The sequence below is a fragment of the Microcaecilia unicolor genome, unplaced genomic scaffold, assembly GCF_901765095.1.
Source record: "Microcaecilia unicolor unplaced genomic scaffold, aMicUni1.1, whole genome shotgun sequence".
Taxonomy (NCBI): domain Eukaryota; kingdom Metazoa; phylum Chordata; class Amphibia; order Gymnophiona; family Siphonopidae; genus Microcaecilia; species Microcaecilia unicolor.
The window spans coordinates 1-143,069 of record NW_021963224.1 but is presented as its reverse complement, the minus strand read 5'-3'; the positions used below and the strand labels follow the sequence as shown (position 1 = coordinate 143,069).

Below are 143,069 nucleotides of genomic sequence, written 5' to 3'. Positions count from 1 at the left end.
ATGAATATGCAGTTTTGTAAGTATCCATTTCTGCAGTTAAAGGGCTGTTTGGCTTTTCAAAGCTTTATACACAGATTGACAGCTACCTAACTGCAAATTACCCATTCCCCCATTGCAGGTAAAAAGTACCTACTGTGGTCACAGCATGGGTGTGTACGATCTGGCATATCTCCCTTCCCTTCCTGGCCTCGAGTTCCATGAACTCTCTCAATTATCTCCCCCGTCTCCTCCCTCTGGTATATCTTAAAATAGGAGTAAAGCTGTGGCCTGCTTTGGGGCTTTTTCTCTCACTTGTCCCATCCTTGAGCAAACAGGAAGCTGCATCAGAAAGGGCGGGATGGGTCAAAGAGTATGAGTATCGCTGCCACTGCCAGGCCGAAGACTTGATTTTAAGGTACACCAGAGGCGGGTGGGGTGGGAGGAGGTAATTGAGGGAGCTTATGGAACCGTGGTCAAGATTGGGAAGGGAGAGATGCTAGACCGTACACAAGGGGAGGCGGGAGGAGAAGGAAGGGAATGCTGTGCAGTACGATTAATTATTAATCACAACTAATTCATTTTTAATCACGATTAATAACACAATCGTGGCATTAATTGTGTTTAATGTGCAGCCCTATATTTTAAACTATAGGGCTACACTTATCACCCTGTTTGGTAGAATTTTTTCATATATATTTGATGCTTTCCAACTTTACGCTTAAAGATTTTAGTCCTTGCAGGCATAACTTATCAGCAAGCTATTTTTGAGTTTAAATATTACTTATTGCCTAAGAAATATATTTTTCTATCTATTGTCTTATAACCTATGGAGCAAAGAGACGTTTAATTTGAGTTTTCTTTGATTTTTAACCAAAAATTCTGCCCTCACTCTTCTATTTGTTAGTTTCTTTTTTGTGTTGATTGTTAGAGGAATAAATGTGACCGTTACTGTATTTCCTTACTTCTCTTCTACAAGGCAATGTAGAGTTTATAGAAAGAGGTAGTATTTTGGCATAAAAAAATCAATTTGTATAAAAGATTTTCTTTCTTCCTTAGAGGACAAGTGGGATAGCAAGTCCTCACATGTGGGTGATGTCATCCAAAGGAGCCTGAATAGAGGTACAGCAAAGCTCTCTAATTTTTAAGAGCTTTCCAGAGCATTGTACCGCATGTGCATAGTTCCCTCAAACATCATCGCAGAGTCACGTCAGTTTCACTGTTTCTGCTTTGTCTGTAGGACTCTTTCAGGCTTATCTTCGAAAGAGAAGGGCACCCATCTTCCGACACAAATCGGGAGATGAGCGTCCTTCTCTCAGGTTCGCCCAAATCGGCATAATCGAATGCCGATTTTGGGCATCCTCAACTGCTTCCCGTCACGGGGACGACCAAAGTTCCCAGGGGCGTGTCAGCACCGTAGCGAAGGCGGGACTGGGGCGTGATTAAGAGATGGGCATCCTCGGCCGATAATGGAAAAAAGAAGGGTGTCCCTGATGAGCACTTGGCCGACTTTACTTGGTCCATTTTTTCTTGCGATCAAGCCGTGAAAAGGTGCCCGAACTGACCAGATGACCACCGGAGGGTATCGGGGATGACCTCCCCTTACCCCCCCCAGTGGTCACCAACCCCCTCCCACCGTAAAAAAAAAACTTAAATTTTTTTTTTTGCTAGCCTCAAATGTCATACCCAGCTCCATGACAGCAGTATACAGGTCCCTGGAGCAGTTTTAGTGGGTGCAGTGCACTTCAGGCAGGCGGACCCATGCCCATCCCCCCCCCCCCCCCCCCCCCCACCACCTGTTACACTTGTGATGGTAAATGTGAACTCTCTAAAACCCACCCGAAACCCACTGTACCCACGTGTAGGTGCCCCCCTTCAAACCTTAGGGCTATGGTAGTGGTGTACAGTTGTGAGGAGTGGGTTTTGGGGGGCTCAGCACCCAAGGTAAGGGAGCTATGCAACTGGGAGCAATTTGTGAAGTCCACTGCAGTGCCACCTAGGGTGCCTGGTTGGTGTATTGGCATGTCAGGGAGACCAGTGCACTACGAATTCTGGCTCCTCCCACGACCAAAGGGCTTGGATTTTGTCGTTTTTGAGATGGGCATCCTCGGTCGACCATCTCAACATTTAGGTCGACCATCTCTAAGGTCGACCTAAATGTTGAGGTTTGGGCGTCCCCGACCGTATTATCGAAACGAAAGATGGACTGCCCTTTCGCGGGGCAGTCCTGCGAGAACGCCCTCATGAAAACTTGGGTACCCCGTTCGATTATGCCCCTCAACGTATCACATTAATATTTTGTTGTTTTTGCTGTTTTCATCAGTTTGCCACATCAAGAAAACCGAGCCTGAGTTAGGGCTTTTCAAGTTCGATATAAGGTTGTTGTTGTTTTTTTTTTTTTAATACCATGGCAGCAATTTGCACTGCTATTGGTTCATCAGGTAGCATCGGTCACCTTTTTGGCCAGCGTCTCAGAAGAAAGGAGCTCCCAACAACTTCAAGATGTGTTGAAGGTTTCCCTAGATGATGTCACACAGGACTTTGGGTCTATCTTGTCTTGTTCCCAACCATGAGTCCTCAACATTCTCTACTTTTCACAAGAGAACACCTAGAATTCTCCATGAATGACAGGAATAATAAGGAAAGGCTGTTTAGTGCTTCCGAGTCTGGAAGGGCGTTGGCATGAGGTATCAACTCTTAAGGATCTTTGAGTTGCAACAGATATTGTTGGTACATTGGCATCAGGAAAACATTGATCTCTCTAAAGAACGAGCATCAATTTATGCCTTTGGGACCAAAGTTCCAGCTTCAGGCATTGATAACCAAACATCCTTTGAAAAAGTAGCATTTTCATCGGTCCTTGGCACACAGTGCATTGAGGAGGGAGAAATGGACATTGTTAGTCCCTTCTGAGCACCTCACAGAGAAGTCTGCATATCCTCAACACTATTTGGAAGTATGTAGTATTCATAGATCTAGGATCCAGCCACAGATCAACCTCAGTTGACTCAGGAGGATGTCGCTTCTCATCATGCTACCCATTCACATTTGGCTCTAGTAAACCTATTTGAGGAAAAGGATGCTCTCGGAGCAGCTCTACTTCTTTGATTTTGTCAGGAAGATGGTTAAGTCCATCCCATTTGAGTTGGAGACTTGAGCCCAGGGCTGAGCTATTGGACATCCTTCAGTTTGATCACCCCTCCCCCCAAAGGAAGCTGTGACAGTTCCCACACACACTGAATCCTTAAGAATATACAGACAAAGCAGTGGGAAGTACAGATGTACTTCCCACTGATGTACAGAGAGGGTTAAGAAGGTCAACTCTATGTATAGAGTCCAAAAGTTTAAATACTCACTTCCATATCATCATGCTGATCAATCCATAGACTGGTGGGTTGTGTCCATCTACCAGCAGGTGGAGATAGAGAGCAATCCTTTTGCCTCCCTATATGTGGTCATGTGCTGCCGGAAACTCCCCAGTATGTTCTCTATCTCAGCAGGTGGTGGTCACACACAGCAGCAGCTCTGGCTAGGTCTCCAAGCCTAATTCTTAGGTTTTGTTGAGTACCTGGGGTTGAGGGCTCTTCTTGAGCAAGTGCAAACCTGGTGGTGCCAGGTACCTCCTTTTGTCCCCCCTCCCGCTGGCTCCGTTAAAAAAAAAATTTTGGACGTCCTTTAAGGGCGTTTATTTCAACGTTTATATCAGCGTTTATTGCAGCTGCTCACTGGGACACCAGTTCGTTACAGCTCGGAGCGAGAAGCAGGTAATTTTTACCTTTTGTAGCGGGCAGGGGGTTCCCCGTTCGGTCTCCACGTGGCTTATGGCGTCGGAGGGCGAGGGCGCGAAGAATTGCTCCCCGGACCGCGTGTGCGCGTCTAGCGGGGATGCGGGGGTTTCAAAGCCTGAACCGCCTTTTTTGGGAGTCAGTTTGGAGTCCAGTCAGTGTCCCGGTTCTTCCTCCGGTGCAGCAGTATTTCCCGCCATAAGCGCCCATCCCCCGCTGCTCGCCCCCCCATTTTGGCCGGCCACTCTGCTCGGATGGCTTCTTCTTGGGCCGCCCTCGAGGTGGGAGACGTTAATGCTATGGTCGCCCTTGATTCGGGCGATGGCAGGAAAGCGGCAAAAGTTAAGCGCCGTTCTTCCCACGCGGCTCCTTCTCAGAGTTTCGCGCCGGACGCCATTTTGGATGCGCAGCATGTTTCTCCCTCACTCTTGCGAGCGCCGGTTGAGGGTGCGTCTAGGGCTGTGGCCCAGGCTGCAGAAGTGCACAGTCTGGGGGGTTTCTCCCCTGAGTTCATTTTGCTGCTGCATCAGGTTTTTCTTATGCAAAACGCTGCCCCTGCTCCCCTGTCTGATAAAGGGGTTGAGGCCTCTGGAAGCAAACGCCCTTGGGTGGATTTCCAGTACCTAGAGGACTCTGTCTCCTCTGATGTAGATGAGGGCAGCTTATCTGAGTTCTCCCAACGGTCCTTTGGGGATTCCTTGGAGGAGACGGATTCCCGCTCGGATGGAGCGGATGACCCCTCTGCAGCACGGATCTTTCGCTCAGAGGATTTGCCCAACCTGTTAGTGCAGGCCATGAGCATTTTGAAGATTTCCTCTCCGGAGGACGTCTCTCCTTAGCCTCTGCTGGCTCTGCCATTATGCTGGGGACGAAGCGCCCGCCTAGAACCTTCCACGTGCATGAAGCTATGCACACCTTGATTTCGGCTCAATGGGATTTCCCAGAAGCGAGCCTTAAAGTGGCTAGGGCTATGTCCCGCCTCTATCCTCTGCTGGAAGGTGAACGGGAGGCCTTTCTTTGGCCTACTGTGGCTTCCTTAATCATTGCGGTGACTAAGAAAACGGCGTTGCCGGTGGAAGGTGGCACGGCCCTAAAGGACGCCCAAGACAGAAGATTGGAGGCGGCTTTAAAGTCGTCCTTCGAGGCGGCTGCTTTAAGTTTGCAGGCCTCAGTTTGCGGCTCCTATGTGGCCAGGGCGTGCCTGACGATTGTGCAGCGGGCTTCCCCCTCGGATTCTTCCTTGAGGGCTGATTGGCCGGCCCTGGAATCGGGTTTGGCCTACTTGGCAGACTTGCTGTATGATGTCTTGAGAGCCTCGGCTAAAGGTATGGCTCAGACAGTCTCTGCTCGGCGCTGGCTTTGGCTGAAGCATTGGTCTGCTGACCACGCCTCTAAGTCTCGTCTGGCTAAGTTGCCTTTTAAAGGCAAGCTGCTCTTTGGGGTCGAGCTGGACAAGATTGTGACCGATCTCGGCACGTCCAAGGGCAAGAGGTTACCGGAGGTCAGGGCTCGGGCCAGTGGTGCCCGCCCCGGTTCCTCTAAAGGACGGTTTCAGGAAGCCCGTCGGTATCGCCCGGGCAAGTCGGGCTCTTCTGCTCCCTCTTCCTTCAAGAGGAACTTTTCCCCCAAGCAGCATTCCTTTCGCAGAGACCGCCGTCCCGGAGGTGCGTCCTCTGGTCCTCCCCCAGGGTCTCGTACCCAATGACGGGGCCCTGGTCCATGGCCCAGAGCAGATTGGAGGACGCCTATCCTCGTTTCTGGGTGAGTGGACCAGGGTAACTTCAGACGCTTGGGCGCTGGAAGTCATCAGAGATGGCTACAAGCTAGAGTTCTGCCGACCCTTAAGAGACGGGTTTGTGCACTCCCCCTGCAAGTCTCCGGTCAAAGCTGTGGCAGTGCGGCACTTTGGACAATCTGATCCGCCTGGGTGCGGTCGTTCCGGTGCCAGAAGATCAGCTTGGCAAGGGACATTACTCCATTTACTTTGTGGTACCAAAGAAAGGAGGTTCTGTGCGGCCTATCCTCAACCTCAAAGGGGTCAATCGGGCCTTGAAAGTTCGACACTTCCAGTCTCCATTGATTCCAGCAAGAGACATGTTAAAAAAGTACTTCGGTGAAATTTTGGGAGTTCCGGTAGAGGGTTTTCCACCAATTACCAGAGCTCAATATATTTCAGGAATCAGAACTCCTTCCCAAGGCTCTCAACCTGGACTTAACCTTACAGAATTTCTGGAAAGTTCTTTGGAGGTGATAACTCACCGTACTACTCTCCTTGTGACCTTTGCACTGGAGCCGGATAGGAATAACATTTTTCGTTTATATTTTAAACATATGAAAGCATTATTCCTGGGAGCCAAGATACAAGTTTTTCCTGATTTGAATAAAGAAACGCAGAAAAGGCGGCGAGAGTTTCTGGCGTTAAAGCCACGAATACTCGCACTAGGTGGATCTTTTGTATTGAAATATTTATGTAGATGCTTTGTTTCTTTAAATGATGTTAACTATGTGTTTCTTGACCATGAGAAATTGCAGGTATGGGTGGTTGCCAAAGAGGAAAGTGGTGGTATTGGTCTACCTGAATCGTCACACAGTTTGATATGCTAGTAATATCAGCCAGTTGGTTTATGTGTCTTTTCCTCTCAATTAATTATTATTAGAAAATAATTCCTCAGTTTAATTCCTAGTATCTTGTCTGATTTATTGTGGTCAAAGTAAGAAGAATTATTACCTAATTGTGTTAGAGTTTTGGAGATATTCTGTAATATTATTTTCTAACATTCTTTATATAAATATACATGGTTTGTATTATTTGAAAATTATAAATAAAAAAAAAAAAAAGAAAGTTCAACACTTCCAAATGGAGACTCTCCACTCTGTTATCGTGGCAGTGAAGGCAGGGGAGTTCCTGGCATCCTTGGACATCATGGAAGCTTACTTGCATATTCCCATCTGGCCTCCTCATCAACGCTTTCTGCGTTTTGCAGTCCTGGGCCGACACTTCCAGTTCAGAGCTCTCCCGTTCGGGTTGGCTACTGCTCCGCGGACCTTCTCCAAAGTAATGGTGGTCATCGCGGCCTTCCTACGCAAGGAAGGAGTACAAGTCCATCCTTATCTGGACGACTGGTTGATCCGAGCCCCCTCTTATGCAGAGTGCGGCAGAGCTTCAGACCGGGTGATTGCTCTTTTGAGCTCCCTGGGGTGGATCATCAACTGGGAGAAAAGCCAGCTGTGCCCGACTCAGACTCTGGAGTATCTGGGAGTTCATTTTGACACCCAAGTGGGCAGAGTGTTCCTGCCAGACAATCGGATTGTCAAGCTTCAGACTCAGGTGGACCAGTTCCTAGTAGCCTCTCCTCTTCGGGCTTGGGACTATGTGCAGCTGTTGGGCTCTATGACGGCCACGATGGAAGTAGTGCCCTGGGCCAGGGCCCATATGAGACCTCTACAGCACTCTCTGCTGCAGTGCTGGACTCCAGTGTCGGAGGATTACGCTGTGCGCCTTCCCTTGGATCCAGCGGTGCGCAAGGCGCTGAGCTGGTGGCTGAGGCCGGACAAGCTGTCCGCAGGAATGCCTCTTTTGACCCCGGAGTGGGTTGTCGTCACGACGGACGCCTCTTTGACGGGCTGGGGAGCCTACTGCTTGGGAAGGACAGTGCAGGGGCTCTGGTCTCCTGCAGAGGCAAAGTGGTCTATCAACCTCCTGGAACTCAGAGCCATTCGGTTGGCGCTTTGCAGTTTCTCCCGGTACTGGCGCTGAAGCCAGTACGGGTCCTGTCGGACAATGCCATGGCTAAGGCCTATGTCAATCACCAGGGAGGTACCAAGAGCGCCCCTCTAGCCAAGGAGGCCATGAATCTATGCCGGTGGGGGAAGCGAACCTGGAACAGCTGTCGGCGGCCCACATTGCCGGAGTCATGAATGTCAAGGCGGACTTTCTCAGTCGCCATACCTTGGATCCCGGAGAGTGGCAGCTATCTGCTCAAGCGTTCTTGGACATCACGAAGTGCTGGGGCCAGCCGAGCCTAGATCTGATGGCGTCATCGGCCAAGTGCCGCGCTTTTTCAGCAGAGGATGGGACCCTCGATCTCTGGGAGTAGATGCTCTTCTCCAACGGTGGCCGACACAGGAGCTTCTCTATTTGTTCCCGCCCTGGCCCATGTTGGGCAGGGTGCTAGACCGGGTGGCAAAGCATCCGGGCCGGATAATTTTGGTGGGTCCGGACTGGCCCAGACGTCCCTGGTATGTGGACTTGATCAGGCTCTCAGTGGACGGCCCTCTGCGGCTGCCAGCGGAGCGGGGCCTGTTGGCATCAGGGTCCCGTGGTGATGGAGGATCCCTCCCCCTTTGGTCTTACGGCCTGGCTATTGAGCGGCAGCGTCTGAGGAAGAAGGGCTTCTCAGACAAGGTCATCGCTACTATGCTGAGAGCGAGGAAGTGCTCTACTTCTACTGCTTACGCCAGGGTTTGGCGTACCTTTGCATCGTGGTGTGAGGCAGGCTCTCTTTCTCCCTTCACTGCTCCATTTTCTTCAGTGTTGGCGTTCCCGCAAGAAGGTCTGGAGAAAGGCCTGTCGCTCAGTTCCCTTAAAGTCCAGGTAGCGGCTCTGGCTTGCTTCAGGGGTCGCCTGAAGGGTGCTTCCCTGGCCTCGCAGCCAGATGTGGTGCGCTTTCTCAAGGGAGTTAATCACCTACGCCCTCCTCTGCTCTCGGTGGTGCCTGCGTGGAATCTCAATCTAGTGCTAAGAGCCTTGCAGAAGCCGCCTTTTGAACCCTTGTCGAGAGCATCTCTGAAAGACCTGACGTTGAAAGCAGTCTTTTTGGTGGCTATCACTTCAGCCAGACGAGTTTCCGAGCTCCAGACGCTATCATGTCGAGAGCCCTTCCTGCAGTTCACTGAGGCAGGAGTGTCTATTCGCACGGTGCCTTCCTTCCTGCCCAAGATTGTTTCTCGTTTCCATATGAATCAGCAGCTCTGCCTACCCTCCTTTCGTAGGGAGGACTACCCAGAGGAGTACTCTGCTCTCAAATATCTAGATGTGAGACGAGTCATCATCAGATACTTGGAAGTGACCAATGATTTCCGGAAATCGGATCATCTGTTTGTGCTGTTCGCAGGTCCTCGTAAGGGACTGCAGGCATCCAAGCCTACAGTGGCACGATGGGTCAAGGAAACCATTGCAGCGGCTTATGTGGCTGCAGGGAAGGTGCCGCCTATCCAGCTGAAGGCTCACTCCACTAGAGCACAGGCGGCCTCGATGGCAGAGGCCGGGTCCGTCTCCTTGGAAGAGATTTATAAGGCAGAAACTTGGGCATCGGCTCATACCTTCTCCAGTCATTACCGCTTGATTGTGGCTGCTCGGGTGGAGGCCCGGTTTGGAGCTTCAGTGTTGCGGTCAGGGATTTCTATGTCCCGCCCTGGATGAGTACTGCTTCGGTACATCCCACCAGTCTATGGATTGATCAGCATGATGATATGGAAGGTAAAATTATGTATCATACCTGATAATTTTCTTTCCATTAATCATAGCTGATCAATCCATAGCCCCTCCCAGATATCTGTACTGTTTATATTCTGGTTGCATTTCAGGTTCAAGTTTAGTCTTCAGTTCCTGTTCAGGAGGATCTTCGTGTTCAAGTTTTTTCGATTGAATTCTTCTGGAGTTGAGACGATTTTGTGTTACAGTGAGCTGCTGCATTCCTCTCTCCTCCGTTTTACGGGGCTGGATTGAGACCTAAATTCTGTCGGCGTTCCCTCCCGCTTCGTGCGGCAGTAGGGCAGCCTTATATCCCTCCCGCTTCGGCGGTGTTAGGGTCAGCCAGCTCCTCCCGCGGTTGCAGTCGCAGGATAAGCCAGATCCTCCCACATCGGCGGGTGTGGTGTCCCTCCCCCGCTCTGCGGGGATGAGCTGGACGGATTCCCCTCCCCCACTTGTGTGGGGATGAGCTGGGTTGATTCCCCTCCCCCGTTTCGGCGGTGGTGAGCTGGGCAGAGTGTCCCTTTGTGGGTGTAATTCTCTAAGTGCTGAGTCCTGCGGATGGAGCTTTGATATCGACATACTGAGGAGTTTCCGGCAGCACATGACCACATATAGGGAGGCAAAAGGATTGCTCTCTATCTCCACCTGCTGGTAGATGGACACAACCCACCAGTCTATGGATTGATCACCTATGATTAAAGGAAAGAAAATTATCAGGTATGATACATAATTTTACCTTCTCAGTGCCACTGGGGTGGGAGGCTTGGACTTTGGAGTCTTTTGGGGAAAAAGTTTTTCCAGAATTCTATGCTTGCCTCCTGCATAGCTTCTCACCAGCTCTTAATGACCTTGTACTTACAGAACATTGTGTGTAGTGTGGTGGAATTCGCAGACATTATCCCTCCAGGCAAGGCTGAGGCATTCCATCAGCTAGTAGTCAAAGAGTGTGAAAAGCACATGATCCAAGAGACCTTTGATGTTTTCAAGATGGCGCCCAGGACTTCCACCATGAGTATTGGGCTGTGTGCCTCAGACCTGGAACCTACGGTTCAGGAGAAGCTGATAGATGTTCTGTGTTATTAATCATTTTAATAAGTTGGAGGAGGTTGTGAACATCATGAAATATTCTGATATCATCAAGTCACTGTTCTTGCTCTGTCACCACCTTTTGGAGGTATACTGGTGAAGAGAGGTGGAGTACCTACTACAAAGACATAGGTATTCCCTACCCTCTTGACCACCCCACAACAACCAGGGGTCTTGCTCCTGCCTGAGGCACAGAGGTTCTAGAATTCCCAGCAGTCTCTGCAGTCAAAGCAAATGATATGCTTTTGACTGGCACCAGGAGAGCACAGCTGCAATCCTGGTAGTCATCCCTGATGACCTTCCAGTAGGAGGAAGGCTGAAGCTGAATATTTCTAAGAAAGATGGCCCCTTGTAACTTCACATTTGTGGGATCTCAAAATAATCTGGAAAGATTACACTCTATAATTGGAAATTCTCTCCAAATTGCCCTCTGAGAGCATCAAAGCTAAACTCTTAAGACTAGAAATTGCTTACAAAGGAACGCTATTCCCTCTTACAGGCCAATACAGTCGAACCTGTTCCACCAGGGAAAAAAGGGCAATGATTTTATTCCAGGTATCTCCTGGTTACCAAGAAAATGGGGGTATTTTGTCCCATCCTTCTTTTATGGGCCCTGAACAACTTATCTGACAAAACAAAAGTTCAGGATGGTTTCTTGGGCACTCTGCTCCCCATGATTCAGGAACAAGATTGGCTAGTTTCTCTAGATTTAAACAACGCATATACCCACATGCAGATAAATGCCAGTCACAGAAAGTATCTCAGATTTTGAGGAGGGAAGCACCACTGCCAGGTACTGCCATTTATTTAGTTTCACTTCAGAACCCAACGTGTTCACAAAGGGCTGGATTCGGTAATTGGCACAAAAACCTAGGTGTTGGGAAAATTTGCATTGAGTAATATTCTATAAAGGGCACTCTGGGCTGAGCATGCTTCATAAACTAGCGCTTAATGCGTATTCTGTTGCCCAACTGGGGGCACGAGGACTTACACTAACAGAAACATGATGTAAATCCTGGCTTGCAACTTGGGGACACATCCTCCAAATTATATAAACACACTGCATTATTCTTTGGATGCCCTGACCGCCCATGTGCCTCCCATAGTTGCATGTGAGAGGATGTGGATGCGGATCTTTATAGAATTGCGTGCAGCCAGATCCGTGTGCAAATGTATTTATTTTTTTAAACTTTATAGCCCACACCATCTACCATTTGGGCGGTTCACAAAATAATTCAAATTAGAGATGATCATAGTCAATAATCGATAACAGCCAGTTATTGATTGTTAATGGCTCATTAATTTATTTGTGCGCCCAAATTTGGGCACCATTTATAGAATCAGGAGGAACATGTTTAGCAGTAGCCACAGTATTGGTAAGCACACTAGGGATGCATGTGTTTCCCTATCTAGATGTTTGACTGGTGAAGAGGAGCACAAGAATCAATGTACAGAACTGTACGGGGGCTGGAGCTACTAGGGTTTTGTCATCAGTTACAACAATTGGAATTAATAGGAGCCCTTCTAGGCATGATTCAGGCCAGGGCCTGCCTTCCAGTCCAGTGAATAGAGGCTCTCACATCTGTAACCTAGGAGCTTCAACAGAGTCAGCAGATATCAGCTTGGAATATGTTAGATTGCTAGGCCTCAAGGCTTCCACAGTGCATGACACACCCATGGTGTGCCACAGTTGAGGGCGGCTCAATGGACCTTGTCTTCACAGTGATCTCAAGCTATGGAGGAACCTTCCAGACATCATCGTGGTCATTCAGTCCCTCAAGATTTCTCTGTCTTGGTGATTAATCTGCAACATTTTGAACAAGGGATTTCAGTTCCAAATTCCTCTACACCAAAAATATTAATAAAAGATATATCCATCCTTTGGTGGGGAGATCGTGTAGATGGGCTTCACACCCAGGGACAGTGGACTGCTCAAGTGAGACAACTTCAAATTGTCCCATTCGATATTTGAAATGCTCTAAAGGCTCTCAGTGATCAGCCAGCAAATCAAATTACCATATGTGTGTGAATATAAACCCAGATTTTTTAAATCTCGGTTTATATTCAAGGCCTACCTCCCTCCCACCCCCATGATATCTGGCATTCCTCCCATTTTCTCCCTCTCTCTCTGGTGCTCTCCACCGCCACTAGCCCCCTGGAAACAACAGAGTTCTTACGGACACAGCTGTCACTTAGTTCCAGCCTACCTCCCTATGAACACCACCCTTCCCCGGGCCCATTGTACGTCCCTGGTGGTCTAGTAGCATGTGGGGCAGGAACGATCCCTACTCGCTCTTGCTTATGTGGTCTCCACAATAAAAATGGCAGCCATTTTGGGATTGAAGCTGGCACCAGCAGGACTTGCTTCTGCCATCTCCAATCCCAAAATGCTATTGTTACCTCCATCAGCAGTCTCATGAGACTACTGCTGGAAGTCATGACAGCCATTTTTACTACAAAGACAGCAAGGCCAGGAGCGAGTGGGGATCGCTGCTGCCCCAACATGCCACTAGACCACCAAGGAGCTATGGTAGGCCCACAAGGGGGGGGGGCTATTGATGGGCCCAGGAGGGGAGGGGTACATCTTTTGGGGCAGAGGGAGGAAGGAACTAAGTGAAAGCTGTGCCTGTTTGGTGGTGAGAGGAAGGAGGGAGGGGGAGTGAGTCGATAAATCTGCGGGTTTAGGGGGGTGGGTGGAGGCAGAGGGACATCACAGGGGAGGATGGGAAGAGGAGAAATGCCAGGCACCAGGAAAAGGAGAAGGAAGGAAGGAAGGATGAAAGGGGAGGAATACTGACATATAAACTCGTGGTTTATATTCAAGAACACTTTTCCCCTAAAAAACGTAAGGAAATGTTATCTCGGTTTATATTCAGATGGGTTTATGTTCGAGTATATACGGTATCTTATTTCAGACAACCAAGTGGTTATGTACTATGTCAGTAAGTAGGGTTCATATCTCTTGTGTTAGGAAGCAGTTTAGTTAAAATCCTAATGTACTGCCCGGGCAGCCGTACATTTTACAGCGGTGTTCACAATAAATAATAAATCGGAACTACTCACACCATGGAAGAAACCATAGTATTTCAACCGCCTGTTCCGGCTCCCATTATTTGCTATTGGTCTCTGCCTGAGCTCCATAAGTTAATTCAAAGAAATGTGTTTTCAACAATATTTGAAAGTTTTCATAGGAAGATTCCATATGTACATATGAGGGGAGATCATTCCATAGTCGGGGAACTACAAAAAAAAAAAAAAAGGCAGTATGCCGAGTAGAGTTTTATAACGAGCCTGTTTAGGGTTGGGAAGTATTTACCTATGCAAATCATGGGACCTGAAAGAATAGGGAGTTTAGAGGATAGTCATGGTAGGGAGAGAGGGTGGAAGATCAATATAGTAAGCTTTGTGCACTAGACAGAGTATCTTGAATGAAACATGAAAAGAAACTGGAAGCCAGTGTAGCTTTATTAACAGTGGTTTAACATGGTTAAATTTTCTGGCTTCAAGTAATTGAGCTGCTGCATTTTGTAAAGTTTATAATTGTTTAATTTGAGAAACTGAAAGACCTACATAAATTGTGTTACAGTAGTCTAATCTTGAGAATAAAAATGCATGTACAAATGAATGTAGTACAGAAAAATCAAGGATGTAATGAAGATATCTGATCAAACTGAAGTGAAACCTTCCATAAGAACTCTTAAGAGATCTGGTCTTGATTGCCAAATGCAATTCAATAATAACACCTATGTAGCTGAAAAAGACATTTTTTGATGAAACAAACAGTGACGAAGTAGTCACTGTCAATGCCCCTGAAATCCAACAGGTGACTGTTTTACTCAGATTGAGGACCTTTTTGTCAGGATGTAGTGATGGGTCATCTCCCAGAGGATGGTACTTTTGGCCACTTACCTGGCAGGGAAGAACAACTGGCTGGCAGTTAGACTGTGCAGGCTCATGCAACCACAAGTGGTCCCTAAACATGGATGTTGCCCGGAAGATCTTTCAAGAGTGGGGCACCTCCTTGTTCGATCTTTTGCCACTCACCACAAAAAAGTCCCATCAGTTCTGCTCCAGATCAAGATCACAGGACAGCCTTTCAGTAGATGCCTTTTTCTTAAGTTGGGGGAGGGGTCTTCTGTATGCTTATGTTCCAGCACCTCTTGTAGTGAAAACTCTCCTTAAACTCAGCACCCAAGGAACCATGATCCTCATTGTGCCATACTGGCCATGACAGATATGATTCTCTACTTCTGGAACTAGCCTCTGAAGATCAGTGGTGATTGGAATGCTTTCTGACCTTCATCACACAAAATTAAGGGTTCCTCTTGCATCTTGACCTCCAGTCACTGGCCCTCACTGCTTGGATGTTGAGAGGCTAGAAGTTGACTTTCTGAATCTATTGGAGGGTGTGTCTCACATTCTCGCTTCTAGGAGAGATTCAGCTGGGAGGTTTTATGGTTTCAAGTGGATGAGGTTTGCTGTCTATTGTGAGAGCTGGGCCCTCAATCCTTTTTTGTGTCCTGTACAAAATCTGTTTGAATACCTTCTACACTTGTCTGAGTTGGGTTTCAAGATCAACTCTGTAAGGGTTCACTTTAGTACAGCTGGCGCTTATCACTTTGTAGATGGTAAGCCCATCTCTGCTCAGCCTTCAGTTTGCTTTATGGGGGCTTTACTATTGATGAAACCTTCCACCAAGCCCCCCCCCCCCCCAATTGTATAATGGAATCTTAACATTGTTGTCAATGTTGTCTTTACCAGCTGATGAAGGCTCCTTTTGAGCCACTTAATAGCTGCCACCTAAAGTACCTGACTGTTTTTGATAGTCACTTCAGCCTTACAGGGTCAGTGAGCTCCATGCCCGAGTAGCAGATTCATTTTACACTGTTCATCACACATCCTAAGTTCTTTCCTATGGTAGTGTCAGAATTCCAGCTTAGTCAATTGTTCTGCCAGCTTTTTTCTCATAGCCACATGTCCATCCTGGTGAAAATGCACTATGCACTGTGGACTACAAGAGAACCTTGGCCTTCTATCTGGATTTGACTAACACCCATAGAAAATACCCTCACCTTTTGTTTCTTTTGACCCCATTTGCATTGTAACTGCCATTGGTAAATGCCCTCTTTCTAACCAATGCGCAGACTGCATCTCCTTTACTAATACCCAGAGTGGACTGACTCTGGTGGGTCATGTTACGGCTCACAACATCAGGAGCCATGGCTTCATTGGTTGCACATCTGAGATCAGCCTCCATAGAGGTTTTCAGAGCTGCAACATGGTCTTAAGTCCACACATTCACTTTGCACTACTGTCTAGAGTAGAATAAGATTCACGGTGCGACAGCTGGTTTGATCAGACAGTCCTTCAGATTTTATTCTGGGTTACAATCCATCTACACCACCACCCCTACCCCCTGGCGTTTTGATTTCTGTTCAAAGCTGTTTGGGGGAAGGTGAGATAAAAGGAAAAAAATAGCAGTTGCCATTCTCAATTTGTTGGTGAACCTTGTCTGTTGTATGCCTCTCCCTCCCCCTTTCCACTTTTATTTTGAATTGCTTGGTAGCTAGGGATTCCCATCAATAAGAATATTCTTCATCCTGCTTGTCCTCAGAGAAACCAGAGTTGCCCACCTGTAGCAGATGTTGTCCTTGGATAGCAGGATGAATATTCTTAACTGCCCTGTTTACCTCTCCTTGAATTTGCATTCTATCAGCTGTTGTAATAGACTGACCTGATCCCATGCGATATCGGCGGGTGGGAAGATGCATGTATGCATCTAGAAAAGAACTCTGGGAAGCACCTCTTTGCTAGGCTCCATTGGTGACATCACCCATCAATAAGAATATTCATCCTGCTGTCCTTGCAGAACATCTGCTACAGGTGAGTCACTTTGCTTTCTTCCATGTGGTGGCCATATGATAAGGCCAACTGTCTTCCAGAATGCAAGATAAAGGTATTACAGAGTCCACCTGGCTTAAGCTAGAATTTGAGTTGACATGGTGCCAAACTCCCAGCACCAACAACAAAAGGAAAGCTTCCATTCCAAGATGTAGCTATTGTGCTCAAAAACAGTTGGTTGGCCACAAAACAGAACTGTTCAGAACAGAATACTCTGCACAAGGAGGCACTGAAGATTGGCACAGATTCTTTGGGTCAAGAATGACGGTGCTTATTGATCAGTGCAGAACAACCTACACTAAAGAAAGCAGATGAAAGATTTTATAAGGAGATCATTTTTAATGGGAGACTAAATACTTTGAGTGCCTCTGTTCACCACAACATTATTCAATCTCTAATAGTGCAGGTTTTTTATCCTAATAGGACCATACTGGCCCAGATAGATGTTCTCTTCATCTGCCAGACCAATGTACAGGAGCCTGGAACGCAATGTATGTTCTAGAATTGAATACCCAGAATCAGTGGACGCTTCCTCATCCCAGTCTCGGGGCCTATCACTCACAGCATGAATGTTGAGCACAACCGTAGTCTTCTTGCCCCAGTTGAACAGATTCTAATTGCCTCTTAGAGACCTTCCAGAATATGATGTTATGAGTTCAACTGGAAAAGTTTCCTTCTCCAGTACTACAGGAAACATCAAAACTCATTCATAAATTTTCATCAACAATCTTGATACACTAACTTTTTCACCTTTCTCAACAAGGCCTTCAGGCTTCCGAAGCAAAGTTTCAGCCTATTGTGATTCCCATTTAAAAGGCATCTGTAGTCTGTTATATAAGCATAATCCTAACTCAGTTAATGAAGCCACCATTTGAAACAATTAAATCTTGCCCTTAAAGCACCCTACCTGAAAGGTGACATTCCTGATAGCAGTTATGTCAGCCAGGAGAGTCTGTGAACTACAAGTGGTTAGTATATCATCCATTATACACACAATTTTTTTCTTAACAAAGTAATCCTTAGAAGTTATCCAACATTTGTATCCAAGATGATATCACCTGTCCACCATTTTAACCAATTCATACATTTGCCAGTTCCTTATCATCCTACTAGACCAGTACAGACCTTTAGATTGTCTCCTTATTAGCAAGTGAATGCAGAGACTTGAAGATTCAAATTAAGTCAGTTATGTAAAGAGTAGTGAATCCAGGAATATTTCAGTATTTCTCTGCCTCCAGCATGTGCTGTAGGTGGACTGGTGTAGTAGAATTTCTTGCCTTATTTTGTTGCATTTTGGGCCAGACTCCCCAATGTCTCAGATTATTGCTCTTGTCTCTGGTTGAAGTCTCACTGGGATACTCCCATAGTCTGAGCCATGGCCAGACCACTGGTAAAGAAGGGTTGGTCTTCTTCAGCAGCCAGAGCCTTTTCCTATGATGCTTCGCTCTATGTACCGAGATACATTGACCTCCCCACCCAGGAATTTATTTTTGTTTTTATATTTATTTTTTGTTGTGGGATCTGGTGCTGTTTCTCTCCAATATTTAAAAAAAAGTAGGGGCAGAACAGCAGCCTGAGGCTCACTGTTCTTGGCCAGCGTTTCTCAGTCTGGTGGCAGTCCTTTTGTAACCAGACCTGAGGCAGCTAATACTGCTTCTTTAAGGGTAGGGGAGGGCCACGCATCTGTAGTTGTGCCAAGCGCAATCAGGATCATCTTTTCTGGCTGGCTGGTGCAGTGGAGCTTGAGGGACCTGGTGCACAGTGGCTGGTTTCTTTTGTTCCATGTGCAGTGGGGTTAGCATCGCATTGCTAAGGGAAGCTGCAGGAAGCACCCAAGTCACCACCTGGGGCTAGAGTGAACTCTTGAGGTTTCTGCTTCCACTGAGGCTGAAGTAATTTTGGTAGGAATGATGGCTATTTTGGTCTCGAGATCCGAAATGGGAAGGCTTCCCCCATGTGGCCGTGTGTGTGTGTGGCTGGACTTGTCACGGGGGAGCCTCAGAGGGCCTGTTTACTATCTTAGGGTCCTAGTATATGGTGGTTCTGACTGACATGGGCAGTGGAGACCTCTAGTCCCCAGACAAAGTGGCCACGGTCCGCTGAGAAGGAGTGGCTGGTTCATCCAGGATTCCCCTGTCCTTGTTGGAGGATGTTTGGGTGTGGATGAGATTTCCCAGGAGGGGAGGAATTCCTCTCCATGTGCTCCACCCCAAAATCTGGAGCGGTCTTTTCTGAAGAGAACTCAGCTTTCCTGGTAGCACGCTTGTTTTGTTGGGAGGAATTGTCCCTCAGTGCTGGTGGAGTCAGCCTTGGAGGGGCACCCTAATTTGTTAAAGTACCTTCAAAGGATTTTCCCCGCCACAGGGTTTTGTCATGGTTGGTGCTGGTAGAGTTGGATGCTCTGGACCTGGTCCTCAAGGAGATGAGGTTGATGAACAAGCTTTACCCTCTCCCTCAGGATGAGCTAGTGAGGTTGGAATCCCTTGAGGTAGATGTTCTGGTGACAATGGTCACCAAGCAGGCTATCAGTTCGGTGGACAGTGGTATGCCCCTTAAAGAGGCACACAACAATAAGATTGAGTTTCTTCTTAAGTAGCTGTTTGCCTCCAGGCTGCAATCTGTGGCAGTTGGGCCACTCAGGTTGTTCTGCATTGGGTCCAGTGACATCCCTAGTTGCAGGGAGTGGTACTTCTAGAGTTGGGGACAACAGTCATGGCACATGTTCTTGTACAACCTCATTTGCATCTGAACATGCCCTCAGGCCTGAGCATGGTAGATTTTAGAAGGCTGAAGCTTAGAAATTGGTCAACTGATACTGTCTCTGATCTTTCCTTTCCTTAGGCATCTATCTTTGGTGAAGACCTAAGGAAGATTAAGGATTTGAAGGAAGGCAGGCTTTTGCAACTCTGGGAGGACAAGGATGTGATCCTTCAGAGTGTGTACTGGAAGGGTTTGACCTAGAGTTCAGGACTATCCCCATTCCGGTAAGAAGTCTTTTCAAAAAGGGGGGGGGGGGGGGGTTAAGAAGACCGAGAGATTCAGGCTCATTCTTCTCCACCAGCAACCCTGCAGGAGGGACCAAAGGGTCCCAATGAGATTCGGCGGGAACCTCTGCTGTGGAACTGATTTGCTTTACTGGGAGTGGAATCTCATTACTTCTGATCAGTAGATCTTGGAGGTGGTTCAGCTGGGCTAAGCATTCAAGTTTGTAGAACCTGTTAAAAATGCTGCTGTTGTGTCCCTCTGTGAGGCACGGTCCAAGCAGCTCATGGTATGGGAGTCCTTGAGTCATCTGCTTGTCCTGGGAGCTGTGGAGTCAGTGCCACCACAGGAGTATGGGCATGGCCGTTATTCTATTTATTTTGTCCCCAAGAAGGAGGGATATATTTGGCCAATTCTGGGGCCTTAACAGGCCCAGTTCTTTCTTCAGGGTCCTGTATTTCTGGATGGAGCCACTTCGCTTGGTTATCTTGGTGATGTGTCATGAGGAGTCTCTGGTCTCACTTGATATTTTAGAAGTGTACTTCTACTTTGCCAGTGGGGCCACTCACAATCACTTTCTGCAGTTTTGTATCCTTGGGGAGCGCTTTCAGTTCATAGCACTTCAGTTTGGCTTGCCTCTGCTCCTTGAACCTTTACCAAGGCAATGGTTGTAGCTAAGGTGTTTATTTACAAATATAGGATCAGAGTGCACCCCTACTTCAACAATTGGCTGATTCAGGCTGATTTGGAGCAGGAAGCCCAGAGGCAGTGGCTCATGTGGTCTCTTTCCTGCAGAACATTGACTGGTTGGTAAATTTTGCCAAGAGTCTCTTTGAACACACCAAAAAAGCAGAGATCGCCATAAAAAAAAGGAAGGACAACCAGGAGATGTTATCAGCCATTCTTTATTGTAAAAGTTTCCCAGCTCAGCTAGATTTCCTCTTTTGGAACCAGCTCAGGTCCTTGAGTATCTGGGAGTTTGATTCAGTACCCATCTAGAGTTAGTCTTACTTCCACAGACCTGAGCGAGCAAGCTTTGATTTCAGCTCCAGGCCTATGATGAGAGCTTGGGACTACCTGTAGTTGCTCTGGGCCATAGCTGTGACCCTGGAGGATGGTCCATAAGCGAGAGCACATATGTGGCCTCTGCAGCAGTCTCTTCTGACCCGGTGATCCCTAAAGTCTCACCTGTTCAATTTAACTTCCCCTGTCAGTAGCACTTTGGAGTCAGCTAGAGTGGCGGTGGTTGGTTTCATGTCACCTCTTGAGGGGGTTCCTTTAGACCTGCTGGATTGGGTTGCGGTAACCACAGGTGCTAGTTTCAGAGGCTGGGGAGTCCACTGTTTGGACACACTGTGAGGTCTATAGAGCCTGTATTTAGTGTGTAGTGCAGAACCAAATTCATCAGTCAAGATGGATTTTTATATATGATGTTTCCTGCTGGAGCCCTGGTATCTGGGACAAAGGTGAATGAAGACACTGTGCTCTCATGTTTATTCCTCAACACAGACTGGTTCTGTCCAACTAAGGAATAGCTGCCAGAAGATGGACATTATCTCTAGAAAGCATCTACTTAAACCAAAACATGGCATTCCAGTAGGTTCATCATAAAAATGTCATGGACATGGTTTCTCTGTGGTCCATGTGAGAAGGACTTGCTTGGATTGGCTGTGTCGGTGTGATGGACTTAAATGACACCAATGACAAATGGTGCAAAGACCATTTGTCCAGCCATGGAACTGAAGGATATAGTGTGTGGCTCAGGGGCAAACACACACACATACACACTTGCTTCTTTGCTGTCTCTTGAGAAACTCTCTGGAAAGGACTTAATCTTGCTTTCATTCTTGCTCCCCACCCGATTCTTTTGGCAGACTTTTGCTCTAGAGCCGAGAGGATCACATCTTCTTGAGGGTTCGCTTTTGCAAAAGCTGTTGCTTTCTAAGACTTTAAAGCGTTTATATTTTCTTCTAATTGGGGTTAGATTTAAAGTGTTTCTTCTTCTAACATGAGCTGAGCCAATTGGTATCCTGTGCAGCCTTATTGGAGTATAGTTGTATGCTGTTTTTCTTTAGTAATAGAAAACTTGCTCTTTTATTACATGTATTTGCTTTTCTACATAGTTACCACCATTTGCCACACATTTCTGTCAACGATGGACAAGTTTTTGAAAGCCATCACAAAAGAATTACACATCTTGTTTCTTCAACCAGTTGCTTACATTGCTTTCCACCTCTTTATTCAAGTTGAATAGTGTGACAGAATGGTGTTTTAAAACTGTAAAATTGCCTTTATTAACTCTTCAAGTGCATTTCTCTAGTTTGGCCAGCAGGTGGTGCATGTTTTATGTTAAAGCTGTTAACAGAAAAGTGCATATCCCCTGTGAGCAGTATACTTTTAAAACTTGTTGACTGGGCTCTGATTGGCCTGGAGTTTGAAATTACCCAGCAGTTGTTGCTGGCTGTTGCTTCAGTCTTAGCCCAGGAGAAAAGAGAGACAGATCTCTTTGCTGAGGCTCAATGAATTATATGTCCTGATCTCTCCAGGTACTTTCTAGGAAGTATGCAAATGTTTAGTTAGTATTATAATTGATCCTTATTTCAGTTACCTGTTGTTGTTTGCTGATTGCACTATTTTGTTCCACTGTTCGATATTTAAAAGACAGTAAACAATATTTAGTTTATTTCCTCGCTGTCTGGATTGGTAAAGAATCTTGGTGGTTTGTGTGTTGGGTCTGTGAGTGCTTCCTGGGAACTGTGGGACCACTGGGAGTGTGGCCCCAGTAACCTAGAAATCACTGGGGATAATTTGAGTGCAAGAGACTCACCCAGAGGCAGTTGTGACCCAGTCGGTGGGAGAAGGGTGCTAGTGTAGAACATAAGCGGCAGATGCAGGCAGGCCTGAGCTGTGCTAGGGATAGACCCTCAGTGGCCACAGTGTAACCATAGGCGGGTAGCTAGGCATTTCGTGACAAACAGATGCCCTCAAAGGTATTCCTTTAATTTTGGAAAAAAGATGGAAATCTCATGGTACTAAGTCTGGGCTATATGGCAAACGGAGTAAGATTGAGACCCATCTTCACAATTGTCTCTGGTGTTTCATGCTATGTGAGACTTAGCGTTATCATATTGCAAGAAAATTTCCTTCTTGGGCTTTCAAACTCTTCTCAGTCGTTCTTTCAAAGTTTTCAAGGTTGAAATATAATGCTTTGAGTGATCATCCGGTTGTCCTTTATGAGTTTGTCAACCTTTCTTGAGTGAGACTTGTCCGTTGCTGTCACAGGTCATCCACTTTGCTTTTGATCACACAAGTCAGCCCTTCCCGGTCTACAGATGTAACAATTGGGGTTTTTTTTTGCCAGGGATGCATCAACACTCATCACCATAAACAATCTGCATGTGGTGGTGAATTTCAGTTGGAGGGACTCCATTGTCAGAAATTCTATCATGAAACCGATGAGTGATTACTGCATGTTTCCATTTCACAAGAAATGGCAAACAGCCTCTTCACACAGATGGTTCTCGTTTAGCTGAAAGAAGAGATTTCAAAGAAGTGAACATATGTAGACAGAGAATGACACAGGGATGGGCACCCATTGTAGCGATGGGGACAGAGCCCACAGGGATGGGGCAGGAACAGATCCCACAGGGGCGGGGACAGGGACAGATCCCACGTGGATGAGGTGGGGATGGGGACAGAACCTGTGGGGATGGGGACAAACTTTGTCCCTGTGTCATTTTCTACTTTGAAGCCTGTTAATGAACTGGACTTTTATTTATGCTTGAGTTATGCAGACTGTGATATTTTGATTTTTTTGAAAAACAAGCAAACATACGGGCCATATCTAGCAAACTTTGCATGGGGGATCCTGTACATCCTGCTACCTGCACATCTTCTAAGAAGACATCTTCTATTGCAGGAAGGACTGTAGAAGACAGGAGAGTTAGACTGAATCCTGAGATTGTTGATGACTACTTATTCATCCACAGATTAAAAATCATAACAGTTCTTCATAGGGAATATTTCTCCCCTCTAGAGCATACTGAATGGGTTGTATTTTGTACCTCTGAACATTTTAACAGGGTGGATAGTGATTCCTTGGGGTAGGAGAAGTCAACTATTGTTGGATTTGGAAGGGTAGAGGGTGGTGGTGGTGGGGTAATTATAGCTGCTCGTTGTTATTGTTTTCTTTTTGTAATTTATACATGACAGTTGCACAGCAACTTTAATAAAAAGATTTAAATATAAAATCATAAGTCTTTGAGGCTTCTGCAGATGAGGACAAAGCCCACGAGGGTGGGACGTGGACAGAACCTGTGGGGACAGGGCGGGGATGGAGACAGGGCCTGCGGGGATGGGATGGGGCTAGAGACAGAACCTGCGGGGATGGGGTGGGGACAGAGACAAAACACACTGGGACGGGGACAGACTTTGTCCCTGTGTCATTCTCTTGTGTCAGTGGTGCCATCGTTGGTGAATTATGGAAGAGAAGGCATTACTTTTCATTTAACCCCATAGAAGAGAGTACAGGAGGGTAGGCAGTTTTAAAGAACCTTTTGCATAATTTCATCACCTCTCCCACAAAGCCCATATAATCTGGGCTGCTCAAAACTAAAATCATAGCATAGTTACTTCCTAGATATTGTCTACTCCTTCTGGTGTTAACACACCCCATCACAACCTTCAGCTCAGAAGCAGCTAGATGTTTGGGTAAGTCATTTTGCTTCTCTGTCACAGGTGTTCTTTGCAGACAGCAGGATAAATCAAGCATACGGTCCCTCCCACCTCTCCGACAGTTAACTCAAAGCTGTGTACTAACTGAGAGGTCGATGCACAAACGTACGCTTTAGGGCCACTGACTGTGTGGCTTCTACCATAAGCTTTCTGTAAAAAAAATTGCGTGCAAAATGTAATATTCAGTGAGGAAGGAAATTACTGCCGTATTAAAAATGCGGCCCTACAGTTTAGCTTATTGCAAAATATTACTCTACCTGTCTTTGTGAGTGGTGATTGGCTCATGCACTGACAGGAGGACATTAAAAAAAACCAAAAACAAAAGATGCTAGTCTGCATTGGCCCTGTTCTTAGAGGCCCCCCACCCCCTTGACTTCACTTTACCAGATTTCCCCTCCCCCCTTGACATGACATGACCCAACCTAAGATAGCTGAAAGGTAACGCCTCCGCCCCTCGATAGTGACAGTCCCTATTAGCTTAGTGGTTCATGACCCTCTCCACCTCCCAAAACAGCATGAAAAAAAATCCCTAGAGACTGGACAGGCAGGAGTGATGCCCACTCGCTCTTGTCTCTGGTGTCACGATGATCCATCGTAAGGGCCAGTCTACCAAATGAAGTGGTGATTCCCAAACTGGATTCTGTGGAACCCTAGGGTTCCTCAAACTGTCTTCAGGGGTTCCTGAAGAAATTAGATTGTAAAATCTATTTGTATGAACATATGTTTATATAAATTGAGGGTTCCTGGATGAATGAAAAATTATTTTAAGGGTTCTGCCATAGTAAAAATGTAAGGCATTGCAGTCAATGTAATACCTTAGCAGTGCATTTCAGCACACCACTAGGTGTCGGGCTGCCATTTTGGATCATGGCGGCAATGGGGGCAGGTGTGAGTGGGCATCGCTCCTGTCTACCCGGTCTTTTAAATGTGTGGAACAGATCTTGAGGGGAAGGACAGACAATAGACTATCGGGGGTGTTTTTAATGTTTTTAATTTTGTGGAAGTCCAAAGCTGCTAGGCTACCAGGGATTGTCGGTGTGAAGGGGAGAGAGGTTGGCTATTTTGTCATGTGGAGTGGAAGGGATTAGTGGTCAGGTGGGGTCATGTTTGGTGGGGGGTGGCAATACATGTAGTTACTGGGTTGGTCTCAGTCCCTTCTTGTATGCTGCCTCAGACTTGGCGGCATTTTTATTTATTTATTTTTGCATCATGCCTGGCACTGTAGACATCAGCGCACATCTTAAACCTATGTCCTCCAGGATACAAAATCACTCACTGGACCAGAAAAGAAAAAAGAGGAGGGGGCATAGCACTCATCTACCGATCTCACCTCACGATTGAAACCACTGCGGAATCTAAAACAACCCACCTCGAAATAGCCTCAATCAGAATCCAGCATAAAACCCTGCTCGACCACCTAAATTGCGTCCTGTTCTACAGACCACCATGTAACTGGAAAAGCCAGGCGGACTTCATGGACTTCGTTTCAAATACATGTGTATCTAATTCCAATACACTAGTATTAGGAGACATTAACCTTCACCTTGAAGACCCAAACTCTACCAATGCACGAGATTGCAAGGACTTCCTTCATCTATGTAACCTTACATGGCCACACATGCAAACAGCCCACGCAAAGGGCCACACACTTGACCTCATCTCATATAAACTGTCTACTGATCAGAACCTAACCATAACACAAACTAGATGGGCAGAAACACCATGGACTGACCATTACAAGCTAAACCTATCCCTAAAATGGCGAAAAAGGGGCTCTCTCCACACACGAGAACACACAACTTATACCATGAGAGGCCAAATAGACCCGGTTACTTTCTGGCAACAGATATACAGCAACAACTGGACAGCCCAAACGAAATCCATATACTACCTCTCAGAATGGGACAAAAGATGCAGACATATACTAGACGAAATAGCACCCTTACAAATAAGAACTTCACTTAGACACAACTCGACATCGTGGTTCAATGAAGAACTGAAAAAACTAAAAACACAATCTAGGAAACTGGAACGCGCATGGAAAAAAACAAAAGATGAACACATACTTAACGCATAGAAACAACTATAAAGGAAATACAAATACGCAATAAGACAGACCAAAAGGTTGTACTACAAAACTAAAATTGGGCTGGACTACAAAAACACGAAGAAACTATACCATTTCGTGGACAAACTACTAGACATAACGCCGGTCACCACAACCAACACTGACATTCCATCTGCAGATGACCTTGCTAAATATTTCAATGAAAAAATTGTAAACCTACGCAAAACTCTACCTCAGTACAATATGGACATAGAAAACTTCATTAATAGTGTAGACCCAACCCCTGGCGAATACCCCACCGACCGAATATGGTCCAATTTTGCCCTCCTCAGCACCGACAGTTACGCAAGCGATAAAAAAATACTCCAACAGCCATTGTCAACTGGACACCTGCCCCAGCTACCTAATACGATCAGCCCCCCACTGCTTCATAATAGATCTCACATCCCACTTAAACTTCATGCTTCAACAGGGTATCTACCCTAAAGAAAAAGGCAACATCCTGCACACCCCAATACCAAAAGACACCAAGAAAAAAATGAACAACATTACCAACTACCGCCGAGTAGCATCTATCCCATTAGTAGTCAAACTAATGGAAGAACTGGTGACCAAACAACTCAATGACTGCATACACAAATTCACTATATTACATGAGTCACAATCAGGATTTCGACCCCTACACAGCACCGAAACAGCACTACTCACTCCCCTAAACAAATTCAAGCAGGAAATAGCAATAGGCAAGAGCATTCTCCTCCTTCAATTTGACATGTCAAGTGCGTTCAACATGGTTAACCATAACATATTGCTAAGACTCCTAGATTACTTCGGAATCAGTGGTAGCACTCAATTGGATTAAGGGTTTCCTAACCACAAGAACATATCAAGTGAAATCAAAAACAAACATATCTTCACTGTGGAAACCAGGCTGCGGAGTACCGTAAGGATCTCCACTATCACTGATCCTTTTCAACCTCATGATGACTCCACTAGCCAAGACCTTATCCACCCAAGGCCTTAACCCATTTATCTACGCTGATGGCGTTACATTATACATCCCCTTCAAACATGATCTGTCAGAAATCACTAATGAAATCAAGCTAAGCCTAAACATCATGAACTCATGGGCAAATGCATTCCAACTAAAACTGAACACTGAAAAAATACACTGTCTCATCATCTCATCCCAGTACAATACATACAAACCCACAAACATTAACACCCCAGGATACACCCTTCCTATCTCAGACAGTCTGAAAATTCTCGGAGTAACAATCGACCATAACTTATCACTAGAGACCCAAGTGAATTCCACCTTAAAGAAAATGTTTTTCTCAATATGGAAACTCAAACGCCTGAAACCATTCTTCCCGAGGGAAATATTTTGTAACATGGTACAGTCAGTGGTACTAAGCCACGTAGATTACTGTAAAGGAATCTATGCGGGATGCAAGGATCAAATCATAAAGAAACTCCAGACCGCCCAAAACTCAGCAGCCAGACTTGTATTTGGAAAAACACGTTTTGGACAGCGCCAAACTACTCCGAGAAAAACTGCATTGGCTACCAATGAAAGATCACTTTCAAAATCTGCACAATTGTCCATAAAATCATCTATGGCGAGGCACTGGGATACATGACAGACCTTATTGACCTGCCAACCAGAAGCACCACAAAATCTGCACGATCATACCTATACCTCCACTACCCAAGCAGCAAAGGTCTCAAATACAAATCCACCTATGCATCCAGCTTTTCCTACCTAAGCGCACAACTATGGAACGCATTACCAAAAGCAGTAAAAACTACTCCCGACCACCTAAATTTTCAGAAAGCACTAAAGACAGACCTGTTCAGAAGAGCATACCCCACCAACCCAACATAAAAATACCTGGACACTTGCAACACAATGTAACCAAAGACCGTAACGGACATTATTGGACTCTTCTTCCCCCTTTACCTCCCTAAGTTCCCCCCAACTGTACCTACCATACATGTACTTCACTTTGTATTCATTCAAATTATGTATTTGTTCAGACCGGAATCGGCTAATACCGTTAACAGTTATATGTAAGCCACATTGAGCCTGCAAAAAAGGTATGATGGGATACAAATGTAACAAATAATATTAATAATTATTATTATTTTGCTGCAGACTACTAAAAAGCCGCCTTACTATACATTTTAATATGATGTGCGCTGATGTCTACTGCACAAGTGAATTAATGCCAGTGCTGGGACTCTTCTTGCATCCTGCGGAAAGAAACAAACAGTAGACTTCAAGTTTCAAGTTTATTCACATTTTCTATCCCACTCAATGGACATGCATTCTAGGCGGCTTACACACTAGATAGTAAGGAAAGAGGAGTGCACTGAAACACAATATATCACAGTGAAGGATGAGGGCAAAACTACAATAAATGATAGGAAAGCTGGAGAGGGGCAGCACGAGGCTGCGCTGGTGCAATTCAGCTGTTCCTCGGGATGAGAGGGGCAATGGGAGGCAAAGTCATAAGAGGAAAGCATCCTTGAATAAAAAAGTTTTCAAATCTCTTAAATCTGTCAAGGGATGTCTGCAGGCAAAGATGCTGAGGGGGCCTTGCACTGAGAAGACTGAATCGCTTGTATGTTTGTGAATAATTTCCTTGTGAGTAGGCATATATAAACGACTCTGATTAAGAGACTAAAAGGTACAAGCAGGGAAGTAGTGAGTAAGATGGCACGCGAGGTTGGGGGTGGGGGGGGGGGGGGGTTCTTCTGTAATGAGTATCTTGAAAACTAACAGGAGTAGTTTGTAGGTAATTCTATGCTGAACGGGAGCCAGTGGGTTGTTTTTAGGTGTGGTGTAATATGCTTATATTTACCAATTTTATCTATGAGTCTAAGCGGTGTTTTGAATTAATTGTAGACATTGGAGATCTTTAACTCTCATTGTACAAAGGCATTAATTTCAGTAGTCTATCTGTGAGATAAGTGAATGGACAAGTATACTGAGAGCTGAAGATTGGAGCATAGACTGTATTGACTTTACTACTACTACTACTATTTAGCATTTCTATAGCGCTACAAGGCGTACGCAGCGCTGCACAAACATAGAAGAAAGACAGTCCCTGCTCAAAGAGCTTACAATCTAATAGACAAAAAATAAATAAAGTAAGCAAATCAAATCAATTAATGTGAACGGGAAGAAAGAGAGGAGGGTAGGTGGAGGCGAGTGGTTACAAGTGGTTACGAGTCAAAAGCAATGTTAAAGAGGTGGGCTTTCAGTCTAGATTTAAAGGTGGCCAAGGATGGGGCAAGACGTAGGGGCTCAGGAAGTTTATTCCAGGCATAGGGTGCAGCGAGACAGAAGGCGCGAAGTCTGGAGTTGGCAGTAGTGGAGAAGGGAACAGATAAGGATTTATCCATGGAGCGGAGTGCACGGGAAGGGGTGTAGGGAAGGACGAGTGTGGAGAGATACTGGGGAGCAGCAGATGGAGTTTGTAGAAGGAGCGACGGATGACCTTATCAATTTGGGGACGGAAAGTGAAATCTGTGTTGAGAATGGTGCTGGCTAGTGGGATCAAATTATTGTTTAGTATAGGCGGTTGATATAGGGTCTTGAGCACGTGGGTGGTAAAGAGGGGAGGGCCTTTGATTTAGAAGGATTTTGAATAGGGCTGTTTGCCGTGCAAAACCCACACGATTAATCGCAATTAAAAATTTTGATTGCGCATAATCGTGTACAGTATCCTCCGTCACATTTTCTCCTGTTCTGTACAAAATATAGACAACAAGAAGAAAATTCTCAGAACTGACAAGTTTCAATTTCTAAATTGAAAATAAAATCATTTTTGTTACCTTTGTGGTCTGGTGATTTTATTTTTCAGATCATTTTGTTCCCTATCTCCGGTTCTGCTTCCCTGTCTCTGTGCTCTGAACTCTGTTTCCAAGACCTCCTGTCCATTCATTATATCTTTTCTCTCCTCCTTTCTTCTTCACTCCCCACCCTATATCCATCTTTCACATCTATTTTCTTCATCCTTCTCATGTCTATCTAGTTTCCAGCTCTTCCCTTTCCCTCCATTCATGGGCTGCAAATCCTTCCTTCTCTCTTCTCTTCCTTTCCCTGCCATATATGTGCATTTCCCTTCACCTACCTTCTGTTCATATCCACCATCTCCCTTTCTTTCTTTTTTCTTTCTTTCATCCCCCATTTCCACATCTATCCCTCTCTTCACCTGCAATCCAGCATCACCCCTTTCTCTCCCTCTTTTCCCTCTTTGCCCAACCATCCAGCATTGCTCCTCTCTCTCCATCATCCACCATTGATCCATCTCTCTCTTTCCTCTCACCATCCAGCATCACCGCTCTGTCTCTCTTCCCCCACTGTTCAGTATCACCCATCTCTTCCCTTGTACACCATCACTATTGAACATTACTCGGTCTCTCAGTCCTATCCCAAACCATCTACCATCACTCCTCCTTTCCCCTCCACCACTACCAAAACCCTAACCATCATCCCTCACTGCCCCACTTTTCTCTCCCTCTCTCTCAACCATCTATTAGTGCCTTGTCTCCCCTATATCCTGCATTGCCCCATCTTTTCCCCTCCCCATAGTGTGCAGTGCTCTGTCTCTCTTCACTCCCCCATAGTGTGCACTGCCCCAGCTCACCTCATCCCCATATCCTCTGTTGCCCTGTCTTTCCTCATCCTCCATATCCTGAGTTGCCCAGTCTTTTCCCCCGGCTCCCGTATCCAGCTTTGCCCCATCTTGCCTCCCTGTCCTCTCCCCGTCCCACTGGCTTACTCATTTTAGATGGTCTCTGGAGCTTGTGCATCAATCCCATTCTTCTCTTTTCACTGTGTCTGTAGCGGCAGCAAGTGAAAGACAAGTGCGGGGACATTCCCCTCTGCATGCTTCCACTGGCTCTGCCGGACCCAGAAACATTCCGCGTTATTAACGTGTTAAATGTACAGCCCAAATTTTGAAGCAAGTCTATGGTCAGATATCCAGGTGGAAATTTGGGCCAGTTTGTTATTAACTGCGCCCTTCAGCCCATGGTAGCTTTCTTCATCAGCCTCTGAGGTGGTACTTCAGAAACACAGTTGTTCAGAAGCATATATTAATAGTTTCTGACCTCTCAGAAAGCTACTTCATTCCTGTGCTGTCAGATGTCACATGTGCGTCTTGATTTATCTTGTTGTTTATGGACAAAACCTGAACACTTTGCAAATTTTGCTTTTTTAAGAGTGCCCTGTTACCCTCTGTGATAGTTGATTACTTCTGGGGAAATTTAGTACTAAAGTGAAACAGGCTAAGTGAATCAGGAGACAAAAGGCAAATTGGTTCCAAAGCAATGCAGCTTTATTGCTAGCAATGAACAGCACTGAGTTTTCTCAGGATACTGTGTGTCACAAATCATCTGACACTTACATTTATACTTCCCTGCTGGGCCTGCGCATTAGGCCCCTTATACATCACAGTTGACATGCGCAGTAAACATTTGTAGTTCTTACAGTACACATTTGTAGTTCACAGTACATACACACGTCATAATACTGAAATGATACTGGCAAGGGAAACGAAACTTAGCATCTTCTTCTACACACACACAATGCTCCTTTCTAGCACAGGAGATAAGATTCGTTAGGCTCAGAGATGCAGGGTGGGGGTGTCAACACCCTCCAAGGCCATCTATTCATGTGACGCCTACGTGCAAGCTGGTCTTTGTGTGCAAGCCTTGCTACTACTGTTACAAGCTGTATATCTAATGCACCTGCATTCTGTCTTACACTAATAGGCAGCAAGGCAGCGCAAACTGACAAGTTGTGGTTAAGGCACAGTACAAGAGAACTTAAATGTCCAATACATTCAAGTATGGAATATGCCCAAAAAGGCAGAGGTAGTATGCACAAGGTAAAGTCCATCAGTATGCACAGAGCTTGAGGTTGTTCTGTTGGTCCAGTAGTATCCAGCGTTCAGTGATCCACTCCTACAAAAGCATTATTTCTGCTCCCCAACTTTTTAAAATTCTGCAATATTTTGCATTAATTTGCACAATATAATCATGGGGCTTGATTATCCAAAGGACTTTAACAGGCAGGGCCACTGAATATCTCCGCTAACCAGCAATTCCTTAAGGTTAGTGGTGGTTCAGGGGTGGAGTTTGAGCAGAGCCACAAATTAGCCTGTGAGCAGTGATGTTCGGTTTGCTAATTGGGTAAAGCTGTCCTAACTTTATACTCCAAGTTAACTAGGCACCGATCTGAATATCAGTTAATTTCCAGGTCCACACACGTACCCAGGTATTCAGTCCTGGGAGCCCACATGCCTGGGCATTGAATATCCAGGATTAGTTCAGCTTGCAGCTATGAGTGGTTTACAAGTTGCTTACTGATGTGGGTATTGACCCCATGGTTCTTAATATTCGTATATTTCATTTCAACATAACTACTATTACACAAATGCACATAATTTAAACATATTTGTGCAGAAATCATTCAGGAGTACTGTAAAAGTACATTTCTTTAGTCCAGTCCTGAACCCCCTCTTCGCCCCTGGGCTCTCTTTCTCTCCATCTCTTTCCCAAAATCTTTCTCCCTGACTCAGGCTTGACTACCTCCCAGCTCACTTGCTCTTTTTCCCGTCCCAGACTATACTCCATGCTCTTTCTCATTCTCCTTTCCCTCTCTTGGGTTTGACCCCCCACCCTCTACAGCTCTTTTTTGCCCAGGTTTAGATCCCCCCCCCCCAAGCTATTTCAACCATGTTATCTCCTCCTCTCTCCACTGATTGAACTCCACCTCTTTCCTTACTTCCCCCCACCTGAGGAACATAACACAACTTCTTGTATGCTACCTTTTCTCCTGGAGGGTCTGGCACTGTTTGAGAAACATATCCCCAAAACTCTGAAGGGTAGGGAAAGAGAAATGTGACGATATACCGCCTTTCTGTGGTTTTTGCAACTACATTCAAAGCAGTTTACATAGTATGTGCAGTAACTTATCTTTACCTGGGGCAATGGAGCTGCAGTGGGAATCAAACCCAGTTCCCCAGGATCAAAGTCTGCTGCACAGCTTCAGGATCAACTCTGAGCTGCACCAGTGAGCACACAAGCACTGAAATGGTGGGAGGAGGATTGGACAAAATGATTGCAGTGACAGTAGGGTTGTTGCCTGCCTGATCAGTTGTTTTTTGCTTTTAAGTCAAGTTAAGGGGGGGCAAGCTACCTAGTTGTGGTGGAGAAGCAAATGCAGCTGACTGAGGGTAAACAGAGTATCAACTTGAATATCTTCCTCCTTTCTCTACTGCACTAGCAAAACAATTCTCTCCCCCCTCCTGTGTACTGATGTTTTTGCTGTCACCTGGTTCTCAATTAAATTCAGTGTAGGTGAGGGATTCTGCTTAAATTTTGCATTTATTAATTACACAGATTCTCCCAGGAGTACCTTGTAGAGCATTAACATATTTAACCATTTTTGTTGTGCAGCAGCATCACCTTTTTATTTTTTTGCTGTTCATAACTAATAATATTCAGAGGGCAGTTTAGATCATCCTGTGCGGTTGTAGCGGACTGGATATTTTTTACCAGTCAACCTTTTAGTAAATTTTCAAATGGAAACTATGGGCTCATTTTCAAAGCACTTAGCCTTACAAAGTTCCATAGAGTGGCATAATCGAACGCTAACACCTATCTCCATGGGCGTCTATGTCCGAAAACGGGTCCGTGAAGAGGTGGGACAGATCGTATTTTCGTAAAAATGGACGTTTTTCAGCTGGACGTTTGTTTTTTTTTAGCGATAATGGAAACTAAAAGCGCCCAGCTCAAAAACGTCCTAATCCGAGCCATTTGGTCATGGGAGGGGCCTCAATTCGTAGTTCACTCGCCCCCCTGACATGCCAGGACACCAACTGAGCACCCTAGAGGTCAGTGCGGTGGACTTCAGACAATGCTCCCACATGCATAGCTCCCTTACCACGGGTGCTGAGCCCCCAACCCCCCTCCCCCAAAACCCACTACCCACAAATGTACAACACTACCATAGCTCTTAAGGGTGAAGGGGGCACCTACATGTGGTTACAGTGGGTTTTGGAGGCCTCCCATTTACCAGCACAAGTGTTACAGGTAGGGGGGATGGGCCTGGGTCCACCTGGCTGAAGTGCACTGCGGTACCCACTAAAAGTGCTCCAGGGACCTGCATACACGCAGGCCTCTAGGACTTGTTGCTGCTATATAACATTGGCACACCAGTTGATACCTGAAGACTAATCTCTCCGAAAACGTCCTTTATTGGAATAAGCACGCTTATTCACAGTTAACTGCAGATCAGAGGTTGTGCCCCACTGGCAAAGAGTCTCCCTGGTACTGAGATTAGCAGTAGGTCAGAGTTGGCAGAATGGTGCACAATACCCTCTTTCAGCCACATTCAAGGTAAGAGCTAAGTTCTGTAACGTGGCTAACACGTGAAAGGGATCTAAAACTGGCTTACAAAAATGGCCACTACCTCATGGACTACCGGAAACAAAACAGGGCACATTCTGACCCAGTAAGCAGGGGGAAAAGCACCATGGGAGTAGAGCCTACCAACTATCAACATCGTGAGCATTTGCCACAAGCTAGTGGAATCACGGAGCCCAATACCCTACACCCACCACAATGCATTGCTGATGTGACTCTGCAGTGCGCATAACAGAAAAGGTGTCACACTCACCCGAGAACCACATCAGAACCAGGGAAAGGCTGTCACAGGATAGAACACATTCTGCTGTCATGGAAGTGGGTACGGCATTTGAGGCTGGCATAGAGGCTGGAAAAAAAGTTTTTAAAGTGGGGTTTTTTTGGTGGGAGGGGGTTAGTGACCACTGGGGGAGTCCGGGGAGGTCATCCCCGATTCCCTCCAGTGGTCATCTGGTCAGTTGGGGCACTTTTTTGGGACCTGTTCGTGAAAAAAAAGGGTCCAAAAAAAGTGACCCAAAATTGCGGTAAAAACGCCTTTTTTTTCGATTATCTGCTAAAGACGCCCATCTCTCCTCGGCCGATAACCACGCCCCAGTTCCGCCTTCACCATACCTCCGACACGCCCCCGTCAACTTTACCCGTTTTCACGACGATTGCAGTTGGAAACTTCCAAAATCGGCTTTCGATTATACCGATTTGGGCACCCATGGGAGAAAGACGCACATCTCCCGATTTGGGTCGCAATATAGGCGTTTTTCTCTTTCGATTATAAGCAGGATAGTAACCTATGGAACTTTGTAAGTCTAAGTGCTTTGAAAATACGCCTCTGTGTGGTTAATTTTTCTTTGAAAATTGCCTACAGATTGTACAGGTCAAAAGTACCTGCAGTTTGGACAAAAATTGTTTCTATACCCTATCCTCTTGCCTCCCTGATAGTAACTCATCTGGCTAAATGCATGCATGCTGTGGAAATAGGCGTATACTTTTTAGATGGGTAGAGTAGCTTAGAGCTGGGCCCATTTACTAGGTAAATGGCTTTACAATTTTTCATGCATGCATTATTGCAGATATCCTTTTTCAATATTTAAATATAAAATGAAATCCACCCTAGGTCTATAGGTGGATTAATATGTCCAGCAGCAACTCAAGATCAAGTGTATATCTTACATATTTTGGTAATTCTTTGATATATTAGAAAATTAAAAAGATTTCATGAATGTAAGTTTTATATTACAGTGATATTTCCAAAAAGAGTTTAATTCATGTCTTCCAGGCCAGAGCTTGCTCGACCCGCCACCACATTGTATCAGCATAATCTAACAGGAATCCTTGAAACAGCTGTGAGAGCAACCAATGCACAGTTTGACAATCCTGAGATCCTCAAACGGCTGGATGTTAGGCTTCTAGAGGTATTTATACTATTTCAGCTTTTGGACACAACTTCTATTGCAGCTTAAATTAGTGATACTTATCTGTTGTTTAGCAAGTCACTTCAGAAGTGACTTGTCTCAAAGAACTTCACAGAAAGCTTGTATTTTTGGATTACTCACTATATCTGTAAAACTTTAAGATATATCGCAGTTTAATTTACAGGTTTATTTCTGCTTTTTCAGTGCATGACAGTAGAAAATAAATCACAATTTGTATTCGCATTTAATAACCATATAAAAAAATTGCACAGTACAGACCAGCTCAGGATAAAACTTAAAAAATGTATTCAATAAAATATAAATTTACAATAAATTGTAAAAATCATACAGTATTAAAGTCTAGGGACATGATTAAGATCTCTGCAACCCCCCCCCCCCCCCCCCCCCCCCCTCAGATAGCCAACACTCAGGTCAGTATTCTGCTGCAGTGGGCAGCATATTTTAAAAATGTCAGTCACCGCATTTTAATGTACTACATACACACTTAGTACCACTATCCAGATAGTGAGCATTGCTGAATATATGTGGACAGCGGTGACTGTTACATGCTGCGTGGGTAGTGGCCATATTAAACTGCATAGTTATATATATAGCAGCTGAACGTAGAACAGCCTTTTTTGCTGTTCCATATTAATCTACATAGCTATACACATAGGAGCCAGCTGTGTGTGCTTGAGCACCCCTAATACTGAACAAACTCCTTGACTATGCCCAAGTAAGGGTGCATTTCCATTGGGTTTAGTACCCCCAATCATTTTGAAAAGCTGGCTCCTATTGCTATACTGAGAGTAGCTAAATATCGCCAATTCTCAGTACTTAGACAGAATAAGAACATAAGAATAGCTGTACTGGGTCAGACCAATAGTCCGTCTACCCACTATCCTGTTTCCAACAGTGGCTAATCCAGGTCACAAATACCTGGCAGAAACACTTAGTGCTGAACTAAATATTAGGATTCTATTTGGCTCCAAATATATTATTCATATTCGACTGAATAGTGATTTAAATTTGAATACGAATAATCCGGGGCTCTACTGTGCTAAATCCTACTGAAATAAATCTTTGATTTCATGTTGCTTCTTTTATTGTTTGTTATGTTAAACCTCAATTCCCATTATTACTACTACTACTACTACTATTTAGCATTTCTATAGCGCTACAAGGCATACGCAGCGCTGCACAAACATAGAAGAAAGACAGTCCCTGCTCAAAGAGCTTACAATCTAATAGACAAAAAATAAATAAAGTAAGCAAATCAAATCAATTAATGTGAACGGGAAGGAAGAGAGGAGGGTAGGTGGAGGCGAGTGGTTACAAGTGGTTACTAGTCAAAAGCAATGTTAAAGAGGTGGGCTTTCAGTCTAGATTTAAAGGTGGCCAAGAATGGGGCAAGACGTAGGGGCTCAGGAAGTTTATTCCAGGCGTAGGGTGCAGCGAGGCAGAAGGCGCGAAGTCTGGAGTTGGCAGTAGTGGAGAAGGGAACAGATAAGAAGGATTTATCCATGGAGCGGAGTGCACGGGAAGGGGTGTAGGGAAGGACGAGTGTGGAGAGATACTGGGGAGCAGCAGAGTGAATACATTTATAGGTTAGTAGAAGAAGTTTGAACAGGATGCGAAAACGGATAGGGAGCCAGTGAAGGGTCTTGAGGAGAGGGGTAGTATGAGTAAAGCGACCCTGGCGGAAGATGAGACGGGCAGCAGAGTTCTGAACCGACTGGAGAGGGGAGAGGTGACTAAGTGGGAGGCCAGCAAGAAGCAGATTGCAGTAGTCTAAACGAGAGGTGACAAGGGTGTGGATGAGGGTTTTGGTAGAGTGCTCGGAAAGAAAGGGGCGGATTTTACGGATGTTGTAAAGAAAGAAACGACAGGTCTTGGCGGTCTGCTGGATATGAGCAGAGAAGGAGAGAGAAGAGTCAAAGATGACCCCAAGGTTTCGAGCTGAGGAGACAGGGAGAATGAGAGAGCCATCTACAGAAATAGAAAACGGGGGGAGCGGGGAGGTGGGTTTGGGGGGGAAAATGAGAAGCTCGGTTTTATTCATATTTGGCCGAATAGTAAAATGCTATTCAGTACAGCTTTAACCCAAATAGTAGCAACATTCCATGCTACTGATCCCAGGTCAAGCAGTGGCTTCCCCTATGTCTTTCTAAATAGCAGACTATGGACTTTCTCCAGGAACTTGTCCAAACCTTCAAACCCAGCTACACCAACTGCTGTTATCACATCCTCTGGCAATGAGTTCCAGAGCTTAACTATTCATTGAGTGAAAAAAATATTTCCTCTTATTGGTTTTAAAAGCATTTCCATGTAACTTCATTGAGTGTCTCCTAGTCTTTGTAGTTTTTGAAAGAGTAAAAAATTGATTCACCTTTACCCGTTCTACACCACTTAGGATTTTGTAGATCTCAATCATATCCCCCCTCTGCTATCTCTTTTCTAAGCTGAAGAGCCCTAAACTCTTTTTTTCTTTCTTCATATGAGAGGAGTTCCATCCCCTTTATCATTTTCCTCACTCATTGAACCTTTTCTAATTCTGCTGTATCTTTTTTGAGATACGGCGATCAGAATTGAACGCAATACTCAAAGTCAGTTCACACCATGGAGCGATACAGAGGCATTATAATATTCTTGGTTTTATTTTCTATCTCTTTACTAATAATTCCTAGCAGCCTGTTTGCTTTTTTTGGCCGCTGCTGCTGCACACTGGCTGACTCCTAAGGTGGACCTTAGCATTGAGTAACTGGGAAGAATAATCCAAATCATAATGTGCATCACCTTGCATTTGTCCACATTAAATTTCATGTGCCGTTTGGATGCCCAGTCTTCCAATTTTCCTAAGACCTTCCCGAAATTTTTCACAGTCCATATGTGTTTAACAACTTTGGATCATTTTGTGTTATCTGCAAATGTCATTTGTCATTCCCATTTCTCCGAGGACAAGCAAGCTGCTTGTTCTCACTGATGGGTTGATGTCCGACGGCAGCCCCAGGTCCGGAATTCTTCCTAGCAACAAAATTTGCTAGAGCCCTCGTGCGCATGAGTGCGTGCACCACGCATGCACGGCCATCTTCCTGCCCGTCACGCGAACATGCCCCTCAGTCTCTTTTTTCCGCGCCTCAGGAGAGAGCCCCTTGCAATTTTTTGCGTTTTTCTTTTGTGCTTTGTTTTTTTGCGAGTACGCTCGCTTGTTCTTTTAAAAAAAAAAAAAAAAAAAGAGTTAGACGACTTTCTGTCCTTTTCCAGTTTGTCAGAAGTTTTTTTGTTTTCGTTTCATGTGCGGCCCTGTTAGCCGCCCGTACGGGATTTTGTTTTTTCCCCTTTTTTGACGCCATCACGTCTTTTGATTTCGCCACCACGATTTTTCCGTCAATGTCATTGAAGATCGCCAGCGGCTTCAAGAAGTGCACTCGGTGCAGCCGGGCAATCTCGGTCACTGATCCACATGCTTTGTGTATTCAGTGTCTTGGGGTGAGTCATCGTCCCGACGCTTGTACTTTGTGCCGCGGTCTTAAAAAGTGGACTCAAGCGTCGAGATTAGCTCAGTGGAAGCGCCTGTTCCATGCTTCACCTGGTTCTTCGACGTTGGCAGCAGTACCGAGATCGGCGGTGTCGATGTCAGCACCGGAGAGTGCATCGACGTCCGGAGTGCAGGTAATGGCTGTCCAGAGACCATCTCACGCTGGCAGCAGTGGGCCATCTTGTGGGTCTCCACCTACCTCGAGGGCTTCTGCGGTGCAGGTCCATGGGGACCGACCCTCTTCGGACCCAACCCCAAGGAGACGTTTGGATTCCACGTCTTCCTCGTCGGTACCGGTCACCCTCCCATCACGGTACCGAGAGCTCCGTGACACCGAAGGATTCGGCACCTGTGAAGCGTCGACGCTGGGAGGATTGCTCACCCTCCTTTCGGGAGGTGTCGATGCGCACTTCTCCGGACAGCCCGGTACTGCCTCCGCCTCCTCAGCAGATTCAGGCTTCGACTCCTGCACCGACTCCCCAGCCTTTCTCTACAGCCACTCTTGACGAGCACCTCAAAGCCATTCTTCCAGGGATCCTGGAAAGGCTGCTGTGATCGTCTGCTCTTATACCTGCGGTGCTTGCGCCTACGGTACCGTCGATGGATGTGGCAGCTGGCTCCCCGTCCGTGGTGCGGCCTTCGGCATCGGCGCCGTTTGCAGTGCCGGCGTCGGCTGCCACCCAAGTGGTTTCCCCGTCGATGGAGGGAGCTTCATCGCTGTTAGCACGAGAGTCCACTTCTTGACACCGTCATCGAGGACATCGCTCCTTGACTTCGAGACGGGCTCGGCTTCAGACTGCGGTCAAAGAGATCGTGTCTGATACCGAGGGAGAGGCCTTGAGGGAGGCAGAGGAGGACCCAAGATATTTCTTGGATGAGGAGTCTTGTGGTCTTCCTTCTGATCCTACTCCTTCATCGGAGAGAAAGCTTTATCCCCCCGAGAGTTTGTCTTTCTCGTCTTTTGTCCAGGAAATGTCTATGGCCATTCCCTTCCCAGTGGTCACTGAGGATGAGCCCAGGGCTGAGATGTTCGAGGTCCTGGACTATCCTTCACCACCTAAGGAGTCATCCACAGTTCCCCTACATAATGTCCTTAAGCAGACATTGATGGCGAACTGGATGAAACCATTAACTAATCCCACCATCCATAAAAAAGTCGAGTCCCAGTACCGGATTCACGGGGACCCGGAGTTGATGAAGACCCAGTTGCCTCATGACTCTGGGATTGTGGATTCCGCTCTCAGGAGAGCCAAGAGTTCTAGGGATTACGCCTCGGCACCCCCGGGGTGGGAGTCTAGAACTCTGGACTCTTTTGGGAGGAAGGCCTATCATTCCTCTATGCTCGTGGCCAACATCCAGTCCTACGAGCTCTACACGAGCATCCATATGCAGAATAATTATTTTTGTCTATTAGATTGTAAGCTCTTTGAGCAGGGACTGTCTTCTATGTTTGTGCAGCGCTGCGTACGCTTTGTAGCGCTATATAAATGCTAAAAGTGGTTGGGAGGCAGGGATAGTGCAGGGCAGACTTATACGGTCTGTGCCAGAGCTGGTGGTTGGGAGGCGGGGATAGTGCTGGGCAGACTTATACGGTCTGTGCCAGAGCTGGTGGTTGGGAGGCGAGGATAGTGCTGGGCAGACTTATACAGTCTGTGCCCTGAAGAACACAGGTACAAATCAAAGTAGGGTATACACAAAATTAGCACATATGAGTTATCTTGTTGGGCAGACTGGATGGACCGTGCAGGTCTTTTTCTGCCGTCATCTACTATATAAATGCTAAATAGTAGTAGTAGTAGTAGTAGATCAGCTCCTTTCGGACCTGGCCAAGCCTTTTCAGGAGGTGGTCAGGCAGCTGAAGGCGTGTCGTAAATTCCTGTCCAGGGGTGCTTATGACACTTTTGATGTTGCGTCTAGGTGCCGCTGCTCAAGGTATAGTGATGCGCAGACTCTCATGGCTGCGTGCCTCTGATCTGCAGAATCAAGTCCATCAGCGGATTGCAGACGCTCCTTGCTGGGGGGATAATATTTTTGGCGAGAAGGTCGAGCAGGTGGTAGAACAGCTCCATCAGCGGGAAACCGCACTCGACAAGCTCTCCCACCGGACGCCTTCAGCATCTACCTCTTCAGGTAGACGTTTTTACGGGGGTCAGAGGAATGCTCCCTACGCTTACAATAAGTGCAGGTACAATCCTCCTTCCCGCCAGCCTGCTCAGGCTAAACCCCAGTGCGCTCGTTCACGTCAACAGCGTGCGCCTCAACAGGCCCCTGCAGCTCCCCAGCAAAAGCAAGGGACGGGCTTTTGACTGCCTCCAGGTGAGCATAGCCGACTTTTAAAGTGTCTGTGCCGGACGATCTACCGGTCGGAGGGAGGTTGAAATTTTTTTCACCAGCGGTGGCCTCTTGTAACCTCTGATCAGTGGGTTCTCCAAATAGTCCGGCTAGGATACTCCCTCAATTTGATGTCCAAACCTCCAAATTGTCCACTGGGAGCTCAGTCCTTCAGCTTCCAGCACAGGCAGGTACTTGCAGAGTAACTCTCCACCCTTCTCAGCGCCAATGCGGTCGAGCCCTTTCCACCGGGGCAAGAAGGGCTGGGATTCTATTCCAGGTGCTTCCTTGTGCAAAAGAAAACGGGGGGATGCGTCCCATCCTAGACCTAAGGGCCCTGAACAAATATCTAATTCGAGAAAAGTTCAGGATGCGTTCCCTGGGCACCCTTCTTCCCATGATTCAGGGAAACGATTGGCTATGCTCTCTGGAGTTGAAGGATGCTTATATACATATTCTGATACTGCCAGCTCACAGGCAGTATCTTTGATTCCGTCTGGGAACACAGTACTTTCAATATTGTGTACTTCCCTTTGGTCTCGACTCCGCGCCCCGGGTATTCACCAAATGCCTGGTGGTAGTGGCAGCGTCTCTACGCAAGCTGGGAGTGCATGTCTTCCCTTATCTCGATGATTGGCTGGTGAAGAGCACTTCCGAGGCAGGAGCTCGGCAGTCCATGCAGATGACTATTCAACTCCTGGAGCTACTCGGGTTTGTTATAAATTACCCAAAGTCCCATCTTCTTCCAGTTCAACAACTAGAATTCATAGGAGCTCTGCTGGACTCAAAGGCGGCTCAGGCCTACCTCCCCGAAGCGAGAGCAGACAATCTTCTTTCCCTCGTTTCTTGGGTCAGAGCGTCTCAGCAGATCACAACTCAGCAGATGTTGAGATTGCTGGGTCATATGGCCTCCACAGTTCATGTGACTCCCATGGCCCGCCTTCACATGAGATCAGCTCAATGGACCCTAGCTTCCCAGTGGTATCAGGCTGCGGGGGATCTAGAGGATGTTATCCAGCTGTCCACAGAGTTTCTCAATTCCCTCTGTTGGTGGACAATTCGATCCAATTTGACCGTGGGACGTCCCTTTCAAATTCCTCAGCTGGGATGGGGAGCTCATGTCGATGGGCTCCACACTCAAGGAGTTTAGTCCCTCCAGAAAACCGGTCTTCAGATCAACCTACTGGAGTTGAGAGCGGTCTGGAACGCGCTAAAGGCTTTCAGAGATTGGCTGTCCAATCAAATCATTCAAATTCAGACAGACAATCAGGTTGCCATGTACTACATAAACAAGCAGAGGGGCACCGGATCACGCCCCCTGTGTCAGGAAGCCGTTCAGAAGTGGCTTTGGGCTTGCTGGCACGGCATGTTTCTCTAAGCCACCTATCTGGCGGGTGTAAACAACAGTCTGGCCAACAGATTGAGTAGGATAATGCAACCTCACGAGTGGTTGCTCAGCTCGGGCGTGGTACGCAAGATCTTCCGAGCATGGGGCACCCCCTCGGTGGACCTGGAGGCAATGATTTAAAAATGGCGCCTCTGCATCCCAACCTCCGGTCCCTGGCTCCCACGGCCTGGATGTTGAGAGCGTAGACTTTGCCTCCTTGGGTCTGTCAGAGAGTGTCTCCCGAGTCTTGCTTCCAGGAAAGATTCCACTAAAGAGAGTTTCTCCGAGGACAAGCAGGCTGCTTGTTCTCATGACTGGGCTGACGTCCACGACAGCCCCCTCCAACCGGAAGAAAACTTTGCGGGAGGTCCCGCACGCAGGGCACGCCCACCGCGCTTGCGCGGCCGTCTTCCCGCCCGTACGCGACCGTTCCCGCTCAGTTTTTTTCCTTTCCACGCTGGAGAGAGACGTTTTCACGTCCCTCTCTTAGTCAGCCCCGGAAACTGGATTGCGGCCTAGCCCGCGGTTTTTCTTTATTAGTGTACGCGTTCGCGTTATCTTTTCTTTTCTTAGTTGCGAGGGCTTTTCACCGCCACCATCGACAATTTTGACTTCGCCGACGCAATTTTTCCATCGATGTCCTCGAAGGTCCCGAGCAGATTCAAGAAGTGTGGTCGGTGCGGCCGGTAGATCTCGCAGACCGATACTCACGCTTGGTGTCTCCAGTGCCTCGGCCCAGAGCATAATTCCAAGACGTGCACCTTGTGTCTTGGCTTAAGGAAGCGGACGCAGGTGGCGAGGCAAGTTCTGCGGGACCGTCTTTTTGGAACTTGCACTGGCCCTTCGACGTCGACAGTACCGAAGTCGACAGCGTCGACGCCGACTATGGCATCGACCCCAGGAGCCACAGGTACCCTTGGCCCGCCGGCCTGCCGGCGACGGCGGTGGTGAGTGGCCACGCGGGCAGTCTACCCCAGCCACTTCCGCTGCTCAGGGCCATCAGGACCGAACCCTGTCGGATCCGATACCTTGTGGCCAGGGGGGGGGGGGGCTCCACCTCCTCCTCGTCCCTTCCGCGGAGCGCCGATGACGGGCATCGAAAGAAAGCCAAGAAGCACCGTCATCGGTTGCCCACGACGCACGGGACTGGCAGCTCCGGGACATCGAGGGACGACTCAACACCTAGGAAGCGGCAGTGCCGGGAGGAGCGTTCCCCCTCGGTCGAAGAGGTGTCGCTGCGCCGGTCCGCGGGTATCTCGGTACCGTCTCCTGGACCCGAGCAGTTTCCAGCACCGGCACCCACACCGGCCCCTCTGCCTTTTCTTGACAGCGGGCCTAGACGAGTGCCTCCGAGCCATCCTTCCCGGGATCCTGGAAGGGCTGATGCGCCAGGCTCTACCGGCACCGGGGGTGCTTTGCCCCCGACGCCATTGGGCTCTGGCCCGATGATGAGGCCTCCGACGCCGCTTGCGGCACCGGTGTCGACCGCCACTCAGGTGGAGTCGACGTCGATGGCGGGAGCTTCGTCCCCACCAGTGCGGGAGTCCACTGCTCGACGCCATCATCAAGGACGTGGTTCCTCGCAGTCGAGATGGGCCCGGTTGCGGTCTGAGCTGAGAGAGCTCATGTCTGACACCAAGGAGGAGGCCTCATGGGGGGAGGAGGAGGACCCCAGATATTTCTCCTCAGAGGAGTCTGTGGGCCTTCCCTCTGACCCCACTCCTTCACCGGAGAGGAAGCTCTCTCCTCCTGAGAGCCTCTCCTTTGCCTCCTTTGTCAGGGATATGTCTATCAGCATTCCCTTCCCAGTGATTACTGTGGATGAGCCGAGGGCAGAGATGCTCGAAGTCCTCGACTATCCATCGCCACCTAGAGAGTCTTCCACGGTACCGCTGCATAATGTCCTTAAGGAGACACTGCTTCGGAACTGGTTGAAGCCACTATCTAATCCCACCATCCCCAAGAAAGCGGAGTCCCAATACAGAATCCACTCAGACCCAGAGTTGATGCGGCCTCAATTGCCTCATGACTCGGCGGTCGTGGACTCTGCTCTCAAGAGAGCACGGAGTTGAGGGATACCGCCTCGGCGCCCCCTGGGCGAGAGTCTCACACTCTGGACTCGTTTGGGAGGAAGGCCTACCAATCTTCCATGCTCGTGACCCGCATCCAATCATACCAGCTCTACACGAGCATCCACATGCGGAATAATGTGCGGCAACTGGCGGACCTGGTCGACAAGCTCCCTCCGGAGCAGTCCAGGTCATTTCAGGAGGTGGTCAGGCAGCTGAAGGCGTGCAGAAAGTTCCTGTCTAGGGGTATCTATGACACCTGTGATGTGGCATCTCGAGCTGCGGCCCAAGGTATAGTGATGCGCAGACTCTCCTGGCTGCGTGCCTCTGACCTGGACAACCGTACCCAGCAGCGGCTGGCGGATGTCCCTTGCCGGGGGGATAACATTTTCGGCGAGGTCCAGCATTTGGTGGACCAACTACACCAGCGGGAAACCGCTCTCGACAAGCTCTCCCACCGGGCGCCTTCAGCATCCACCTCAGCAGGTGGACGTTTTTCTCGGGCCCGGCAGGCTGCACCCTATGCCTACAGCAAGCGTAAGTACACCCAGCTGGCCCGAAGGCCTCCTCAGGTACAGGGACAGCCCCAGTGTGCTCGTTCCCGTCAACAGCGTGCGCCTAAGCAGCCCCCTGCGCCTCCACAGCAAAAGCCGGGGACGGGCTTTTGACTGGATCCATGGGAACATAGCCGCCATCAAAGTATCCGTGCCGGACGGCCTGCCGGTCGGGGGGAGGTTGAAAGTTTTTCACCAAAGGTGGCCTCTTATAACCTCCGACCAGTGGGTTCTCCAAATAGTGCGGTTTGGCTACACCTTGAATTTGGTCTCCACTCCACCAAATTGCCCACCGGGAGCCCAATCCTTCAGCTCCCATCACAAGCAGGTACTTGCAGAGGAACTCTCCGCCCTTCTCAGCGCCAATGCGGTCGAGGAGCCTGTGCCACCCGGGCAGGAAGGGCAGGGATTCTATTCCAGGTACTTCCTTGTGGAAAAGAAAACAGGGGGGATGCACCCCATCCTAGACCTGAGAGGCCTGAACAGGTATCTGGTGCAAGAAAAGTTCAGGATGCTTTCCTTGGGCACCCTTCTCCCCATGATTCAGAAAGACGATTGGCTTTGTTCCCTGGATTTAAAGGATGCTTATACTCACATCCCGATACTGCCAACCCACAGACAGTATCTCCGATTCCGTCTGGGGACACATCACTTTCAGTATTGTGTGCTGCCCTTTGGGCTCGCCTCTGCACCACGGGTGTTCACGAAGTGTCTCGTGGTGGTTGCGGCGTACCTACGCAAGCTGGGGGTGCACGTGTTCCCGTATCTCGACGATTGGCTGGTGAAGAGCACCTCAGAGACAGGAGCTCTTCGGTCCATGCAGTGTACTATTCACCTTCTGGAGCTGCTGGGGTTTGTGATAAATTACCCGAAGTCCCATCTCCAGCCAGTTCAATCTCTGGAATTCATAGGAGCTCTGCTGAATTCACAGACGGCTCAGGCCTATCTTCCCGAGGCAAAGGCTGAGAATCTCCTGTACCTCGCTTCCCAGGCCAGAGCGTCTCAGCAGATCACAGCTCGGCAGATGTTGAGACTCCTGGGCCATATGGCCTCTACGGTCCATGTGACTCCCATGGCTCATCTTCACATGAGATCTGCTCAACGGACCCTAGCTTCCCAGTGGTGCCAAGCCACCGGGAATCTAGAAGATGTCATCCGCCTGTCCATCAGTTGCCGCGCTTCGCTGCACTGGTGAACAAATCGGACCAATTTGACCCTGGGACGTCCATTCCAAATTCCGCAGCCCACGAAGGTGCTGACGACGGATGCATCTCACCTGGGGTGGGGAGCTCATGTCGATGGGCTCCACACCCAGGGGGTGTGGTCCCACCAGGAACAAGATCTTCAGATCAACCTCCTGGAGCTCCGAGCGGTCTGGAACGCACTAAAGGCCTTCAGAGATCGGCTGTCCTACCAAATCATCCAAATTCGGACAGACAATCAGGTTGCAATGTATTACATAAACAAGCAGGGGGGCACCAGATCTCGCCCTTAAACAAGCAGGGGGGCACCGGATCTCGCCCTCTGTGTCAGGAAGCCGTCAGGATGTGGCATTGGGCCTGCCAGTTTGGCATGCTTCTCCAAGCCACATACCTGGCAGGCGTAAACAACAGTCTGGCCGACAGGCTGAGCAGAGTCATGCAACCGCACGAGTGGTCGCTCCATTCCAGAGTGGTACGCAAGATCTTCCGAGAGTGGGGCACCCCCTCGGTGGACCTTTTCGCCTCTCAGACCAATCACAAGCTGCCTCTGTTCTGTTCCAGACTACAGGCACACGGCAGACTGGCGTCGGATGCCTTTCTCCTCCATTGGGGGAACGGCCTCCTGTATGCTTATCCTCCCATACCTTTGGTGGGGAAGACCTTGCTGAAGCTTAAGCAAGACCACGGCACCATGATTCTGATAGCACCTTTTTGGCCCCATCAGATCTGGTTCCCTCTTCTTCTGGAGTTGTCCTCCGAAGAACCGTGGAGATTGGAGTGTTTTCCGACTCTCATTTCGCAGAACGAAGGAGCGCTTCTGCACCCCAACCTTCAGTCTCTGGCTCTCACGGCCTGGATGTTGAGGGCGTAGATTTTGCTTCGTTGGGTCAGCCTGAGGGAGTCTCTCGTGTCTTGCTTGCTTCTCGAAAGGATTCCACTAAAAAGACTTACTTTTTCAAGTGGAGGAGGTTTGTCGTTTGGTGTGAGAGCAAGGCCCTAGAACCTCGTTCTTGTCCTGCACAGAACCTGCTTGAATACCTTCTGCACTTATCAGAGTCTGGTCTTAAGACCAACTCAGTAAGGAATCACCTTAGTGCAATTAGTGCTTACCATTATCGTGTAGAGGGTAAAGCCATCTCTGGAGAGCCTTTAGTCGTTCGATTCATGAGAGGCTTGCTTTTGTCAAGGCCCCCTGTCAAGCCTCCTGCAGTGTCATGGGATCTCAACGTCGTCCTCACCCAGCTGATGAAACCTCCTTTTGAGCCACTGAATTCATGCCATCTGAAGTACTTAACCAGGAAGGTCATTTTCTTGGTGGCAGTTACTTCAGCTCGTAGAGTCAGTGAGCTTCAAGCCCTGGTAGCTCATGCTCCGTATACCAAATTTCATCACAACAGAGTAGTGCTCCGCACCCACCCAAAGTTCCTGCCGAAGGTGGTGTCGGAGTTCCATCTTAACCAGTCAATTGTCTTGCCAACATTCTTTCCCAGACCGCATACCCGCCCTGCTGAACGTCAGTTGCACACATTGGACTGCAAGCGAGCGTTGGCCTTCTATCTGGAGCGGACACAGCCCCACAGACAGTCCGCCCAATTGTTTATTTCTTTCGACCCCAATAGGAAGGGGGTCGCTGTCGGGAAACACACCATCTCCAATTGGCTAGCAGATTGCATTTCCTTCACTTACGCCCAGGCTGGGCTGACTCTTGAGGGTCATGTCACGGCTCATAGTGTTAGAGCCATGGCAGCGTCAGTGGCACTCTTGAAGACAGCCACTATTGAAGAGATTTGCAAGGCTGCAATGTGGTCATCGGTCCACACATTCACATCGCATTACTGCCTCCAGCAGGATACCCGACGCGACAGTCGGTTCGGGCAGTCGGTGCTGCAGAATCTGTTTGGGGTTTGAATCCAACTCCACCCTCCAGGACCCGATTTATTCTGTTCAGGCTGCACTCTCAGTTAGTTGTTCTTCGTAGGTCAATTTCTGTTATGCCCTCACCGTTGCGAGGTTCAATTGACCTGGGTTCTTGTTTTGAGTGAGCCTGAGAGCTAGGGATACCCCAGTCATGAGAACAAGCAGCCTGCTTGTCCTCGGAGAAAGCGAAAGATACATACCTGTAGCAGGTGTTCTCTGAGGACAGCAGGCTGATTGTTCTCACCTACCCTCCCTCCTCCCCTTTGGAGTTGCGTTTTCCTCATTCCTTTGCTTGTCATTCAACTGAGCTGGAACGGTCGCGCACGGGCGGGAAGATGGCCGCGCGTGCGCGGTGGGCGTGCCCTGCGTGCGGGACCTCCCGCGAAGTTTTTTTCCGGTTGGAGGGGGCTGCCGTGGACGTCAACCCAGTCGTGAGAACAATCAGCCTGCTGTGCTCGGAGAACACCTTCTACAGGTATGTATCATTCGCTTACTCTTTTAAATGGAGGAGGTTTGCCGTCTGGTGTGACAGCAAGGCCCTAGATCCTCGTTCTTGTCCTACACAGACCCTGCTTGAAGGTGGTGCACTTGTCTGAGTCTGGTCTTAAAACTAACTCCGTAAGAGTTCATCTTAGTGCAGTTAGTGCTTACCATTACTGTGTAGAAGGTAAGCCTATATCTGGACAGCCTTTAGTTGTTCGCTTCATGAGAGGTTTGCTTTTTCACATCTCATTACTGCCTTCAGCAAGATACCTGGCGCGACAGTCGGTTTGGGCAGTCGGTGCTGCAGAATCTGTTTGGGGTCTAGAATCCAACTCCACCAACCCCTAGGCCCATTTTTGTTCTGTTCCAGGCTGCACTCTCAGTTAGTTGTTATTTTTCAGGTCAATCTATGTTATGTCCTCGCCGTTGCGAGGCCCGATTTACCCTGTTTGTTTTTTTGAGTGAGCCTGGGGGCTAGGGATACCCCATCAGTGAGAACAAGCAGCCTGCTTGTCCTCAGAGAAAGTGAAAGATACATACCTGTAGCAGGTATTCTCCGAGGACAGCAGGCTGATTGTTCTCACCAACCCGCCCGCCTCCCCTTTGGAGTTGTCTCTTCCCTTGTCTTGCTTTGTAAGTTGACGGAGGGGCACGTTCGCACGACGGGCGGGAAGATGGCCGCGCATGCGCGGTGTGCGCACGAGGGCTCTAGCAAACTTTGTTGCTAGGAAGAATTCCGTACCTGGTGCTGCCGTCGGACGTCAACCCATCAATGAGAACAATCAGCCTGCTGTCCTTGGAGAATACCTGCTACAGGTATGTATCTTTCGCTTTCCAGATTATTTATAAATATGCTAAAAACACTGGTCCCAGTAGCGCTCCCCATGGCACTCCACTATTCACCCTCCTCCATTGAGAAAAATGACCATTTAACCCTATCCTCTTTTTTTTTGGTCTAAATAACCAATTTTTAATCCACAACAGAACATTATCTCCTATCCCGTGACTTTTTAATTTTCTCAGAAGTTTCTCATGGGGAACTTTGTCAAAAGCTTTCTGTGGAGGAGGAGTGGCCTAGAGGTTAGGGTGGTGGACTTTGGTCCTGGGGAACTGAGGAACTGAGTTTGATTCCCACTTCAGGCACAGGCAGCTCCTTGTGACTCTGGGCAAGTCACTTAACCCTCCATTGCCCCATGTAAGCCGTATTGAGCCTGCCATGAGTGGGAAAGCACGGGGTAGAAATAAAATAAAAAAACCTTAGATATATTACATCAACCGGCTCACCTTTATGCCCATGTTTATTCAGACCTTCAAAGAAATGAAGCAAATTGGTGAGGTGAGGCTTTCCTTGCTGAATCCATGCTGACTCTGTCCCATTAAACCATGTTTCTCTAGCAGACTTATTTTCGAAAGAGAAGGGCGCCCATCTTTCGACACAAATCAGGAGATGGGTGTCCTTCTCTCAGGGTCGCCCAAATCGGCATAATCGAAAGCCGATTTTGGGCGTCCCCAACTGCTTTCCGTTGCGGGGATGACCAAGGTTTCCGGCGGCGTAGCGAAGGCAGACTGGGGCGTGCCTAACAGATGAGCGTCCTCGACCGATAATGGAAAAAAGAAGGGCATCCCTGATGAGCACTTGGCCGACTTTACTTGGCCCATTTTTTTCTTATGACCAAGCCTCAAAAAGGTGCCCAAACTGACCAGATGACCACCGGAGGGAATCGGGAATGACCTCCCCTGACTCCCCCAGTGGTCACTAACCACCTCCCACCCCGAAAAAAACAACTTCAAAAACTTTTTTTGCCAGCCTGAAATGTCATACTCTGGTCCATCGCAGCAGTATGCTGGTCCCTGGGGGGGAGGTATGTGTGTGTCAGCGGAGGCATAGCGAAGGCGTGTACATCCTTATTTCAAACATTTTGGATGTCCTGAACTGCCCCCCCCCCCCCCCACAGGGACGGCCAAATTTCAAGGGAGTGAAGTGGAGGAGTGGCCTAGTGGTTAGAGCACTGGTCTTGCAATCCAGAGGTGACCGGTTCAAATCCCACTGCATAATCATTATTTTGACTATATGGAATTATCTTACTCATTATATGCGAAAAATATCTCATAGTTATTCTATTATACCATTACCTTATAAGCAAAATTGAAAAGTAAAGAACCAAATGTGATGGAAAATATTAAAAATTGCTTTTCAGTCTTGCTTTAATCGATAATACATTTTTAAAATCCCCTGTCTCTGACCCAAAAGTGACTTTCCTGGTATATCACAAGAACAATGTATGTCCCTGAAGCTAACTTGTGCAGAAGGAAGGTGTAGGAGGTAAGGCACCTCTCAAGAACAATGTATGTCCCTGAAGCTAACTTGTGCAGAAGGGAGGTGTAGGAGATAAGGCACCTCTCAAGAACAATGTATGTCTCTGAAGCCAGCTTGTGCAGGAGGGAGGCGGGGTATGTTTGAGGTTCTGCAGATAACCCACCTGGCCAGTTGTTTGTTTACCTGAACTGAGAGCATATGACTGAATCCTCACGTACCTGGATAAATTTTAGCTTAATAAAAAGGGGGCTTTTTGCAGCAGAGCCTTGGAGCTCATTCTGTGGATGGACGCATCATGCAGAAAAGACTTGTTCCTGGTGTTAGGGAGACTTCAGGCTTTTCGCTGCAATGGGCCCCCCCAGCTGATGAGATAAGGGCCTGAATGATGTAATTCCTGACCAGTGATGTTGATGTATGTATATATATATATCTTATTTTACTTTTCTATAGCCTTCTTTTAGTAATGTACTCGATTAGTGTGTGTATTTCTTAATCATTGTGATGCAGTAACAATAATGACTTATACACTGTCCAATTAAAGTCCAAATAAAGAGTTTCATTTACCCAATACAAATCTAAAATAATCTGTAGTATTTTATTATGTGAGCTGTCTGTGGTGATCAAGTGAGCAGGCTGCAAATACCGAAGCAATACATGGTGTTACTGAATTAAATAAGAAAATTAACATTTGATCCTTACATAACTAATATAGAATCAATATCGGCACCTCTCCTGCCACATTTAACAATTTTAAAAACCAGAAACTTCAAATCGCTGATAGCATAGTTAACCTCATTCTAATGATTAACCAGTGATGCCGTTATATGTCTGTTTATGCAGCTTTGGTGTAGAGACCTGCACAGGAACGGGGTTTGCGGGAATCCTGTGAGAATTGAAGCAGTTCTGCGGGGTTCCCATGGGAATGGAAGCAGTTCCTACAGGGTTCCTGTGTGGACGGAAGCAATCTCCTCCTCCTCCTCCTCTTCCTCCTCCTTGCTTTAACAGCACAGATGCAGAAAGTCTTCCATTAAGGAGGTGGTAGAGACACAAATGGTGACTGAAATAAAAAAGTTGTGGGATGATCTCTAATTAGAAAATGGAAGTTATAAAAAAACCTAAACTTAAATGGCTGCATATGTGTGGATGTTTCAAGTGACACTTACATGGCGTCTCCAGCTGTGACGAACAATGGCTGATACCGGACAGATTTGTATGGTCTTTGTCTCATATATGGCAATCTGGTTTAGGATGGGCTGGAAAGGGCTTAGACAGCAGCTTCAGTAGATGGAACATGAGGAGAATGCTGGACAGACATTTACGGTCTGTGTCCCACAAATGAGAAGACGAATAAGCAGGAGTGGGCTTTGACGACAACTCCAGCAGTTGAAACATAAGGATAGGGTCAGGCGGACTTCTATAGTCTGTCCCAGAAACGCCAAAGAAAGACCATAATCAAGTATATAATATTACGTTCATTGTTCATTTAATCATGAATTGATAGTGAGTGTGACTATTGGGCAGACTGGCTGGACAGTTCAGGTTTTTATCTGCAGTCATTTACTGTGTTACTGTTAATCCTTTCTGCTCCCAGGCTGATGCGCAGACCTCAGCTCTGACAGAGGCATGAGCATCAAATGTTACCTACCTACTGGTGCATGCATGTGGCGATCTCTCAGCACACAGTGCCAGTGAATCAGAGACAAGTCTTACATGTGTGTATCAGAGTGTTCCAAGTTCCATTCCTTCCTTGCCTGCAGTGCTATGGCTTGAACCCAGAGAGAGACTGAGAGCCAACTGGAATATTTTTTTAATGTACCATTAAATTCTTGCGGGACTGGGTTGGGGACAGGTTAAATTCTTGTGGGAACGGGTTAAATTCTTGCGGTGATGGAAAAGATTCCAGCAGAGATGGGCGGAGATAGTATGATTTTTGTCCCCATGCAACTCTTTACTTCAGTGTTCAGTGATTCTTGCATTCACCATCCTTTTGGTTTTACCTATGTATAAGAGAACAGGGGCTTTGGATAACGTAAATAACCTGCGCTGTATTACAATCGGATGTTTGTCTAAGATGTTATGTTTTCCCTGTCTGTGGATGTATGAATGTTGGTGACTAGAGAATGTTCTCACACTGCACTTCCCACATTTCTTATGGCCTTCATGTTGAACAATACAAGATGCAGAACTAAGCTCTGACAGAACTGAGGGTACTAACTTCTCTTTCAGATTTTGTCTTTGGTATATGCCACAACCAATCATTTGTCTCTGAAACATTGGTGGCCTTCCAGAATGTGCCAGTATCTGCAAATGATTTTCTGAATTCTCCTCGCAATGTGAGAATATTAAGGTGCAAACAATATCTAGTTTTTGTTAGTTTGTCCTAATAGCAATTGTTCTCTGTGTTGTGATTTGGCTTTAAAGTAACCCTCTTCAATATGCTTTTTAGGATATCCTCTATGTACCAATCTGTTATTATAGCAGCTTGTGTGCCAAAGTCTGAGTAATCAGAACAAATTCAAAGCCTGTTTGTGAAAGCTGGTGCAATGAAGTTAGGTATTCCTTTTGGTAGGCTTTTTATAGATGGTGCTGGAAAAACGGTAAGTATCTTTCCTGATAAGGAGATCCAAATAATTTAATTTCTGTCATACTGCATTTTAAATGAGAGGTTTACATCCCTGGAGTTGAGGCATCCCAAAAATTGGTTTAAACTATCAGATTTGCCCAGCCATGAGAGAGATTATCATCAATATACCTTTTGTAAAAGCAAATGTGGTCTTTAAAGGGGTGATCATGTAAAAAGGTTTTTTTTTCAAAACTGGCCACATAATGATTTGCATTGTCAAGGGCCATAGAAGCTCCCATGTCCATACGTTTGATCTGTTGATAAAACCTTGAAACATAAAATAGTGTTTTGTGAGTGCAATAGTGACCAAAGCAAGGATGAGGTGATTTGGGATTCTGTGTTTAAGTACATAAGTAATAAGTATTGCCACACTGGGATACACCAAAGGTCCATCAAGCCCAGTATCCTGTTTCCAACAGTGGCCAATCCAGGTCACGAATACCTGGCAAGATCCCAGAAAAGCTCAATACATTTTATGGTGCTTATCCCAGAAATAAGCAGTGGATTTTCCCAAGTCAATTTAATAGTCTATGGACTTTTCCTTTAGGAAGCCGTCTAGACCTTTTTTAAACCCCTGCTAGATAACCGCTTTTACCACATTCTCTGGCAACGAATTCCAGAGTTTAATTACACGTTGAATGAAGAAAGATTTTCTCCGATTCACCTTTATCACATTCTCTGGCAACAAGTTCCAGAGTTTAATTACACATTGAGTGAAGAAAAATTTTCTCTGATTCGGCCTTAAGTATGTTTGTATTCTGTGACCAGCAATGCTTCTGTCTCGGGGATGTTGGTGTAGAGTGAATCTTATGTCTAATGTCACCAAGAGGATTCTAGACAAATCTCCATCAAATTCATCTAAGAGGTTGAGCATGTGTGTTGAACCCTTGACGTGCGAACTAATGAGAGGGACGTATGGGCGTAAAAGAGGTTGAGCATATGTGTTGAATCTTTAACGTGCGATCTAATGAGAGGGACATGTCGGCATAAGAAATAATCTGTGAAAATTGATAGAGGCTTGAGGGCTGAATCATTCCCTGAAATGATGGCTCTTCCGGGTGGATTAATTAGGGATCATGGACTCATGGGCAAATGCATTCCAACTAAAACTCAACACAGAAAAAACACACTGTCTCATCATCTCATCCCAATACAATACGTATAAACCCACAAACATAAGCACCCCAGGTTACACCATCTCAGACAGCCTGAAAATTCTCTGCGTTACAATCGACCGGAACCTCTCACTAGAGAACGAAACGAAATCTACAATAAAGAAAATGTTTCACTCAATGTGGAAACTCAAATGCGTGAAACCATTCTTCCCGAGGGAAATATTTCGCAACTTGATACAATCAATGGTACTAAGCCATGCAGAATACTGCAATGGAATTTATGCGGGATGCAAAGAACAAATCATAAAGAAACTTCAGACCGCTCAAAACACAGCAGCCAGGCTTATATTTGGAAAAAAGCGGTTTGAAAGCGCCAAACCCCTCCGAGAAAAACTGCACTGGCTCCCAATCAAAGAACGTATTGCTTTCAAAATCTGCACCCTGGTTCATAAAATTATTTACGGCGAAGCCCTGGAATACATGACAGACCTCATAGACCTGCAAACCAGAATCACAACAGGATCAGCACAAACATACCTAAATCTCCACTACCCAAGCTGCAAAGGACTCAAATACAAATCAACTTATGCATCCAGCTTTTCCTATTTAAGCGCACAACTATGGAACGCACTGCCAAAAGCCATAAAACAACATATGACCACCTAAATTTCCGGAAATCACTAAAAACAAACCTGTTTAAAAAGGCATACCCCACCGACCCAACATAAAAGCCTGAATACCTGCAACACAATGAAACCAAAGCTTGTAATGGACATAACGTAACTCTTCCTCTCTAAGATCCCCTAATGTGTCTGTCACACATGAACCTTATTCTACCACAATATCACCTTGTATTTGTCCTTACCGGAATCGATACGGTACTATGTAAGCCACATTGAGCCTGCAAATAGGTGGGAAAATGTGGGATACAAATGTAACAAATAAATAAATAAGCTCTTAGGCAGGTGATATTTTTGTATTCTGTAGATTTAGAAGTTTCTTACCTGTACATTCCAATAGGAAAGTCTCAGATTTATGATTCAGATATGTGAGTGAACATTATTTTTATACCACTTCCAAGTTAACAATTGAAGTATGTACAAACAAAATCCACCCCTCCCTACATCAGCTCTCTTCTTCCCCGTATCTGAAGATTATACACCAGTAATTAAAATTATATTCTTTATTGTGGGTCTTAGAGTTTTATAAACCTGCACATAGAGTATAAAAGAACACATTTTATTAAGCCAGTATTTGTCTTTTGTGCAGAGAAAGCTAATAACCTTTATGGAACAAGTATGAATGGTGGTGGCATGGAGGTCGTCATTCCTTTGATTTATGATAATTTTTTCTTAGAACATTTTCTGAAAGCTTTTTTTAATAATGTGTGGTCTTATGTTACAAAAATCTTGTGTTTGGCTATTACTGTTCTTAAACAAAGTAATGTTTGTTTTATGTTTATGATTGTGTGTAGGTATCACCAGGAGACACTGGATGGGATGTCTTTAGTCTTGATTATCATGTTGATGGACCAATTGCAACGGTAAGGTGATGTAGTATATGTGGCTACTGCAGATAATCTATTACATTGCAATAAAATATATTAGCAGTTTTTAATGGTCCCCCTTTAGCCAAAGGACTTCAATTGAAGAGATCAGTTGATGTCGAGGATGTGTTTACTATATTAGCACTTCAGCCAGAATCTCAATTTCTGTAAATTATTAATGAGTGCTAAAATGGTCTGTTATTTAAAACATTCTTTTTAGAAAAAAAATAATTCATCTGTTCCTTTGGAGATTTAAGCATTTACTTAATAAGTGGCTTGTTCATTGTGCTCCATTATTCATAGAATGTAGCAACTAATTTGGGATAATTTGGAAGGAACTGTAAAATGTATTTAAGGGCAATAGTATTTTTATACTATGTAAATAACAAATGATGTGTAGAATTCATTAGAACTGATGAGAAAGTAATAGCACTATTATTCAACATGCTTTTACCACAAGTAAAGGATGGTGGTGTGTTCTTAATGAAGGTATTAAATAGTCAGTTTAAACAGCAAAAGAACAGCACTTAAAAAAATAAAGTAACAATTAGCCCCTTTTTCTGATTTCCCTCACTGCTGCTGCTACTACAAATAGATGCAGTGTATATTACGTAATTCATTCTTTTGAGCTTTGATAATTTAAATTAGAGTACATGTTGAAATTAATTTGTTGAGTTTTGATCTAGCTTTCATCTGTTAGGTTGCTCAGGGCAGGCAGCAACAATATAGCCATACTAACTTAATCTTTCTACTTATTAAAAATGGCAAAAGTTTAATTGAAAATTAATTTTTGTCTTCTATCACTGGACATTTTGAAACTAAATTAATTTATCATTGCAGCCTTATATAAGCATGGCACATTAAGCACAGCACTTTTATTTTGATGACTTGCCTATTGCAGTTGTGTGCGTTAGTAACTCACATTATGTTAAATATATGGCAAAGAGGAAACAAAGGTGGATCAATTCATGTTACCACTAATCTGCTTGTAAACAGGCAATAGATGTGTTTATTGAAAGTAAGTTCTCCCAAGTTCAATCTTAGATATCACTGAGTGGACAGATAATCTAAGGGCCTCTTTTACAAAGCCGCTCTACCGATTCTCAGTTCTGCAAATGAGAGGAAGCCCATTCGATTCCTATGGGCTTCCTCTCATCTGCGGCGCAGGAACTGCTAGCATGGTTTTGTAAAAAGGGCCCTAAGTTTGTACCTGAGGCAATGGAGGATTAAGTAACTTGCCCAAGATCACAAAGAGCAGCAGTGGGATTTGAACCAGACACCTCTGGATGTCAACACCAGTGCTCTAACCACTAGGCCACTCCTCCACTGCTATCTGAAGGTTGTAATCCATTTTGATATGACTTTAGGGTTTACTTTCAAAGCACCTAGACTTACAAAGTTCTATAGTTTACTATCAAGCTCATTTTCAAAAGAGAAAAATGTCCAAAAAGTGACATAAGTCTGTATTTGGACGTTTTTCTCATAAAAACGTCTTTTTAGATGTTTTTCTCTGAAGTCCGTCAGAAGTGTGTCTAAATCTCAAGGGGGTGTGCCAGGGGCGTGTTCAAGGCGGGACTTGGGCATTGCTAGTTTTTCAGCCATAATGGAACAAAACAAAAACATCCAGGACTAAGACGTTTTGAGCTAGACCTGTTTTGATAACGAATAGCTGCAGTGGGAATTCAACCCACTATCCCAGGATCAAAGTCCACTGCACTAACCACTAGGCTGCTACTCCACTCCACACAAAGAGGTGCCCCAAATGATCAGATGACCACTGGAAGGAATCAGAGATCACCTCCCCTTACTCCCCCAGTGGTCACTAACCCCCTCCCATCCCCCAAAAATGTGATTAAAAATATTACTTGCCAGCCTCAGATGTTACCCAGGTCCATTAGAATAGCATGCAGGTGCCTGGAGTAATCTAGTAGTGTTGCAGTGCACTACAGATAGGTGGACCTAGGCTTCTACCTCCCTCTTCCTGTTACACTTGTGGAGGAAACTGTGAGCCCTCCAAAACCTACCAGAACCCCACTGTACCCACATATTGGTGCTCCTTTCACCTGTAAGGGCTATAGTAGTGGTGTACAATTGGAGGTAGTGGGTTTTGGGGGGCTCAGCAGACAAGGTATGGGAGCAATGGTGAGATGTGTACCTGGGAGCATTTTATAAAGTCCACTGCTGTGCCCCCAAGGATGCCCTATTGCTTTCCTGGGATGTCACTTTTCCACTATTCTACCTGTCACTTTTCCACTATTCTACCTGATGCCAAGCTTTCTATTTTTTTTTTAATAACATCCGAGCCTTGTGTCTATTGTTTATCAGTAAATTTGGGCTTTGAATTCAGATCTATAGATAAAAAGGAGGTCTCATTACATATATCTAAATACCAGAGTGCTATTTTTCCACACTTCATAGCAGGAGTGTACATTCCCTAATTATCTTTCCCAATACAACTGAAGTTTCTACTTCCTCAGTGCATGTAAATGGTTTCATCCCTGTGTGAATTCTCTGATGGCGTGTGAGGCTTTCTTTCCAACCAAAGCTGTTTCCACACTCAGAACATGTAAATGGTTTCTCTCCTGTTAGGACTCTCTCTGATGCACTTTCAGATTTACATTACAACCAAATTTTTCACCACACTTAGAACATATGAATGGTTTCACTCGATTGTGTATTTTCTTGTGTATTTTGTATGTTTTGCATTCGGATGTTTTTTGTTTGAAAATGGACCAAAAAGTAAAACGTCCAAATCACAAAACGTTTTTCCAAACTGTATTTTCAGAAGGAAAAGATAGACGTTTTTGTTTGTTGAAAATGACCTTTTTCCTGTTAAAATTTTGGACATTTTTGTAAAACATCCAAATTCAGACGTCATATTGAAAATGGCCCTCCACGTAACTTTGTAAGTCTAATTGCTTTGAAAATATGCCTCTGTCACATAAATAGGATAAAAATTTTATACATAATAATATTTTTCCTTCTTGTTACAATCTTAAGGAGCTGGCAACAAAATTAATGCCTAACTTTTTTATCCGATAAGTGTGTGCAAGTTTTCAAAAATAAATATTACATTTTGAATTGCTTTAGAATATATTTAGTATGGATGGCACTTTATAATCAATACTATGATTATTATTATTAATAAAATTATGCTTGTAACAATTTTCCCCATCGAAGGGCAATTCTATAACTAGGCACCCACATTTAAGCACTCTTTATATGTGTAAATATACAAAATACCATCACTTATATGTGAAAGTGCCAGCAGGGCACCATAAACGCTATTCTGTAATGCATATGTAAGCGGTATAGTGCATTTTTGCAAGACGATATGTGCTTGGGTAGAGAATGGGCAGGAAAATGGGTGAGGATCCTGTGCAAAGCAAATTACACACGACCGCATTTATGCCAAGGCTATGGCAGGTGCACAACAGGCATGGATGGGAGTAACTAGCGAGGTAATTAAATTTGCTGATGACACAAAGTTATTCAAAGTCGTTAAGTCGCGACACGATTGTGAAAAATTACAGAAGGACCTTACGAGACTGGGAGACTGGGCGGCTAAATGCCAGATGACGTTTAATGTGAGGAAGTGGAAGGTGATGCATATGGGTAAAAAAGAACCCAAATTATAGGTACGTCATGCAAGGTTCCACATTAGGAGTTACGGACCAAGAAAGGGATCTGGGTGTCGTCATCGATAATACACTGAAACCTTCTGCTCAGTGTGCTGCTGCTGTCCCGTTCCGGGCCCTTACCTGGCGGTCCGCGGGCCGGAGCGGAAGGCTGGGTCGCCCGTGGGATGCGGGGCGACGGGGGAAGAATGCCACGGGGATCGCCGCAGCCGCAAGTTGCCCCGAGGCCGGCGATCCAGAAGAACTAACGCCGGCCTCGGAGAAGGAGATCCGCCAGCCAAGATGGCGGCGCCGGCGTCGGCGTCCTCCTCGCTGCAGCGAGACCAGCGAGGAGGCTCCGCCCACTCGTACCGGATTGGCGCATTCGCGCAGGAACTCCGGCCATCGGACGGGAGGACCAATCCGGGCCTCCGCTGCCGGCCGGGGCGGAGAGGATTGGTTCCAGCTGTTCTCCAGCCAGGACGAGCGGGGGATTTAAACGGAGACACGGGGGGGATCCAGTGCTTCCGTTTTGTTGTTTGAAGCCGTCTTGCTAGTTATTTCCAAGACTGTGTTTGTTCCTCAAGACAGCTAGCCGTCCTGCTAGCTATTTCCAAGACTGTGTTTGTTTCTCAAGACAGCTAGCCGTCCTGCTAGCTATTTCCAAGACTGTGTTTGTTTCTCAAGACAGCTAGCCGTCCTGCTAGCTATTTCCAAGACTGTGTTTGTTTCTCAAGACAGCTAGCCGTCCTGCTAGCTATTTCCAAGACTGTCTTTGTTTCTCAAGACAGCTAGCCGTCCTGCTAGCTATTTCCAAGACTGCGTCTGTTCCTCAAGACAGCTAGCCGTCCTGCTAGCTATTTCCAAGACTGTGTTTGTTTCTCAAGACAGCTAGCCCTCCTGCTAGCTATTTCCAAGACTGTGTTTGCTCCTCAAGACAGCTAGCCGTCCTGCTAGCTATTTCCAAGACTGTGTTTGTTCCTGTCGGCAGCTAGCCGTCCTGCTAGCTATTTCCAAGACTGTGTTTGTTCCTGTCGGCAGCTAGCCGTCCTGCTAGCTATTTCCAAGACTGTGTTTGTTCCTGTCGGCAGCTAGCCGTCCAGCTAGCTATTTCCAGTGAGGGCGGTGGTTGTTACTCGTAGCAGCCTCACCGTCCTGCTAGCCACTTCCTTCGACTGGGCCGTGCCCAGTGCTCAGTTAGCCGCCCGGCTCAGCTACGCTCACCAAGGACTCCGTACCCATATCCAGCCAGGCCAGCCACCACCCCGGGGTTCCAGCAGTCCTGCTGGCCGCCCGCAGCTGAGGGCTCAACCCTCGGTGAACGGCGGTCGCCGCGGGTGAAGATTGGGGTGCTCGGCTTCTTCCTGGGCCTAGGGGAGCTCGGGAAAACTCGAGAGCTCACCAACACCAGGGCGACATCAGAGCCGCGACAGCTGCAGCTAGGAAAGCTAATAGAATGTTGGGTATTATTAGGAAAGGTATGGAAAACAGGTGTGAGGATGTTATAATGCCGTTGTATCACTCCATGGTGCGACCGCACCTTGAGTATTGTGTTCAATTCTGGTCGCCGCATCTCAAGAAAGATATAGTAGAATTGGAAAAGGTGCAGCGAAGGGCGACTAAAATGATAACGGGGATGGGACGACTTCCCTATGAAGAAAGACTAAGGAGGCTAGGGCTTTTCAGCTTGGAGAAGAGACGGCTGAGGGGAGACATGATAGAGGTATATAAAATAATGAGTGGAGTGGAACAGGTGGATGTGAAGCGTCTGTTCACGCTTTCCAAAAATACTAGGACTAGGGCGCTTGCGATGAAACTACAGTGTAGTAAATTTAAAACAAATTGGAGAAAATGTTTCTTCACCCAACGCATAATTAAACTCTGGAATTCGTTGCCGGAGAATGTGGTGAAGGCAGTTAGCTTGGCAGAGTTTAAAAAGGGGTTAGACGGTTTCCTAAAGGACAAGTCCATGAACCACTAGTAAATGGACTTGAGAAAAATCCACAATTCCAGGAATAACATGTATAGAATGTTTGTACGTTTGGGAAGCTTGCCAGGTGCCCTTGGCCTGGATTGGCTGCTGTCGTGGACAGGATGCTGGGCTCGATGGACATTTGGTCTTTTCCCAGTGTAGCATTACTTATGTCCTTATGCAGGTGCGTAAATGTAAGCCACGCCAATACCAGGTTACGCTAGTATTCTGTAATGGAATCTGGATGCCCAGTTGCTATTATAGAGTAAGCTCTCTGTGGGCAACATCAAGGCAGCTAATTGGAAGTGCATGCTTTATAGAATTGCGCTCTTTGTGTAAATAGGGAAAATAATTAGTGTATCTAATCCTAAAGGCCTTATTCAATAAATAATACACATTGGTACAAAAAGGAGAAAACAACTTTTTGAATAAAACCAGAGGAATAAGAACAAAAGGACAATTATTTAAAATTACCTTTGTCACTTTGACTCCTATTGAATTGTATTTTATAGGTATTTACCAGAGAATGCATGAGCCATTACCTCAGGGTATTTAACTTCCTATGGCGGGCGAAACGCATGGAGTATATCCTTACTGATATATGGAAAGGGCATATGTGTAACTCAAAGCTACTTAAAAGTATGCCAGGTAAGAGTGAAAATATTTTCCTAAAATTTTTTTTATATTATTACAGTTTATATATTTTTCTGAATTGATGTATTTTCAGTTATCTGAAAGGTATAGTGTCTAGGAAATTGATTTAATTTACAGCTTATCAGCTTATTTTAAAAGCTTATTTAGCTTGTGTATAAACATCCTAAGAAGAGTCTCGTGCACAAGAGCTAATCATGACCTACTATACTAATTCACTTAAATTGTCTTAGTGTTCAATAAATAATAAAACTATTAGACTTTATTGAAAAGGAATTTGGTACATTTTGTGCCTGTGGAAAGATAAACTTGATTGAATAAGGCCGACAGTCTTGGCTTTTTGAAATCTTTATACAGTATCTGGAACGTGTTCTTACAGAAGTGTTGTGTGGCTCATGGTAGTAATAATTGCCTGTGGCAGAAAACAAACGTTTCCAGGTAATGTACATATAACTCATATAAAGGTTTGGTGGGAATCCGCTGAGGCAGAGGATTGACGAGATCCCACGACAAAACAACAGAAAATAAAATAGGAGTGGGAAATAGACCAGGCTGACCAGAGTCAATCAATTGAAGTCTCCTCGTTTGTCTCTGGTCAGCTTGGTCTATTTCCCACTTCTATTTTATTTTCTATATAACCCCGTCTTGCTGACATAAGAACATAAGAATAGCATACTGGCTCAGACCAATGGTCCATCTAGACCAGTATCCTACATCCAGCAGTGGCCAATCCATGTCACAAGTACCTGGCAGAAACCCAATTAGTAGCACCATTCCATGCAGTGGCTTTTTCCATGTCCATCTCAATAACAAACTATGGACTTTTCCTCCAGGAACTTGTCCAAATCTGTTTTAAACCCAGATATTCTAACCGCTGATGATACATCCTCTGGCAAGGAGTTCCAGAACTTAACTATTCTTTGGAAAAATATTTCCTCCTATTTTACAAGTATTTCCATGCATTTTCATTGAGGGTCCCCTTGTCTTTGTATTTTTGAATGAGTGAAAAATCAATTCACCTCCACACGCTCCACACCACTCAGGATTTTGTAGATCTCAGTCATATCCTCCCTCAGCCGTCTCTTTTCCAAGCTAAGAGCCGTAACCTCTTTAGCCTTTCCTCATATGGGAACAGATCCATCCCCTCTATCATTTTGGTTGCTCTTATTTGAACCTTTTCTAATTCTGCTACATCTTTTTTGTGATACGGCGCCCAGAATTAAACACAGTATTCAAGAAAAGGTTGCAAAATAGAGCGATACAGAGACATAATATTTTTGGTCATATTTTTTTATCCCTCTCCTAATAATTCCTAACATCCTGTTTGCTTTTTTGGCCGCTGCCACACACTGGGCAGAAGATTTTACGGTTTTGTCTACAGTGACACCTAGGTCTTTTTCTTGAGTGCTGACTTCTAAAGTGGACTCTAGCATTAGATAATTATGATTCGAATTATTCCTCCCAATGTGCATCACCTTGCATTTGTCTGCATTAAACTTCATCTACCATTCAGATGCCCAGTCTTCCAGTTTCCTAAGGTCTTCCTGCAATTTTTCACAATCCGCATGCATTTTGACAACTTTAAATAGATTCGTGTCATCTGCAAATTTTCACTCTTTGGTCCGATTTCCAGATCATCTATAATCTGGCCTCCCACTTAGTCACCTCTCCCCTCTCCAGTCGGTTCAAAACTCTGCTGCCCGTCTCGTCTTCCGCCAGGGTCGCTTTACTCATACTACCCCTCTCCTCAAGACCCTTCACTGGCTCCCTATCCGTTTTCGCATCCTGTTCAAACTTCTTCTACTAACCTATAAATGTACTCACTCTGCTGCTCCCCAGTATCTCTCCAAACTCGTCCTTCCCTACACCCCTTCCCGTGCACTCCGTTCCATGGATAAATCCTTCTTATCTGTTCCCTTCTCCACTACTGCCAACTCCAGACTTTGCGCCTTCTGTCTCGCTGCACCCTACGCCTGGAATAAACTTCCTGAGCCCCTACGTCTTGCCCCATCTTTGGCCACCTTTAAATCTAGACTGAAAGCCCACCTCTTTAACATTGCTTTTGACTCGTAACCACTTGTAACCACTCGCCTCCACCTACCCTCCTCTCTTCCTTCCCTTTCACATTAATTGATTTGATTTGCTTACTTTATTTATTTTTTGTCTATTAGATTGTAAGCTCTTTGAGCAGGGATTGTCTTTCTTCTATGTTTGTGCAGCGCTGCGTACGCCTTGTAGCGCTATAGAAATGCTAAATAGTAGTAGTAGTAGTAAATATGTTAAATAGCACCGGTCCCTGCGACACTTCACTATTCACCCTCCTCCACTGAGAAAAATGGCCATTTAACTCTACCTTCTGTTTTCTGTCCAGCAACCAATTGCCTCCTATCTTATGACTCCTTAATTTTCTCAGGAGTTTCTCATGAGGTACTTTGTCAAAAACCTTCTGAAAATCTAGATACACTACACCAACCAGCTCACCTTTAACAACATGTTTATTCATGCCTTCAGAGAAATGAAGCAAATTGATGAGCAAGACCTCACTTGTCTGAATCCATGCTGACTCTGTTCCATTAAACCAAGTTTGTCTACGTATTCTATAATTTTATTCTTTATAATATTTTCCACTGTTTTGCTGGGCACTGAAGTCAGGCTTACTGATCTCTAATTTCCTGGATCACTCCTGTAACCCTTTTAAAAAATTGGTGTCACATCGGCCAACCTCCAGTCTTTAGGTACTATGGACGATTTTAACAACCAGTTATAGATCACTAGCAGCAGATCAACAATTTCATTTTTGAGTTCTTTCAATACCCTGGGGTGTCTACCATCCAGTCCAGGTGGTTTATATTTCTTTAACTTGTCAATTTGGCTCAGTACGTCTTCCAAATTCACCAAGATTTCTTTCAGTTCCTGCACATTGTCACCCCTGAAAACCATTTCCAGTATATGTAGATCTCTTACATCATCTTCTGTAAAGACTGATGCAAAAATATTCACTCAGTCTCTCCGCTATGGCCTTGCCCTCCCTGAGTGCGCCTTTTGCTCCTTCCTGATCTAACGGTCCCACAGATTAGTGGTGATGGCGTAGGATAAGCTGTACAGGAATAAAATTGTGGAATATTTATCCATAATGATTTAACATCACATGTGATGGGAAGCATGTGGTGGTAGGGGTGTTTTACTGCCCACCTGGACAAGAAGAAGAGATATTGTGTGACCACATTTGTTAGCATTTTACTAGTAATGAGGGTAATGGTGTTGGGGCCACTTAGCAATAGCAATCATAATGTGATCAAGTCTGTCATAATCAAAGGAAACGGAAGACTGAAGAAAACAACTGCTTTGTGGCATTTAATTTTAAAAAGTAAAGCTTTGATAAAATGAAGGAATTTATTTAAAAACAAAGCTAAAATGAGCGGTTATAAGTTTGTTTACATGCTGTTTAAAAATACATTTACTCTGAGCTTCCAAGATTAATAATTTTTGTAACCTTTTATAATACATGAACTATAAAGGGTGAGGTGAAGGAGATTATTAAAGCTAAAAGGAGATCTTTTAAAAATGTCTAAAACAAGCACAGGCAAATTTGGTGCAACACTTTTTAATATGGCAGTTCAAATTGCATTTGAAAAGAATTTTGCCATAGACGTAAGTGCTCAAATAAAAACTTTTTCAAGTACAAGGAAGCCTGTGAGGGAGTTAGTTGAACCATTACATAACCGAGAGTTAAACGGGGGGGCTCAGGAACAGTAAGTCTGTACTGAGAACACTGAATCAGTTTTTTGCTTTTATCATTACTTGGAGGATGTTGGGGAGATGGCAGTGCTAGAAACAATCTTTGATGATTTAAAGGAATTGAAGCAAATCGGTGAATCTGGAAGATGTAATAGAGCAAATGACTAAAGTGTTACAAATCATCTGGGCTCAGTGGTATATATCGTAGGTTCTAAAATAACTCAAAATGAAATTGCAGGCCTATTAGCAGCAATCTACACCCGATTGTTAAAATTATGTATGGTATGTGAGAATTGGAGGATATCCAATGTACAGCCAGTTTTTAAGAAGGGTTCCACTGGGGTCCATGAAACTATAGATCAGTGAGCCTGATGTTGGTGCTGACCAGACTGAACATGTGGATAAACACAATAGTGGGGCAGAGCAAGCATGGATTTAGCGGAGGGGAGTCTTGCCATACCATTCTGTCAGATGTTTTTTGGAAGGGGTCTAACATGTATTTAAGGCTATGCAAGTTAACAAGGAGGGGCATTTTTGATAGAACGTCTGGCTGCCTCTGTTGGCAGCCAGTGTAGCTTTCAAAGTAATGGTCTGGGGCACTCATATTTAGAGGTTCTACATATCAGCCAGGAGCTGTATTTTGCAGTGTCTGACGACGGCAGCAAATGGTACTACTGCAGCCCAAATAAATGATATTGCAGTAGTCCAAATGTGATTAACAATGTTTGAACTATTAATCGAAAATTGCCCGCATCAAAGCAAGCCCGGACGCATCTCAGTTTCCATAATAGTAGAATTTAGAAATGGTTTAAACTAGTTCCTGAAAGAAATATCCACAGATTCATTATCAGCCTTAGTAGACTTGGGCTAGCTACTGCTGGTCCCAGGGTGCAGACTAGAAATAATGAAAGAATGACTCAAACTCAACTGAGATCCTGCTTTTGTGTACCTGTGTCTTTGTTGACCACTGGTGGAAAGTTAATGCTGGGCTTGATAGACTTTTAGTATGACCCAATATGAGATATTTTATTTATTTATTTATTTATTTATTTATTACTTATTTTATACAAACAGTGATGAGAGTTTGTCAACAGTCTGACATCAAAAAAAACTGCTGTTTGAAAAGGAGAAAAAAGCCTCAAGAAGCTCACACGTGTTAAAAACACAAGGAGCAGGACTGCTTCATCATCGGCAAAAAAACTCCTATAATATGTTCAGCAGCATCCAAAATAACATAAGGAATATTATGTTGTATTACCAAAACTATGTGGAAAAGCCACAAGCCTGCTGTTTTAAATTATAAAGCACTTAGCTTAGCTCAGGCGTGTTTTCCTCAACTCTTCTCCTTCAGATAGACCGTGACCAACGGTGGCCAGACATTTCATTGCCTGCTTCAGAGTCCAACGGTCGGGAGCTCTAATGGAAGGAACAACAGGAAATCAGTACCTGAAAGGATAGAATGTGCTCCTCCGATGACTCACACTTCTGCAGTATCGCACATACACAGAGAGAATCTATCAGTCTCTTCATATGGAGAACAGCGCAGAGAAATGGCGGCTCTCTTTAAAAGAGTTAATGTCAGATGTACTTAAATCACAACAGCCAATCAAATCGCACATACACAGAGAGAATCTATCAGTCTCTTCATATGGAGAACAGCGCAGAGAAATGGCGGCTCTCTTTAAAAGAGTTAATGTCAGAAGTACTTAAATCACAACAGCCAATCAAATAACAGTCTTAAAGGAACAGTGTGTGGTGAAAATACTTTGTCCCAGTGGGGGCAACCCCCCCCCCCCCAACAGACGAGTAAATCCTTCAAAAGAAAGTGGCACCACTCCACTCTTGCATTCAAACCATCTGGAACCATAGAATTTAATCTGAATATCCACTGTTGCTCCTTCTGGAGTAGAACACATTTTCTATTGGTCATTCCCCTTCTCCTTAAAGGCTCATTGATCTGTTGCAGCACACAACACCATAGGGATGAAAAGGGATGAAAAAGGATGTTGTACCACATTACAGTGCAGCACTAATGGTGAGGTCGATTTGCATGTCTTTATAGCACTTTTATGTTCAGTGAGGAGGGCGACAAGCTGACGCGATGTTTGCCCCACATAAAGCTTATCACACGGACAGCAGATACAATAAACCACATAATCTGATTTACAGTCAGTGTTCATAAACAGTTCATAGCCCTGTGTGGTAGATGGGTCTACAAACCTATCTGTTTCCATCATCAGGGGGCCCATTCTACAGTTGTTACACTTATTATGTCCACTGTACCTCATTGAAGCAGCATCTCTGGAAAGTAGTAAAGACGGACATAGCAGTTTTTTAAAATTTTGTCCCCTGCTAAAAGCAAACCTTACTCTCGTGTTAGAGAAGACAGGGATGGTCTTTAGGACATTCCAGTGCCTCCTCATAATTCCAGAAACCTCAGCCGCCTGTGCAGTGAACCTTAGCATGCAGGTCAAAATATCTTCTTCATCTTCATCTGTTTCATGTGCCCTTGGTTGCAGCAGCAGATCCCTATGATTATACTTGGCATGGCGGTATGCTGAGCAGACTACCTTTCTTGGATACCCACGGGACAATAGCCTCTGACATACAGTGGTGGAAATAAGTATTTGATCCCTTGCTGATTTTGTAAGTTTGCCCACTGACAAAGACATGAGCAGCCCATAATTGAAGGGTAGGTTATTGGTAACAGTGAGAGATAGCACATCACAAATTAAATCCGGAAAATCACATTGTGGAAAGTATATGAATTTATTTGCATTCTGCAGAGGGAAATAAGTATTTGATCCCCCACCAACCAGTAAGAGATCTGGCCCCTACAGACCAGGTAGATGCTCCAAATCAACTCGTTACCTGCATGACAGACAGCTGTCGGCAATGGTCACCTGTATGAAAGACACCTGTCCACAGACTCAGTGAATCAGTCAGACTCTAACCTCTACAAAATGGCCAAGAGCAAGGAGCTGTCTAAGGATGTCAGGGACAAGATCATACACCTGCACAAGGCTGGAATGGGCTACAAAACCATCAGTAAGACGCTGGTGTCATAGTAAGAAAATGGAAGAAGTACAAAATGACTGTCAATCGACAAAGATCTGGGGCTCCACGCAAAATCTCACCTCGTGGGGTATCCTTGATCATGAGGAAGGTTAGAAATCAGCCTACAACTACAAGGGGGGAACTTGTCAATGATCTCAAGGCAGCTGGGACCACTGTCACCACGAAAACCATTGGTAACACATTACGACATAACGGATTGCAATCCTGCAGTGCCCGCAAGGTCCCCCTGCTCCGGAAGGCACATGTGACGGCCCGTCTGAAGTTTGCCAGTGAACACCTGGATGATGCCGAGAGTGATTGGGAGAAGGTGCTGTGGTCAGATGAGACAAAAATTGAGCTCTTTGGCATGAACTCAACTCGCCGTGTTTGGAGGAAGAGAAATGCTGCCTATGACCCAAAGAACACCGTCCCCGCTGTCAAGCATGGAGGTGGAAATGTTATGTTTTGGGGGTGTTTCTCTGCTAAGGGCACAGGACTACTTCACCGCATCAATGGGAGAATGGATGGGGCCATGTACCGTACAATTCTGAGTGACAACCTCCTTCCCTCCGCCAGGGCCTTAAAAATGGGTCGTGGCTGGGTCTTCCAGCACGACAATGACCCAAAACATACAGCCAAGGCAACAAAGGAGTGGCTCAGGAAGAAGCACATTAGGGTCATGGAGTGGCCTAGCCAGTCACCAGACCTTAATCCCATTGAAAACTTATGGAGGGAGCTGAAGCTGCGAGTTGCCAAGCGACAGCCCAGAACTCTTAATGATTTAGAGATGATCTGCAAAGAGGAGTGGACCAAAATTCCTCCTGACATGTGTGCAAACCTCATCATCAACTACAGAAGACGTCTGACCGCTGTGCTTGCCAACAAGGGTTTTGCTACCAAGTATTAGGTCTTGTTTGCCAGAGGGATTAAATACTTATTTCCCTCTGCAGAATGCAAATAAATTCATATACTTTCCACAATGTGATTTTCCGGATTTAATTTGTGATGTGCTATCTCTCACTGTTACCAATAACCTACCCTTCAATTATGGGCTGCTCATGTCTTTGTCAGTGGGCAAACTTACAAAATCAGCAAGGGATCAAATACTTATTTCCACCACTGTAGGTCCTTGGCCTGAGATCTGAAGTCTGCCTCCTGTGAGCACAGCCGCCGATATCTTAGTAGTTGTGAAAAGGGGAGGCTCTCCTTCAAAGCCTTAGGGTGGCAACTGGAGTATTCCAAAAGGGTGTTCACATCTGTCTGTTTACGGTAAACCATAGTCGTAAATGACGAATTGTTCTTCAGGACTTTAACATCCAAATATGTAATGGATGCATCACTGCACTGCATCGTGAATTTAATATTTGGATGGCACAGATTCAGATATTCCACAAATTACATCAATACCTGTGTGTCAGCAGGCCGCAATAGAAAGATGTCATCTATATAGTGTATCCAGATCCTAATGTGATTCTTATATTCACAAGGGTAAACAAACTTCTCTTCAAAGTGGGTCATAAAGGAAGGGATCCTCAGAAGCTTAGCCGAGATTGGGTGGCGGAGCCGGTGGTGGGAGGCGGGGCTAGTTCTGGGCAGACTTCTACGGTCTGTGCCCTGAAAATGACAGATACAAATCAAGGTAAGGTATACACAAAAAGTAGCACATAAGAGTTTATCTTGTTGGGCAGACTGGATGGACCGTGCATGTCTTTTTCTGCCGTCATCTACTATGTTACTATCCGGCTTATTTTCGAAAGTGATCGCCAGCCATTTTCCGACATAAATCGGGAGATGGCCGGCAATCTCGCAAAAGCAGCCAAATCGGTATAATCGAAAGCGGATTTTTTGACAGCATCGTCGCTTTCCCGTTGCCTCGCCGGCGAAAGGTCAAGGGGGCGTGTCGGCGGCGAAGCGAAGGCGGGCATGGGCGTGGCTACCAGATGGCCGGCTTTCGCGGATAATGGAAAAAAAAGCGGCGTTCAGCAGTATTTCGCCGGGTTTACTTGGTCCTTTTATTCTCACGACCAAGCCTCAAAAAGGTGCCCCAACTGACCCGATGACCACCGGAAGGAATCGGGGATGACCTCCCCATACTCCCCCAGTGGTCACCAACCCCCTCCCACACTAAAACAATAAAACTAAAAACCTTTTTTGCCACCTCCATGACGGCAGAATATGTTCTATCCTCTGACAGCCTTTCCCTGTTTGTGATGTGGCTCTCAGGTGAGTGTGACACCTTTTCTGTTAAGTGCATTGCAGAGTCACATCAGCAAATGCATTGTGGTGGGTGTAGGGTAGTGGGCTCTACTCCAATGGTGCTTTTCCCCCTGCTAACTGGGTCAGAGTGTGTCCAGTTTTGTTTCCGGTAGTCCATGAGGTAGTAGCCATTTTTGTCAGCCAGTTTTAGATCCCTTTCATGTGTTACCCACGTTAGAGAACTTAGTTATTACCTTGAATGTTGCTGAAAGAGGGCATTGTACACCATTCTGCCAGCTCTGACCTACTGCTAATCTCAGTACCAGGGAGACTCTTTGCCAGTGGGGCACAACCTCTGATCTGCAGTTAACTGTGAGTGAATGTGCTTATTCAAATAAAGGACTTTTTCAAAGAGATTAGTCTTCAGGTGTCAACTGGTGTGCCAAGGTTATACAGCAGCAACAAATCCTAGAGGCCTGCGTGTTTGCAGGTCCCTGGAGCACTTTTAGTGGGTACTGCAGTGCACTTAAGGCAGGTGGACCCAGGCCCATTCCCCCCCCTACCTGTAACACTTATGCTGGTAAATGGGAGCCCTCCACAACCCACTGTACCCACATGTAGTTGCCCTCTTCACCCCTAAGAGCTACGGTAGTGGTGTACATTTGTGGGTAGTGGGTTTTGGGGGAGGGGGGTTGGGGGCTCAGCACCCAAAGTAAGGGAGCTATACATGTGGGAGCGTTTTCTGAAGTCCACCGCACTGACCCCTAGGGTGCCCAGTTGGGGTCCTGGCATGTGAGGGGGACCAGTACACTACAAATGCTGGCTCCTCCCATGACCAAATGCCTTGGATATCACCGGGTTGGAGATCGCTGGCATTTTTTCCCATTATCGCTGAAAAACAAGACCGGCCATCTCAAACCCGGCAAACTCTGGCATTTGGCCGGGCTAAACCGTATTATCGAAAAAAAAAGATGGCCGGCCATCTTTTTCAATAATACGGTTCTGGCCAGCTGTAGCGCCGCCGCCAAAATAGATCGCCGGCGACGTTTGATTATGCCCCTCCACGTCACAGAGGGTGCTATCGTAGCACCCATGGCAACACCAGAAATCTGTTGGAAAATCTTGCCATCAAATTGAAAAAAGTTATTCTTCATCGCAAGGGATGCAATGTTCACTAACTACAAAGGTAATCAAATAACTGTTCTCCAATTGCCGCCCTAAAGAGAGTTCTATAACTCTCAATGCTTCATGCTGGGGAATGACCGTGTATAGGGACACAACATCCAGGGTTACTAGTAAGCAATTTTTTTCTCCTGTTCAAACAGCACGTTTTTGGATGTCAGACTGTTGACAAACTCCCACCATTGTTTGTATATTTGTAGCTGGTTATTGGAGTTCTCACTTCGTTTTTTTATTTAGTTTATTATTTATTTTGCCTTCTCACTCAGCCATTCACAGCACATATTCCTTCAACAGGAGACTTCTTTGTAGTAAAATGAGTCTGTGGACAATGTTCCAGAATAGAACATGAAGCAAAGCTTCTGCTCCAGCTTTAATTCAAAGGAAGTTTAGAGGCATGAGTCAGATATTTTGGTTTTTTTTTTCAAGAGACCTGTATTAATATGTATTCATTAATATTGCTTGTTTGAAACTTGCTTCAAGAATTTTGTTTTGAGTGAAGTTAGATAGAAACATCAAATAAACTAGTCTCAAACTGATTCCTGAGGCACTCCTAATCACTATTTTTTTTCTCTGAGTGGCTTCCATTTATCATTCTGTTGTACTTTACTCAGCCAGTTTCTAATCCAGGCCAGCATATTGGTGACCTCCCATTTTATTTGTGAGCACCCCAATATGAGCATTATCAAATGCTTTGCTGAAGTCCAGTTATACTACATATGCCCTTGATCTATTTCTTTAGTCATTCACCCAGTCAAGGAAATGTATCAGATTGTGTTGGCCTCATCTCCATCTGAGAACACCACTCTGTTTCAGATTCTGTAGCATGCTAAATTCTATATCCCGTGGCAAAGTCTTCATTAATTTTCCCACCATTGAGATAAAACCATAGCCTGTATTTACAACTTCCTCTCTGTAACTACTGTTGTGACATGACAGTTTTCCCCTCTCTCCAGTTCTACAGAACCACAATTCTATTGAGCAAGACCTTCAGTGAATCCAACAGAAACTCTCTGAGCTCCCTTTATAGTCAAAATAGAAGAGGATTGTAAGGATTTGCAAAAAGCTCTTGTGATACTAGTGGACTGGGCATATATAAATGGTAGATGAAATTTAAAGGGGACAAGTGTAAAGTGATGCACTAGGGAAGAATAATCCCAACTACATGTACAAGATGATGGCTTCTGAGTGAGTCACCATCCAAGAAAAAGACTTAAGGTCATGTATACAATTGAAATTTTCAGCCTAATGTGTCTTGGCTGCCAAATAAGCAAATAGAATGTTAGGGATTATTTGAAAAGGGATGGTGCACAAAATGGAGAATATCATTATGCCTCTGTATAAGTTCCTGTTGTGGTTGCACTTAACATTGTATGCAGGTCTGGTTGTCCCACCTCAAAAGGTTCAGAGATGGGTAATAAAAATTATAAAGAGGATAGAAGAAAGACTATGTTTGCACTTTTCAGCTCTGAGAAAAGACTGCTAAGGGTGTTGTATGATAGAATTTTAACCATTTTATCTCACTCATGATTTTATAAATAAGGAATGGTAGGTTGATTTTATTTATGTATGTACATATTTATTTATTTATTTATTTTCTTTCTTATACACCACCTACAAGCCTGAAATGGTTGTCTGACTTTTCAGACATTAAAAACAGTAGGACACGCCGTAAAACTAAATAACTAGCAAATTGAAAGGATTTTTTTTTCACTGTTCATAATTAAACTGTGGAATATGATGCTGGAGGGTGTGGTTATGGCAACTAACATAACAAAATTCAAAAGAGGTTTGGGCAAGTTCCTGGAGGAAAATAAAATTAAAAGAAAAAGTAGCTGATTAAGAGAGAAATGGATAAGTTCTTTGTATCATCATGTCTGCATACATTTAAGCCCTTACATCTTTCTCTTTTGTATTTAGTTCATGAGAGACAATTTAGAAGAGATGCATCATTTACACATGTAAACAGTGTGTTTAAACTTGTAGATATTTGTAAGCAATTTTACAGCACACACTACTTATACATATATGTATTAGCGTTCAGAGATTTAAAGGAGGTATGGTCAGGGTATGGTTTGTACAGCCCTTTAAATATTACATATATTCAGTATTTTTGAATGGTATTACATATATATTTGAATGGCATTACATATATATTCCACATTGTCATTTACACACACTGAGTCATTAATAGCTGTTGACTGACTTCTTCTTTGACGAAGACCCGCCAGAAGTCGTGGACTTAGCTCAATATAACAGAAAGTGACTAACATTAGATCAGGCCTTTCAATGACCATTCTCCCTTTAGAGAGCTATCTAATCCACAAGACACCACAAAGCGAGTCAGCACGAGCTGACAGAACCTGGACCTCCTTTACAATACCATCAACCTATGAAATACAAACTTCACTCAAAAAGTATGCAAAATCTCCCTGCATACTAGATGCTTGCCCCACGCCACATATGGGAGATGCCCCTACTTGGTTTATAGATTTACTAACCGAACACATCTCCTACTCACTATGAGAAGGTCACTTCCCGGAGACCAAAAGAAACATAATGCTTACCCCGATCCTAAGCAACACCATGGCAAAGAAGAACAACATAACGAATTACAGACCAGTAGTGTCAATCCCACTCCTAGTCAGTCATGGAAGGAGATAGTCACCAAACAAACATTGGATTACCTATCCTAGCACTCTATCCTCCATCCCTCCCAGTCAGGTTTCAGACCACACTACAGCACCAAATCTGTTCTTCTATCACTGGTCAACGACATCAAAGCTGAAACAAGCAAAGGAAAGAAAGAACTGATACTCTAATTTGATAAGTGCTTTTGGCATAGTTGACCATGATATACTTCTCTACCTACTGGACTACATCGGCCTTGGAGGCCCTGTACTCAGATGGTTCACCAGTTTCCTCAAATCCAGATTGTAATCACCACAAAACATCTCAACCCCCTGGACCCTAGGCTGTGGTGTACCACAAGGTTCTCCACTGTCCCCAACACTATTCAATATCATGATGAAACCACTTGGCAGCAAACTAGAAGAGTTAGCACTGAAATCACACATCTACAAAGACAACGTGACAATATACATAGCCTTCTCAGGTGACCTAACAGATAACACAGACAGGATCTAGACTGGCCTAGACACAGTGGAGACCTGGGCCTCCACCTTCAGTAAATAGAGAGAAAACCAGATTCATGGTTATATCGATCACCTTCTGTCCTGCCCCCTACCATATTTTTACAATTGACCAAACAAGTTTCCCACTAGAAAGCAATTAAAGTCCTGGGAGTCATTCTAGACCAAAACCTGACACTCGACGACCACATAACCTTGGTCGCAAAGAAAACCTTCAGAATTCTTTGGAAGCTGAGAAGTATCAGAAGCCTCTTCCCTATCGCAACCTTTCGTCTTCTAGTTCAAATTCTGGTATTATCCCAGCTGGGCTATTTCCAACAATTTATACACAAGTTGCAAAGATCTACACCTGAAAAAAATTACAAACCATCCAAAACACAGCTTCCTGCTTGATCTTCAGTTCACCCCACAACCAAAGAGTCTCTCCCCTACTACAAGCACTCCATTGGCTCCCCATAAAGGCCATAATAAACTTCAAGATCCTTACTTTGTCTTCACAATCCTCCAGAAACACCAATTATAAACTCTAGTTTGTGCTCATTTTTCTTCACTATTCTATACAATACAGATGGCCAGATTTATGTGAGGATATCCTGTTTCCTGATGTTTCCTGTTGTAATCTGCCAGGTGTTGTAAAGATGATGGAATATATTGAAGTTAAATGGAAGTAGAATTAACTTCTCCTTTCATTGGGGCACATGGAATCAGATCTTCATCTGTTTTGTAGAGGTTTACCTTTTAGATACACAAATGGATTATTCTGTTTTGAGCATGTTTCAGGAGCAAGTGGTTTTATAAATCAAAATAAAAATAAATATTTTGTTTCATGCAGATCTCTTTTGTTTAAACATAAATGGGCTATAAGCCCCTAATGCAGCCCATTGGTTTTCTTATATTTTGTTCTTGTGATGACTTATACTGTGTCAAAACTGAAAACTCTTATCTCTATCTGGTCGATAATAAAAGTTCATTGTGAACACTATCCACCCTAAAAGGTTGTTTTGTGGCTGTACATGAGGAATTGTGATGTTGAATAAATAAGTGTATGTTTGTGTCCCTAGTCATGCATCCTAAGTTTATATAATCCTTTCAAGAAATCCAGTTAATCATTTAACTTATTAGTGGAACATAACCATAGAGGCATGGTATGGTCGCATTTTCAATATGGTAATACTAAGGTCCAGCTAAGGAACAGATTATTTTGATTTAGTCTTCACTGGCCCAAACTTGCTTTCCTTGTGCCATCACTATTCAGCAGGTAGGCAGTGTCTTAAAAGGTGGAGAATAAAGGATTTTTTTTAACCATTTATATTACACATTATCCCAAGCAAAGTCGGGTTCAGTGTGGCGTACAATTGAAAATACAGTGAGACAGAATAATAGAATTCAGTTATATCATGGGAACAAATAGATGGATATGTCTGAAACATTTTACAAAGTTGAGATTATCATATATACCCAACTGGGCATTTAAAAGTTTGTCCTTTAATGATACAATATGTTCAGAAATCATAGCCATAATTATAGGCAGTTATTCAAAGATTATCACATGCACAAACCAGAACAGGTATCCATCACATTGCAAAAGTAAACAACTTATACAGAGTACATCCAAAATTTAATTTTTATTTCCATCTTCCAAAATTCCAGACAGCAGATGTACAGATCAGCAGGACCCATAGCACTCTTAAACAAAAGTCAGAAACAACACAGGTTATACCTAATTGTTCAAGCACCCTTAGGATTCACCTTTGGGTTTAAAAAGCAAGCCATGTGTATGTAAGGTCTGGATAAACAAATTAAAACAATCAAAGTTTAAAGCAAATGCCCATATGTAATATGTGGTAGCAATAATGAAACAATGGTGTATTCCATATCATCAAGCTGATCAATCCATAGACTGGTGGGTTGTGTCCATCTACCAGCAGGTGGAGATAGAGAGCAAACTTTTGCCTCCCTATATGTGGTCATGTGCTGCCGGAAACTCCTCAGTATGTTCTCTATCTAGGCAGGTGGTGGTCACACACAGCAGCAGCTCTGGCTAGGCCTCCAAGCCTAATCCTTAGGTTTTGTTGAGGCCTGGGGTTGAGGGCTCTTTTGAGCAAGTGCAAACCTGGTGGTGCCAGGTCCCTCCTTTTCTCCCCCCTCCCGCTGGCTCCGTTTAAAAAAAAAAAAAAAAAAAAAATTTTTAAACGTCTTTAAAGGCGTTTAATTCGACGTTTCTTTAAACGTTCGCGAGCGCCGGTTGAGAGTGCGTCTAGGGCTGTTGCCCAGGCTGCGGAAGTGCACAGTCTGGGGGGTTTCTCCCCCGAGTTTGTTTTTGCTGCTGCATCAGGCTTTCCTCATGCAAAACGCTGCCCCTGCTCCCTCTTCTGATAAAGAGGTTGAGGTTCCCAGAGGTAAACGCCCTCGGGTTGATTTCCAGGCCTTGGAGGACTTTTGTCTCCTCCGATGTAGATGAGGGCAGCGTGTCTGAGGTCTCCCAACGATCCTTTGCGGATTCCTTGGAGGAGATAGATCCCCGCTCGGATGGAGCGGATGACCCCTCTGCAGCGCGGCTTTTTAGCCCAGAGGATTTGCCCAACCTGTTGTTACAGGCCATGGACACTTTGAAGATTTCCTCTCCGGAGGACGTCTCTCCCTCAGCCCCTGTTGGCTCTGCCATTATGCTGGGGACGAAGCGCCCGCCTAGAACCTTCCACGTGCATGATGCCATGCACACCTTAATTGCGGCTCAATGGGATGTCCCGGAAACGAGCCTTAAAGTGGCTAGGGCTATGTCCCGCCTCTATCCTTTGGCTGTGAGTGAACGTGAGGCCTATCTGTGGCCTACCGTGGATTCTTTAATCACTGCGGTGACTAAGAAAACGGCGTTGCCGGTGGAAGGTGGCACGGCCCTAAAGGACGCCCAAGACAGAAGATTGGAGGCGGCCTTAAGGTCGTCCTTTGAGGCAGCTGCTTTAAGTTTGCAGGCCTCAGTTTGCGGCTCCTATGTGGCCAGGGCGTGCCGGACTATGGTGCAGCGGGCTTCCCCCTCGGATCATTCCTTGAGGGCTGATTGGCCGGCCCTGGAATCGGGCTTAGCCTATTTGGCAGACTTGCTGTATGATGTCTGGAGAGCCTCACCTAAAGGCATGGCTCAGACAGTCTCTGCGCGGCGGTGGCTTTGGCTGAAACATTGGTCTGCTGACCACGCCTCTAAATCCCGCCTGGCTAGATTGCCTTTTAAAGGCAAGCTGCTCTTTGGAGTCGAGCTGGACAAAATCGTGATCGATCTCGGCACGTCTAAGGGCAAGAAATTACCAGAGGTCAGGGCTCGGGTTAGTACTCGTCCCGATACCTCCAGAGGACGGTTGCAGGAAGCCCATCGGTACCGCCCGGGCAAGTCGGGTTCCTCTGCCCCCTCTTCCTTCAAGAGGAATTTCTCCCCCAAGCAGCATTCCTTTCGCAGAGACCGCCGTCCCGGAGGTGCTCCCTCCGGTCCTCCCCCAGGGTCTCGTACCCAATGACGGGGCCTTGGTCCACGCCCCAGTGCAGATTGGAGGACGGCTGTCCTCGTTTCTGGGCGAGTGGACCACTATAACTTCAGACGCGTGGGTGCTGGAAGTCATCAGAGACGGCTACAAGCTAGAGTTCTGCCAACCCTTAAGAGACGGGTTTGTACTCTCTCCCTGCAAGTCTCCGGTCAAGCTGTGGTAGTGCAGCAGACCTTGGACAACCTGATCCGCCTGGGTGCGGTCGTTCCGGTGCCAAAAAATCAGATTGGCAAGGGACGTTACTCCATTTACTTTGTGGTTCCAAAGAAAGGAGGTTCTGTCCGGCCTATCCTCGACCTCAAAGGGGTCAATCGGGCCTGGAAAGTGAGGCACTTTCGCATGGAGACTCTCCGCTCTGTTATAGCGGCAGTGAAGGCAGGAGAGTTCTTGGCTTCCTTGGACATCAAGGAAGCGTACCTGCATATTCCCATCTGGCCTCCTCTCCAACGCTTTCTGCGTTTTACAGTCCTGAGACGACACTTCCAGTTCAGAGCCCTCCCTTTCGGGTTGGCTACTGCTCCGCGGACCTTTTCCAAAGTAATGGGGGTCATAGCGGCCTTCCTGCTAAAGGAAGGAGTACAAGTCCATCCTTATCTGGACGACTGGTTGATCCGAGCCCCCTCTTATGCAGAGTGCGGCAAAGCTATGGACCGGGTAGTTGCTCTTTTGAGCTCCCTGGGATGGATCATCAACTGGAAGAAGAGCCAGCTGCGCCCGACTCAGTCCCTGGTGTATCTGGGAGTTCGATTCGACACCCAAGTGGGCAGAGTGTTCCTGCCAGACGATCGGATTGTCAAGCTTCAGGCTCAGGTGGACTAGTTCCTAGTAGCCTCTCCTATTCGGGCTTGGGACTACGTGCAGCTGTTGGGCTCTATGACGGCCACGATGGAAGTAGGGCCCTGGGCCAGGGCTCATATGAGACCACTACAGCTATCTCTGCTGCTGCGCTGGACTCCGATGTCGGAGGATTATGCTGTGCGCCTTCCCGTGGACCCAGCAGTGCGCAAGGCGCTGAGCTGGTGGACGCAGACAGACAAGTTGTCTGCAGGATTGCCTCTGGTGACCCCGGAGTGGATTGTCGTCACGACAGACGCCTCTTTGATGGGCTGGGGAGCCCACTGCTTGGGAAGGACAGCGCAGGGGCTCTAGTCTCCTGCAGAGGCAAGTGGTCTATCAACCTCCTGGAACTCAGAGCCATTAGGTTGGTGTTATTGGAGTTCATCCCGGTACTGGTGTTGAAGCCTGTACGGGTCCTGTCGGACAATGCCACGGCTGTGGCCTATATCAACCGCCAGGGAGGTACCAAGAGCGCCCCTCTAGCCAGGAGGCTATGAGTCTTTGCCAGTGGGCGGAAGCGAACCTGGAGCAGCTTTCAGCGGCCCACATTGCCGGAGTCATGAATGTCAAGGCGGACTTTCTCAGTCGCCATACCTTGGAGCCCGGAGAGTGGCAACTATCTGCTCAGGCGTTCTTGGACATCACGAAGCGCTGGGGCCAGCCGAGCCTAGATCTGATGGCGTCATCGGCCAATGGCCAAGTGCCGCGCTTTTTCAGCAGAGGACGGGACCCTCGATCCCTGGGAGTAGATGCTCTTCTCCAACAGTGGCCGACACAAGAGCTCCTCTATGTGTTCCCGCCCTGGCCCATGTTGGGCAGGGTGCTAGACCGGGTGGCAAAGCATCCCGGCAGGGTAATCCTGGTGGGTCCGGATTGGCCCAGACGTCCCTGGTATGCGGACTTGTTCAGGCTCTCAGTCGACGATCCTCTGCGGCTGTCAGTGGAGCAGGGCCTGTTACATCAGGGTCCCGTGGTGATGGAGTATCCCTCTCCCTTTGGTCTTACGGCCTGGCTATTGAGCGGCAGCGTCTGAGGAAGAAGGGCTTCTCAGACAAGGTCATCGCCACTATGCTGAGAGCGAGGAAGCGCTCTACTTCTACTGCTTACGCCAGGGTTTGGCGTATCTTTGCAGCATGGTGTGAAGCAGGCTCACTTTCTCCCTTCACTGCTCCAATTTCTTCAGTGTTGGCGTTCCTGCAAGAAGGTCTGGAGAAAGGCCTGTCGCTCAGTTCCCTTAAAGTCCAGGTAGCGGCTCTGGCTTGCTTCAGGGGCCGCCTGAAGGGTGCTTCCCTGGCTTCGCAGCCAGATGTGGTGCGCTTTCTCAAGGGAGTTAATCACCTGCGCCCTCCTCTGCACTCAGTGGTGCCTGCGTGGAATCTCAACCTGGTGCTAAGAGCATTGCAGAAGCCGCCTTTGGAACCCTTGTCGAGGGCATCTCTGAAAGACCTGACGTTGAAAGCAGTCTTTTTGGTGGCTATCACTTCAGCCAGAAGAGTTTCCGAGCTCCAGGCGCTCTCATGTCGAGAGCCTTTTCTGCAGTTCACTGAGACAGGAGTGACTATTCGCACAGTGCCTGCCTTCCTGCCCAAGATTGGTTCTCGCTTCCATGTGAATCAGCAGCTCTGTCTCCCTTCCTTTCGTAGGGAGGACTACCCAGAGGAGTACTCCGCTCTTGAATATCTGGATGTGAGACGAGTCATCATCAGATACTTGGAAGTGACCAATGATTTCCGGAAATCGGATCATCTGTTTGTCCTGTTTGCAGGTCCTCGTAAGGGTCTGCAGGCTGCTAAGCCTACAGTGGCAAGATGGGTCAAGGAAGCCATTGCAGCGGCTTATGTGGCCGCGGGGAAGGTGCCGCCTATCCAGCTGAAGGCTCACTCCACGAGAGCTCAGGCAGCCTCGATGGCAGAGGCCGGATCCGTCTCCTTGGAAGAGATATGCAAGGCGGCAACGTGGGCTTCGGCTCATACATTCTCCAAGCATTACCGTTTGACTGTGGCTGCACGGGCGGAGGCCCGGTTTGGAGCTTCAGTGTTGAGGTCAGGGATTTCTATGTCCCGCCCTGGGTGAGTACTGCTTCGGTACATCCCACCAGGCTATGGATTGATCAGCTTGATGATATGGAAGGTAAAATTATGTATAATCATACCTGATAATTTTCTTTCCATTAATCATAGCTGATCAATCCATAGCCCCTCCCAGATATCTGTACTGTTTATATTCTGGTTGAATTTTAGGTTCAAGTTTAGCCTTCAGTTACTTCAGGAGGACTTCGTGTTCAAGTTCTTCTTTCACTTGGATTCGTCAAGAGTTGAGACGAGTTTGTGTTACAGTGAGCTGCTGCATTCCTCTCCCCTCCGTTTTACGGGGCTGGATTGAGACATAAATTCTGCCGGCGCTCCCTCCCGCTTCGTGCGGCTGTAGGGCAGCTTTGTACCCCTCCCGCTTCGGCGGTGTTAGGGTCAGTCAGCTCCTCCCGCGGTTGCGGTTGCAGGATAAGCCAGATCCCCCCGCATCGGCGGGTGTGGTGTCCCTCCCCCGCTCCGCGGGGATGAGCTGGACGGATTCCCCTCCCCCACTTGTGTGGGGATGAGCTGGGTTAATTCCCCTCCCCCGTTTCGGCGGTGGTGAGCTGGGCAGAGTGTCCCTTCGTGGGTGTAATTCTCTAAGTGCTGAGTCCTGCGGATGGAGCTTTGATATCGACATACTGAGGAGTTTCCGGCAGCACATGACCACATATAGGGAGGCAAAAGTTTGCTCTCTATCTCCACCTGCTGGTAGATGGACACAACCCACCAGTCTATGGATTGATCAGCTATGATTAATGGAAAGAAAATTATCAGGTATGATTATACATAATTTTACCATATTCATACAGGCAGCCTGAGCCAACAGATTTATTTTCCACTGAAGATAATTAACTTTGTATGAATTTGGCGGCCAATAGTGTGGACAGTGTTGGCACATTTAGACTGACTCTGGACTTCTGCATGAAGGTTAACTCTACTACTACTAATCATTTCTATAGCGCTACCGGACGTACGCAGCGCTTCACACTTGAACATGGAGAGACAGTCCCTGCTCAATAGAGCTTACAATCTAATTATGACAGACAGACAGGACAAGTAAGGGATAAGGGTTAGGACAGACAGGACATATCAGGGATAGGGGACAGTTGAATGTTTAGGTTTAGGAGTTAAAGTCATTCAAAAAAGATGTGTGTGTGTTTATATATATATATATATATATATATATATATACACACACACACATACACACACATCTTTTTTAAAGAAATTAAATGACAACCCTAGAGATATAGAAGCTTTTCCAGGTAGAAACTATATGTTGATATATCATTATTCAATATCTGTCTTTTAAATAATAGTAATAAAAATATCAAGTGCATTTTTAAAATATACCATTGCAATTCACAAAACAAAAGGAGTAAGTTCCCACATGCCATCTTTTTCTTTTGATCTAGGCACAGGAATAAAAAATGCTCCCAGGTTCAATCTAATTCATGTTTAATGTGGGGTATAAATGTTATAAACTTCCTGGAATCTATCTACATTTTGGAATCCTGCCATCAGGGCCGGCTTAACAATTGGACCAGGTGAGGCTCTGGCCCAGGGTGCCGATGATTAAGGGCATCAAAATACCCAACCTCTGACCTCACCTGGTCTACAGATTGAGCCTTTTCTTCCCTCTACTCCCACCCCCATGGGCCTGGCACTGCTCCCTCATCTCTCATTTCCCTGCAAGCCTGTAAAGTTTGTGTTGGTTGCTATAACAAGCTACCTTTGTTCTATTACTAATGTGTGCTAATATATCAACCTAAGTGTTTATTGTACTTCTGTATTATGTACTAGACTTACAAATCTAAATTTTGTAACTGCCTTTTTAGCAATATGTAAGCCACATTGAACCTGCCATACGGTGGGAATATGTGGGATACAAATACAATAAATAAATAGATAGAAACTCTGATTATTGATAGAGAATGACATGGGGATAAAATTTGTCCCCACTCCGTCCCCACCCTGTCCCCACAGGCCCCATCTCCGTTCCCGCCCCATCTCCGTTCCCGCCCCATCCCCATGGGCTCTGTTCTCATCTGCAGAAGCCTCGAACACTTATGATTTTATATTTAAATATTTTTATTAAAATATAAAAAGTAACAATATGCTCTGCAACTGTTGTGTATATATTACAAATAGAAAACAATAATAACAATGAGCAGCTATAATAAACCCTACCATCACCACCCTTCCAACCCCAACAAGAGCTGACTTCTACTACCCCAAGGAATCCTAATCCACCCTGTTAAAATGTCCAGGGGTACAAAATACAACCTGTTCTGTATGCCCCAAAGGGGAGAAATATGCCCTATGAAGCACTGTTATGATTTTTTAATCTCTGGGTTTTTAAAATCTGTGAATGAATAAGAAGTCATCAACAATCTCAGGATTCAGTCTAACTTTCCTGTCTTCCACAGTCCTTCCTGCAACAGACAATGTCTGCTTAGAAGATGTGCTGGTTGCAGGATGTACAGGATCCCCCATGCAAGTTTTCTAGCTGTTGCCAGTATGTTTTGCTTGTTTTTCCAAAAAATAAAAATATTGTCATCTGCATCAATCAAACAAACAAACATAAATAACAGTCCAATTCATTAACAGGCTTCAAAGTAGAAAGTGACATGGAGACAAAGTTTGTCCTCATCCTCACAGACTTGTTCCTGTGGGCTCTGTTCCTGCCCCCATCCCTGCGGTTACTGCGGGTCCCCATGTCATTCTCTAATTGTTGAGCACCTGATTCTCATAACATAATGTCTGTTTTAGTGGCCCTCTAGGAGAAAAAAAATGTCTATATGAATATATATGTGTCCCTATAACTAGCCCCTCCAAATGACACACTGATTACGATTTACAACAAATTATTACTCTACCTATGAAAAGTTATTCCGTTATTATACTTCCTCTGTGTACATACATATGCTGCACAAGCCGGCATGTTTGAAAATATAAGTGAGATTAAATACAAATACTACCAACAATAAAGAGCGACAACGTAGATGCAGCAGCTCATAGCCTTGCTTGCTTTGTTTTGAGAGTATGATGATGACAGCCTCACAGGGAAGAGGAAACTGAGACTGACCAAATTGGTTTCAACACTTTGATGTCACTTGCAGGCTCATTTTCAAAAGAGAAAAATGTCCAAAATGTGACATGTTTGCATTTGGACGTTTTTCTCTGAAGTCCGTCAGAAGTACATCTAAATCTCAAGGGGGTGTGCCAGGGGCGTGTGCAAGGCAGGACTTGGGCGTTCCTAAGACTTAGACATTTTTCAGCCATAATGGAACAAAACAAAAACATCCAGGACTAAAACTTAGACGTTTTGAGCTAGACCTGTTTTGATAACGAATAGCTGCAGTGGGAATTGAACCCACTATCCCAGGATCAAAGTCCACTGCACTAACCACTAGGCTGCTACTCCACTCCACACAAAGAGGTGCCCCAAATGATCAGATGACCACTGGAAAGAATCAGAGATCACCTCCCCTTACTCCCCCAGTGATCACTAACCCCCTCCCACCCCCAAAAATGTGATTAAAAATATTACTTGCCAGCCTCAGATGTTATACTCAGGTCCATTAGAATAGCATGCAGGTTCCTGGAGTAATCTAGTAGTGGTTGCAGTGCACTGCAGACATTTGGACCCAGGCTTCTATCTCCCTCTACCTGTTACACTTGTGGAGGAAACTGTGAGCCCTCCAAAACCTACCAGAAACCCACTGTACCCACATATTGGTGCTCCTTTCACCTGTAAGGGCTATGGTAGTGGTGTACAGTTGGGTGTAGACGTGGTAAGGGAGCAATGGTGAGATGTGTACCTGGGAGCATTTTATAAAGTCCATGTAAATGGTTTCATCCCTGTGTGGATTCTCTGATGCCGTGTGGGTCTTTCTTTCCAACCAAAGCTTTTACTACACTCAGAACATATAAATGGTTTTACTCCTTTGTGTATTCTCTGGTGCATTGTGAAGTTTACCTTCTGACCAAAGCTTTTACCACACTGTATACATGCAAATGGTTTCTCTCGTTTGTGGACTCTTTGATGCACTTTGAGATTTACATTACAACCAAAGCTTTTACCACACTGAGCACATGTGAATGGTTTCACTCTATTGTGGATTTTCTTGTGTATTTTGGACATTTTGCATTTGGACGTTTTTTGTTTGAAAGTGGATCAAAAAATAAAATGTCCAAATCACAAAACGTTTTTCCAAACAGCATTTTCAAAAAGAAAAGATAGACTTTTTTTTTTTTTGTAGAAAATGACCTCCTTTCCTGTTTTGATTTTGGACGTCATATCCAAAAATTCCTCTCGTGCACTTGACTTGTCTAAGGTCACAAGGAGCTGCAGTGGGAATTGAACCCATGTTGCCAGGATCAAAGTCCACTGCACTAACCATTAAGCCAGTCCTCCTCTATTTTGGACGTTTTTTTTTGTTTGAAAATGGACCAAAAAATAAAATGTCCAAGTCACAAAACATTTTTCCAAACAGTGTTTTCAAAAGAGAAAAATAGACTTTTTTTGATGGAAAATGACCTACTTTCTTGTTCTGAATTTGGATGTTTTTTGTAAAATGTCCAAATTCAGACTTAGACGTCATATCGAAAATTCCCCACTTCGTCTCCTGTCTATTAAATCTCCTTGGTCTCAATACTAGACAATGGACATTTCCTCTAGGAACTTGTCCAAATCTTTTCTAAACCCAGATACACTAACCGCTGTTACTACATCCTCCAGCAACGAGTTCCAGAGCTGAGCTATTCTTTGAAAAATATTTACTCCTATTTGTTGTGTCCAAGTGCCTTGCTATAAATTTTATCTATATTGTAAACTGCTGTGATGTCTAGTATCATTTGAATAGAGGTATACCAAGCAACCCTAAATGAGGAAAGGAATGAACCCCTCCGCGAAAAACTACGCTGGCTCCCAATCAAAGAACACAGCTTTCAAAATCTGCACTCTGGTTCACAACATCATCTACGGTGAAGTCCCGGGATACATGACAGACCTGACCGACCTACCAACTAGAAACACATCCGAATCAACACGAACGTACCTAAATCTGCACTACCCAAGCTGCAAAGGACTCAAATACAAATCAACCTACGCATCCAGTTTTTCCTACATAAGCACACAACTGTGGAACGCATTACCAAAAGCCTTGAAAACTACGTACGATCACCTAATCTTTCGGAAAACACTAAAAACTAACCTGTTTAAAAAGGCATACCCTACTGATCCAACATAAATGCCTGATCTCTGCAACACAACAAAACTAAAGTACGTAATGGATGTAACACAACTCTTCCGTTATACGATGCCCTAATGTGGCTGTGCTACATGAAATTTATCTTACCACATCACTATGTATTAGTTCACACTGGAGTCTGCAAATGCCTCTCCAGTACTATGTAAGCCACATTGAGCCTACAAATAGGTGGGAAAATGTGGGATACAAATGTAACAAATAAAATAAATAAATAAGACTAAAATGGAGAATATAAATTAGAGGCTTGCATTCCTGCAGAGGCCTTTTTTTTTTTCATTGCCATACTGGGTCATACTGAAGATCCATCAGGCCTGGTATCCTGTTTACATCAGTGGCCAACCCAGGTCACAAGTACCCGGCAAGATCCCAACTTTCTGACTTGTGTGCAAAACCAGATGAAGTGCACATGAATGTGCACCACATGTAGTTTCCACACATTTTCCATGTTTTAAAACTGCGCTAAAGACATGGCCTTTTCGGCAGGCTTTTGGTATTGATGAGGGAGATGGGTGAGGGCTTTCCCCTCTGTGCTGCAGCTTTCCCGTGAACGTCAGTTAAGGTTGATTCCTAAATTTTTAATTTTATTGTATGTTTTCTGTCCTATAGTTATTTTTCACATTTTCTTTTTAATTTACTTTTAATGTTGTGCACCACTCGGTTCTACTTGTTAGTTTGGGTGGTATAGAAGGTTTAAATAAACCATGTGCAGGGTGGAGCACAGGTTTTGCACAAGGTGATGGATAATAAACTATGTACAAAGTCACAGCAAAGGAGACAAGGAAGATGATGCCCAGAACAAACTTCTACTGGACTCGAATAAGGTCACAGCAAATGTTTATTTAAAAAATCTGGACTCGACGTGTCGTGTTTCGGCCGCTCAGGCCTGCCTGAAGAGTCCCTGTGTATGGTTGCTGTAGTAATTCCAGGAAGACGAAGTCTTCTTAAAATGTGCAGCTACTCAACGCTCAAAAAGCTGTAGTAAGATAAAACTTCATCTCTCTGATGTGCACTGTCAAAACGAGATTAGCATCGCGCTCTTCTCATAAACTATGTACACATGAAACAGAGAATAGCACAGTTACATATCTTGCAGAAACCTTCTCTAAGGCAAATCACTCATAGGTAGACCTGTTAAATTATAAGAACTTTTTATTATCTTGTTTAGATAGTGGAAATGAAGAAAAACAGACTGTTGTAAAAATTATATTAGAACTCAGAATTGCATACACATATTTATGTATTTATTTATTTATTACATTTGTATCCCACATTTTCCCGCATGGCTTACAGGTTCCGGAGAGGAGAGTACCAACTCCGGGAATATATACAGAGTGGAAAATAGAGTAACAGTAGGTGCAAGGAAGCTGATTAGGTTCCAGAAAAGAGAATACAACTCTGGGACGAATATATAGAAGGAAATAGAGAGAAGTAATCCCAGTGAGGCTGATAAGTCTCCGGGGATGGGACTACAGCTTCTAGTGAGCAATACAGAGTAGGAAAAGGGTAGAAGTACACAATTATAACTGGAGTGGTAAAATTCATACAGTTTGAAGTAATAGGATTATGTGAAAGGGGTATTGTTCATTTCTTAGATCGAAAGATGTGATGCATTGTTCATGAATTAGTTCGGGTCTGCTGGGTAGGTTTTCCGGAAGAGGTGAGTCTTGAGATCTTTTCGAAATATTAGATGGGTGTTCACAGTTCTGATGTTTCTAGGTAAAGCATTCCAGAGCTGGGTGCAAATGTAGGAAAAGCTGGATGCATATGTTGATTTTATTTTAGGCCTTTACAGTTTGGGTAATGCAAGTTTAGAAACGTTCTTGATGATTCGATGATGTTTCTAGTTGGTAAGTCGATAAGTTCGGTCATGTAGGTTGGGGCCAAACCATGGATTATTTTGTGGACCAGAGTGCAAATTTTGAAGGCTATTCATTCTTTGATTGGTAGCCAAAGTGCAAATTTTGAAGGCTATTCGTTCTTTGATTGGTAGCCAGTGCAGTATTTCGCATAGGGGTTTAGCACTTTCGAATCTTGTCTTTCCGAAAATGAGTCTAGCTGCTGTGTTCTGCGCGGTCTGGAGTTTCCTTAAGATCTGTTCTTTGCATCTGGTATATATGGCGTTACAGTAGTCAACATGTGATAGTACCATTGTTTGAATTATGTTACGGAAAGTTTCCCTTGGGAAGAATTGTTTGATCCGTTTGAGTTTCCACATTGCATGGAACATTTTCTTTGTGGTGGCAGAGGCTTGGCTCTCCAGCGTTAGGTTGGTGTCAATAGTAATTCCAAGGATCTTCAGTTTGTACGATATTGGGAGAGTATGTTCCAGGGTTTTTATGCATGAAAGGAGGTTTGTTTTGTGGTGAGAAGAGAGAATAAGGCAGTGAGCTTTTTCCTTGTTGAGTTTGAATGCCGATGCCCAGGCATCCATTAAGCTTAAACTAGTCTTTATTGCAACAGTGATTTCTGTTGGATTAGAGTTGAATGGTTGTAAATGGTGACATCATCCACATACAGAAAAGGATTAAGATTATGCTTGTACAGGGCATGAGCAAGGGGGATCATCATCAGATTAAATAATATGGGTGAGAGAGGTGAACCCTGGGGTACTCCGCAATTGGTACTCCATGATGGTGATATGTTTGAGTTTGCTTTTACTTGATAAGATCTTGTGGTTAGGAAACCCTTGATCCATTTGAGTATATTCCCTCCTATGCCTATCTTGTCAAGTATTCTTAATAGTATTTAGTGGTCAACCATATTGAATGCGCTTGACAAGTCGACTTGCAAGAGGAGTATGTTTTTACCTAATGCGATTTCCTTTTTGAACTTGGCTAGGAGATTTACCAGGATGGTTTCCGTACTGTGGAGAGATCTGAAGCCGATTGAGAAATTGTCGGTGTATTCAGTAAGTTGTTTTGCTACAATGCTTTCCATCAGTTTGGTTGTAAGTGGGATGGATGCCACAGGTCGGTAGTTGGTGATATCGTTAGTTTTCTTTTTGGTGTCTTTTGGTAATGGTGTGAGTAGTATATATATTTTTTTCCTGTGGAGCTCCTGAGCAGCCTGCAGCTCTTTGCTTGTCTGCTGCCTAAAAGAAACTCAAACAGATAAGAATTGTGCTGGCTTTTCTTTCTATCCCTTCTATCCTTGTCTGTCCTTGTCACTGCAAATATATCTTTCCTTAAAAGATTTTTTTTTTTAAAAACCCTGTTTTAATCTGCTTTGCAAATATTGTGATCTAACTGTTGGGATCTGATTGTTGTGTTTCTAACTGGTTTATTGATATCTGATTATTGTGTTTCTAACTGGTTTATTGATATCTGTAGATTTGAAAACTAGATTTTCAGATTTCAAAACTGCCAGGAAGTATTAGAAATCTCTTTCTTTTACTTGAAGTTTGCTGAGCTGTTCCTCTCCCCCAACCACCTGGTTTTCAGCAGACATTTTAAACACTTGGGTGTGGTGATTTCTGTTTTCTGTGGAGTTCCTGAGCAGCCTGCAGCTCTTTGCTTGTCTGCTGCCTGAAGGAAACTCAAACAGATAAGAATTGTGCTGGCTTTCCCTACCCTACAGCTGTGGTTTCTGCACATTTCTGGTGCATTTCTTAACCTTGTCTTCCCCTTGACTTAACCTTGTCTTCCCCTTGTCCCAAACAGCTGTGTAGAATAGTGGCTTCACTGGCTTAACACAGTCCTAGAGATAGGTTTTACAGCAAACACATTCCACAGGTAAAGTTTAAGCCCGCCCCAAGACTGACACTTCCTAAATAGCTTTTCTGAATAACTACTTATCACAAATTAACTCCACCCTAATCACAACTGTCTCAGATTGCTGAGGAGCAAAATTAATCTTGCACACGGTTAAACCCCATCATAGCATACCTGTTCATACCCATTCCAACAAATCAGGATGACTTTTATTCTCTGTAATATTTGTGATGCTTTAGTTTCAAGGCCAATCATCTGGAGCCTTAAGGGTTGGCCTATCTGTCATCAGCTCACTAGTTTAAAACAGGAGCTCAGTAAAGTAAAGCAGGAATTAGATGCACTTAAAGCAACTTCTAAGACTGCACAACATCATAATGCACAGAATCAAGCCAAATTCACAACACTACCTCAAAGGATAAAACCACCTAAGAATAGGTAGTTCACCGTAGGCTCAGGCAGACTTCGTTATGTGACACAGAGGCATCCACCCTCACAAGTGTTGCCCCTACAGAATTCCTTTGCTCCATTATAGCACTGTGATGTTCCTCATAATAGAACTGACGCGGAAGAACAAGCAATGGAGGTGAAACAAAAAGATATGAAGGTACCCAAAGACAAAAAACAACCCCAAATCACAAATGTTGAAACACATACCAGAAAATGTAGATGGAAAGCGATGACCACAAATGCTCGCAGTCTAAGCAATAAAGTTCATGACCTTTAAGCCCTGTTGTTGGAGGCAGACTTAGACATTGTTGCAATCACGGAGACGTGGCTGAATGGTTCCCATGAATGGGATGCAAACATACCGGGCTATAATCTATTTAGGAAGGATAGAGAGGGTCGAAAAGGTGGAGGAGTAGCTCTGTATGTGAGAAATGACATCGAGGCAACTGAAATGTCAGGGACCTGGGGAAAGGAAGAAGCGATATGGATCACCTTAAAAAGAGATGATAAAACCTCTATACACGTGGGTGTTGTCTACAGACCTCCTCCGACACAATTGGAGGATCTAGATAAAGATCTGGTCACAGATATCCATAAGATGGGAAAGAAGAGAGAGGTGCTGTTCCTGGGAGATTTCAATCTGCCGGATGTAGATTGGAAAGTTCCGTTTGTAGAATCGGAAAGAAGTAGAGAGATCGTGGATGCTTTTCAAAGTGCTCTGCTCAGACAAATGGTGACGGAACCCACGAGGGAGGGAGCGACGCTGGATCTGGTGCTCACAAATGGGGATAGTGTGTCAAATGTCTGAGTAGGTGTCCACCTGGGCGGCAGTGACCATCAAACGGTTTGGTTTGATATGACTGCTGAAGTGGAGGGCAGACACTCAAAAATCAAAGTCCTGGATTTCAAGCATGCTGACTTTAGTAAAATGGGGAAATACCTGAGGAAGGAGCTGATGGGATGGGAGGATGAACGAGAAGTGGAAGGACAGTGGTCTAAGCTGAAAGAAGCTATAAATAGGGCCACAAACCTTTATATAAAGAGAGTAAATAAAAGCAAGAGAAAAAGGAAACCGATATGGTTCTCCAAACAAGTGGCTGAGAAAATAAAGGCTAAAGAGTTGGCGTTCCTGAAATACAGAAAGACTCAAGAAGAGGAACAAGGGGAGGAATACCGTATGAAACTGAAAGAAGCCAAGAGAAAGATACATCTGGCGAAAGCGCGAGCAGAAGAACAAATGGCTAGAAATGTAAGGAGGGGTGACAAAACTTTCTTCAGGTATATTATTGAAAGGAGGAAGACTAAAAAGGGAATTCTGAGACTGAAAGGTGCTGAGAACCGCTATATAGATAATGATGAAGAAAAAGCTAATTTGCTAAATAGATACTTTTGTTCTGTTTTCACAGAAGAAAATCCTGGAGCAGGACCGCAATGGACTGGCAAAAGTACATGTGAGAATGGAGTGGATATAGCACCGTTCACGGAAGAGAGTGTGTATGAACAACTTAAAAATCTAAAGGTGGACAAAGCAGTGGGACCGGATGGGATCCACCCCAGGATATTGAGGGAGCTCAGAGAGGTTCTGGCGGGTCCTCTTAAAGATTTGTTTAATAAATCCTTGGAGACGGGAGAGGTTCCGTGGGATTGGAGAACGGCGGAGGTGGTCCCTCTTCACAAAAGTGGTGATAAGGGAAGAAGCTGGAAACTACAGGCCGGTAAGCCTCACTTCAATTATTGGAAAAGTAATGGAAGCCATGCTGAAGGAAAGGATAGTGAATTTCCTGGAAGCAAATAAGTTGCAAGATCTAAGACAACATGGTTTTACCAAAGGGAAATCATGCCAAATGAATCTCATTGAATTCTTTGACTGAGTGACCGGAGAATTAAATCAAGGACGTGCTATTGACGTAATCTACTTAGATTTCAGCAAAGCTTTTGACACGGTTTCCCACAGGAGGCTCTTGAATAAACTAGAAGGGCTGAAGATAGGACCCGAAGTGGTGAACTGGATTAGGAACTGGTTGACGGGCAGACACCAGAGGGTGGTGGTAAATGGAGTTCGCTTGGAGAAGAGAAAGGTGAGTAGTGGAGTGCCTCAGGGATCGGTGCTGGGGCCGATTCTATTCAATATATTTGTGAGTTATATTGCCGAAGGCTTACAGGGTAAAGTTTGCCTTTTTGCGGATGACACCAAGATTTGCAACAGAGTGGACACCCCGGAGGGAGTGGAAAGCATGAAAAAAGATCTGCGGAAGCTAGAAGAATGGTCTAACGTTTGGCAATTAAAATTCAATGCGAAGAAATGCAAAGTGATGCACTTAGGGAGTAGAAATCCATGGGAGACGTATGTGTTAGGCGGTGAGAGTCTGATACCCTGTTTCCCCGAAAGTAAGACATCCCCCGAAAATAAGACCTAGTAGAGGTTTTCCTGAATTGGTAGATATAAGGCCTCCCCAGAAAGTAAGACCTAGCAAATTTTTGTTTGAAATCAGGGCCGCTGACAGCCGGACAAGGCCGCCCCCGGGCCGCCCCCCCACCCGAGGTCGCCGGGCCCCCCCTCCACCCACCTTCTATCACTCCCGGAACTAACCTTAAACGCCTCCTTTCACCTTCGCAGCAAGCAGCAGCAGGGCAGACCTCTCCTTCCTTCCATGCCCCGCCCTCGCGGACGTTATATCAGGCGAGGGCGGGACACGGAAGGAAAGAGTGGCCTGCCCTGCTGCTGCTTGCTGCGAAGGTGAAAGGAGGCGTTTAAGATCAGTTCCAGGAGCGATGGAGGGCGGAAAAATAAGACAGCCCCTGAAAATAAGACCTAGCGCATTTTGGGGGGCAAAAATTAATATAAGACAGTGTCTTATTTTCGGGGAAACACGGTAGGTACGGACGGGGAGAGGGATCTTGGGGTGATAGTATCTGAGGACCTGAAGGCGACGAAACAGTGTGACAGTGCGGTGGCCGTAGCTAGAACATTGCTAGGCTGTATAGAGAGAGGTGTGACCAGCAGAAGTAAAGAGGTTTTAATACCCCTGTATAAGACGTTGGTGAGGCCCCACCTGGAGTATTGTGTTCAGTTTTGGAGGCCGTATCTTGTGAAGGATGTAAAAAAAAATGGAAGCAGTGCAAAGAAAAGCTACGAGAATGGTATGGGATTTGCGTTACAAGACGTATGAGGAGAGACTTGTTGACCTGAACATGTATACCCTGGAGGAAAGGAGAAACAGGGATGATATGATACAGACGTTCAAATATTTGAAAGGTATTAATCTGCAAACGAACCTTTTCCGGAGAGGGGAAGGCGGTAGAACTAGAGGACATGAAATGAGATTGAAGGGGGGCAGACTCAAGAAAAATGTCAGGAAGTATTTTTTTTCACGGAGAGAGTGGTGGATGCTTGGAATGCCCTCCCACTGGAGGTGGTGGAGAGGAAAACGGTAACGGAATTCAAACATGCGTGGGATAAACATAAAGGAATCCTCCTCAGAAGGAAGGGATCCCCAGAAGCTTAGCCGGTGGTGGGAGGCAGGGCTGGTGGTTGGGAGGTGGGGATAGTGCTGGGCAGACTTATACGGTCTGTGCCAGAGCCGGTGGTAGGAGGCAGGGCGGGTGGTTGGGAGGCGGGGATAGTGCTGGGCAGACTTATACGGTCTGTGCCCTGAAAAAGACAGGTACAAATCAAGGTAAGGTATACACAAAAAATGGCACATGTGAGTTTATCTTGTTGGGCAGACTGGGTTTTTATGCCGTCATCTACTATGTTACTATGTTATTACCTTTGTCTTTGGTGAATATGCCATGCTGGAACAAGAAGGTGAGGTGGGAAGTAAGTTCAGTGATGAATCGAGCGGGGGGGGGGGGGGGGGGGGATGGTTTCATTAGATAATTGGGGGAGGTGTCCAATTGACAGTAGGCTATAGAGATCTTATTGGTTGCTAGTGCTATTGTTTCTTGTGTGATCTGGGTGAAATTTGTCCAAGTTCGGTCGGCTGGGTATTCTTCTGAGCAAGGTAGATATCAAGGTTGGTGTAGTCCTATGACGTATTTTTGCGTAGATCGACAATTTTGCCTTTGAAGTAGTTAGCAAGATCGTCTGCTGTTGGGATTTCGATTTTGTTGAGGACACTGGTTTTGTGTCTAGTCATTTATCCAGAAGCTTGTATAACTTTTTCATGTCTTTGTAGTCAGAACCTAGTTGTTAATTTTAGTGATTCTTTCCAGGCGTTTAGATTTTGATCGTTTTTGGTTTTTCTCCAGGCTCGTTCAAGTTGTCTGGTTCTAGATTTTAATTGTTTCACATTTTTGTTGAACTATGGGGTCCTGTTTGGTTTGTGAATGGTGTTTTTTTCGTAAAGGAGCTTAATCATTTAGAACGGTGATACATCTCGATTTCCAATCTACAAGATAGTTGATGGAATCAGATGGAATAGACCAATTGTTGTCGTAAATTGATTGCCAAAATGCAGTTGTGTCCACTTTACCTGCAGCCAATGTAGGGTCAGATTTAATTTGAAGTGATCTGACTATGGAATTTTCATCCATTTGTGGTTAATGACTTTAATGATTTGGTCTGATGCGAATTTATAGGTTAGCAGGTCAAGTGTGTGGCCTTTCTGTGTGTGGCCATTCGAAATCCCATAGTTGGAAAAATACCTTACAATCTTGGACACCAGTTGAGTTTGGGTCTTCTAAATGAAGGTTTATGTCCTCAATGACTAGTACGGGTGGAGGAGTGGCCTAGTGGTTAGGGTGGTGGACTTTGGTCCTGGGGAACTGAGGAACTGAGTTTGATTCCCGGGCTCCTTGTGACTTTGGGCAAGTCACTTAACCCTCCATTGCCTGCCGCATTGAGCCTGCCATGAGTGGGAAAGCGCGGGGTACAAATGTAACAAAAAAATAAATAATTAAAAAATATGTTTGAGTTACATGTACAAGTAGCCGATATGAAATCCATTAGGGTTATATATGCTTCGCTCCAAGTGCCTGGCGGTCTGTAGAATAGGACGCAGTTTAGATTGCCGGCTACACTTTTAAGTTGCAATCTGATTGAGGCAATTTATAGTTGAGGTGTGATTGATTCAGCAATGGTTTCTAAAGTGAGTTGGGATCTGTAGATTATGGCAATGCCTTTGCCTCTTTTACCTATTCTGGTCCAGTGTGTAATGTTGTATCCCAGAGGGAAAAGGTCCAGTATTGTGGGATCTTTTTGGTCATGGATCCAGGTTTTGCTGATGAAGAGTAAATCTAAGGTTTCCGATGTGATCCAATCATTTAAAATTTCTGTTTTGTTTACTGTTGATCTGACATTGATGTAACCTATTTAAATTGTAAGGTATGGATCTTCTGTAATGGTGAAAGTGGGAACCTTTATTAGTTGTCGTTTGTATATCGATTTGGATTTATTAGAGCTTTTTTGTGTTGGTTGTGCAGTTTCTTTGTGGGATAATGTTTTGCTTTTGTAAGTTCTGTTGCCGGTTTGGTTGAGATTGGTGTGTCTGGTAATCCTGAATCGGCTGTGTAGTATTGGTATGGTGTTATAATCATGGAGAGGTGTGTCTAACAGTATTTGGACCAATGTTAAGGAGTAGATTCCTAGGAGTAATTTCATTATGTTCATTCTGGCTCCTTTGTGTAATAGCGAGTGCTTTTGTTTTTGCACTTTCTTAGGGGATCCTATGTGGATCTGTTGCGTGTTAAATGACTTCTAAGAATGAACTTATGGGGGAGAGTGGAGTGTTGTTAGGAATAATGTTTTTTATGAAGTGAGGTTTATCTGGACTAAGTTCGTGAAGTAAAGAAGGAGTGTGCGTGTAAAAGTATGAGAATGATGAAGGAAGAGGGTATATGAATTTGTGGGTGTTTATGATATGGTACCCAGTTATGCTCTGCTTCTTTTTCTCAAGGGTGTATCCAGTCGACTGGTAATTGTGCCGTTTAGTGCGTGAATGTATGAAGGTGAGTGTATGTTGGAGTGTTGATGTGGTTCAAGGACAGTCAGTCGTGGACTTTGCTGGTGGGTCCAAGGTCGTAGGCTCCAATTGCAACTTGGACAATCCTGCAAGTGTCAGACCTTATATTTTCAGGTCTTCCCTTCCGTTTCCTTTATGACCTTGGTAGAGACCTGTCCCGTAAGGAGTAAGGATTCTATCCTCTGATTTGGCACTTTTTCCACCCTTTGCAATATAGTGGTTTCTTTGTCTGGCCTGCTTTCCAATTCAGTTGGGGAGATGTGCTACATTTGATTAGCGGCTAGGATTCTTGTATCTTTTTCTGCACCACTTCTGAGGCCTGTCCCACTATGATTTCACTTTGCTACCTTTGTTAGGATGATGGGGGCTCCTCTCTTCTTTCTGTATGAAATGCAGACTCTACTTTACTGGAACACTGTAATATTACAGGAGTCTTCAAATACATTCAAGATATTTCCACATCTGTTGGCTTCATATATACATTGCTTTCTTAACTGGGAGCAGTCAGTTGTCCGTAAACCAGATATATGCCCCAGCACTGTCAGATATATAGTATCTGCTTTATAGAGGCCGCTTTCTCCTTGTTCTGAGTGCTGGAAACTGCTCTCCCAATGTACAAAGGAGCAGAGGACTTGAAGCAGGTGAAGAGCTCAGAAGGCAGCACATATTCAAATAACAATACAGTTAGTGATGTCACCCACCAGTATCTGCTTTACAGAGGCCACTTTCTCCCTATGCATGTCCTGGAAAGCTGTTCTGCCTATAAATATTGTTACTGCAAAAGATTTTATTCACAACATGCCTTTCCCCACATATGTGGAATGTGGATAAATGAGCATGCAATTCCAGATAACAGTGCAATTTTTTTTGTGCACAGGTACAGCTGTCACTACTACAGACCTTTGTATGCATGCCTTCTGTGTACTCTCCCATATTAATGTATATGTTTTACATACAACTTATTTGCATTCTATTTGCTTACTGCATTGGATTCAAATTTTATTTTTTACCCTTGTTTTTGGAAATCCTGCACTGAGCTTTAGCTTGAAGCTCTAGCGTTATCCCCTGGTTAGCCAGTTTTTAGTAGCTGAAATTTTCCCAAACAACCTTTGGAGGGCAGCAGATAATTGCAAACTCGCATAAAAGCCTCATACTGTTTGAAGATTAGGTTTCCTTTATGTATAATCGATGCTATCAAGAATAATCAGAGGCTTTTTTTTTCTTACAAGACTAAATTAGATATGAATACCATGAGTAAAGCAGCCATATTAGCAAAATAAGTTTAGGGTGATGTAACAGTTCATCAGAATACAATTTCATCTGCTTTCTGTTTCACTTCTGAGGCACTATTGTCTGTTCTTCTTCTGTATTATTACTCGTACCATTACAAATGATTGTCAAACTGATTATTTTTCACCTTTATATTTAAAAAGTGAATTTTTAAGAGCTTTTGAGTGAACCACTCATTTTATTTGTAGTTTCCCTTACTGGCTGGCATGTGCGTCACTTCTAGTATAACCTGTTTTGAGAAACAAGGTTTTTATTTTTTTTATTTTTTTGATAGACGAGTTTATCAATGTGTAGCTTTTAATGGTCAGTGATTTGAACTTAGTAATCTTATACAAGATTACTGTTTTAACCAAATTTTGAATTTATATTTGCCTGTATTAATGTAGTAGAACTACTAAACCTGTAGTGCTTTTAAACAAGAACATCCTTCAGGGTATCCAACAATAGTGTACATGGATTCCTTTGGGCATTCTCTTCACATCCTCAACTACTGAGAAGGTTGTGTCATGTACTCCTAGAAATTAAGTTCACATTTAGACATGGAATAAAATTAAATCATCTCAATGCAAAAAGAAACATTTAAGAGAAAGTACAATCGAAACATGCCCAATATAGGATGTTGTAAAGAAATTTGCTGGTGTATCTGTGCATATGTGCAATGAACAGCAGATATCTGGAAGGCCTATGAAATTATGATGCATTACAATTTGTGAACAAAAAATACATCTTTATAATTCCTTAAAATATTCATTATAGTGAAAGATTTTCCATTCCAAAACAGAAAAGGTAAATGTGTTAGGCTACTTAAATTCATATCCCACTTTTTTCTCATCAATACTTTTTTTTTAAAGTGTAAAGCTTTTGATATAATTATTCATTTTAATATGGTATCTTGTTTTGACCCATAAGATGCATTAAGAACATGCTATATTTGTTTGTCAGAAATAAAGGGCAAAGAACAGAATAACAGCAGCTTATAGGTAGACCTTCACACCTTTTGAAGGTTTTTTTTTTTTTTTTTTTTAATCTCATGAAGTAGAAAAGGCAGACTCAGAAGCAGGGTAAGGAACAGTTCAAAGGTTCCTATTTCTCTTCGATGGCAAGGTCAGTTTGCAGCTCTTTAAAGAAATGTCATTTTTGTCTCCAAATAGCTGGGGTCGGTAAATGTTTCATGCTCAGTAGACAGAGTAATTGAGACACCTCTCTGAATAGAGAGCCAGTGTTTGTTGAAGACATGAAGCTATCAAGGTGTAAGATTTTCATATCTAAATATTGCATGCAAGTCTCCTGAGCTTCAATTTCATCACACAAGCTTAAGGCTCCTATGTTTTGCTGGTCACGTAACACTAGTTGATTAGGTGCTCTGTTTACATTGCACATAAAATCATTAGAATAGGGTCTTTTGTAATGTTATGCTCGCAGACAAATTCATATGAAAACCTGGAATTGTCATAGGGAGAACATTAATTTTTTGTTTCTTAAAAACTTACTGTGTCAGTTTTTCTCTTCTGATATTTTATTTTAACTTTTCAAATTCTTTCTAGAACTCTCTGGGGTGCTTCATCAGTGTCATGTCCTGGCTTCGGAAATGGTTCATTTCATTCATCAGATGCAGTATTATATCACATTTGAGGTATGCATTAATCAGGTAATTTGTACACTTAAAAAAGGGCAGATGTAGTCACTGATTAAGAAAGGGAAGGGGCATGGGCTTTGAGGTAAGAGAGCCCTCATTTTTGAATCATGCACCAGACATAATTCTGATTTCTGTTTTTTTCTAGGTGCTTGAATGCTCATGGGATGAGCTTTGGAACAAGGTACAGCAAGCACAAGATCTAGATCATATCATTGCAGCTCATGAAGTGTTCTTGGATACTATCATCTCACGCTGTCTATTGGACAATGACTCAAGAGTAAGCCATTTGCATTTATTCTAGCATAACTCACCAGTTTTGTTGTCTGAGCACAACTCAATAACCATAAGTCACTTTTTATCTTCTGTTTTCTTATTTATAGAAGCCCTATATTCTTTAAAGGGAGCAATAAATTAGTAGCCCTGGGAAGGGAACAATAGCTGAGTAAAAATCAAGTTATAAAAGTTCTGTGTGCATTGTCTATTACATTAATCAGTAGAGCAATGGAGTAGCTTCAATAATCTCTCTTCGTTTTCAAACCATCTCCCCATTTTTATTTGATTTTCTTTTCAACAAGTGATATATAAATAATCTACTAGTGCCTTATTTCTATAGCACTGTTGTGCAACACACATACAGGGTTTGGGGTATTCCTTTACCTTTTCATCCACTTGGGGACACCATTGTTAACCTTATTATATTCCCTACCCACTGAATATCCTGTGGATAGCATTGTTTGCTTCAGTCAAAAAGATTATATCAGAAGTTTTCCCTGATAACTGTCGGAAACAGTGAGCCATGCTTAAAGGTCACGTGACCCATCATATGCATTGAGGAGGAGACTGTCTGTAGTCTTTGAAGAGCTTGAACAAGTAACTTCCTACACACCACCAATCATTTGCAGATTGGTGGTTTCCCTATTCATCATCAAAAAGCATTTACCATGCCACTGAAATAATTTATTTTAGGACATAAAAACTGCCATACTGGGTCAGACCAAAGGCCCAGTATCCTGTTTTGAGTGGTTGGCCAAAGTAGGTCACAAATATCAAGATCCAAAGGGTAACTAGATTCCTTGCTATTTATGCCCAGGGTTAAGCAGTGGCTTCCCCAAGTCTGTCTGGTTAATTAGTTTATAAACCTTTCCTGTAGAAACTTCTCTAAACCATTTTAAAACTATCTATATTTACTGCTTTTACCACATCTTGTGGTTTTGACTTCCAGAGCTTAATTGTGCATTGAGTGAAAATGTATTTTCTTCTTTCTTTTAAATGTGCAATTTAGTAACTTTATTTACTGTCCACTAGTATTTATACTTCCTGAGGTCATGAACAATCAATTTGTTTACCCATTCCATTTCACTTATGATTTTATATCTCGCTCGTATCTCCCCTCAGCGTTCTCATCTTCAAGCCAAAGAGGCCTAACCTCTTTAGCCTTTCTTCAAAGGGAAGCTGTTCCATCCCCCTTATCATTTTTGTTGCCATTCTCTGTATTTTTTCTAATTGCATTATTTCTTCTTTTTTTTTTTTTTTTTGAGATATGATGAACAGAATTGCTCACAATACTGACGGTTCAATCTTTATTCCTTTCCTCATAATTCCTAACATTCTCTTTTGACTTCTGCTGCACAGTGAGTTGAGGATTTCAACATATTGTCCATGATGACTTCTAGATCCTTTTTCCTTGGTGGTGACTCTAGATCCTTTTTCTTTGCTGGTGATTCTTAATAAAGCATGCAACATTGTGTAACTACAGTTTGGATTATCCTTCCCTATGTTCATTACTTGTCCACATTTAAATTTCTTTTGCCATTTGAAAATCCAGTCTCCCAGTCTGTCAGGGTGGTCCTACAATTTCTCATAATCTGTGATTTGTCTACAAATTCCTTTTCCAGATCATTTATAAATATATCTTTCTGATTTATTTTTCACTCCATAGGGAATAACTTAGAAGAGGGATGCTTTCCAATCCTGTCTCAGAACCTACTGTGTAGCCTGCAAGAAATGGTTCCTTAGTGAGGGATGTTTTCTTTCCAGTCTTTTGCCAGAAGATAGCTAAAGTCATCCTATTTGATTTTCAGCTATCAGGAGGTCATTTTAAAACCTTCTTAATTGCCCTTGTATAAGTAACAATATTGAAGTCATGGGAGTGAAGTCCAGACAGCTCCTGAAGTTATTTACTTGTAAGTTAAACCAGTGTATCATGATCAAATCCAGTGGCATTCCTAGGGTGGCTGACACCCGGGGCGGATCGCCGATGCACCCCCCCCCCCCCCCCCCCACCCCCCCCCCCGGTGCATTTTTACCTGCTGGAGGGGTGCTGTGCGCCTGTCGGCTTCGCTTGTTCCATTCTCCCTCTGCCCCAGAACAGGAAGTAACCTGTTCCGGGGCAGAGAGAGCACGGAACGAGCGGAGCCGACAGGAGCGTGGCAACTCCCCCCCTCCCAGCAGCGTGCATCCAGGGCGGACCGCAACCACCGCCCCCCCCCCACCCCCTAGGAACGCCACTGATCAAATCTGCTCTCAAGAGAATCAGAAGCCTCTGTCCCACCATTCCCTGGATCTAAGATTTTGCATCTTGTTAGGGGAGCAGTTTTATGTGAACACTGTGCTTGCCTTCAGTATAGAAGACTAATGAGCTCATTTTCGACAGAAGAGCGCCCATCTTTCGACACAAAATGGGAGATGGGCGTCGTCCTCCCAGGGTCGCCCATATTGGCATAATCGAAAGCCGATTTTGGGCGCCCTCAACAGCTTTCCGTAGCGGGGACGACCAAAGTTCCCGGGGGCGTGTCGGAAGCATAGCGAAGGCAGGACTGGGGCGTGCTTAACACATGGGCGTCCTAGGCCGATAATGGAAAAAAGAAGGGCGACCCTGATGAACACTTGGCCGACTTTACTTGGTCCTTTTTTTTATGACCAAGCCACAAAAATGTGCCCTAAATAACCAGATGGCCACCGGAGGTAATCGGGGATGACCTCCCCCTACTCCCCCAGTGGTCACTAACCCCCTCCTACCCTAAAAAAAAATGTTAAAATATTTTTTCAAGCCTCTATGCCAGCCTCAAATATCATACCCAGCTCCATGACAGCAGTATGCAGGTCCCTGGAACAGTTTTAGTGGGTACTGCAGTGCACTTCAGCCAGGCGGACCCAGGCCCATCCCCCCCTAACTGTTACACTTGTGGTGGTAAATGTGAGCCCTCCAAAACCCACCAGAAACCCACTGTACCCACATCTAGGTGCTCCCCTTCATCCCTAAGGGCTTTGGTAGTGGTGTACAGTTGTGGGGAGTGGGTTTTGGGGGGGGGGCTCAGCACACAAGGTAAGGGAGCTATGCACCTGGGAGCTTTTTCTGAAGTCCACTGCAGTGCCCCCTAGGGTGCCTGGTTGGTATCCTGGCATGTGAGGGGGACCAGTGCACTACGAATGCTGGCTCCTCCCACAACCAAAGGGCTTGGATTTGGTCGATTCTGAGATGGGCGTCCTTGGGTTCCATTATCGCCGAAAATCAGGGACAACCATCTCTAGGGACGACCATCTCTAAGGTCGACCTAAATGTAGAGATTTGGGCATCCTCGACCGTATTATCGAAATGAAAGATGGCCGCCCATCTGGTTTCGATAATACGCCCCTTCGCAGGGACATCCTGCGAGGACGCCATCAGGAAAACTTGGGCGCCCAGTTCGATTATGCCCCTCTAAGGGGGGATGTTATCAAGCAGCAGTAAAAAATTTACTTTTAATACATCTTAATTTACCATGGGAGTCAGCAACCCCTCGGTATCTTAGTACCACAGGTTGCTGACTCTCATGGTAAATGAATAACTCTGCTTGTGAGCCACCTTGCAAGTAGCATTATTCCAGTACCCTGGGAACATCTGCCCTCAAACCTGTGGCCCGATGATCCTGGGCTTGAACTCGAAGGGGCTTCAGTGCCATTTCCCTCCCCTTCCCCCAATCACATTCCCACTCCCTGATAGCACTCTGTCTACAGGAAAACAGAAACAAGTGTTTTCGGTTTTGTTTAAACCTCCTCGTTTAAACTGTTTACTGAGTATTTTCACCAAAAAAGGAATAAAAAATGAAAGCAGAAAAGTTGTATAATTTTTTCTTTTTATTCAACTGTCAATTCCATGACAGAGCTATGCAAGAACATTTGCATAGGAAGCAAGCATACAAGAACAAGGTCATCAAATACAGAGATGAAGTTGCTTACTAATACAAGTGTCTCCTTTCTTATATACACATAATTCTGGCATCATTACACATCCTTTGTATATTATTTGGCTCATTACTAGTCTATCTCAAACCTTCTGGCGTCTAACTTTCTCTCCCCTTTTTTTCCCTCATGCAGTACTATCAAACACAAGTTTCACATGTCTTGCCAACCTCTGTTCTTACTTTCAACTCATGGTCATGCTGTAGACATCCTGTTCCTCTACTCCCTTTTTACTCAGGGTTCTCAGTACATTCTTTTATTCTTAATAAAGGTTATTATAATGTCAGATTTTCTGTGTCAGCTATTCCAGCTGCACTTCTGGAGTCCATTTTATATTTGTGACTCCATTTTGTCAGTTTTAATATATACAGTTTCAGCTGTAATCGAATCTATAGACAAAACTGGGACAGCACCCCTCCCCCAATCAAATGTGGGCAGCTCAGACCCCTCTCCCCCCCCCCCCCCCCCCCCCCCCCCCCGATGGAAAGCTACTGCGTTTCCACCACCCATAGGACCTCCCCGTGTCCACTTTAGCAACCCTGATGGTCTAGTCGGAGCAGAAGCAATCCCCAGTCACTCCTTCCAATGCCAGCTCTGCATTCAAAATGGCTGCCAGGATATCCTGTGGCACACTCATGAGGCTGCTGCTAGAGGGCACAGCAGCCATTTTGAGATTGAAACTTGCATGGGCAGGAGCAATTCCCAATCTCAAAATGGCTGCTGGGACCTAGACACCAGGTCTTCTAAGGTAGGCCCAGGGAGGGCCTGTGGGAGGGTGGTACTTTTATTCATTGGTAGTGGTGGGGGAGGAGGGTAGAGAGTGGTTGCCACCACTGGGAAGGGGGCTGTTTCAGTTTCAGCCATCAATGCACTGATATTTTTTGCCGGAAACTGAAATACAGCCAAATTCAAATTTCGGGCCAGTTTTAGCACCAAAACTGAAATTTGCTCAACCTCTATCTCCCCCCCCACCCTCCCCCAGACTCCAGTCTCCCTGAAAAGAACCTCCCCACCTTCCCATCAGACTCCAGTTTCCCTGGTCAGAACCTCACCCCATCCTGCTTCTCAGAATTCCCCCCCTCCCCCCCCAAAGGACTCTCCCCGCCAGCATCAGGGATTGGGATTACATTACCATCATTTTATGGCCATACCACAATTTGCATTGTGCACCTGGTGTTCACTGGAAGTTGTGTTATGGTTTTTACATAGTAATGAGATGTTTTACATGTATTTGCATGTTTTGCATCTCATTACTGTATAACCTGCGGTGGACCTAAATATCGTTGTGTTAGGGCAAGACAACCTGCGTTAGAGCTCTTAAGTCATGTTAAGGGGCTAATAACATGGCTTATTGCCCTAACCCAGCTTTATAACTTACCCCCTCATTTACTTTACTTTATCAGTTATTTTCACACATTGGGGATGATTTTATAAAACAGCATCTATATCAAAATCGAAAAAGGGTACATAAAAGCCTTTATAGAAAAGGCATCTAGAACCAGTCCCTGTATAAATTTGCATGTGTTCTTTGTGCACACATTGTATTTTATAACTCATGTATGTACATTGCCATTCTGGTCCACCTCCACCCAGACTGTGCCTTTGAATAGTTACATGTGGTTCCTTCTTCTTTGCAGATGTCCATCAGATAACTTTTCAGACTAGGGCCCTCCTCGGGTTTCAGAACTAGAAATTATTTTATCCTAGCATTCAGTTTCTTGGGAGTATGGTAATTGGTACTTTTGGATGGTTTGAGAAATTTATCTTGAGTACTATGGTCCAGTGCCCCCTTCAGGGAGGAGCTTGGGACAGTGCTCTATGTACTTGGTGGTTTCAGAGAAAAGAGGCTGTTTTTCTTCTATCCTAGACTAATGCCTTTCTGTTGTCCCACATTTCAGAGTGGAAACCTTGAGCTCTGTAATCACAGCAGTCAGGCTGACTGAATTTCTCACCTCCCTAGATCTGACAGAAACCTACCTGCACATCCCTATCTGGGAACCTTACAAATGCTTCCTGCAGTTCTGCGTGTTGGGCAATCACTTCCCATTCAGGGTGATGTCCTTTGGCTTAGCCACTGTTTTGTGGATCTTCTCCAAGGTTATGGTGGTGGTGATGGTGGCCTTTCTCTGCAGACAAGGATTCCAAGTTCACCCCTACTTAGACAAAGAGGATATAACCTCAGTCGCTGCTGTCCTAGAACACCTAAGATGCATGGTGAATTTGCAAGAAGTCAACTAGTACATTCTCAGGTCATGGAATATCTGCAGTACATTGAAGGTCATGCTGTTCCTTCAGTAGGAGAGGATCAGCAAACCCCAGGCCCAAAAAAGCATTCTGCAAGCAGCCAGAACCCAGAGCATAGGACTACATTCAGCTGCTGGGGATAATGGCGGTCCTTAGGGCCAGGGCTCATATGTGGCCCTTCCAGAGAGTGTTGCTGTCCAGAAAAGCCTCCCAATCCCAGTACTTTGAGGTCTGCATTCCCAATTCACTCTCCCTGCAAAGGGCACAGAGCACCTGAACCCTGATAGACACCCCCTTCCCCCAGTGGATAGTAATTACCATGGATGCCATCCTCAGGGATACCCACTTTGAGGACATGGTGGTGTAGGGCAAATGGTAAGTGTACAAGTCAGCTGGAGAAGAAGGCAATCTGCTTGGCACTTGGGCACTTCCTACCTTGGCTGACAGGAAAGGCAATCTAAGTGATGTCAGATAATGCGATGATGGTGGCTTATCAACAAGCAGGGAAGAACCAGGAGCACAGTGGTAGTTCTGGAAACAGATTGGCTATTCGGTGGCAGAGCTCAGCCTGTTGGTGCTGTCAGTTGCTCATATTGCTGGATCAAGGAATGTACTTCTTGGATCTGGGAGAATGGGAGCTGAGTCCTGAGGTGTTTCAGCTCATAGTGGATTGCTGGGGGACTCCTTGTGGTCCGAAGACCTCAGGAAAGAATGCAAAGTGTGAATGTTTCTTCAGCCTCAGGAGTGTCAGGAATTGGTGCTGTGACACAGCAGACCCCTGATAAGCAGAGTACGTTGGAAGGTAGCTAGAAACCCCTACCTGGTGATCCTGGTGGCTCTGGACTGACATTGGTATAAGAACCTACAGTGTCATCTCCTGGGTCATTTCTCCTCCTGAGGGGAAGGGGGATCCTGAGGCAGGGTCCCATCATAATGAAAGACTCTTATCCCTTCCTGCTTATGGCTTGTCCCTTGAGAGGCACTGCTTAAAAAACAAAGGTTACTTGGTGCAGGTTATTGATACTCTACTCGGGGCCCCGAAGCAGTCCATCTCTTTGGCTTGTGTGTGTATGGAGATGAGCACTGATGCTCCAAAGAAACAGCTTTCTCCTTGGCAGGCACAGTTGTCATCTGTCTTAGCCTTTCTGCATCAGTGCCTGAAGCACAGGCTGGCCTTAACTCTTTGAAGGTACAAGTAGCAGTTATTTCCTATTCTTGAGGGAAGATATAGGGGTTTGCTCTGGTGGCTTATCCTAAAGTGGTGATATTCCTGCAGAGAGTGAAACATCCTACCCCAGCAGGACCCTAACTTGGTCCTCAATGTGCTGGGAGGGAGGAGAGTGCCTTTTGAGTCCTTGAAACATCTTACCTTAAACCTTCTAGTGGCAGTCTGGCCAAGAGGGTCTCCGAATTGCCTGCCTAGTCCTGTAGGGACCTATATTTGTCATTCTCAGAGCATTCTGTCTTCATTAAGATGGTCCCGTCCTTTCTACCAAAGGTGATTTCTCCTATCCATCTCAATCAGGCGGTGGTTCTCCCAGCCTTTGAGCATGGATCTGCAAAGTCCACAGACTTGGATGTGAGGAATGTTGTTCTCCGTTATTTGCAGGTGACGTGGAGGGGCATAATCGAACGGGGCGCCCAGGTTTTCCTGAGGGCGTCCTCACAGGACATCTTCAGGAAGGGGCGGGGAAACCCATATTAATGAAACAAGATGGGCATCCATCTTTCGTTTCCATAATGCTGTCGGGGATGCCGAAATCTTAACATTTAGGTCAACCTTAGAGATGGGCATCCTTAGAGATGGTCGTCCCCAGTTTCCAGCGATAATGGAAACTGAGGACGCCCATCTCAGAAATGACCAAATCCAAGCCATTTGTTCATGGGAGGAGCCAGCATTCATAGTGCACTGGTCCCCCTCACATGCCAGGACACCAACCGGGCACTCTAGGGGGCACTGCAGTGGACTTCACAAATTGCTCTCAGGTGCATAGCTCCCTTACCTTGGGTGCTGAGCCCCCCAAAACCCACTACCCATAACTGTACAATACTACCATAGCCCTAAGTGGTGAAGGGGGGCACCTAGATGTGGGTACAGTGGGTTTCTGGTGGGTTTTGAAGGGCTCACATTTACTACCACAGGTGTAACAGTTGGGGGGGGGGGGGGTGGGCCTGGATCCGCCTGCCTGAAGTGCACTGCAGTACCCACTAAAACTGCTCCAGGGACCTGCATACTGCTGTCACTGAGCTGGGTATGACATTTGAGGCTGGCATAGAGGCTGGCAAAAAATATTTTTTACATTTTTTTTTAAGGTGGGAGGGGGTTAGTGACTACTGGGGGAGTAAGGGGAGGTCTTCCCGATTCCCTCCGGTGGTCATCTGGTCAGTTCGGGCATGCTTTTGTGGCTTGGTCACAAGAAAAAATGGACCAGGTAAAGTCGTCCAAGTGCTCGTCAGAGACGCCCTTCTTTTTTCCATTATCAGCCGAGGACGCCCATGTGTTAAGCACGCCCCAGTCCCGCCTTCACTATGCTTCTGACATGCCCCTGGGAACTTTAGTCGTCCCTGCGACAGAAAGCAGTTGAAGACGCCCAAAATCGGCTTTCGATTATGCCAATTTGGGCGACCCTGGGAAAAGGACGCCCATCTTCCGATTTGTGTCGAAAGAGTACTGATAGAACTGAAAAATGAGCTTGCGGAGCTACTGTTAGTCATATGCAATTTATCCTTAAAATCGTGCGTGGTACTGGAAAATTGGAGGGTGGCCAATGTAACGCCAATTTTTAAAAAAGGTTCCAGGGGAGATCCGGGAAATTATAGACCGGTGAGTCTGACGTCAGTGCCGGGGAAAATGGTAGAGGCTATTATCAAAAACAAAATTACAGAGCACAACCAAGGGCATGGATTACTGAGACCAAGTCAGCATGGCTTTTGTGTGGGGAAATCTTGCCTGACCAATTTACTTCAATTCTTTGAAGGAGTAAACAAACATGTGGACAAAGGAGAGACGGTTGATATTGTGTATCTGGATTTTCAAAAGGCGTTTGACAAGGTACCTCATGAAAGGCTACAGAGGAAATTGGAGGGTCATGAGATAGGAGGAAAAGTCCTATTGTGGATTAAAAACTGGTTGAAGGATAGGAAACAGAGAGTGGGGTTAAATGGGCATTATTCACAATGGAGAAGGGTAGTTAGTGGGGTTCCTCAGGGGTCTGTGCTAGGACCACTGCTTTTTAATATATTTATAAATGAGTTAGAGATGGGAGTAACTAGCGAGGTAATTAAATTTGCTGATGACACAAAGTTATTCAAAGTCGTTGACTCGTGACAGGATTGTGAAAAATTACAGAAGGACCTTACGAGACTGGGAGATTGGGCGGCTAAATGCCAGATGACGTTTAATGTGAGGAAGTGCAAGGTGATGCATGTGGGAAAAAAGAACCCGAATTATAGCTACGTCATGCAAGGTTCCACGTTAGGAGTTACGGACCAAGAAAGGGATCTGGGTGTCGTCGTCGATAATACACTGAAACCTTCTGCTCAGTGTGCTGCTGCAGCTAGGAAAGCGAATAGAATGTTGGGTATTATTAGGAAAGGTATGGAAAACAGGTATGAGGATGTTATAAATCCGTTGTATTGCTCCATGGTGCGACCGCACTTTGAGTATTGTGTTCAATTCTGGTCGCCGCATCTCAAGAAAGATATAGTAGAATTGGAAAAGGTGCAGCTAAGGGCGACTAAAATGATAGCTGGGATGGGACGACTTCCCTATGAAGAAAGACTAAGGAGGCTAGGGTTTTTCAGCTTGGAGAAGAGACGGCTGAGGGGAGACATGATAGAGACATATAAAATAATGAGTGGAGTGGAACAGGTAGATGTGAAGCGTCTGTTCACGCTTTCCAAAAATACTAGGACTAGGGGGCATGCGATGAAACTACAGTGTAGTAAATTTAAAACAAATCGGAGAAAACGTTTCTTCACCCAATGCGTAATTAAACTCTGGAATTCGTTGCCAGAGAGCGTGGTGAAGGCAGCTAGCTTGGCAGAGTTTAAAAGGGGGTTAGACGGTTTCCTAAAGGACAAGTCCATAAACCACTACTAAATGGACTTGGGAAAAATCCACAATTCCAGGAATAACATGTATAGAATGTTTGTACGTTTGGGAAGCTTGCCAGGTGCCTTGGCCTGGATTGGCCGCTGTTGTGGACAGGATGCTGGGCTCGATGGACCCTTGGTCTTTTCCCAGTGTGGCATTACTTATGTACTTATATATGCAGCCCTTGAGGAACAAGGTTGGGCACCCCTGTTCTAAGGCATCCATAGCATGCTGGATAAAGCTGGCCATTGAAGCGGCCTATGTAGTTAGGGTACAAGGTTGTTCTGGAGGGAATTCAAGCTCATTCAATGCGAGCACAAGTGATATCATGGGCAGAAGCCCAGGCCATATCTCCTGAACATATACAGTGGGGGAAATAAGTATTTGATCCCTTGCTGATTTTTGTAAGTTTGCCCACTGACAAAGACATGAGCAGCCCATAATTGAAGGGTAGGTTATTGGTAACAGTGAGAGATAGCACATCACAAATTAAATCCGGAAAATCACATTGTGGAAAGTATATGAATTTATTTGCATTCTGCAGAGGGAAATAAGTATTTGATCCCCCACCAACCAGTAAGAGATCTGGCCCCTACAGACCAGGTAGATGCTCCAAATCAACTCGTTACCTGCATGACAGACAGCTGTCGGCAATGGTCACCTGTATGAAAGACACCTGTCCACAGACTCAGTGAATCAGTCAGACTCTAACCTCTACAAAATGGCCAAGAGCAAGGAGCTGTCTAAGGATGTCAGGGACAAGATCATACACCTGCACAAGGCTGGAATGGGCTACAAAAACCATCAGTAAGACGCTGGGCGAGAAGGAGACAACTGTTGGTGCCATAGTAAGAAAATGGAAGAAGTACAAAATGACTGTCAATCGACAAAGATCTGGGGCTCCACGCAAAATCTCACCTTGTGGGGTATCCTTGATCATGAGGAAGGTTAGAAATCAGCCTACAACTACAAGGGGGGAACTTGTCAATGATCTCAAGGCAGCTGGGACCACTGTCACCACGAAAACCATTGGTAACACATTACGACATAACGGATTGCAATCCTGCAGTGCCCGCAAGGTCCCCCTGCTCCGGAAGGCACATGTGACGGCCCGTCTGAAGTTTGCCAGTGAACACCTGGATGATGCCGAGAGTGATTGGGAGAAGGTGCTGTGGTCAGATGAGACAAAAATTGAGCTCTTTGGCATGAACTCAACTCGCCGTGTTTGGAGGAAGAGAAATGCTGCCTATGACCCAAAGAACACCGTCCCCACTGTCAAGCATGGAGGTGGAAATGTTATGTTTTGGGGGTGTTTCTCTGCTAAGGGCACAGGACTACTTCACCGCATCAATGGAAGAATGGATGGGGCCATGTACCGTACAATTCTGAGTGACAACCTCCTTCCCTCCGCCAGGGCCTTAAAAATGGGTCGTGGCTGGGTCTTCCAGCACGACAATGACCCAAAACATACAGCCAAGGCAACAAAGGAGTGGCTCAGGAAGAAGCACATTAGGGTCATGGAGTGGCCTAGCCAGTCACCAGACCTTAATCCCATTGAAAACTTATGGAGGGAGCTGAAGATGCGAGTTGCCAAGCGACAGCCCAGAACTCTTAATGATTTAGAGATGATCTGCAAAGAGGAGTGGACCAAAATTCCTCCTGACATGTGTGCAAACCTCATCATCAACTACAGAAGACGTCTGACCGCTGTGCTTGCCAACAAGGGTTTTGCCCACCAAGTATTAGGTCTTGTTTGCCAGAGGGATTAAATACTTATTTCCCTCTGCAGAATGCAAATAAATTCATATACTTTCCACAATGTGATTTTCCGGATTTAATTTGTGATGTGCTATCTCTCACTGTTACCAATAACCTACCCTTCAATTATGGGCTGCTCATGTCTTTGTCAGTGGGCAAACTTACAAAATCAGCAAGGGATCAAATACTTATTTCCCCCACTGTATGCAAAGCAGTGATATGGTCGCTGCTTCATTCTTTTGTGAAGCATTACAAGCTAGATGTCCTGGCCAGGAATAAGTCAGCCTTTGGCAGGAAAGTCATACAAGGAGACTTATTTTCCCCCTCCCAGTGAGGGACTGCTCTGTTACATCTCACTAGTATGATCAGGTCTAGCTGGATGAAAAGGAAGGAGAAATTTATTCATACTTGTTAATTTCCTTTCCTAGAATCCTACTAGACCAGTCCAGGATATGCCCTGGAAGACTGTAGTGCTTGGGATTCTGGGGGAATTTGATTTGCTTCTGTCTATCATTAGTCTTTTGAATCATAAGAGACTGATTAATATGTTCTGCAGAGGTTTCCCTAAGGAGAACTACTTATACTTTGGTCCTATCTGCTTGGGCAGCAGCAATACTGAAGGATTCCAGCATGCACCAGTCCTTATACTGGCGATGTCACTGGAGTAGTTCAGAATCTCTGCCTCCATTTCCTGATTGGAAAGGAACAGACCACTGCTTTGGACTGGTGTAGTAGAATTCAAGGAAAGAAAATTAATAGGTATGAATACATTTCTCTTTTCAGGAAGTTTATTTTGGAGAAAAGGAAATGGTATATAAAATATTTTTTCTTAGCATGAACAGTGAAAGATGCTTTATGTTGTTACTGCCGCACTTTGTCCTTCAGAATGTTTTGATAAACATTTAGAAGGAACTATTTTATTTATCAGTGTACAATATAAAGCAGGTACAATTCCTTTTTACTCTATATATGATTGGATCTTAGATTAGAAATTTAAAAAACTTGAGGTATGTTAGCATTTCAAATAATACCCTAAAAACTGCTTAAAACATGTTATGCTGAGTTTTGTATTGAGCTAGTTTTGGCTACAGTTTTGGTGTGTTGTATATTTGATGTTAATGCACTGCTCAAGAATGTGGTGTCATTGTTACTGTAAAGATTGGATATATACCAGAAATCCTTATTGTTTCTTAATATTTTACCCTGTTAATGGCTTTACAGGGTCATTTGGTTCTTTAGTGCTTTCTGTAGAAATATGGCCACCTTCTTCTGTTTAATAACTTCAGAAAAATATTGCATTGCAGTCTGGTTAAAATTATGGTATATACTTTCTAAGAGCAAGCCAAATTAATATTTGGTCCAGTGACTTTCTTTGGAAAATATTGTCTGTGCTAATGATTTTGTGAGGCTTATATGTTTAAAGCAGTAGCATTTTTTCTTTGCAATAGGTGAGAGCATTGTTTATTAAATTAACTTGAACTGCATTGCTGTTAATGTTGTTGAAAAGGTAGAAACCAATAGATGTAGTTTACTCTTGCTTATTTGTTTAGGCATTATTAAACCAACTGCGTGCTGTTTTTGATCAAATCATCGAGTTTCAAAATGCACAAGACACCATGTATAGAGCTGCACTGGAAGAACTACAGCTGAGGTTGGAGTTTGAAGAAAGGAAGAAACAGAGAGAATTTGAGGTATAATTTGCAGTACATGACAGGTTACAGTTACTTGAGCCAAGTCACAGATTGCAGACTTTTGATTTGCTTATTAGTTGAGTAAATGTATTCAGCAGCATTTATTCATGCTTATTCCATTAAAATGTTTTTATATATAAACTGAACAAATGTTTGTGTTGTGTTTTGTTCAGTAAAGCAAACAACAAAAAAAAGCTTGCTTGCATGCAGCGGTTAGTGCTTTTCACATAATATTCCTGTCATGTTTGATGGGCATGTAATACTAGTAACAAGACAGTTAGATGTGATAGAAAAAGGGATGCAATTGTAGGTCTTGTACCATATGTAATTGGAACAGTAGTTTCCTTCATATTAAAGGGAGGCATATTTGGGGCATGGGTGCTTGATGGGTGTCTTGTTTCCTCTGTAGGAGGCATATAATGGGCGCATTGCAATGTCTGAACTGCTGTAAGACAAAGCAGCATTTTATGTAACTGAATGTTAGTTTTTTATCACTCCTGTAATGGAGATGGAAATGCAGAGGAAAGTAATTAATAAGCAGAGAATTGTCATAAGTTCAGGCTTTTGTCTTTTATTACATGAAAAAGGGCACAGTTGTAATTATAGGCATGGATAATTGGTTATTTTCTGCAGGGGCAGTGGGGTGTTACAACAGCAGAAGAGGAGGAGGAAAACAAAAGGATTCGGGAGTTTCAAGAATCCATACCAAAAACATGCTCTCAGCTGAGGATACTCACACATTTCTATCAGGTGCTGATCTGTAACAATATTTCTGTTCACAGATTGTTGCATTTTCAACTGAATTCTTTTCAGTTTGTCCTACCTTTTATTGGATCACTATACAAACAATTCAGAATTTTTTTCAATCTTTCTTCAGGTTTCCCATTTTAATATGAGGGGAGTAAATAGAAAAGGTGAATTAGATATAGCATCAAAATAGTAAAAATTAAACTGATTGACTATCACATGTAGATTGCTGGCTGACTCTTACGGAATAACAAAATACGAACCAGATACTATCAAAACGTGGAGGCATTGCCAATAATAAGATGTACACAGGTAGAGGTCTTTTCCAAGATGGGTGAAGCAGTGGTTCCTGGATGGGAAATGGCAAAGTATTTACTCTCATTTCATCCAGGGACTGCCTTTGTTTCCATTTTTAGCATATGCTCTATTATTGCTTTAATGTATATATTTAAAGAAGGGACTTTCTATGGTCTCACAAAAAAAAAAAATAACTCCTATGCAATAAAGAAAGGTAAAGATCACAGATGAAAGGAAATATAATTCGTGGTAGTTTCCCTTGCAGTCTACTCAGTCTACTCCTTATGTACAGCTTTTTAATTTTACTATTCCCTAGGTTGTAACCCAAGCATATTTTCTTTTTTAAAAATTACCTCTTCTAGCTTACTAAGTTGTCTCTGGACCTATCTCTGCTTTTTCTTTTACAGGAAATAGTTTTGTGGAAGGCCAAGAGTCAGTCTTAAAACATAGCTGTACTGGGAGTTATATAATCTTATCTTCAGTCAGAATCTGTATTGTTAGATAACAGATGTGTTTTGTTTTTTTTGCCATTTAGGGTATTGTACAGCAGTTTCTGATCTGTTGACGACCAGTTCTGATGAAAGCCTTCGATTCCTTAGCTTTAGGTTGGACTTTAATGAGCACTACAAAGCAAGAGAGCCAAGCTTCGTCTGTCCTTAGGCACTAGAGGGAGACGTAGCTGCCATATGTGAAGCCCTTCCACTTACCTGAATCTTTGAAATTTAAATCCATTGTTGGATGAGGCGCAGTGAGTTTCTAAATACTAAACTATATGTATGATGGACTGCAATACCATTTCTGGAGACAATTGCTTGATACGTCACCTATGATACGTCTTGCTGAATAGAAGATCAGTGTCTCTTATACATCAGGTTCTGGTTATACTTTTAATACATCCAAATTAATTTTTGTTTACTGTGCTAGATTTCAGTTTAAGATATTTTTATTTTATTTTACAAACACTACATCATGCTTTGGACTTGTACTGCATTTTCCATTTTCAAGTTTCTAGTAAACCCCCCCCCCCCCCCCAAAAAAAAAAAAAAACCCTAGACCTGAACTGGTTTTGACTGTCTTTATTTTTCGAAATGATTTTTTTGTGGTTTCTTTGTCTGAATCCAAGCTATATGTCCTTCAGCTCTAATAGAAGCATTTATCATAATGATTTCAGTGATCAGCATTTGTGTTATATCTTAACTTATTTACATTTTTATTTCACTTTTATTGCTTAAATATTTACATACTAGCTATTTTCTATGTGGTCACTTATTTAAGGAAAAATAGAACTATTGTACAAAAAACAGTGGAACTTATTTATAGCATAGATAAAACAATACAATGGAAGTTAAAGTATCTAAACTGTCAAATTAAAGCATATGTAAATACTGATAAAGTAAAGTATGGTGTGTTCAGAATTTTGATGCTTCGGGATAGAGTTGTTTTGAATAATGAAGACTGCTTATTTAATTTCTTTTGTCTTTTTTCCATTGTAAATATATATTGCCTTCCAGATGTTTTAGAGTGAATTTTTTTTGCTCTTTTTTGTAAAAGAATCATATCAAGTCATTTAAGTATGCTATTTGTTATGCTACAAGTCAGAGCTTTGATAAATAAAAATATAATTACTTTCAAGAGATTTTCTTGTTCCATATATTATACAACATCATTTTGTTAATCGTGGTGCAGTCAATCTTCTTTGATTGTTAGAGCAATGGAGCAGTGGAAAAAAGAGGGAAAATAAATACTGTTGAGTGTGTCTGTCTACATATCCTAACCTCTGGAAGTCATGGTTAGGAATGAGTCTAATGTTTAGATAATTACAATTAGAATTCTTTTCTTTTTGTCCAGCATTTTCTACTATTTCTTTGAGCTTTCTTCATGTTCAACCACTAGGAGTGCCCTTAACATCTATTTTTATATCCAGGGTTTGAAAAATAGGCTTGCCCACTTACCTCAGGCAATTGCCTGAGCTAAAGAGCAAGAAGAAGGAAGGGAGAACAACTCCTATGGAGAGACAGTAGTGATGCAGTCTACCAGGGCCATAGAGAATACTTCTGCTACTGGTGAGAAGAAGTAGGGTGGTGGATCGAGATTTAGGGAACACTCCATCTCCATTAGAGTAGCTTTAACAGTTAGAATCACAGACTAAGAAACATGGAATCCCAGTTCAAATAACACTGTGACTCAAAAGTTATTACCATGCAAACTAAACAAAGGTACACATTGCCCGCTATAGTTATAGCCCTTGAGGAGTAGCCTAATGGTTAGTGCAGTGGCCTGAGAATCAGGAGAACCGTGTTTGATTCCCATTGCAGCTCATTGTGACTCTAGGCAAGTCACTTAACCCTCCATTGCCCCAAGTACAAAATAAGTAATAATAACACTTTGTAACCACAGAAGGTGATATATCAAATACCATCCCCTTTCCCATTTCCCTTTCTTGGTAATCATAAATAGCCAGATTGGAAGAAGAGATCATCTAGTCCAGCGATGAGAGATGAATCAAAGGGGCCTGGAGGAGGAGGGGAGAGGGAGTTTGAGTGTGGGATTGAGGAAGAGGGTTGCATATTGAGGGTGATGTGGCAAAGTGAAAGGCTACATGAGGATTTGTGGGGGTGCATTCTTCAGAAAGAAAGTCTCTCCTGCAAATCCTACTCCTTTTGTCCAAAAGAAATGTTCCTTATCATCCAGCTAGACTAGACCAGATGTAGGTTTTATGCCTACCTGCAGCAATGAAGACCAAAAACTACAACCTTTTACCATGAACACCTCACAATAAAACAGATGGTGCAACGGTATCCTTTCTAGTATTCTCTGTCTCCAGCAGGTGGTAAACATGTGCTGGACTAGTGTAACTGGATTCCTCCGATTCCAGGGCATGTTTGGTGGACTGATTTTCCCCCCTGGTGATGTGTGAGCAGAGCAGGCTTTGGAATTTATCTCTTTGGAGCTGAGCCTAGTGTCGTCCTTGCCCCTGGTAGACCACTCCCTCAGTGGCCCATGTCATCTATTTGCTCTGGACTGGGTTCCTCACCTTCTTGGCCTGTTCTTCTCCCATTCACCTCCTCGTTTTGTTCTGCAGAAAAAAAAACCTACTCAGAAGTTATTAGAGGTGAATAAAGGTTTAAAAAGAAAGAGCAAAAAAAAAGCCAAGGCCTTGATGGTGGAGTGCTGTCCTGAAGTGGTTGGCCTAGCTGTTGTCTGTGGCAGTTGTGTAAACATTCTGGAGGCATGTCAGATCGGTGCTGTGGTGCCAGCTTGTTCTTTCCTTCTATAACAGAGAGCAGCAGGAGAGTTAGCTGTTTGTCTGGTTTAACCCCTGCAGAGCTTTGGAGAAAGTGGCAGTGGTTTCCAACAGAATCTGAGGCTGTTTTTTCACTAGGAACAGAACATGGGGCAGCAGTGGACAATTTGAAGAATCCTCATGATTGCTACTCCAGACTATTTACCTTCATCCTCTGTGTTTTTTTTGGAATCAGGGGAATCTTCTGTGGCTCAAGAGGTCATTCCCTCCTCCAGGTCTTGGGCCTGGATTCCTAGCAGAGGTCTGGGTGATTTGTTTGCTTGTTTTGTGCATAAAAATTGTATGGGTACCTCTATTCCCTGCTGAAGAGGGCATGGAGAATCTCCTCAGTTCCCAAGGTAGTTTCCTCCGGGACCTGCAAGCCAGAAATTGAAGGCTCTGAAGCATACATTCAGTTCCTCATTCATATTGCTTCATTTGGCTTAGGCTCTTACACCTGTATTCAGCAGTTCTCAGCATCCCAAGGCAGCCCAGTTGGAAACAGGGGCTGCCTTCATGGCTGATGCATTGTACGATTTCTTCTGCATTTCGTCCACAACTGTTGTGACTATGTTCATAGCTCAAAGGTTGCTTAGACATTGGTTTGCCATTCCATCTTCCAAGAACCTTATTAGCAGGCTGCAGTTCAGCAGGAATCTTTTCTTTGAGGAGGAATTAGAAAAGCTAGTCAATGACCTTGGAGAGGAAGCCTTAGTGCCAACCAGCAGACAAGCCGTGGGTTACAGTCAGAGTGGCCACACATAACCTTGCTTCAAGCAGTCTTGGAAGGAAAAGAATGGGAGACGCAATGCCTTTAGCGGGAACAGGCAGAAGAGGTATTTCCAGATTTTTGGGGCCTTCAGGAAGACAAGTCACAATCAGGATTTCACCCCCTAGACAGCACTGAAACAGTACTACTTACTCTCCTAAACAAATTCAAGCAGGAAATAGGTAAAAGCATTCTTCTCTTCCAATTTGACATGTCCAGTGCGTTCGACATAGTCAAACATAATATACTGCTAAGACTCCTAGATCACTTCGGAATTGGTGGAAACACTCTCAAATGGATCAAGGATTTTCTAACCACCAGAACATATCAAGTGAAATCAAGCACAAACATATCATCACTTTGGAAACCAGACTGCGCAGTACCGCAAGGATCACCATTATCACCGATCCTTTTCAACCTCATGATGATCCCACTAGCCAAGGCCCTATCCATCCAAGGCCTTAACCCATTCATCTACGCTGATGACGTGACAATATACATCCCCTACAAACACGACCTGGCAGAAATCACCAATGAACTCAAGCTCAGCTTAAACATCATGAAATCATGGGCAAATGCATTCCAACTAAAACTCAACACAGAAAAAAAAACATTGCCTCACCATTTCATCCAATACAATACATACAAACCCGCTAACATTAACACCCCAGGTTACACCCTCCCTATCTCAGATAGCCTGAAAATTCTCAGAGTAACAATCGACCGGAACCTTTCACTAGAGACCCAAGCGAAATCCACCATAAAGAAAATGTTTTTCTCAATGTGGAAACTCAAACGCGTGAAACCATCTTCCCAAGGGAAATATTTCGCAACCTGGTACAATCAATGGTATTAAGACATGCAGACTATTGCAATGGAATCTATGCAGGATGCAAAGAACAAATCATAAGAAACTGCAGACCGCCCAAAACACAGCAGCTAGGCTCATATTTGGAAAAACTGCACTGGCTTCCAATCAAAGAACGTATTGCTTTCAAAATCTGCACGACAGTTCATAAAATTATTTACGGCGAAGCCCAGTATACATGACAGACCTCATCGATCGCCAACCAGAAACACTACAAAATCAGCGCGATTATACCTAAACTCCACTACCCAAGCAGCAAAGGACTCAAATACAAATCTATTTATGCATCCAGCTTTTCTTGCTTAAACGCACAACTATGGAACGCACTGCCAAAAGTAGTAAAAACTACGCTCGACCACCTAAATTTCCGGAAAGCACTGAAAACAAACCTGTTCAGAAAGGCATACCCCACCGACCCAACATAAAAAACCTGGTCACCTGCGACACAACGTAACCAAAGGCCGTAATGGACACATCCTAACTCTTCCTCTTCCTCACTAAGTTCCCCTAATGTATTTACCATACATGAACCTCAGCCTACCATAATATCACCTTGTATTTGTTCATACCGGAACTGGCTTACGCCATAACGGTACTATGTAAGCCACATTGAGCCTGCAAATAGGTGGGAAAATGTGGGATACAAATTAACAAATAATAATAATAAGAAGAAGAGACGGGGATTATGGATCTTCAAGTAGAGCTCAAGTTTTGGCAATGAAGGGTGACAGGTCCACACCTTGATGGTACCAATAGGTGGGTGCCTGAGTTGGCTCTTCCAAGAGTGGGCCCAGATCACCTTAGACCAGGGGATATTAAAGAGTAAAGGGCCATGGATTTGATATATTGCCTTTCTGTGGTACAACCAAAGCAGCTTACATTTATTATATGCAGGCTACCTTCTCTGTTCTTAAATGTTGTTCACCACGGTTATGTCCAGAGTTTGTATCTCTTGTTTCAGACATCTTTATGGCATTCCCTTGCAGAGGAGATAAGAAATTGTGAATCTTGCAGGTAAAACTGGATCATCTCCTTCGGCTGGAGACAATCGTCCTGATGCCTCTAGGCGAAAAGGACAGAGGATGATACTCCCATCTGTTTTGTGATTCCCAAGAAGGACTTATAGAAGTGGCTCCCCTCACAGATTGGTCTGTGATAGTAGCTGGATATATGCCATCTGGAATGCAGGCATGGATTTGGAGCCTTTTACATGAGTTGTGAACCTCTCTGGATGGGGAGCTCATTGTCAGAATCTGGTGGCCTAGAGCTGCTGGACCAGAATAGAGGAGGCACAGTTTATCAACAGGCTTGAGGGGAAAAAGTATATAGGAGAGAGAAAGGAGGGGGGAAAAAAACTTCTATACCCTCCTAAAGAGAAATGACAAAAGTACTGAGGAGGAATATACCAAGTGGAGGAGTGGCCTAGTGGTTAGGGTGGTGGACTTTGGTCCTGAGGAACTGAGTTCGATTCCCGGCCCAGGCAGCTCCTTGTGACTTTGGGCAAGTCACTTAACCCTCCATTGCCTGCCGCATTGAGCCTGCCATGAGTGGGGAAAAAGTGCAGGGTACAAATTAAAAAAAAAAAAAAAGTGGCAAACTCTTAACATATATATATATAAAAAACCTCACACATTTTAAAATAATCAGTTAGTGAGAAAAGATACAATGGCATCAGATGTTCATAAGAAAAAGGCTATGAGATCTCTTATAGCCCCAGCTATTTCAGATCAAAGCTTTATGGTTTGTCATCAGTCACTTGCCAAGGTATCTGAATTACATTAATTCTATACTTTATTACAAATGTTACAAAAATAAATAAATGAAACAAAATGAAGCAACATCTTAATTGTGTAGTATGCACTCCATACTAGCAAATGAAAGAAAACACCCGACTCCCCCAATCTTAAAACAATGGCGTTTCAGTCAAAGACCTGCGTCCGAGGTTATAAAAGGTAGTCGCGTATACCTAAAACATAGTAGAAAGAAACACAAAAATTACTAGTATCTTCAAGGGAGACAGAGAGGTACATAGAGGAAGCCTACAGGGACATTGTAGAGAAGTCCTCCTCCAGCCTGACAGCCTCTGTGTTGCCTTGGAGGAGAGAGGTCTTCTAAAAGGAGAGCATCACCCTGGTGAAGCTGGAAGTAATCTAGTAGCCAGGACCGATGCAATATTCTCTCGCACCAAGGATGTGTCTCCAGGAGCTCCTGCCCAGGAAGGAAGGGTTAGAATGACTTTTTTAGGTGGTGATTCAATTATTAGGCATGTAGATACCTGTGGCTGGTGACATGAGGATCGCCTGGTCGCTTGCCTGTCTGCCTGGTGCGAAGGTGGCGGACCTCACGCATTACCTAGATAGGATTTTAGATAGTGCTGGTGATGAGCTGGCTGTTTTGGTACATGTGGGTACCAATGACATAGGAAAATGTGGAAGAGAGGTTCTGGAAGCCAAATTTAGGCCCTTAGGTAGAAAGCTCAAATCAAGAACCTCTAGGGTAGCATTTTCAGAAGTGCTCCCCCGTTTCACAGCAGGGCCCAAGAGACAGGCAGAGCTCCAGAGTCTCAATGCATGGATGAGGTGATGGTGCAGGGAGGAGGGTATTTGGTTTGGAAGGAAGTGGACAACATTCTGGGGAAGGGGGAGCCTGTTCTGAAATGATGGGCTCCACCTTAACCAGGGTGGGACCAGGCTGCTGGCATCAGCATTTAAAAAGGAGAAGAGGCAGCTTTTTAACTAGAAACTGGGGGAAGGCAGAGAGTTGTTCAGAAGCGCTTGATTCGGAACAAGGTATCTTTCAAAGATATCACCAAAACAGGGAAGATTCTACACTACATTTCTTTGAAGAGGGTGTGGAAAAAAACTGATTAAAAGATAGAAAACAGAGTAGGGTTAAATGGTCAGTATTCTCAGTGAAGAATGGTAGATAGCAAGGTTCTGCAGAGGTCTGTGCTGGGTCCGCTGCTTTTTAACATATTTATAAATGATCTAGAGATGGGAGTAACTATTGAGGTAATTAAATTTGCTGACAACACAGTTATTCAGAGTTGTTAAATTGCAAGAGGATTGTGAAAAATTACAAGAGGACCTTATGAGACTGGGCATCCAAATGGAAGATGCTGTTTAATGTGAGCAAGTGCAGAGTCATGCATGTGGGAAAGAGGAACCTGAACTATAGTTACGTAGTACAAGGTTTCACATTAGGAGTCACGACCAAGAATGGGATCGCGGCTTCATTGTATATGTTGAGACCTTCTGCTCAGTGTGCTGCAGTGGCTAAGAAAGCAAATAGAGTGTTAGGTATTGTTAGGAAAGGAATGGAAACAAAAGTGAGGATGTTATAATGCCTTTGTGTCAGTCCATGGTGCGACCACACCTCAAATATTGTGTTCAATTCTGGTCAACGCATCTCAAAAAATATATAGTGGAATTAGAGAAACAGAGAAGGACGACAAAAATGATAAAGGGGATGGGACAACTTCCAATGAGGAAAGGTTGAAGCATCTAGGGCTCTTCAGCTTGGAGAAAAGATGGCTGAGGGGAGATATGAAAGAGGTCTATAAAATAACGAGTGAAGTGGAACGGGTAGATGTGAAGCGTGTTTACTCTTTCCAAAAAATACAAGGACTAGGGGGGCATGCAATGAAGCTACAAAGCAGTAAATTTAATATGAATCGAAGAAAGTATTTCTTCACTCAACGTGTAATTAAACTCTGGAATTCGTTGCCTGAGAATGTGTAAAAGCGGTTCGCTTAGCGAGGTTTAAAAAAGGTCTAGATGGCTTCCTAAAGGAAAAGTCCATAGACCATTATTAAATTGACTTGAGGAAAATCCACTGCTATTTCTGGGATAAGCAGCATAAAGTGTATTGAACTTTGTGAGATCTTGCCAGGTATTTGTGACCTGGATTGGCCACTGTTGGAAACAGGATGCTGGGCTTGATGGACCTTTGATCTGTCCCAGTATGGCAATACATATGTACTAACAGTATCTGACAACATATCCTGCTCTCCTTCTCACCCTATGTCCATTCTTTCACTGTCGCCATCTCACACAGGTGATCGGAGCTACTCACAGTGGAGGTAGTAATGATCCCCATTGTTAGACCCTGTGATGAGGTGGAGGTGTACTACAACAGGGCACACTGCCAAAGCAATGCCACTATCAAATTCACCTTTGGACAGCTCAAAACATGATTCAGGTGCCTAGATAATCATAGTAACATTGTAGATGACGGCAGATGAAGCCCTGTTCAGTCATCCAGTCTGATGTAGATAAACTCCATAGCTTAATGTATGATGTGATACTATATATGCATACTTGATCTTGATTTGTACTTGCCATTCTCCGAGGACAAGCAGGCTGCTTGTTCTCACTGATGGGTTGATGTCCGACGGCAGCCCCAGGACCGGAATTCTACCTAGCAACAAAGTTTGCTAGAGCCCTCATGCACACGAGTGAGCGCACCGCGCATGTGCGACCATCTTCCCGCCTGTTGCACAGGTCTCTTTTTTTCCACGGTCAGGGTGGCTGTTTTTCGGTCACTGCGCCTCAGGAGAGAGCCCTTGCGGTTTTTTTGGCGTCTTTTTCTTAGTTTCGCGGGTTCGCTCGCTTGTTTTCTTGTTTAAAAAAAAAAAGTAAAGTTCATCTTAGCCGCCATTCTCTTACTTTGCAGTAGTTTTTTTGTTTTCGTTCGTGTGCGGTTTTGTTTTTTCCCCTTCTTTTTGGCGCCATCGCGTCTTTTGATTTTGCCACTGCAATTTTTCCGTCGATGTCATCGAAGATCGCCAGCGGCTTCAAGAAGTGCACTCGGTGCAGCCGGGCCATCTCAGTCACTGATCCACACGATTCATGTATTCAGTGTCTTGGGGCGAGTCACCGCCCCGACGCTTGTACTTTGTGTCGCGGCCATTAAGAAGCAGACACAAGTGTCGGAGATTAGCTCAGTGGGAGTGCCTGTTCCATGCTTCGCCCGGTCCTTCGGCGTCGACATCAGCAGTGGTTCCGAGATCGGCGGCGACGGTGTCGATGTCGGCACCGGAGGAGTGCATCGACATCCGGAGCGCAGGTAATGGTTGTCCAGAGACCATCTCACGCTGGTAGCAGTGTGCCATTGAGTGGGTCTCCACCTGCCTCGAGGACCCCTGCACTGCAGGCACATTGGGACCGACCTTCTTCAGACCCGACCCTGAGGAGACATTTGGATTCAACGTCTTCCTCGTCGGTACCGGGGAGTACCGAGACCGTGCTTCGAGCCAAGGCGAAGAAGCATCGGCATCGGTCGCCCTCCCGCCACGGTACCGAGAGCTCCGGGACGCCGAAGGATTCGGCACCCGTGAAGAGTCGATGCCGGGAGGGACCGCTCACCCTCCATTCAAGAGGTGTCGATGCGCACTTCTCCGGACAGCCCGATACCGCCTCCGCTCAGCAGATTCGGGCTTAGACTCCTGTACCAACTCTCCAGCCTTTCTCCGCAGCCACTCTTGACGAGCGCCTCAAAGCCATTCTTCCAGGGATCCTGGAAAGGCTGCTGTGATCGTCTGCTCCAGTACGGCGGTGCTTGCGCCTGCGGTACCGTCGATAGATGCGGCGGCTGGCTCTCCGTGGTGAGACCTCGGCGTCGGTGCCGCTTGCGGTGCCAGCGTCGGCTGCCACCCAAGTGGCTTCCCCGTCGACGTCGGTGGAGGGAGCATCATCGCCGTCGGCACGGGAGTCTACTTCTTGACACCGTCTTCGAGGACATCGTTCCTCGGCATCGCGACGGGCCCGGCTTCAGACTGCGGTCAGAGAGATCTTGTCTGATACAGAGGGAGAGGCCACGTGGGAGGCAGAGGAGGACCCAAGATATTTCTCGGATGTGGAGTCTTGTGGTCTTCCTTCTGATCTTACACCTTCACCAGAGAGAAAGCTTTCTCCTCCAGAGAGTTTGTCTTTCTCGTCTTTGTCCGGGAAATGTCTATGGCCATTCCCTTCCCAGTGGTCACTGAGGATGAGCCCAGGGCTGAGATGTTCGAGGTCCTGGACTATCCTTCACCACCTAAGGAGTCATCCACTGTTCCCCTACATAATGTCATTAAGCAGACATTGATGGCGAACTGGATGAAACCATTAACTAATCCCACCATCCCTAAGAAAGTTGAGTCCCAGTACCGGATTCACGGGGACCCGGAGTTGATGAAGACCCAGTTGCCTCATGACTCTGGAGTTGTGGATTCCGCTCTCAAGAGAGCCAAGAGTTCTAGGGATTATGCCTTGGCGCCCCCCGCGGCGGGAGTCTAGAACTCTGGACTCTTTTGGGAGGAAGGCCTATCATTCCTCTATGCTCATGGCCAAGATCCAATCCTACCAGCTCTACACGAGCATCCATATGCGGAATAATGTGAAGCAACTGATGTACTTGGTTAATCAGCTCCCTTCGGAGCAGGCCAAGCCTTTTCAGGAAGTGGTCAGGCAGCTGAAGGCATCTAGGGCCACTGCTCAAGGTATAGTGATGCGCAGACTCTCATGGCTGCATGCCTCTGACCTGGAGAATCGTGTCCAGCAGTGGATTGCAGACGCTCCTTTGCCAGGGGGATAACATTTTGGTGAGAAGGTCGAACAGGTGGTAGAACAGCTCCATCAGCGGGACACCGCATTCGACTCTCCCACCGGACGCCTTCAGCATCTACCTCTTCAGGTAGACGTTTTTTATGGGGTTGGAGGAATGCTCCCTACGCTTACAATAAGCACAGGTGCAATCCTCCTTCCCGCCAGCCTGCTCAGGCTAAGCCCCAGCGCGCTCGTTCACGTCAACAGCGTGTGCCTCAACAGGCCCCTGCAGCTCCCCAGAATAAACAAGGGACGGGCTTTTGACTGGCTCCAGGCGAGCATAGCCGACATAAAAGTGTCTGTGCCGGACGAGCTACCGGTCGGAGGGAGGTTAAAATTTTTTCACCAAAGGTGGCCTCTTGTAACCTCCGATCAGTGGGTTCTCCAAATAGTCCGGCTAGGATACTCCCTCAATTTGATGTCCAAACCTCCAAATTGCCCACTGGGAGCTCAGTCCTTCAGCTTCCAGCACAGGCAGGTACTTGCAGAGGAACTCTCTGCCCCTTCTCAGCGTCAATGCGGTCAAGCCCTTTCCACCAGGGCAAGAAGGGCTGGGATTCTATTCCAGGTACTTCCTTGTGCAAAAGAATACGGGGATGCGTCCCATCCTAGACCTAAGGGCCCTGAACAAATATCTAATTCGAGAAAAGTTCAGGATGCTTTCCCTGGGCGCCCTTCTTCCCATGATTCAGGAAAACGATTGGCTATGCTCGCTGGACTTGAATGATGCTTATACGCACATCCTGATACTGCCAGCTCACAGGCGGTATCTTCGATTCCGTCTGGGGAAACAGCACTTTCAGTATTGTGTACTGTCCTTTGGGCTCTCCTCCGCACCCCGGGTGTTCACCAAATGCTTGGCGGTAGTGGCAGCGTCTCTACGCAAGCTGGGAGTGCATGTCTTCCCTTATCTCGACGATTGGCTGGTGAAGAGCACTTCCGAGGCAGGAGCTCGGCAGTCCATGCAGCTGACTCTCAAACTCCTGGAGCTACTCGGGTTTGTTATCAATTATCCAAAGTCCCATCTTCTTCTTGTCCAACAACTAGAATTCATAGGAGCTCTGCTGGATTCCAAGACGGCTCACGCCTACCTCCCCGAAGCAAGGGCAGACAATCTTCTGTCCCTCGTTTCTTGGGTCAGAGCGTCTCAGCAGATCATAGCTCGGCAGATGTTGAGATTGTTGGGCCATATGGCCTCCACAGTTCATGTGACTCCCATGGCCCGCCTGCACATGAGATCAGCTCAATGGACCCTAGCTTCCCAGTGGTATCAGGCTGCAGGGGATCTAGAGGATGCAATCCAGCTGTCCACAGAGTTCTCAATTCCCTCTATTGGTGGACAATTCGATCCAATTTGACCGTGGGACGTCCCTTTCAAATTCCTCAGCCTCAAAAGGTGCTGACGACGGATACGTCTCTTCTGGGGTGGGGAGCTCGTCGATGGGCTCCACACTCAAGGAGTTTGGTCCCTCCAGGAAACCGGTCTTCAGATCAACCTCCTGGAGTTGAGAGCGGTCTGGAACGCGCTAAAGGCTTTCAGAGATCGGCTGTCCTATCAAATCATTCAAATTCAGACAGACAATCAGGTTGCCATGTACTACATCAACAAGCAGGGGGGCACCGGATCTCGCCCCCTGTGTCAGGACCGTTCAGATGTGGTTTTGGGCTCGCCAGCACGGCATGTTTCTCCAAGCCACCTATCTGGCGGGCGTAAACAACAGTCTGGCCGACAGGTTGAGCAGGATAATGCAACCTCACGAGTGGTCGCTCAGCTCAGGCGTGGTACGCAAGATCTTCCGAGCATGGGGCACCCCCTCGGTGGATCTTTTTGCCACTCAGACCAATGGGTCCCTCAGTTCTGTTCCAGACTTCAGGTCCACGGCAGGCTAGCATAGGATGCCTTTCTCCTACATTGGGGAAGGGCCTCCTGTATGCATATCCTCCCATACCTTTGGTGTGGAAGACTTTGCTGAAACTTAAGCCGGATCATGGAACCATGATTCTAATCGCTCCCTTCTGGCCGCATCAGATTTGGTTCCCGCTTCTTCTGGAGTTGTCCTACAAAGAACCGTGGAGATTGGAGTGTTTTCCAACCCTCATTACTCAGAACGAGGGGGCGCTTCTGCATCCCAACCTCCGGTCCCTGGCTCTCATGGCCTGGATGTTGAGAGCGTAGACTTTGCCTCCTTGGGTCTGTCGGACAGTGTCTCCCTAATCTTGCTTGCTTCCAGGAAAGATTCCACTAAAAAGAGTTACTCCTTTAAACGGAGGAAGTTTGCCGTCTGGTGTGACAGCAAGACCTTAGACCCTCGCTCTTGTTCTACACAGACTGTGCTTGAATACCTTCTGCTCTTGTCTGAGTCTGGTCTTAAGACCAACTCCGTAAGAGTTCACTTTAGTGCGATTAGTGCTTATCATCACCGTGTAGAAGGTAAGCCTATCTCTGGACAGCCTTTAGTTGTTCGCTTCATGAGAAGTTTGCTTTTGTCAAAACCCCCTGTCAAACCTCCACCAGTGTCATGGGATCTCAATGTCGTCCTCACCCGGCTGAGGAAACCTCCTTTTGAGCCAGTGAATTCCTGCCATCTGAAGTACTTGACCTGGAAGGTCATTTTCTTGGTGGCTGTTACTTCAGCTCGTAGAGTCAGTGAGCTCCAAGCCTTGGTAGCCCATGCTCCATATACTAAATTTCATCATAACAGAGTAGTCCTCCGCACTCACCCTAAGTTCTTGTCCAAGGTGGTGTCGGAGTTCCATCTGAACCAGTCAATTGTCTTGCCAACATTCGTTCCCCGTCCTCATACCCGCCCTGCTGAACGTCAGTTGCATACATTGGACTGCAAAAGAGCATTGGCCTTCTATCTGGAGCAGACAAGCCCATTCAGACAGTCCGCCCAAACGTTTGTTTCTTTTGATCCCAACAGAAGGGGAGTGGCTGTCGGGAAACGCACCATTCCAAATTGGCTAGCAGATTGCATATCCTTCACTTACGCCCAAGCTGGGCTGCCTCTTGAGGGTCATGTCACGGCCCATAGTGTTCGAGCCATGGCAGCATCAGTGGCCCACTTGAAGTCAGCCACTATAGAAGAGATTTGCAAGGCTGCGACGTGATCATCTGTCCACACATTCACATCTCATTACTGCCTTCAGCAAGATACCCAACGCGACAGTCAGTTTGGGCAGTCGGTGCTGCAGAATCTGTTTGGGGTCTAGAATCCAACTCCACCAGCCCTAGGCCCATTTTTGTTCTGTTCCAGGCTGCACTCTCAGTTAGTTGTTATTTTTCAGGTCAATCTCTGTTATGTCCTCGCCATTGCGAGGCCCAATTGACCCTGTTTGTTGTTTTGAGTGAGCCTGGGGGCTAGGGATACCCCATCAGTGAGAACAAGCAGCCTGCTTGTTCTCGGAGAAAGCGAAAGATACATACCTGTAGCAGGTATTCTCTGAGAACAGCAGGCTGATTGTTCTCACAAACCCGTTCACCTCCCCTTTGGAGTTGTTTCTTCCTTGTCTTGCTTTGTAAGTTGACTGAGGGGCACGTTTGTGCGACGGGCGGGAAGATGGCCGTGCATGCGTGGTGCGCTCATTCGTGCGCACGAGGGCTCTAGCAAACTTTGTTGCTAGGTAGAATTCCGGTCCTGGGTCTGCCGTCGGACTTCAACCCATCAGTGAGAACAATCAGCCTGCTGTCCTTGGAGAATACCTGCTACAGGTATGTTTCTTTCACTTTTTCAGGGCACATACAATAGAAGTCTGCCCAGCACTAGCCTTATTCTCCAACTCATGAAGCTGTCATCGAAGCACATCTGAATCTCTCAAGCCATGATCGGAGTAGAGGTCTGCCCGGCACTGGCCTATCTGTCCAGCCAAGAATAGGGCACAGACCATAGAACTCTGCCTGGCACTGGCCTTGTTCTCCAACTACTGAAGCTGAATCTATCCAGCCATGCTCATGGCATAGACCTTAGAAGTCTGATCGACTGTTACGATTGTGGTTGTGACCCCTCTCAAACTTACCTTATTTCTGGTGGTCAGCTTCTTAGCAGGCTTCTGTCTGTCCTTCCTGAGTTAGCTCTGCCTCTGTTTCTGTGTGCTGCCTGCTTCCAGCATGGCTCTAATTACTCCACTATACTGCACCTGTGTGTGTTGCCTGAGTTAGCTCTGTCTCTGTGTGCCGGCTGCTTCCAGCATGGCTCTAATTACTCCACTATACTGCACCTGTGTGTGTTAAGCCTCTCTGTGCTTCAGTATGCTTTCTGCCTGTGCCCAGTAGTTGTGACATCATCAGTCAGGGCCTTGATAAGGAAGTAGTGTTCTTCCATTCAGGGCCTTTGCAAACGCAAAAGGTCCAGGTTAGTGTTGGTGCAGTTAGCACTTCTGCCTTGTCTTGCTTGCCTTGAATCCTATCCTGATTCCAGTCCTGTTGGCTCTCTTTCCCTCCTGTCTGAGAACCCTGTATTCCTGGTGCAGTTAGCACTTCTGCCTTGCTCTTGTCTGGGTACCTGGTGGCACTTCTGAATCCTGTCTGCTTTTGGCTTCCTTTCCCTCCTGTCTGAGTACCCTGAACCCCTGTCTGCCTTGCTTTTGTCTAGGTGCCTGTGGGCACTTCTGTACCCCTGTCTGCCTTGCTTTTGTCTAGGTGCCTGTGGGCACTTCTGAATCCTGATTCCTGGTGTTCCAGCCTGCTAGTTCCAGTACCGTTTTCCCTACAAGTCCTGCCGGCTGCCTGTACCCAGGGGCTCAACCCCTGGGGAACGGCGGCTAAGTGTAGGTGAAGCCTGGTTCTAGTTCAGTGTGTTCCAGTTCAGTGCGAACCAGTCCGGTGCGTTCCAGTTCAGTGCGTACCAGTCCGGTGCGTTCTAGCCCAGTGTTGGTTGGTGGGTTTTGCCTGCTGCTGCCTCTCCTCGTCAGCAGCCCAAGGGCTCACGATTACTCCAGAGTCCGTGTCTACGTGTTTTGAACCTGAGAACCTAACATCGACACTGGCTTTGCTCCTCATTTACTGGTGTTTGCCATCTAATCACCACTACACTTCTCAATTACTGGTGCCATTTAATCACCTCTAAGCTTGTTTGGTTCCATGCCTTCCGTACAGAATCCCTTTGTGTTTATTTCATGCATTTTTGAATTGTTACTGTTTTCATCTCCACTACCTCCCGCAGTAGAGCATTCCAGGCATCTACCACTCTTTCTGTGAAAAATTACTTCCCGACATTATTCCTGAGTCAGCACCCCTGCAATCTAAATTAATATCCTCTAGTTCTACCACCTTCTTGTCTCTGGAAAACGTTTGTATATTAATACCTTTCAAATATTTGAATGCCAGTATCACATCACCCCTGACTCTCCTTTCCTCCAGAGTGTACATCTTCAGGTCATCAAGTCTTTTCTCATACATCTTGTGGCACAATCCCCTTACCAGTTTTGTTGCTTTTCTCTGAACTGCTTCAAGTTTTTTTACGTCATTAACAAGATACGGCCTCCAAAACTGAACACAATACTCCAAGTGAGGCCTTACCAATGACTTGTACTGGGAGCATCACTACCTCCCTTTTTCTGCTGGTTATACCCTTCTCTATGTAGCATAGCATCCTTCTGGCTGCGACCTTCATCTTTTTGCATTGTTTCATCACCTTGAGATCCTCAAACACCACCACCCCAAGATCCCTCTCCTGTGCTTTGCTTATCAATCTTTCTCCTATCTTGTACATCTTCTTTGGATTGCTGCACCACAAATGCACCACTCTGCACTTCTTTGCATTAAGTTTTAACTGCCAAACCTTTGACCAGTGTTCTAATTTTTGAAGATCTCTTCTCATGGATTCTACCACTCCGGGGTATCCACTCTATTGGCTATCTTTGTGTCATCCACAAAAGGGCAAATTTTTCCTTCTAACCCTTCAGCAATGTTTCTTGCAAATGTATATTAAACAGAATCGGCTCCAGTACCAACCCCTGAGGCACTCCACTACTCACCTTCCTTTCTTCCAAATGAATTCCATTTACCACCACTCTCTGTCACATGTCGGTCAACCAGTTTCCAATCCAGTTTATCACTTTGATTCCTAAGTTCAGCCCTCTCAGCTTATTCAAGAGTCTTCTGTGAGGAACCATATCAAGGGTTTTGCTTAAATCCAAGTAGATTACATCTAGTGCATGTCCTTCATCCAGTTCTTTGGCCACCCAGCCAAACAAATCAATCAGATTCATTTGGCAGGATTTTCCTTTGGTAAAGCCATGTTGCTTCAGATCCTGCAACCCATTGGCTTCTAGAAAGTTAACTATATTTTCCTTCAGTAGTGACTCCACTGTTTTTCCTACCCCTGATGTGAGGTTTACCAGCCTGTAATTTCCCACTTCTTTCCTGTCCCTACTTTTGTGAAGAGGGACTACTTCTGCGCGTTTCCAACCCCATGGAACCTCGCCTGTCTCTAAACATCTATTACATCGTTCCACCAGGATTTCTTTGAGCTTCCTCAGTATCCTGGGATGTATCCCATCTGACTCCATAGCCGGAATGGAGCTGCTGTACAAACCTGAAAAGGTCTGCCAGATATTCATGACCTGCTGTATCCTGCACAATCTGGTACTAAAACACGAGAATACTACTCTCTGAGGGACTGGAGCCACAGAATGAGAACACAGGAGGAGAAACAGGCATCACCAGCACTGGAACATCTGCATCCACACCAGCAGGGCATTGCAATAAGGAATGAACTCTTATGCTGCTCATTTCTGTGAAGCTATATTTACCACATTTATCATAACAGAACAAATGAAGCATTTATACAATGTGTCACCCACATCAACCAAACAGTGCCCATTCCACACATCAGGTTTCAGGTTTATTAAAACTTTGATATAGCACCCTAGAGACAACTTTCAGAGTGGTTTACAGTCATTAAAAACAGATTAAAAGAAAGTCTGCTAAAGAATAAAGCAAGTAAGAAAGAAGGATAGAGAGGAACACCATTGTATATAGTACAGTAATTGAGGGAGAGTAAGAAATATGCCAGAGAATGTAGTAAAAGCAGCTTAGCGGGGTTTAAAAAAAGTTTGGCTAGCTTCCTAAAAGGAAAGTCCATAAGCCATTATTAAAATGGACTTGGGGGGAAATCCACTGCTTATTTCTAGGATAAGCAGCATAAAATGTACTGTTTTGGGATCTTGTGGGCACTTGTGACCTGGATTGTCCACTGTTAGAAACAGGATACTGGGCTTGATGGAGCTTTGGTTTGTCCCAGTATGGCAATACTTATGTACTTTAAAGCCTACATAATCAACCTTAGCCATGTCTCATTGGTGTAAGTATTAAGGAGCCTGCATGCTGCTCTGAAGGACCAGAGTACAACATCTGAGGCTGGCAAGTAATGTTTTTAATCACATTTTTGGGGGTGGGGTGGGAGGAGGTCAGTGACTACTGGGGGAGTAAGGGGAGGTCATCCATGATTCCTTCCAGTGGTCATCTGGTCATTTAGGGCACCTTTATTGTGTTTTATAAAAACAGGTCTAGCTCAAAATGTCTTAGTTTTAGTTCTGGACAGTTTTGTTTTGTCCCATTATGGCTAAAAAAATGTCCATGTCTTTAAAACACCCACGTTCTGCCCTTAACATGCCCCTGATGTGCCCCCTTGAAATTTGGATGCACTGTAGATGAACAGCATAGAAAAACATCTTTAAAATAGGTTTTGAAAATACCAGTTTGAAGATTTTTGTAAGAAAAACATCCAAATACTGCTTTATGCCACTGGGGAGCTGAATGCAATTCCCACTGCAGCTCCTTGTGACTCTGGACAAGTTACAACCCTCTATTGCCCAGGTACAAATAAGTACATTCAACTGCACTCAAAGTGGTTTACATAGTATATAAGTACTTGTATATACTATGTAAACCACTTTGAATGTAGTTGCAAAAACCACAGAAAAGTGGTGTATCATGATTATTTATATATTTGTTACATTTGTACCCCACATTTTCCCACCTATTTGCAGGCTCAATGTTCCATTTCCCTTTCCCTTTTTAGACGTTTTTCGCCTTCAAAATGAGCCCCATAATAACCTATGTAATTTTTTAAGTTTATGTACTTTGAAAATGAGCAACATGATCAAATACTTTTTTTGCCGTTTAGTAACCTTATTGCCTTATTCTGCACTAATTGAAGACGTTTGAGTTCTGAGAGTTTAGTACCATAAGGAAGGTTGTTACAGTGATCTAAATGAGTAATGACTACTTCATGAATAAATATTCCAGTGCTTTTTTTTTTAGTGAAGAGATGTGGTTGTCGCGGCTCTGATGTCGCCCTGGTGTTGGTGAGCTCTCGAGTTTTCCCGAGCTCCCCTAGGCCCAGGAAGAAGCCGAGCACCCCAATCTTCACCCGCGGCGACCGCCGTTCACCGAGGGTTGAGCCCTCAGCTGCGGGCGGCCAGCAGGACTGCTGGAACCCCGGGGTGGTGGCTGGCCTGGCTGGATATGGGTACGGAGTCCTTGGTGAGCGTAGCTGAGCCGGGCGGCTAACTGAGCACTGGGCACGGCCCAGTCGGAGGAAGTGGCTAGCAGGACGGTGAGGCTGGTACGAGTAACAACCACCGCCCTCACTGGAAATAGCTAGCTGGACGGCTAGCTGCCGACAGGAACAAACACAGTCTTGGAAATAGCTAGCAGGACGGCTAGCTGCCGACAGGAACAAACACAGTCTTGGAAATAGCTAGCAGGACGGCTAGCTGCCGAGAGGAACAAACACAGTCTTGGAAATAGCTAGCAGGACGGCTAGCTGTCTTGAGGAACAAACACAGTCTTGGAAATAGCTAGCAGGACGGCTAGCTGTCTTGAGAAACAAACACAGTCTTGGAAATAGCTAGCAGGACGGCTAGCTGTCTTGAGAACAACACAGTCTTGGAAATAGCTAGCAGGACGGCTAGCTGTCTTGAGAAACAAACACAGTCTTGGAAATAGCTAGCAGGACGGCTAGCTGTCTTGAGAAACAAACACAGTCTTGGAAATAGCTAGCAGGACGGCTAGCTGTCTTGAGGAACAAACACAGTCTTGGAAATAACTAGCAGACGGCTTCAAACAACAAAACGGAAGCACTGGATCCCCCCCGTGTCTCCGTTTAAATCCCCCGCTCGTCCTGGCTGGAGAACAGCTGGAACCAATCCTCTCCCCCGGCCGGCAGCGGAGGGCCGGATTGGTCCTCCCGTCCGATGGGCGGAGTTCCTGCGCGGATGCGCCAATCCGGTACGAGTGGGCGGAGCCTCCTCGCTGGTCTCGCTGCAGCGAGGAGGACGCCGACGCCGGCGCCGCCATCTTGGCTGGCGGATCTCCTTCTCCGAGGCCGGCGTTAGTTCTTCTGGATCGCCGGCCTCGGGGCAACTTGCGGCTGCGGCGATCCCCGTGGCATTCTTCCCCCGTCGCCCCGCATCCCACGGGCGACCCAGCCTTCCGCTCCGGCCCGCGGACCGCCAGGTAAGGGCCCGGAACGGGACAGTATCCTCCCCGGAAGACCCCTTCCTCCGGGGCCCGGGTTTGGACGGATATCGGGCGTGGAAGGCTTTGACCAAGGCTGGAGCATGCACATTAGCCACGGGTTCCCAGGAATTATCTTCGGGGCCAAAAGATTTCCATGATAACAAATAATACAGTCTTCCCCGCCGCCACTTTGAGTCGAGAACTTCTCCTCACCTCGTACTCCGGGTCCGGGGCCACCTGGAGATCTTCTTCTTGGGCTGGATGCGGATGCCACCCGGACTCCCGGAACCTCTTCAATAGCGAGATATGGAAGGCGTTATGTACTCGTAGGGTGCCGGGTAACCGCAATCGATACGTTACTGGCCCAATTCGTTCCTGGATTGCATATGGTCCCGCATATCGAGGTCCCAGTCTTCGAGAAGACCCTCGAAGTCTCAGATGTTTCGTGCTTAACCATACCTTCTGTCCTGGTTGGAGCACGGGGGCGGGCCGCCGATGGCGGTCAGCAAAGAGCTTGTCCTTGGTCGCGGTCTCTGTAATTGTTCCCTAGCCATCTTCCAGACCTCTTGTAGGTCGGCTACGACTTGGTCCCCCCCGGGTTCATGGCAGTCGCCGGGAACGGCCCTGGAAGTCGAGGATGTCGCCCATATACCAGGAAGAACGGGGACTGCCCTGAGGATGAGTGGTCACTGTGGTTATAGGCGACCTCGGCCCAGGGAAGTAGAGAAGCCCAGTTATCTTGTCGTTGGTTGACGAAGGCTCGTAAGAACCCTTTCAAGGTTTGGTTAATCCTCTCCACCATGCCGTTGGTTTGAGGATGGTACGCGGATGAAAAGTGGTTCTCTACCCCCAAGGCCGTGCACAAAGTTCTCCAGAAGCGGGAGGTAAATTGGGGTCCTCGGTCACTGATGATCCGAGTGGGTAATCCATGTAGTCGAAAAATGTGGTGAATGAACGCTTGGGCTAGAGAGGCGGCCGATGGAAGGTTCTTGAACGGAACAAAGTGAGCCATTTTAGAGAACCGATCTATCACAACCCAGATCACGGTATGCCCCTGGGAACGAGGTAAATCAGTGATAAAGTCCATGGATATCTCCGACCAGGGACTGGTCGGTACGGGCAGTGGTTGTAGGTCTCCCACGGGGGGTCCTCCTACTGACTTGGTTCGGGCACATACCGGGCACGAGGTAACAAACTGGAGGATATCTCGCCTCATCTGTGGCCATCGATAATGTCTCGTGATGAATCGGAGTGTCTTTTGGTACCCGAAGTGCCCGGCCCATCTAGACGAGTGCCCCCATTGCAGAACCCTTCTCCGATCGGCGGCCGCCACAAATTTCTGGATTTGTGCAACCTCTCCTGTGGCTGCACTGACACAAGCGGGGTCTAACATCGGATGAGTCTCCTTAGTCTCTTCTGGTACCTCAAAAGCCCGGGAGAGCGCGTCTGCCGGGGTATTCTGGGAGGCCGCCCGGAACACTAATTGAAAATGAAACCTGGCAAAGAATAATGACCACCGGGCCTGTCGGGGATTCAGCCGCTGGGCCTCTTGGAGGTATAGAAGGTTCTTATGATCAGTGATGACCGTGAACCGGTGTTCCGCTCCTTCCAACAAGTGTCTCCACTCTTGCAGTGCTAGTTTCAGAGCCAAGAGTTCTCTATCCCCTACCGTATAGTTCCGCTCGGCTGGAGAGAATTTCCGTGAAAAGAAGGAGCACGGTTGACGCCGGCCTTCGGGGTTGATTTGAGAAATGACCGCCCCGGCCCCGAGGGCGGACGCGTCCACCTCTACAATGAAAGGTTTCTCAGGGTCGGGGGTCAACAGAATGGACGCGGACTCAAAAGCCTCTTTTACCTGACGAAAAGCCGCTTGCGCCTCTGGCGGCCAATCCCTGACCCTCGCATTCTTGTGGGTGAGCGCCGTCAACGGGGTGGTCAACCTGGAGTACTGGGGAATAAATTGGCGATAGTAATTGGCGAAGCCCAGGAATCGTTGCAAAGCCTTCAGGCCCTTTGGTTGAGGCCACTCTCGAATGGCTTGGAGCTTGTCTGGCTCCATCTGTAATCCCCCTGGAAGCAGGATATGCCCCAAAAAGGGTAAGGATCGCTGATGGAAAGCACACTTACTCAGCTTAGCAAATAGATGGGCTTGACGTAGGCGGTGCAGCACTGCACGCACATGACCCGGATGCTCCCTGGGGTCCTTAGAGTAAACTAGGATGTCATCCAGATATACAATCACCGTGGAATTTAGCAATTCTTCTAGTACACAATTGATAAGACGTTGAAACACCGCAGGGGCATTGCAGAGACCAACGGCATCACCCGATATTCAAAATGTCCCTCGTGGGTGTTGAAAGCCGTTTTCCATTCGTCCCCTGACCGGATTCGTACTAGATTGTAGGCCCCCCGCAGATCTAACTTCGTGAAGATCTGAGCTCCTTGCAGTCTGTCCAAGAGTTCGGGAATGAGCGGCAGCGGGAACCGATCCTTCACGGTGATGGCATTTAATCCCCGATAGTCAATACACGGTCTCAGGGACCCATCCTTCTTGGCAACAAAGAAAAACCCTGCCCCGGCTGGGGATGTAGACGGCTGAATGAACCCTTTCCGTAGGTTCTCATGGATATAATCTCGCATTGCCTTGAACTCTGCTCGGGACAGTTTGTACAGTCGGCCCCGTGGGGGTACCGTATCCGTCTTCAGATCAATAGCACAGTCAAAAGACCTATGCGGCGGTAGTACCTCCGCCTCCTTGGGACTAAACACATCAGCAAAGTCTCTATACTCCATAGGCAGGGAGCCCAGTTCACCCGGTCCTTCCCCTGGCGACATATTTAAAGCTGGACAGGTGCCAGCCCGACCCTTACAACAGGTCTCTTGACAGGAATTACCCCACGCTTGAATCTTTCCCCCGGTCCAGTCGATAACCGGGTTGTGGCATCGTAGCCACGGCAATCCCAGAACCACAGGGTGGATGGTCCGGGATAACACTAAGAATTCGGCCTCCTCCCGATGGTCCTCTCCCACTTGTAGTCCCAACATAGGAGTAATCTCAGTGACTGGCTGGGGAAGGGTAGTTCCTTGGATGGAGGTTATCCGCAGCATTGTCCTCCGGGGGAGCGTGGGCCAGCCCATTTGCTGCAGCAGTTCGAGCCCAATAAAATTGCCCCCTGACCCCGAGTCCACCAGGGCTTGGGTCTGAACCGTGGCCTCCTGCCACTGTAAGGTCACCGGTAGTATGATCAAAGTGTCCTGTAGGGGAGCGGAGTGCCCCAAGAACCCTCCCCTCAGGGTGCCTTGGGGAGCGCATTTCCCGGCCGGATGGAACAAGTCCGGAGGAAATGCCCAGCCTTCCCACAATAGAAGCACAGTCCATTAGACTGTCGTTGCTGTCTTTCGGCAGGAGTCAACCGTTGCCGGCCCATTACCATCGGCTCCTCCCCGGGCTCCGTAGTGTCCCGGTTCACCTGGCGAGAGGACGGCCCTTTGTTTGTCCGGGGGGCCCCTCGTGCCCACTTCTGCCGCTCCGCCCGGGCTCTGGCTCGCTCCTGGAATCGGGTGTCCACCCGTATGCAGAGTGAGATGAGGGCATCCAATTGTCCGGGAATATCCCGTCCCGCCAATTCATCCTTGATTCGCTCTTGTAACCCCTCCATAAAAATGGCCATCAAGGACTCCGGATTCCAACGCAGCTCCGTGGCTAAGGTACGAAACCGGATGGCATAGTCGGCCACCGTACCTTCTCCCTGACGAATCCGGAGCAGTTCCGATGCCACGGAGGAGGGTCTTCCCGGAAGGTCAAACACCATCCGGAACCGGCGCTGAAATTCGTGATAATCCTCCAAAATGGGATCATTTTGTTCGTTCAGGGGAGCCACCCAGTCCTGGGCCTTTCCTCCACAAAGGCCCATAATGTAGCCCACCTTACTTTGGTCCGAAGCAAAGGCCTCCGGTTGCATCCGGAAGGCCAGGTTGCACTGGTTGAGGAACCCCCTACAACCACCCGGGTTCCCATCGTAGCGTGCTGGTTCAGGGAACCGAGGTCCCACGCGGAACCCTCCCATACGGGGAGCCGCTGCGGCCCCTTGGACCGCAGCGGCCTGGTTCTGTACCTGAAGCGTGGAAAGTTGAGAACATACATTCTGGAGCGCCCCAGACAGGGCGTTAAGCTGTTCCTGTTGCTGCTGGAGAACCTTGGCCAGGTCCCGTAGATCAGGTTGCGTCGGCGAGCTCATGGCTTCCGTTTTCTGTCGCGGCTCTGATGTCACTCTGGTGTTGGTGAGCTCTCGAGTTTTCCCGAACTCCCCTAGGCCCAGGAAGAAGCCGAGCACCCCAATCTTCACCCGCGGCGGCCGCCGTTCACCGAGAGTTGAGCCCTCAGCTGCGGGCGGCCAGCAGGACTGCTGGAACCCCGGGGTGGTGGCTGGCCTGGCTGGATATGGGTACGGAGTCCTTGGTGAGCGTAACTGAGCCGGGCGGCTAACTGAGCACTGGGCACGGGCCCAGTCGGAGGAAGTGGCTAGCAGGACGGCGAGGCTGGTACGAGTAACAACCACCGCCCTCACTGGAAATCGCTTGCAGGACGGCTAGCTGCCGACAGGAACAAACACAGTCTTGGAAATAGCTAGCAGGACGGCTAGCTGCCGACAGGAACAAACACAGTCTTGGAAATAGCTAGCAGGACGGCTAGCTGGCTTGAGGAACAAACACAGTCTTGGAAATAGCTAGCAGGACGGCTAGCTGTCTTGAGGAACAAACACAGTCTTGGAAATAGCTAGCAGGACGGCTAGCTGTCTTGAGAAACAAACACAGTCTTGGAAATAGCTAGCAGGACGGCTAGCTGTCTTGAGAAACAAACACAGTCTTGGAAATAGCTAGCAGGACGGCTAGCTGTCTTGAGAAACAAACACAGTCTTGGAAATAGCTAGCAGGACGGCTAGCTGTCTTGAGAAACAAACACAGTCTTGGAAATAGCTAGCAGGACGGCTAGCTGTCTTGAGAAACAAACACAGTCTTGGAAATAGCTAGCAGGACGGCTAGCTGTCTTGAGAACAAACACAGTCTTGGAAATAACTAGCAGACGGCTTCAAACAACAAAACGGAAGCACTGGATCCCCCCCGTGTCTCCGTTTAAATCCCCCGCTCGTCCTGGCTGGAGAACAGCTGGAACCAATCCTCTCCGCCCCGGCCGGCAGCGAGGGCCGGATTGGTCCTCCCGTCCGATGGGCGGAGTTCCTGCGCGGATGCGCCAATCCGGTACGAGTGGGCGGAGCCTCCTCGCTGGTCTCGCTGCAGCGAGGAGGACGCCGACGCCGGCGCCGCCATCTTGGCTGGCGGATCTCCTTCTCCGAGGCCGGCGTTAGTTCTTCTGGATCGCCGGCCTCGGGGCAACTTGCGGCTGCGGCGATCCCCGTGGCATTCTTCCCCCGTCGCCCCGCATCCCACGGGCGACCCAGCCTTCCGCTCCGGCCCGCGGACCGCCAGGTAAGGGCCCGGAACGGGACAGTGGTACTGAGAAAATCATTTTAAGTTTGAAGAGAGACCATTGACCTATATTAGAGATATGTGTATGATAGGTGAGTTTGAAGTCAAAGATGACTCCCAGAATTTTTAAGGTAGATTCAAAATGAACTGGAGAGCCTGTCAAGACTAGGACAAGTGGTATGGGAGAGATATAATGCTAAGTTTTTTTCAGGATTTAATTTTAGTTTAGTGGAAGAGATCCAGTTGGCTGTAATAAGAAGTTTCCAAAAGAGTATAAGGGAA

The 143,069-nt window shown here is 45.6% G+C and overlaps 1 protein-coding gene across 1 annotated transcript; it reads left to right on the top strand.

Moving 5' to 3' along the window:
- Positions 1–35,726: 35,726 nt before the first annotated feature.
- LOC115459086 (gamma-tubulin complex component 3-like) lies at positions 35,727–117,066 on the top strand (the record flags this gene model as incomplete). The annotated part of the gene is given in 10 exon segments (XM_030188954.1): positions 35,727–35,862; positions 56,873–56,941; positions 63,046–63,181; positions 101,182–101,270; positions 101,419–101,550; positions 115,143–115,283; positions 115,917–116,033; positions 116,863–116,881; positions 116,884–116,967; positions 116,970–117,066. Coding segments are annotated over 10 exon segments (973 nt in total), but the record flags the coding sequence as incomplete, so codon positions are not given.
- Positions 117,067–143,069: the final 26,003 nt, after the last annotated feature.